The 144179-nt window shown below is 41.4% G+C and overlaps 2 protein-coding genes across 8 annotated transcripts in view; one reads left to right on the forward strand and one right to left on the reverse strand.

Moving 5' to 3' along the window:
- The first annotated feature begins 23894 nt into the window (after positions 1 to 23894).
- Positions 23895 to 78380, forward strand: TP63 (tumor protein p63). Of its 7 annotated transcripts, XM_044292234.1 has the most exons (15): positions 23895 to 24064; positions 32582 to 32836; positions 57757 to 57943; positions 58343 to 58458; positions 58563 to 58672; positions 58806 to 58942; positions 59456 to 59538; positions 60825 to 60949; positions 61326 to 61499; positions 67626 to 67739; positions 72040 to 72194; positions 72878 to 73022; positions 73557 to 73632; positions 74225 to 74318; positions 75726 to 75863. In XM_044292234.1, the coding sequence occupies exons 1-14, from the start codon at positions 24023 to 24025 to the stop codon at positions 74300 to 74302; spliced, it is 1797 nt and encodes a 598-aa protein (XP_044148169.1). In that variant the 5' UTR covers positions 23895 to 24022; the 3' UTR covers positions 74303 to 74318; positions 75726 to 75863. The 7 variants fall into 7 exon arrangements, with proteins under 7 accessions (XP_044148169.1, XP_044148165.1, XP_044148166.1 ...); XM_044292230.1 differs by lacking the exon at positions 73557 to 73632 and having other exon boundaries at positions 75726 to 78380; XM_044292231.1 differs by lacking the exon at positions 73557 to 73632 and having other exon boundaries at positions 58806 to 58930; positions 75726 to 78380.
- An 18623-nt stretch (positions 78381 to 97003) lies between these two features.
- The window catches only part of P3H2 (prolyl 3-hydroxylase 2), a 176170-nt gene continuing 128994 nt past the window's right edge, over positions 97004 to 144179 (reverse strand). Inside the window, exons 4-15 of the mRNA XM_044290120.1 lie at positions 135939 to 136070; positions 133114 to 133256; positions 132318 to 132407; positions 127636 to 127676; positions 124397 to 124485; positions 110731 to 110858; positions 108177 to 108272; positions 105858 to 106008; positions 103843 to 103960; positions 102872 to 102947; positions 97731 to 97871; positions 97004 to 97635 (exon numbers count right to left, since the gene is read on the reverse strand). Of these exons, the coding sequence (XP_044146055.1) occupies positions 97540 to 97635; positions 97731 to 97871; positions 102872 to 102947; positions 103843 to 103960; positions 105858 to 106008; positions 108177 to 108272; positions 110731 to 110858; positions 124397 to 124485; positions 127636 to 127676; positions 132318 to 132407; positions 133114 to 133256; positions 135939 to 136070 (1301 nt within the window). The 3' untranslated portion in view covers positions 97004 to 97539. The remainder of the gene's footprint in view (positions 97636 to 97730; positions 97872 to 102871; positions 102948 to 103842; positions 103961 to 105857; positions 106009 to 108176; positions 108273 to 110730; positions 110859 to 124396; positions 124486 to 127635; positions 127677 to 132317; positions 132408 to 133113; positions 133257 to 135938; positions 136071 to 144179) is intronic.

A 144179-nucleotide genomic window follows, 5' to 3' on the forward strand; every position in this document is an offset into this window, starting at 1 on the left:
AAAATAAATAATTGAAATGGGTATATATTTGTTTTTTGTTAAGTTGCCTAATAATTATGTACAGTAATAGTCACCTGCACACACAGATATCCCCCTAAAATAGCTAAAACTAAAAACAAACTAAAAACTACTTCCAAAAATATTCAGCTTTGATATTAATGAGTTTTTTGGGTTCATTGAGAACATGGTTGTTGTTCAATAATAAAATTAATCCTCAAAAATACAACTTGCCTAATAATTCTGCACTCCCTGTATGTAATGTTTTGCAAGTATGTCTTTAAAGTGGTTGACTGCTTTTTATTTATTATTTTAATTTTTTTGTATGAGCGCTGCCTTCTCTGCTCTGTTTACCTGCTCATCACTGCAAATGCTACGGCGGGCAGGTGAACAGAACTCTCTTCAAACAGCTGGGGCACAGAGGGCATTACTACTATGGAGAGGCCAAAGAGGGCATTACTAATGTGAAGGGGGCACAATGGGCATTTCTATTATGGAGGGGGCACAGAGTTAGAGGGCATTATTACTGTGAAGGGGGCACAGTGGGCATTATTACTGTGAAGGGGGCACAGTACAAATAAATCATGTCCCAGTTCCTTGTATTGACCACACAAATGTGTACTTTTAAATAAGATCAGCTCTAAGGCATCTTTTTTTCTCCAAGCTGGACAAACCACTTTTTTCCCATTTGATAATGTAGTTTCCCACCTTTAAACCCTTTCCAGTTCTCCTATATTCTTTTTAGAAAATGGCATTGAAATCTGAATTCCATATTCAGTATGTGGCCTTACGAGGGGTTTATAGAGGGGCAATTTTACATTTACGTCAAAGGATTTTGTCCCTTTTTGTACACCCTAAAATCTTATTTCCTTTTGAAGCTGCTGTCTGACATTGAGTACTGCTGCTTAGCTTATTTGTAAGGGTACTTTCACACTAGCGTTTTTCTTTTCCGGCATAGTGTTCCGTCACAGGGGCTCTATACCGGAAAAGAACTGATCAGGCATATCCCGATGCATTCTGAATGGAGAGCAATCTGTTCAGGATGCATCAGGACGTCTTCAGTTCAGTCATTTTGACTGATCAGGCAAAAGAGAAAACAATCCGACGACACAACTGCTTGCCGGATCACACTTCCGCAAGTGTGAAAATAGCCTAACCAGAATACCCAAGTCCATCTCCTGTTCTGTCGTCCATGGTTTTATTCCATCAAATGCATTAGCAGCAATGTGATCACTACGGCCGAGGAGTCATGTTCTTGCCTGTGCGACTAGCTTATTTAGGACTTTCTGTAATATTTTATATTCAAGCTGTGTTTTAAGTATTCTACGGAGGTCTTTTTCATCGGCAAAAGGTAGAATAATGAGATTTTAGGAAAAACGTTCCTTCTCTTCTGTCGATGGTGCCTGTTTTTGTTTTGTTTCCTAATGAAGCCCCTCAGGCATCGTTCTTTTAAGTCATTGCCGGATAAACCAGTTTTTAGGAATGTTTACCTTAAAACAGATTTCTTTGCAGTTACAAAACCGCCAGAGGGTATACATTGTGGTGGGACATCCACTCTATCAGCAGTAAAAATACAGACAAAAAGACTTGAATCTGTATATTTTTACTTGTGAATTGATATACTGTAGAGCTTTCAGGTATGCAGTGTCATGTGCAGTTCACTTGGTGGTATGAAGGCTAGAAATCCCCGCAGAACATTTACATAGGTCTTTGTAGAAGTTTTCAGACATATGAAGATGTTTAATATCACAGAACTTACCTGAAATCTCCAGAACTGATGTGCAAACCTACCTCTGATTTATACAATTCCTGTTACTCCCGTATATTTCAGTGTAGAATGATTGTGTATTGTATGTATTTTCCCTTTTGAGCTAAGTATTAGATGAATCTTACTGACCTACGGGGCTGATAATTGGATTAGTCTAGTTATTTTTGGAGATTGGTCAATTATTTTGAGTTAATTATAGGGTTTGGTCAAAACAAATAACTAAACACTATTAGCCAACCGTGCTCATTTTCAACACCAGAGACCGGCATATATAAATGGGGGGAGATGTATCTCAAGTGGTGCAAAGGAAAAGTGAAATATCTGCTCATGCCTCTGCTTTAATTTTCCAAATGGCCTTGGAAAAATGAGAGGTACGATCTCCAGCTTGTTTTGCACCCGTTTTTATACATTTCCACCATTGTGCCATAGCACTTTACACGGGTCATGAATCCCACATATAACCGCTAATGAGCATTCATAAAAATGCTCATTAGCGATTACCTGGCGGTGTAAATGTACCACCGATTACCTGATGTACAAGTGGAACGCTCATTTATCGGGTAATAAATCTTTTGTGCAGTCACAAAAATGATTGTGTGCTGGCAGCAGATCGTGCTGTGTACATCTGCTTCCGGCAAAGAACTAGTCAGTATGGGGACGAGCGATGATATTAGTGATCACTCCTCCCCATACTGTGGAGGAGATTGCTGCTACAGTCCAGTATATAGAATATCTTCCATGTACTTTATCATTTAGCTATAACATCCTGCCTACATACAGTGCGCTGCCTGTGCTGTACACAGTGTGCCCTGTGCTGATGAATGGCAGGAAAAGTCTAAGGCATATTGTTACACCATAGACTTTTTCCAGGGTGTGGGTGCCCACAGAGAGCGCTTTGAGTGCCGCCGCTGGCACCCGTGCCATAGGTTCACCACTACTGCTATATAGTCTCTATGCAATGGGCTTTATTGCGTGCATGAACCCTTTACATTTGATACACATTCACAGATTGGTGAGGGATGTAACAGACATAAACCAGTGTGTCAACTGAATGCACTTTTTGATGAGTCGCCCAAAAACTTATGCAGTTGGTATACAGTTGCCATCCATTTGCTGAATTCATTTAATTAGTGAAGATCTTTTTATTTTGGTTTTAAATATAAAGAGGGAAAAAATAGTTATCTAAAATCCTTCTTTATTTACTGAACATGGTACATGTATTACCAGTGAACTTGTCTCATGCCGAAAGTTTTAGCGCTATGAATGACTTTTTTCCTTTGCTTTGTTACATCATGAATTGAAAGGCAGTTCACATAATTTATGTGTATAAGCACCTGAATAAATATTTAAAGTTTTTTTTAAAGGGGTCATCAGTATCAGAATGGTGGGGGACCGACTCCCGACACCTGCTTTTCACCTATTTAAAGGGGCCCCAGCGGTCAGAAGAACGGTGTGGACTCGTCATGGTATAGCAAGCACAGCGCCTTGCATTGTACAATATCTGCACACAAAAATTATAAATACACAGCACATAATTAATCCAAATATATATATTTTATTTCATAGCATTTAAAATCTAGTGGAGGTGGCATACATATACAAAAGAAAAGAACCACAATCGACGTGTCATTTACCAAGAAAGAATCCCAGCAATGAATTTAGCGCAAATGTGTAGTACCCCCCTCCCCACCACTAAAAGAGTTTAAATAGGTATCCAAAGTTGTGTAGTGCAAACCCGTCCATACAGAAATACATTGGGGGGAATAGTCAGAATTCTACAATAAATCACATTAAAAAGTGCCTAGTGCAATATATCATATGCAAAGTTTATCAGGGAGTACATAATAAAAGTAATACCGACCAGTGTGGCTCAAACCCCAACGTGCTTTTCACATGTCGCTTCCTCAGGGGATGAATATACTGTGTGCTCACTAGCTATATATACCCTACTAATCACTGTAATATTAAACAATCTGGGGGGATAAGTTACTAAAATGCAAGCACATGTGCTCCTTAGATGTTCATGGCATGCATTTCACACTGGAACGCATGACATCACATCCTTTCCATTGCTGGGGACCTCCCACATCCCGTCCTACCTCTTTTCTTGGTGCAATACAAACCATACACATCAAAACCATATAAAAAAAATAATAATAATACGGAGGATGAGGTGAAGAAATACTCTGTATGTATTGGTTTTTAAGTCTCTTTAAGGTTTTGATATGTCTGATTTGTATTTCTGTATGGAAGGGTTTGCACTACACAATTTTGGACACCTATTCAATCTCTCTTAGTTGTGGGGAGCGGTACTACACATTAACGCTAAATTCATTACTGGGATTCTTGGTATATGACGCGTCCATTGTGGTTCTTTTCTTTTGTATATGTACTGTATGTCGCTGTATGTAAAGCAGCTTATCAGTGGGGGTGCCGGTAATCAAACCTCCACTCATCAGATACTGATGACTTATCCTGAAGATAGTCCATCAATTTATGTTTTGGAAAAACCTTCTAACCATTTATTAAGTATATTAATTATTTAAATTATTTTTGTGAAATTTTCCAGTTTTTTCCCCTCTTTTAGAGTTTTAAATATTAATGCTGTGCTATTACAAGAACTGTAGATATTGGGGAAGACTTGCTAATCCTCTCTATTACACTTATTGACAAAAAAAATAATGCACCAAGAAGTTGTTGGAATTAAACATAATGATTATACAGCCCTGATCAAAAGTTTAAGACCCCTTGAAAAATGGCAAAAATCATATTTAGCATGGCTGGATCTTAACAAGGTTCCAAGTAGAGCTTCAACATGCAACAAGAAGAAATGGGAGTGTGACAAAACATTTTTTGAGCATTAAATTTAATGAAAACAGCGAATAAACTGAAACAGGCTGTTTTTCAGCTGATCAAAAGTTTAGGACAACACCTCAAAAAAAAAATAAACTAACCTGAAATCCAACTTCCAAACATGAAGTCAGTAATGAGTAGCTCCGCCATTATTGTTTATCACTGCGAAAATTCGTTTCGGCATGCTTGATGCAAGCGTTTCCATGAGGTGAGTGGGAACATTTCTCTAAGTGGTGAAGACAGCTGCACGAAGGCCATCTACTGTCTGGAACTGTTGTCCATTTTTGTAAACTTCCCTTGCCATCCATCCCCAAAGGTTCTCAACTGGATTTAGATCAGGGGAACACTCAGGATCGGCCAAAAGAGTGATGTTATTCTCCTGGAAGAAGTCCCTTGTCCTGCAGGCATTGTGTACTGTAGCGTTGTCCTGTTGTAAAACCCAGTAGTTACCACACAGACGAGGGCCCTCAGTCATGAGGAATGCTCTCTGCAACATCTGGACATAGCCAGCGTTTGACGCCCCTGCACTTCCTGAAGCTCCACTGTTCCACTGAGGGGAAAAAGCACCCCGGACCATGATGGCGCCCCCTCCACTGTGGCACGTAGAAAACATCTCAGGTGGGATCTGCTTGTCATGCCAGTAACGTTGGAAACCATCAGGATCATCCAGGTAAAAAAAAAATCTCATCAGAGAATAAAACTTTCTTCCACCTTTTGAATGTCCCCTGTTTGGTGCGCTCTTGCAAAGTCCAAACAAGCAGTTCTGTGGCGTTCAAGGAGACGAGGTCTTTGAAGACGTTTTTTGTTTTTTAAGCCCTTCAGTCTGAGATGCTGTGTGATTGTTATGGGGCTGCAGTCAGCACCAGTAAGGGCCTTAATTTGGGTCGAGGATCGTCCATTGTCTTGACAGACAGCCAATTGGATCCTCCGGCTCAGTGCTGATTACATTTTTTTGGGTCTTCCACTTGACTTTTTTGTTCCATAACCCTCAGGATCATTTAAGAAATTTCAAATGACTGTCTTGCTGCGTCCCACCTCAGTCTCTCTGTGAGAGACCCTGCTTATGCAGTTCAACAACCCGACCACGTTCAAAAAGGGAGAGTTTTTTTGCCTTTGCCATCACAACGTGTGACTACCTGACAGAAAATGACAATGAATCCACATCTTTGCAGAGATTTGGCCTTTTAAAGGCATGTGGTCCTAAAATTTGGATCAGCTGAAAAACAGCCTGTTTCAGTTTAATCGTTATTTTTTAATGCTCAAAAAATGTTTTGTCTCACTCCCATTTCTTCTTGTTGCATGTTGAAGCTCTACTTGGAACCTTGTTAAGATCCAGCCATGCTAAATATGATTTTTTGCCATTTTTCAAGTGGTCTTAAACTTTTGATCAGGACTGTATATGTAGGTGAGAGCAAAACCATACGTTTATTGGGGGAAACGGTACAATTGAAGGAAGGCTCTAGTATCCAGTTGTGCCGTTAGCCTGGATATAAGATAACATATGGTTGGGCATGAAGGCTTACAGGTTCCATATGGTATCCTGCGGCACGTTTGCCTGTAGATCCTGCACACACGTCCCATAAATGCTTGATTGACTATAAATCTGGCAACTGCGTCGGCCAACAATACATTACAATCCAAGGAAACCCTTGCTGTGTGTGCAGAAGCACTATCCTGCTGGAAAATGCCAGGGGTTACTGACTGTTGTATGCAGTGGTTGCCCAGAAAATCACACCAGCAATTGGGGCAGTGTGTCAATTCCCAGAAAAAAAGCAGGATTGAAGCGCTCACCACCAGTCTTCCAAACTCGAACTGTTGTGGGATCCCAGGCAAAACCTGGATTTGTCGCTAAAGATGATACAGTTCCAGTCCATATCAATCCAGGTTTCTCATTCTCGACACCATTGCAAAAGAAGGTGGCGTTGGCTGGCAATCAATGGTCGGACATGTAATGCTAGCCGTGACACCAAATTTCCTTCTGCTAGGGACCTTGGAATTGGTGCGATCAGAGACAGGGGTGTGCAGTGAAGGATCCACCCATGTCTGGATGGCAAACAACAAAACTGTGGAAGCTGCTCAGATGATCCTCTCTACTGGTGTCTGGTTGCTTATTCCGGAGCCTATTCGCCGCATGTGCATGCCCTCGCATAACTACTTCTGCAAACGCCTCCTAACAGCCAAGGTAGAACAACCTAGGTGGTGGGCCGTTAATTGAAATGACCATCCTTCATCTCTCAGTCCAGTGATGTGCCCCCTCTCTAAGGCTTCACCTGGGCGAAATGTCTTGACAGTGCAGCATGTCTAGCAGTCAATGATCTCTCACTAAGAGGTTTACTACCCAAAAGTAGCCTCTAAGAGCCTTTTTATAGGGCAGCAGGGGAAGCACTTTTACACCTGTGGCAAGACGCAGAGTCTAATCAGACCACACCTGTAAGGCCTCTTTCACACGGGCGTCATGTTTTTTGCCCGGATAAGAGGCGTTGCGGGAAAATGCGAGATTTTTCTGCGCGAGTGCAAAACATTGTAATGCGTTTTGCACACGCATGAGAAAAATCAGCATGTTTGGTACCCAAACCCGAACTTCTTCACAGAAGTTCGGGCTTGGGATCGGGGTTGTATAGATTGTATTATTTTCCCTTATAACATGGTTATAAGGGAAAATAATAGCATTCTGAATACAGAATGCATAGTACAATAGCGCTGGAGGGGTTAAAAAATAAATAAATTTAACTCGCCTTAATCCACTTGCTCGCGCAGCCCGGCTTCTCTTCTGTCTGTCTTCTGTGCTGTGTGCAGGAAAAGGACCTGTGGTGACGTCACTCCGGTCATCACATGGTCCATCACATGATCTTTTACCATGGTAATGGATCATGTGATGTCACCACAGGTCCTTTTCCTGCACACAGCACAGAAGACAGACAGAAGAGATGCCGGCTGCGCAATCAAGTGGATTAAGGCGAGTTAAATTTTTTATTTTTATTTTTTTAACCCCTCCAGCGCTATTGTACTATGCATTCTGTATTCAGAATGCTATTATTTTCCCTTATAACCATGTTATAAGGGAAAATAATAATGATCAGGTGTCCAACCTGATCGTCTCCTAGCAACCGTGCGTGAAAATCGCACCGCATCCACACTTGCTTGCGCGTGTTTGCGATTTTCACGCAGCCCCATTCACTTCTATGGGGCCTGCGTTGTGTGGAAAACGCACAATATAGAGCATGCTGCGATTTTTCACGCAACGCACAAGTGATGCGTGAAAATCACCTCTCATGTGCACAGCCCCATAGAAATGAATGGGTCCTGATTCAGTGCGGGTGCAATGCGCTCACTTCACGCATTGCACCCACGCGGAAATCTCGCCCGTGTGAAAGGGGCCTAATATCTGCATGCAGAGTTTTGCAGCAATCTGGTATTTCTATCTGGGTATGTTTTTTTTTTTTTTTTGTCAATGAGTGTATTTAAGATAAGAATAACAATTGGTCTGCAATCAATACATAACGTTCCGTGAACTTCTCATGTGGTAATTTAGTGAAGAGTTTTTGTATCTTGGTGAACCTCAAAAGATTTGCCTTACAATATAGATGGTGTAAGTCTACCAGAAGTCTAAATGTTTTAGTTTTTTTAACCAGATATATACTTTCAACTGTATAGCTGAATGTGGTGTGAAAAGAGCCTTAGCTTTCATTTTTTGTAACATCCTGCTGTGGGCGTTGGCCAGACAGCTCACCACATTGTATTTGGCCTGACCGTGTGACTAAATTATTTGAATCACACTTTAAACAATCCAATACGTATTCAGCATGGTCTTTTAATGTGTGATCAGCACAGAACATGTATGACTCATGAACATTTACAATACCTGATAATTTCATCTTGGTTGCCTAAGAGATAGGATTGTGCCTCGCAGTACCATTGACTCACCGCTCCTATTACATTGTGAATAGCTTTGTAACAGGCCAGAAGACCCCTCTTCCAGAATAAAACACCAGTATTCTAAACGTTGCATGCTAAGTGGGGGACCACAGTTTTCATTGGGACCCAGACCCTTCAAGTTACACCAAATGCACTCTGCAAAATTCAACAAAAATGTGTCTGCAACTCAATTTTTTGCAAAATTCATGTCAAATTCAGTTACTTAAGAATCAAATTGTTAATCTCTATCATATTTGTCTAATGTCAGATACAAGCTCCACAGAAAAAGCAGCACTGTCCTGCAGAAATTCTCCTCACATTGGACATTGAGGCCTAAGTTGGGAATCCTTAGGTGGTTCCATAATTCAGTGAAACAAAGTAGGAATAGTGTGGGCTCATGCACACGAACATGTGTGCTGCGGACTGCAAATAGCGGTCTGCAGTGCATGGGTACCGGCCAAGTGCATGCCGTTTGCACATGTGGACCCATTCACTTTAATGGGTCCATGATCTGCAAATATGTTCCGCACTGCAAAAAAATAGGACATGTTCAATTTTTTTTGCAGTGCGGAGGTATCGACCAAAATCTCACTGAAGTGCTTCTGTGGGCTTCCGATCCATGCCTCCCCTCTGCACTGCTCCATATCTTGCGGATTGTGGACCCCTTCAAGTTAATGGGTCTGCATCTGTGATACGGAGTGCCCATGTCCGGTTCCCGTATATTGCGTACCAGCTGTTTGCATGTGCATGAGCCCTTATTCTCTATCGCTTAAATACTCCAGTGGTACAATGAGAGTGCAGGTAACAATGAGGCTGCCTTACTGCCACCTGCACTTCCCATGTACCAGTTTTTTTTCGGGATGTGTTGGTAATGTTTTGTTATGTTGTTTGGCCTCACATAATCATTGTAATGTCTTGATGCAGTCCTCAAAGAATGACATTGATTATGTAAAAGTAATTGTTAGTAATGCCAAGAAATTTGTTGGCAATTCTTATTTTTTTTATTCATATCAAATAACACTGTTTTGTTTAGTTTTTTTTATCTATATGAGGCACTATTCACACTTGCTGTATTTTCTTGCGTATAAGACTACTTTTCAACACATGAAAATCTTCTTAAAAGTCGGGGGTCGTCTTATACGTCGGTAGTCGTCTTATATGCCGGTATACGGCGTGCTGAAACTTTCTTCCTAGCCGGACTGGAGAAGCTGTCCTTCTCCAGCTTCAGGGACAAGCACCCTCTAGCTGAGCCACCGTGCGCTGCATTCCGGCCAGGCGCTCCTGGAGCAGCCCCCTCTCCCTGCTCTCAGTGGTTTTCTCATGCCGGCAGTATCACCGCTCAGATCGTCTTGAAGACAGGGAGGGCTGGGCAGGCAGGGAGAGCTGACCCACCCAATCCAAGCAGGCTTTGTATTCAGTGTGCACAGAAAATACTGGTACATCGCTTGCCGCGATTGGCTGGTTGTTGTATACTGGATTGGATGATTGGTGATTCTGAGGGAAGGCAGGGGGAAGCAGGAGCATCTGCACTTCAGCCTATTCTAATGTTGGAACGGCGGATCTCTAATGAAGTTTGGTGTGCAGCTCATCTGTGGTGAAAAAACACAGTCTATCTGGGGAGCAGATACATGTGGTGGTGAATACAGTACCGCACCAGTATCTGTACATACAGTACAGCAACAGTATCTGTACCGGTTTATAAAGATGGTTCGGGACTGGAAAGCAAATGAAAAAGCATTAAAGAGTATGCCAAGGGGTAAGTGTGCATTAAGAAGAGGCACCCCACGTTGGCCAGAACTCAAAAAACATGTAGCAGACATGATGAATGAGCATCGCCAAAACGGTTATGTAGTGACACGAAATAAAATAAGTTTGTTTGCACTTCAGTGGGCCAAATCTAACCCAGATCACAGCAACAGATTTAAGGCCACTGTATCCTGGTGTACTAGATTCTTGGAAAGGCATAATATGGTACTGAGGCAAAAGACGAAAATTGCACAATTACCTGCAGATCTTGATGCCAAACTAAATAGTGTTGGAGGGGTAGTCTTATACGGCGAGTATAGCCCAAACCCTATATTTTAACTGGAAAAGTTGGGGGTCGTCTTATACACTGGAAAATACGGTACTTTACAGTTTTTAAAGGAGACCACTACAAATAGCTGTATCCATCACACAATGGACACTTTGACTGATTTGTGGCTTTGCAGCCCTATTCACAGCAAGCTGCAATGCATTTTCTGACTCCTTGCTGTCATATACTGCATTAACTTTTTCAGCAGTTTGTGTTGCAGGTCTTTGGTCAATTTGAACTATACGGACAGGTCTTGGCTCCCCACACCACTTTGACCCTATTGCTAGTTCACAATCTCTTTGTACCATTTTTGGTAGGTGCTAACCTTTGCATGATTCGAACACCTTTCAAGACCTGTTGTTTTGGAGATGCCCTGACCCAGCCTTCCAGCCATAACAATTTGGCCCCTGTGAGAGCCTCTAGGGATCCTTAAAGTGTAACTGTCATCCTTTTATTTATTTTTGTAATGTTTAGGGGCAGCGATAGTGACTATTTTTGTAATATACTTTCATTACTGAAATCATACATTTCTATTAGACAAATAGCTCTAAAGTGGCCCATTTTGAGCCTTAGCAGCGCTCCTCTGTCTTCTGTTTACATAACTGTGGAGACTTGCTCAACACTGACTGTGCTATGTAAACAGAAGACAGAGAAGCGTTGCTAAGGCTCAAGATAGGCCATAGAGCTATTTATCTAATAGAAGTGTACAATTTCAGTAACTTAAGTATATTACAAAAATGGTCACTATCACTACCCCTACACATTACAATTACAAAAAAAAAGAAAGAATGACAGTTACACTTTAAGCTTACCCGTGTTTTCAGCTACCAACATATCAACTTTAAGAACTAACTATTCACTTATTGGCTTTTGCCTGATACAGTGGTTCTCCACCTTTTCACACCATGTACCCCATAGTGACCAAAAGTTCGAACTGAGTACCACAAAACAACCCCCCCCCCCCCCCACACACACACAAGGAAGCAAACATTTATAAATGTTTAACAAATAAGGTGCAGTCCTAGGCTCTATTCTAAGCCTGTCAGCAGTTCCTTCAGATTTCACAGATGGAATAGCGCTGCATGCAGCCCTGATTTTCCTGTCAAAAGGACTGACACCACATTAGAACCCATGATGAATGACTATTACTATTTAAATTCTACACTACCAAACATACAGGAGAACACAGCACTACATACTTCTTACATCCATTGACATTTCTTTCCTTATCTTCACCATTCGGACCAGACTGAGGTGCTGACTTTTTTCAGCCATGTCTCAAAGAAAAACACAAAGGCTCACCTCCATGCCACTGTCACTGTCCTCTTCCAGCTTGCATCCTGAACTGCTTGCTGTCTGACTCGTTGTGGTGGTGATGATGTCATCATTCCACCTGTATTTGCCTCTAGTGCCTGTAGTCTATTAGAGTGAATGGCAGGGTAGGCAGACATAGGCTCCCGTGCGCTGCTACAGCACTCCACTGTATCGCCTCCCTGAGGACGATGATGCAGTTGAATATTGAGAGGCCTTAGTGAATATTGCTGGCTACTAGGGCAGTCCCGTGTACCCCCTCAACCTGTGGTGTGTACCCTTAAGGGTTCGCGTACTGCAGCTTCAGAATCACTGGCCTAATATACAATCATAGACAATAAAAATATTACACCAAGCTGTTGGAATCGAAGGAAGCGTCATTTGTGAGTGTAATGATGATACTGTATATGTGATTACAATATTAGAGCAAAAACATAAATTTATTGGGGAAAATTGTACAATTGATATGAGGCTCTTCGACCCTGTTGGGCCGCCTCCACCCTGGATACAAGTAAAGATACAGTTGGGCTGTCTGGAGCCGTGTGTCTGCATGCCCTTAGGTAACCACTGCTCACAAGACCTCCTAACAGCTAGGTCAGAACACGGTAGATGGCAGGCAGTTTGTTGAAATGACCATCCTGCTTTTCTCAGTCCGATGATGCATCCCCTTCTCAAAGTCTGTCAACTGGAAGCATGTCTAGCAGTCAACAATCTCTTACTAAGAGGTCTACTACCCAAAAGTAGCCTCTGAGAGACTTTAATAGGGCAGCAGGGGAAGCACTTTTACACCCTCTTGAGGCAAGACCCAGAGTCTAATCAGACCACACCTGTAATCATTTACATAGCAGTCAGATTTATTTCACCCCTTGACAGGTACCATTGCCATGACATCATCAATGTTATTCGCTAAAGATTTTAGCACTTGGATGTTCCACTCGACGGATCATCATTTTTTGACAAGTTGAACAAGAATCTAACGTATTCACAATCGCTGGTAACTATTACACCCTACGAAAATCCGAGTATAGTGAACGATATCACGATGTTTAGGACCATTATTGATTCGTCAAACGCCCCCTTTACGCTCTAGTGCTCAAGGACTACTCTCCTTTTGTCTCAATGTTTGTCATTTCTTTTTATTACTTTTTAATTTTACCTGCGTGTCGCTCCCTAATTCTAAAGCGCTGCTAATCAAAGATTATTATGATCTGGCGTCCATGCTGCCTGTAGCTGGTGTTGCCCGACTGAAAAAGGAAAGTCAATATTTGCTTGCACAAGATTCACTTGTGAGGTTGATCACAAGTCGAGTTGTTGAAGAAGTGGATAACCCCTCCCTGCCCTTTCGCTAACACTCTTTGCCCACAAGCCCTTAGGTCTGTCTTATCTCTGTATTTTGTCTTATCTACCTTCTCTCTGCTGTCTATACACATTTTTCTCCTTTTATTTCTCTTTCTTACATATGTCTTGCTAGATCCCTTTAGTTGTAATCCTTGCTTTAGCCTGGAGCTATTGTGCTTTCATTGAGCCATTAAAAGTGTAGTATACTCAAATAATCTAGTGGTAGTCTCTGGGATAATATTTCATTTTGTTAATGCCAACTATTTGCCCTTGGAGCGTTTTCTTTTATGTCTCTGATCAATCATTCTAACTTTTTAGTAACCATTAATATGCAATATTAATTATTTTGATTATGGGTTTTGTTTTACTTTGGTCAATTACATGTGGTCAGAGGATGGAAATCCTAAATATTTCAGTGCCAGGACTTGATATAGCAATTTGAGGGTCGGCTCTACACACCCATATATTAGGGATTTACATTACAGTATATCTGGTAACTGAAAGTTATCTGTTTAAAGACTCATTCACACGTCCGTGTCTGTGCTGAAATCCGTGAGCAGGTGGTCAGTGATGCATCCGTGAAGCTGACCGTGAAGGATCCGTGTTGGGTCTATGTGTCCTCTTTTGCCACCCGTGTTTCACTGACACTGAACAGCTAAAAAATCATTTTCAAAGCATCTCTTCTTAATGATCCGTGAAACACGGCTGCAACGCGGATGGCACCGAGAGACTATAATGGATATGATGGATCCGTGAACACGGACAAAATAGAGCATGCATCCGTGCTAAAAACACGGACCGTACTAAAACACTGATGTCTGAATACTCGCATTCCGTGGAGAACACGTACAGCACACGTCCGTGAAACACTGACGTGTGAATGAGGCTTAACTCAAACTTTTCTGACTGGAGCAATTCACGTAGCTAAGAGAAGGCAACATTGATAAGTTAATATTCCTTCCAGTACTGTCAGTAGCATCTCAACGCCATTTTATGGAGTCTACGAGGAGATCCAAAGGGATGTTGCAATGTGTTCTCTGGGAGGAATTTTAATTTGCCATTGCCGCCCTGCCCTCCTACCAGGTTGCTCCTGTTTCAGTGATTTGGGTAACAGATTTGGCATTTGCTGTTTATGCCGTTCCCTAATATATGCTTTCACATAGCTCCAAGGTGGAGTTTCCTTGTAAATTCTAATTACGCTGTGAAATATCTAGTATATTAGTGCTCTGACCACAATATAGAAAGGTTGCTAGCTCCAGGTTTTCACCCTGTTATCTGTAGCAGGCACTTCAGTAACATCCCCATTAGCCCCAGAGGCGGTTTGCCAAGATACAAGGTAAACTATTAGTGCTGAAAGGGCCTGCAAGTGCAGATGTTTAGAGAAGGTCAGAGGGCAGCCCTATTGTGACTTGCACAGGGAGATGGCACACTCCTATCTGGGCGAGGCATCGGCCCTGTGATTGTATGCTCAGTATTTCCCGACAATAAAGGCTGCACTGCTTTGTATGACTGTCTACAGGTAACCGTTTTGTGGAATGTTTCTGCTTTTATTAACAAGTGTATCTGGTGGGATTATTGATTAACATTATATCCATTATGTATTTGTCTTTGGTAGATGAAGCAGAACCACGTCATATTAAAGGGGTTGTCCGGGCTTTTACTATTGATGACCTATCCCCAGGATAAGTCATCTGTATCAGATCGGCGGGGGTCCAACACCGAGCACCCCCACTGATCAGCTGTGTGAGGAGACATGCCTTTTCTCTTCCTGCCTGCTGCTGTCTAGGGTCTTTGCCATTGACTGCAACAACGGACAGGAAGAGAGAAGGGAGATGGCACGTGCGCACTGCACGAGCAGTCTCCTCAAGCGCCCGGCAGCCCCGGCCTATCTGATATTAATGAGCTATCATGAGGATAGGTCATCAATAGTAAAAGCCCAGACAACCCCTTTAAATATTTTACTCAGATATGGTTTCTTAACTGATTAGCATAATTAGGTGAATATATACTTGAATGGTTTTTCCAAGATTTTTATACTGATTCGACATCCTGGACCTCCTCCGCTCTGCTGTTTGAGAAGGCAACGGTGCTTACCGCTGCCTTCTCTGCTTTTCCTAGGCTGAGTGAAGAGTGGTGGGAGGCACAAAGGATCCACATGTTCACAGGTAAGCCATATTTTTGATGAGCTAGATCCTCTAAGCTGGTTTCTGTTTTCTGTCATTTCTTTTAAATGTTAGTGACCGCCTGTCATAGGTAGATACATTAGAGTTGACCCATCCTAGTTGGAAAAGAATTCCATGATGCATGTAAGGTGTGATTTGTAACACCCCAGAGTAGGGTTGTTGCGGGTATCGAAATTTCGATACCCAATCGATACTTTTGTCCCGGTATCGATACGATACCGGGATTTCCGTTTTTTCGATACTGGGCTGCGCTTCTGCGCAGTCTAGTATCTCTGAACATGAGCGCGCTGCTATCGGCGCGCTCATGTTCTCTCTCAGCAGCACGGGGAGAAGGAAGCTGTCCTCCCTCCCCCTGTGCTGCTGCTGCCGCTGCCACCAATGAGAAGCGAGGGGCGGAGGAGGGGCAGCGCCGGCAATGAGAAGCGAGGGGCGGAGGAGGGGCAGCGCCGGCAATGAGAAGCGAGGGGCGGAGGAGGGGCAGCGCCGGCAATGAGAAGCGAGGGGCGGAGGAGGGGCAGCGCCGGCAATGAGAAGCGAGGGGCGGAGGAGGGGCAGCGCCGGCAATGAGAAGCGAGGGGCGGAGGAGGGGCAGCGCCGGCAATGAGAAGAGAGGGGCGGAGGAGGGGCGGGCGCACTGCGCCACCAATGATAGGATTATTTCAACACAGAGCTGCGCCCAGCCATGCCCCAGCACTCACCATTAGTCCTGGGCGCCGCTCCGTTCGCCTGCAGTGCCCCATTACTGTCTCCTCTCCTGCTCCACATGCTGCTGATTACTATCGGAGCGATGGGAGGAGACATCAGCTTCACTAGTGGGCGTTCCATCTCCCTGCGCTGCGATTGGACAGCGCGACAGCCAGGGAGAAGGAACGCCCACTAGTGAATCTGATGTCTCCTCCCATCGCTCCGATAGTAATCAGCAGCATGTGGAGCAGGACAGGAGACAGTAATGGAGCACTGCAGGCGAACGGAGCGGCGCCCAGGACTAATGGTGAGTGCTGGGACATTGCTGGGCGCCGCTCTGTGTGGCCTGATAGTGAAAGTCTGGACTCATATACAGTAGTCAGTCTTTAACACATACAGGAGGCGGGTGCCGGCAGCAGAATCGCATTGCCGGCACCCTGCCCCTGACAGGGAGCTGCGATCAGCGGCAGTTAACTGCCGCTGATCTGCCAGTACCCGCCTCCTGTATAAAGAGGTAGTTATCATTGCCCCCCCCCCCCCCTCAACCCACCCATCCCATTAAGATCATTGGTGGCACAGTGTGCCGGCCCCTCTCAACCCCCCAGTATTAAAATCATTGGTGGCAGTGGCCACAGGGACCTCTTCCCCCCCCCCCCCTCATTGGTGGTGCAGTGGCAGCTTCTGATCGGAGCCCCAGCTGTGTAAGCCTGGGGCTCCGATCGGTTACCATGGCAGCCAGGACGCTACAGAAGCCCTGGTTGCCATGGTAACATCCCTGATGCTGTGTGCACAGAGCAGCAGGGACAGTGTGGAGTCCTATTCACCCTAATAGAGATCTATCAGGCTGAATAGGAAAAGGGATGAAAGATCCCAGGTTCTAGCCCCTAAGGGGAAAATAGTCATTAAATAAAAAGTGTAAATAAAACAAACAAAAAACACTAAAATATGAAGTATAAATCACCCCCTTTTCCCAATTTCACATATAAAATATTTAAATAATAAACATATTACATCGCCACGTCAGAAAAGTCCAAACTATTAAAATATATAAAAAAAAATCTAGGTGGTGAATGCCGGAACAGAAAAAATAAAATAAAAACTGCGCGATTCGCCATTTTTAAAAATGAGGAATGCACGTGGCTTTTTTTGTTTATTTTTTTCGCGTGGTATCGAATGGTATCGAGTATCGCAATACTTTTTCATGGTATCGAAACCGAATCAAAAAATTGGTATCGCAACAACTCTACCCCAGAGTGGCATTACCACTTCTGCATTCCGCTACTATCTTCTATGGTTAGCCACGTGTCATTTGTGTATTTCCAGGTCCTGCATATTGTTCATCTCATATTTTGCAACTGTTTATGTTCAAGCGTAATATGCCTGATTTACCAGCAGGTGGCAGCATAAATGGCAGAGCTTCAGTTACAAAGAATGGAGCCCTCTATTTCATTCTAACACCCCCCTCTGTGGTATGGTGGGCGTGTCCCACTTGCTGCAGGGAGGGAGGAGTTAAGTTTAGAGTTAGTCTAGTTTACCCCCTGTCTAGGCCAGCTGGAGCTCCTTCAGCTTAGCTGGACATGGAGGCAGAAGCCTGAAGCCTCAGAGACCAGGAGTAAAGTGTTCCTTGGACAAAGCTAGAGACAGACCAGATTATACAGTGAAGTACAGCATAAAGAATAAGCGGAGTTTTATAGCCAGCCTGTTAGCACAGCAGAGCCAAAGAGCAACTGACGTAGCAGAGAGGAGTTTGCCTTCCAGAGTTCATGCTAACCCCTGCTGGAACCGAGATAAAGTCTGTAAACTGCTTGGAGAAACGTTTATTGAAAGTAAAGCTGTTATCAACTTCACCACAAGGCCTGGACTCAATTTATTTCATCATCCCTTTCATCAACAAACCTCCCTTTTTCATTGATGCGGAGCCAACGCCTTGGGTCCAGTGTATCCATGTAGGAGCACTGTGACCATTGCACCAACATTGAGGGACATTAAGGCTACCCTACACCACTCTGGCATTCAAACACAACAAGTGCTTTTTTCCATCTTAAAGGTCCCTGGGGGGAGGCACCCGCCGCAGATTGTAACCTATTATTACTTTCCTGCTCTAAAATGACTGCTCCGCTGTTGTGGCCAGTGAAAATATATAGCCAGAAGCAGACCTACTGACATCAGTTGATTTGTTAGAACTTTTTTTTTTTAAAGTCATGGTTTTGGTTATTCCTTTGCGTCTTGTGACCATTTATCACGACGTAAGGGGAAACCTGTCACCGCCACGGCCAGTGAGTGGCTGCAGGAATGTCAAACCAGATGTTGAAATCAAGGGAGCCCAGCAGAGCATCGCAGGCATGTAGGAATGTGGCGCAGGCGCAAGGAAGCAGGCAAGGATGCATTCGCATTACCGTTTAGCTTTCCGCTCTTCTGCGTGCAGGACTTTTTTTTCCCCATCTAAAAAACGGATCTCGGGTGGAAATGGCTCAAACTGATGACAACTGCTGCAACAGGATCCATTTATAATTTTTTTTTTACAAGATACTGTTTTTTTTAATCTTTCTCCTCTCTTCTTCTGACGGATCAGAAGAACGGAAAACTAAACAGTGATGTGAATGCCCCCTAAGTTATCTTTCCTTTATAGGTCCCATTCTTGTGCAACCCTTTTAAAGACAGAGGATTACGTCATAAAAAAATCAGTTCCCAGAGAATTACAAATTGCAATTATAATTGACCATCACAGGTTTAGAAGGATGGAAGAATTTAAAGGGAATCTATCATTAGTTTTTCATGGCATAAGCCTTCCTACCCATGCCCCTGATAAAATCTGCCACTTTATTATCCAAGATTAAAAAACAAAACAAAAAAAAAACTGAATTCTGTTGGGGGTTTCTAGTGGGGGTGGTACTTACAGTGCCCCGCTGTTAGTACGCGCCAGTGGCGTGCAAAGGGGGAACGGGCAATGAGCGCTTCCTTCAATGCAGATGGAGGCGTTCATTGCTGGAGCGCCGGGAGCTGCAGTCCTGTCACTCAGCTTCCTACACTCTCTCCCGCACTGAATAATGAAGCAGGGAGACTTCTCCCTGCTCCACCATTCAGCCTGCAGCCTGGAAATCTGCCTGTGCTTCTCTCACACAGTGCTGCAGAGCGATCTGTGTCTGCAGGGGAGAGCTGGAGGTGAGCTACTGTGAAGCGAGCACAGAGGGCTTTACTACTGTGAAGGAGGCACAATGGGCATTTCTACCATGGAGGGGCACAGAGGCATTACTACTACAAATGGGGCACAATGGGCATTACTACTACGAAGGGGGCACAATTGGGATTTTTACTATGAATAGGGCAAACAGGGCATTACTAATGTGAAGGGGCATGGCTGTTATGGGGCGCAGTAAGGGCATAACTACTCTGAAGAGGGAAAAGAGAGGGTATAACTACTGTGAAAGGGGTACAACGAGGGCATTACTACTGTGAATAGGGCACAGCATAACTACTGTGAAGGGGGCACAATGAAGGAATAAGTACTTTAAGGAGGCACAATGTGGGCATAACTTCTGTGAAAGTTGTACAATGAGGGCATTAGTACTGTGAGTGGGCACAGTGGGCATAACTATTGTGAGGCGGCACATATCTGGACAAAACTACTGTGAAGGTTGTACAATGCAGGCAATACTACTGTGAGGGGGTACAATTTTTTAAAGTATTAGGGGTGCCAGAGAAAGGACCCTCCCCGGTTGCCAAATTCTTCGGTACGCCGACTCTGCCTTGATTGACATACAGCTTAGCTGACCTAGCCTTGCTTTTTATGCCCAGTGGCAGGTCAATGAAGGCACAGAAGGTTTGCTAGCACTTTGACTTGTCACCAGAACTACCCAGGTGACCAGTGAGTGTGCTGTATTGTATCCTCTTTTTTTGTATCCCGCATAAGGAGACCGTTGTTTGTGAAAGGTGTCATAAACACTAACACCATGATGTTGGGCTATTCTCCAAATATCGAATTGAAGGTTCCTTTAATATTTCTAGATTTAGGTCCTTTATTTAAAGAATTTCAAACTCGTACCTTCCTCGATCCCCCAGTTTTGTCAGTTACTTAAAGGGAACCTGTCACCTGGTTTTTGGGTATAGAGCTGAGGACATGGGTTGCTAGATGGCCGCTAGCACATTTAGAAACGCTCAGTGAGGGTAGCATAGTAGAGGTGACAGATTCCCTTTAAGTAACTTTCCTATAATGCATTCTTTTATGAATCCTCTCTCAGGCAGAGAAAATATATTTTCTTGTTACCTATAAGTCATACACGTGGATAAGTGTTGTATCTACATAACGGAGGAAAGGATGAGAGCTGCATGGTACAGTCGCACAATTATTTTTTTTGAATTTGAGTAAAAATGGATTTTGTAAGGAGGATTTCTTTATATCAATGTTAAGATGAAAGCTGGAATCCCTGTAGGTGAACAATTATCACAACACCATGTACATTATTTTCACTATGAAGCTAGCCATGCAAATGAGATAGATGCTATTCCTTCCAGAGCCCCTATAAACATGTATGCTCTGCTCAGCGCAGCGTTTTTGTTTTCTCAATAGGGGTAAGGATTAAGCCACGGGCAGACACCACTGATGACCGCTTATCTTCCTTGAGAACAAAAAGATTGGGCATGTAAACATCCAACTTTCCTCTGATGGCGTTTGTCTGGAGAGAGTCAGGACATCCCCATACACATTAAAATGGATGACTGTTCCTCCTTAAATTGGCGCCTTCAGCTGACCTTAATCTAAAGTGGTCTTCCAGCAATTTAAAAGGGGTTGTGCAGGCCATATATATTGGTGACCTGTTGTCAGGAGACGTCATCAATATCTGATCAGGCACCCCCACCGATCAGCTGTTTTAAGCAGAGGAGGCACTCTGTGCGAGTGCTGCTTCCTGTTCATCACACTATGCCTCGTGTTCTCTACAGTGGGGACGTAGTGTAATAACAAGTGAATGGAGCCAGGGCTCATCCTTACACTGCCCTTTGTCTCTGATGTGTCGGCAGTGCAGTGTAATGAAGTGGAAGCAGCACTCGCATGGAGCGCTGCCTCTTCTTCAAACAGCTGATCAGCGGGAGTGCCAGGTGTCGAACCACCACCCATCCTCAGACTAGGTCATCAATATATATGGTCTGCACAACCCCTTTAACTGTTAATAGAAGCCCCTGAACCTGCACCGCCACACTAAAAAGTTCTTCCCACTAGCTCACTTTCCTTCATACTCCTGTCCCCAGCTGGTTTACTATCAGCCGAGGGATGGACATGGCCACATGTGCCCCTGCAGCCAATGACTGGCTTCAGAGATGACAGGTCACGTCACTTTATCTGTACAATTGGAAAACTATGTATGGGATCATGTTGATGACTGAACAAGAGGGGCACACAACAGTAGTCAGGAGACAGTCTGTGATCAGAAAATCAGAATCACAAGGGACAGCCAGAGTTCAGAGACGAGGATAACAAGCAGACAAAGGCGGGCAGGAATACACAATAGGGCAGACATAGATGGGGACACACAGTCACAAAAGAGATGGGCCTGACAGCTTTGGCTGATGACAGCGTTGCTACATTAGTCACCTGTGCCCTCGGGTTTCCTTTACTCACGTCCTGGACTTTCCTTCAAGAACACTGGAGGCATTGCTCCATACTAGGGCTAAGTTGGAGGCTGGGCCTACTTCTATGAGCAGATAAAGAACAAGACCTTTCAGAATAGCCCCTTACTTTTGAGTAAGCAATAAATCATTCAATACATTCTCTTTTCACTATGACTGTCTGTTATGGATATTCGATATGACTTATCATAAAAAGTTAAATTTTCTTTAGTGTATAAATAAATATTTTATATCATTACTGCCTGTTTTCATTTGCGATTCTATCTATTTTATGGGTTTAAGATATCTCAACTGTGAAATCTAGGTGAACACTACTCTGGGAGCTATAATATTGACCATACTGGAGGCGGTCCAGCTTCCCAGAAAGCAGGGAGACGATTCATGGTATTCTATGCACTTCTGTTTTTATTTATCCACTTATGTGGCACTTTTATACCTTGAATACTATAGTTTACTAGAATCTGCTGCACCTCTTGAGTGTTTAGGTGCAATCTACACCAATGTAAACCCTCTGCATGTTGTGATAAATGAACTCCATCTCATGAAAATATGTCATACATTTCGGTTTGTGATCTTGCTTCAGGCATTATGTGGTTGCTGTAGGAGTCTCAAGTTCTGTGATGTGGGGAATATTGTCTCTGTAACAGTAGTATTTTGTTTGTTCTAATCACCTCAGTTTTAGTCTTATTTTCTGAGAATGGCAGCCTCAGTAAAGTTGGCCATAAGAGTAATTCTATCATAGGGCTGGCCGTACTGTTCTGCTAAATGCGGAACTCGCATGGCCGGTATCCATGTTTTGAGGACCGCAAAAACATAGACCGTCTTCTGAATGAGCCCTTATGGTGTAAGAGTGGAGCTTGGGTGCAACAAGAGCAATGGTGACACACTTATTGCACCAAAGGCCTAATTTTCCTCTTAAGAAAAGTATCATAACTCGGGAATGGAGCCGCAGATCAATAAAAGAAAAACAGCATTTTAATCAGGTGAACCACAGCTATGTGTCTATATTTTAGACAGTTGGATAGGGATCTCACTGGTGACAGATTCCCTTAGGCACCTGTATATGTGCCAGTCTTTCCCCACAATGGAGTTTGGGTCATGTGTGAATAGTTTTCTACATGTAGATTTGTTTCAGCCCCTCTTAAAACGAGATGGTCTGAGATAAATGTGGAGACTACCCTATTGGACCAGGTGTCTAACATTCTTTTGGTATGACTAACTATTGTGAAGATCCTATATTTTAAAATTGTTGCAGTACATGCAAAAACTGTGAAACCCATAACAAATTTGTTGTATGGAATTTGGCCCATTTTTCTTACTAAACTCTCCCCTTATGTTTCATAATACCATAGTGCTATCGGTGACAAGTGGTCAGTGGAGATGCCTGGTCTAAACGATCCCTTTTCTTTCACTAGGACCCCTGATGACTAGCCGACCAGTGTGGTCTGCTGGGAGCTTCTGCAATCAGCGGGGGGAAGGACTCTGCATCGCCACATTGCATGGTGTCCATTAAAATCACTGGGACTTTTATACAGTCATCCAGAGCAAGCTAGCACTGTGGCCTAAAGGGGGTGAAGGGCCATGCGACTTTCATCACATGCAAAATACAGGATATAGAATATGTCATATGACTGCATCTATTCTCCAACATTTATTGACACGGCGCAGCACCACCCAAAAGTGGGTTACAAAGTTTTTGTTCAAACCCCCCCCCCCCCCCCCCAAAAGAATGTGTGTGTGTGTATACAAAATATATATATATATATATATATATATATATATATATATGCACAAATGTGCCATTTACCTCTGTATGAGGTATTGCATTTAAAAAAGGTTTATAAAAATCTTGCTGACTTTGTAGCAAATGATGTGTGAGTGCAGCTAGGCTCGGCAGTGACACTGTTTTATGTGCAATATTGCCACCAGTGCCATGTGTAGATGGCCCCCACATCCCTTTTGTCTGTCTCTTTTGTGCAGAGTTTTTTTTTTAAGGAATTTTAACTACCTAGTGAGGTGGGAGAGGCTGGGACCAAGGTGGAACTTTTGACAGATTGGACAGGTATGAGGACAGGGCTCCGCCTCTCCGCTCCTGAATCCAGGTGTATATATAAACAGAGTTTTAAATAAATGATGTGACAGACAGTGGGGGAGAAACTTCATTCTTTGTGGTGTCTTCTTGCAAGACCTGTACCTGCTTTGGGCCATTCAGGGGGGTGTACAAAGATCCTGGAGCCTGAAGTAAGGACAGCATCTCTGATTAACCTTACAGCAAAGATGTTGTACCTGGAAAGTAGTGCCCAGGCTCAGTATAACGAGGTAATGTATTATCAATGCAATATTCATTATATGCTAATATATATATATAGTGTCTATATGGATTTATACAGCTTCTAAACTCAGGTGGCTGAGATTTTTATATATATATATATATATATATATATATATATATATTATACACACTTTTTTTTTTTTTTCAATGTGTGTTCTGTGGATTTCAGTTTGGAATGAAGCAATTTTTCCATGATTATAATTTAAATTTGTATGTAGTATTCCTAAGCAAATGATAAGTTTTTGCCATAAATAAGAATTTATACATTTGTGTGCATGCTTCATGAAAAACTAACTCCGTTAAGTCCCGGATGATCTTGAACGCCTGATGTGACATTCCAGAGTCTAACAGTAAAAGTGCAGCTGCTGCGCCTCATTTGAATGGCCAGAATGACCTGGAGTTGTGCAACTCGGCGACGGCAGAGCAATGCATTTGGAATGATTAGCGAGTGATTGTTACAGGATTAAAAAAAAAAAAAAAAGCCTTTCTAAGGTTTAAGTACATATGGTTTGATTACAAGTTTTCAAAGACTTTTTATTTTGAGTAGTATTTTATAGCCCTGGAACTTTTCCAAAGATTTCTGTGTGAATTGTTAGCGGTGATGGTGTTTGTTCTAGACGCAGGTGGAAACAGAGGTGTTGTTCATGGTGATCTAAGGGCTGCCCTGTGAAGGATTGCATTGGTGTCTAATGAGGTGTCAAATGTAGAAAGATTATTTACCTAAGGTTTAATGGCAAGGTGAAAAACCAACAATTAACAGCTCTCCTTTTCCAAATTTTGAGCGAGACTGGTCAGCCCTTTGTGACAGACTTTCATAATGTCGGGCACATTTCCAGTGTTTCAATGGGTTTATGATGTACAGACCATCTCCATTTAGGGTAAAACGGCTCATAAGTTGTCAGCATTCTCTAAAGCAACTATGCTGCATTTGTGAAGAACCTTGACCCCATTATTCATTAGTAAAAGCCGTACTGATTCAGGTACCCCTGATACGGATGCATCAGCTTCAATTGTCAAGGCTTCTTTACTTGCAATGCATTGCTCCAGAAGTAAGAATTATTTTATAACATGGACAGAAGGAACTACTCTTTGAGAACCAATACAGTGATGGCCTTGTTCACACTCGTCTTATCACTCTAGAATGTCCTAAATGAGAGAGCATGGTCTCCTGTCCACTAAAGAGGAATAACTTTCGGTCACCATTGTTTAACATTAATGTCAAAGACAGTGGATCAAATTCAAAAATTTCAACATTTCATATTTGTCCTCAGTTTTATAATACTTGGGTCCTCAATGGGGACTGTTTTTGCTACATATTTAATTAAAATGTGTGTGTGTGTGTGTGTATGTATGTGTGTGTGTGTGTGTGTGTATGTATGTGTGTGTGTGTATATATATATATATATATATATATATTAAGTTATGGATTTTTCCCTAACTGTAAGAAAATGCCAGTGTTAATTCGGTCTCTTAGGCTTCATATAGATTGCTTCAGGTTCTGACTATAAGAAGTAAAGGTGTTGTAACCTAAGTCTTAAACACTTTATGGTGGCAGTGGATACATTTTAGAAGATGAGAGGAAGCAGGGGCTAAGATTGGGGGATTAAGGCAGTAATACTGTCCAGGGGGCTGGGAGGAAAGGAATTTCAGCCTGTCAAGCTTTCCTCCACCCCCATCTTTTTTCCATTCTCATACCACTAGAAAAATGGAAGAAATTGTACTTCTAACATACCCTTATGTGTTCCGAGCTACCACCATGTGGGTATTGTTAGTTGATTATTCAAAGGAAGCAGCCATTTGAAATAGAAGCCATGAAAATGTCTTTTTTGGGCATGTTACTATAATTAAGTGGGTTTGACATATAGACACCTTATAGACAAGGTGTCTTAGAAACAAATGCACACTTCTGCTTTCAGCAATATTTCCTCCTACAAATCTCCATAAAATGTAAATGGTTTAGCAAATAGTTTTGCTTGGCTATTTTTGGGTGATCTTCAGTTTTTCCATGTCTGTTCTTGTACATATCTGCTTCTTAATTCCTCTGGTTGCCTTTGGAAACAGACAGCGGTTTAGCTCCACTCCACAGACTGCCATGATGATCAGATCTCGTATTCCCATGATGGCGCCAAATATCTGGCATTTAATTGGAGCCCTAATACAGCATGTGGCTACCGCCTAAAGGGAGCTTGTTACATTGTGTGTGCAGTGCAATCTGCAGGCAGCAGGGCAGAGAGAAGGAGCTCAGCAGATTGATTTATAGTTTTATGGGAAAAGATTCAGCACAACTTGTATTTTATTTACACCCTTGCTCTTTTTATGCCTAGGAGTCATGTGGGCGGTCCTACTCAGTGATTGACATCCTCCTTTATATAACTGTGCATGCAGAGATAAATGTCAGTCCCTAATTAGGACCGCCCACTGGACTCCTCAGCATAGGAAAAAGGGGACATAAATAAAATGCAAGTTATGCTGAATGTTTTCCAATAATACCACAGGAATATATTACTCTACTCTGCTCTGCTCCTCCTACTTTATACCATGGTACCCACAGATAGGATGGCATATGCCAGGTTCCAGGTCCTATCATCTAAGATCCCACCATACACTGCACAATATTCTGAGCTTTAGATATGAACAGAGAAGAAAAAAATCATGTACCTTACAAAAAGTACACAGTTATATCAGGTTCTAATGAGTTTTCCAGAGCAGTAAAAATTGGTGAGCTTAGAGGGGCTTAAAAACCTAAAACAATAAATGCTTGCTCTCACTGTTCCACTGCCATTCCACCACTGCTTCAGTGCCTGCTCTTCATTCCTATCCTGGTTCAACATGCCAGGAAAGGCCCACTCCACTAGTTAATGGCGGTGACTCTCCTCATCGGTGATTGAGGGGCCATTTCTGGTGTGTTGGTGTTTGACAGGAAGTGGAGAGAGACAGGGGACTAGAGAAGCATCAGAACGGCAGTGACAAAGGTCATTGAGATTGGTGTTGTTAAGTTCCTCTGAACTCACTGCCACTATCTTGTATTGCTCTGGAAAACCTATTTTAAACGTGTGGAATAATCAAAATGAGTAGATTTCTTTCAATTGTTTTTGATGTTTTGTGATGAATTATAATGTAGCAAATACAGGCTTTAGCCCCATACAGTGCCAAATGTAGGGAGGGACTCGACAGCTGTTCTGCCAGTACTTCTGCAGTTGTCACTTATCTAACCCCTACAATTAAGAGTTGTTCTCAGAAGGTTTTATGAGAACAGTTATTAGTTTCTTTCATACATAGGCCTAAATATCCCAATGTGTCTGTGCCTAAAATCTGTCTCAAAAGTGGCAGCAATTTGACACAACTAGGGTTTCCACACTTTTTTCGACTTGGAAAGTGCAGGGCTTTATGTGAAATGGGCATGGCCCAATATGTGGCGTTTTGCATCAAAATTGCTCCACAATTGTGGTGTAATATTCTGTCTCCAAGTAAGCCAATCAATAGTTGGTATAGAGGTAGTCAGTGTCCATTCCTGCACCACATTTATGGTCCAGCCTGAGCCACTGCGATAAATCTGGTGCAGGTCTAGACAGCCAGTCTAAGCTTAGGTCATCTACAAGCTTAGTAAATCTGGGTCTTTGTGTGTATATAGTGTAATGTGCTAGTCCTTCTTACTCCCTCTATAGACCTTAAGTTATGTATACTCATCATTATACTTTTTAAACTCTTTAACACTTCAGATTTAAAACTTTGGTAGTAAGACCCTCAAATAGTAGGTGTACTGCTGTAACTCATATTGTCTCCAGTGACATCCGTGTTGTTTGAAGGTATTGCAAGATGCTTTATGAACATCACTTTTGGCCTTTATTGATATTAGGACCATCCCTGGATCAGACTATTATCTCATCCTGTCATTTGTTAATTACTACCACTTCATGATGGTGTTGATCATCTGGCCAAGCTGGCTTTAAAGTTTGCTAGAGCAGATAGATCATGGTGGGGGTTCCACATGTGGGTGGGTGTCTATGGGTGAATTGAGCTGCTGCTTCAAGAGTGCTTCCTTTTTATTATCAGGATAGTTATGGGAAACTCTTGTGAAACCTGGCTGCAGGTGGGAGGATGCCTAGAGTCCTTTCATCTCCATTCCCTTCCATCTCATGCAGTCTATTTGCTCATGATGCTTCGTTGAAATATAATAACTCCCCTAGACGTTAGCACATTTGTATTCTTAGGCCTTTACTTATACTCCATACAGGCCCACTGTTTAGAAAACACAATTCCCTCCTATTTAAAGACAAAGAACAGTGTCCTGTCCTGAATTTATTCACAATGACAGTCGTTAATATGCACCACTATTTCCATGTTACATTTACTCTCCTTGCTCACCAATGCCTACAGATACAAGACCGAGTATGAAGACTGCTTTCTGAAGAGCACGCCAGTAGTAATGATGTGATGAGTAGCACTCTCTGTGTATCTGAGTAGCGAGGCTTGACCCTTCTTTAAAGGCGAATTCTTGTATCAGGGTTCTTGAAACTTAAACTTTCAGTTGTGCCCTGCAGGGACTTTTCTTTGACATGGAATGTGCAAGAGACAGTCTAGGCTTTGCCCCATAAATACCTGCCCAGGGGGCGGTCAGGGGGCAGTAATGTACCCACATTAGAGAGTAAGCTGTTGCAGATGTATGTGTTGGAGCTATCCAGGAAACATTTTAGTCTCCAGTGTATCCGGTTTAAATTAAAATAGAGGTAAATTATATCTAATACAGTATGCAAGACATCGGTCTCCAATACACTGATCAGTTTAGTCCAAGTGCACATTACTCATATTCTCCATTCACTGGGAAGGACTGTCAGAGAATACCGGTGCTATAGGTACACTGGGATAAAGTGGCATAGAAAGTGTTTAGAATAGCATGCTACTTTAATGGTGCACGGCAACGGCCAATTTAACACCTGCAAGTTCTCTAAAATGTCTGAAAATGCTTACATTGACCTCATTGCAGTCTACATAGATTCTTAGAAGACAAGGTTCCTCGATATCCTATTACTCGTCCTTATTTGTCAGCGTATATCTAGTTACAATCCTGTATTTCTACTACCGGTGACACATTTGTAATGAAATATTAGCTATACCACATAGCTGACATGCCAGTCAGTGGGTGTCAAGCATGCAGTCCGTTAAGGTAGTATACATTTAATGAATAGACCTTATCCAAGGCCAAGGCTCACTTGTATGTATGAGTAAGGGGGCAGGTCTCCCTAAGCATGGTGGAGGGGTAAGGAGTCCATGATGTGTAGACTGTGTCTGCTGCATGGATTCCATGCAATTCATTTCTACATTTGACTCCAAATAAACATAGAAGTCTTGTATATCCCACATGACTTGTGAGCATTATGGGTTAACTCACAGTATAAGGCTTCTTGCACACGACCATATGGCTTTTTCAGTATTTTGCGGAACAGAACAGCTGGCCCCTGATATAACAGTACTATCCTTGTCCGTTATGCGGACAATAATAGGACATGTTCTATCTTTTTTAAGGAAGTACGGAAACGGAAGGCATACGGAGTACCTTCAGGTTTTTTTTTTGCGGATCCATTGAAGGGAATGGTTCCGTATACGGAACGTAAATGAAAAAAAAAAAAGTTTGTGTCCCAGAGGCCTTAAGGTTGAGTTCACATCAGCGTATAGCCTTTCCGTACTCCTGCTCCGTTATAGGAGCAGGAGAACGGAAAGGACGGATTCGGCACATAACTGAGCCGAACGGAGCCTACTGGACCCCCAGAAACCTAACGGACCCTATTATAGTCTATGGGGTTCGTAGGCTCAGTTATGTGCCGAATCCGTCCTTTCCGTTCTCCTTCTCTTATAACTGAGCAGGAGAACTGGAAAGGCTGAACGCTGATGTGACCTCAGCCTAAGAATTAAAGGAAGCATCTGTTATTCTGTGATTTTACTTGTCCTTATTTGTCACCGTATATCCAGTTATATTTCGTACTGTTGAATGAAATATCAGCTATACAAGATAGCTTAAACGCAAGCATGCAGTCTTAAGGTGGTTTACATGAATGATTAGAAGGTCACCCCACAAGGCCATGCCACCAGCAGGTGAAGGGTTAGTCAGACCCAGACATTTGTTTATTCTGTCATGAGATCTTTGCTCTTGAATTTGTTCAGGTTTTCACCTGGTTTCCCACTTCCTGCCCCCAGTACTTCTGTCTGTCTTGTTGACATGTCTTTTGTTAGAGGAGCAATGTGAGAGCGTCTGATGCTGGCCTCCTCTCTGCGCATCACACTTGTCTGGCATATAGGCATTTCACCTAGCCTGCTACTAACCCTCTGAAACTTAATCCTTATGAATTCCTTTCCAGAGTCTGAGAATTTGGTCATGGTGCAGTTGTGGAAGTCCTGTGTGCCTGTTTTACAGATACTGTGGATCCGTATTCACAGCCCCATCACACATGGCTAGGAAATGCCACCGACCTCTAGGGTGCAGCACTACGTTTTTCCTGCACAGCAGCGCTCCCAGGTCACCAGGCAGGGACCTGCAATCATCCCCAGTCAAAAACCAGTACCAGCTCTGCATCCCCTTCATTCTCAGGATTGGTGGCAGTCCCAGAGGTCAGACCTCCACCAATCATGAAGTGATGGCTTACCCTAGCGGTATACTATCGTTTTTGGAGATGAGAAAAACCATTTAAGATAATAATGGAAAAAAAAAAAACTCCACCTAAGAATTGCAAAAGTGTCCATTCCAGCCTTAGACCCTATGATCTGCAAAGTCTTTGTATGACATAATAAAGATTAGTTGGAATTAAGCACCACAATGGAGACATTTTGTGAAACAGCTTGACTCATCTCTTTCAGGAGGAGGTTATTCACACTTCCCATTAAGCAACATAGTGACTTAGTCACCTTCTGAGAGACAAACTGCTTAGACAAGAGCAACGAGTGCCATGGAGTGCATAGAGTTTTATATATTCGGTGTTTCCAAGACAAACACTCCCTACTCAAATGAGTTCTCCAAGGCTATGGTCAGACAATGAAAGAAGACCTGTCGGCTCCCCCAACATGTCTGTTTTAGTAGTATGAATACATTGAATACCAGTTGGGGTTGTGTCCTTATGCAGTCTCCCACAGACCAATCCTTGCTGACAGTGTCGGACAAGGAGAATGGTAACACCCAGCTGTCAGTTTACTCATAAGTATCTAGAAGGAATAACAGTAACTGAACACATTTCCAAGAAAAGATACTCCAGAATTGTTATTCCAATTATTTACTAAAATATCGATGTCTGGAGCGCTGATGTGTCCTCTGTAAAAGCATGAGGGCGGTATGTGTACCCCGTGAGGACAAAAATCTGGGAACCTAGGCCCTGGTGCATTTTGCCTACTTTATAGACTGTATTCTGAGATTACAATCTTGGACTAGTAGAAGAAAGACAATACTGCAGCGTTTCCAGTATGGTTCCTAAACATGTCTTTTGTCTGAATTACCTTAACTGCTGAGGGTCAAGACCCACTACACGCATACACACAAAATGTATTAGCGCTTGCGTGTGTAAGGTGTTTTTTAGATCAGGTTAGACACGCTTCAGTTTTACATTTAATCTTCTTTTTGGAGATCAGTCATGTACTTGGGAGTGTCCCAATATGCCCTTTTGAAATGCTGATCTTCAAACCTGCCTTTCAGTTGTTTCTTTAGAAAGTCCTATATTAATTATGGCTTACTTGTTTGTATTTAACATTTAAGCAGTCGGACAGGTTCTTTATACAGCATATTATCCTCAAATGGCAAATTTCCAACCCCGTCCCATTTTGTATTAGCTATGCTTACATTTCTGTTAATATAGTTTATAGATGTACATTTCATTGCATAGATTTCTTTTTACACAGTGTAGACTGCTAAAGCCACATGGCCATGCAGATATGTACCCAGGCCAGGCCCCTCTCACTAGAATTTGGGAATATGTTTCTTTTTTAAATTCCTTTTTTAGCAACCTGCCTCTTCTTTATGGTAAAAAATGTTATCGTAGTGGCCTGTCAAACATAAGCCAAAATGGTGCACTTTTCACATTTACTAGGCCAGGGAGGGGGCAAACTGTGGCTCTCCAGCTGTTGTAAAACTCCAACTCCCAGTCTGCCTACAGCTATCAGCCTACAGCAGGGCATGATGGGATTTGTAGTCTTACAACAGCCCGAGGGCCTCAGTTTGCCCATCACTGCACTAGGCCAATGGAAACTGATTAGTACACCAGTAGCTTTGAAATATACAGACAGAGTATATATAGAGACTAAAATATAATTAGGACACAGTAATATTGTTTTACTATCCCATGGGTGATCATTTCAGGTATACAGACATAGGAGAATGGTATAGGAGAATTTTGGTACTATACAACTTTTTTTTATTTACTCTATGCTGTCCTGGGTGTAAAACATGTTATTTTTACTATTTGTACGCTATAAATGCTGCATTTCTTGTTCACGTTGCTTCATGAAACTCTTCTGCTCTCTTTTAGCCGCAGTATACAAACTTGGGCCTGCTGAATAGTATGGAACAGCAGATACAGAATGGTTCTTCTTCTACCAGCCCTTATGCCAACGAGCATGCACAGAACAGTGTGACAACACCATCTCCATATGCTCAGCCAAGCTCCACCTTTGATGCCTTGTCTCCTTCTCCAGCCATTCCTTCAAATACTGATTACCCAGGATCTCACAGCTTTGATGTCTCATTTCAGCAGTCCAGCACGGCCAAGTCTGCTACGTGGACGGTAAGCGGGATATGCTAGACTATGTGCAAATAGAAAATATGGCAATATGTTATGTGAGGTTTATGCCTAACACCCAAAAGGTCTTGACTTTGGACAAGGAAGTTATATTTTATTGGTAATGATGACACAGAGAAGAGATTTGGACATAACATTGCTCAGATGTATCCACTGGTTTGGCAATGGTTAAAGGTTTTGGCCCATCTTGCACTTTGGTTGCATATCGTTAGGATATGCCACCAGTGTCCAATAGGTGCAGGTCCCACCTCTGAGACCCGCACCTATCTCTAGAACAGGGCCCAAAAAGGGAATGAGGGCGCCCCACGGAAGCATGGATACCCTTCATTTACTTCTATTGGAGTGCTGAAAATAGAAGAGCGCCACTGGAACTCCCATAGAGGTGAATGGAGAGGTGGCTGTGCTTGCTCGGTGTACTTTCCATTCACTTTCAGGGCCCCCTTTGGGAGATAGGTGCCGTTCCCACCTGTGAGACCCACAACTATCAGACATTGGTGGCATATTCTAGAGATATGCCACCAAAGTGCGAGAGGGGCCAACCCCTTAAAAACACCAATACAGTATTACAACATGCTAGCAAAATCCTTGGCAGGCTGCAATTCACATGATGAGCACTGGGCGGCTGCAGATAGACACATATAGAATAAACATCTTGTGACACAATATCGTGATGTTTTGTTTTTTTATCTGTTCATCTCATGGTACACATATCAGGTAAGGCTACTTTCACATTTGCGCTTTCCTTTCTGGTATTGAGATCTATCATAGGTTCTCAAAAGGAGAAGGAAAATGCTTTGGTTCAAAACTGAACTGAACGGAGTGCACCAGGATACATTCCGTGCCGTTTCGTTGCATTCCCATGCCAGACAGAAAAAAACTGCATGCAGCGTTTTTGTGTGCATCATGGGATACTGATCAAGATCCAACATGATCCGTCATTTTAGAGATAATACAACCGGATCCATTCAGAACGGATGCAGCTGGTCGAATTATCAAAACTGAAGCGTTTTTGCTGATCCCTTGATGGATCAGGCAAAAACGTAGGTGTGAAAGTAGCCTAAGAAAGGACAGAGCTGCACTGTTTTGATAAGATCATCTACTATTGACCTTTTCAAGTTACTACTCCATATTAAGTAGAAATCTCTTCACTTTTGCTGGGATTTAAATGGTTTCTTCAATATAGAATCCCTTTGTGAGGCTAGAAGCAATGGCCTTAATAGTAGAGCACCCCTTCAATGACTCCTTGGTGTCACCTTATGTATGGGGTGTTGCTGTGTTATTACTGCAAACTGAGGAAGAAAAGATAATTGGGCTACTCACGTGACAAGAAGCGAACATTAAGTTTCTTTGACAAGTTCACTGTGTCATTACTCCTGTGAAATGAAGAACGTGTAATTAGTATTGCATTATTTATTCTGTTCTTTGTATGGTGAGACACTGTCAGTATAAAGATTCCCATGTGCAACCCTCACCTTTTCTCCTCCCATCTTCCTCAGAAAGACAAGACATTGGTGAGCGTGCTACACCTAAGCTTTCTGGCCAGTCCACAAATGATGCTGCCTTTTGCAGGAAGGCGAAGCAGCTTCTGCCTAATATTTGTTTGCAAATATGTCCTACAATCAGATATGACTTGTAGAACCTGTTTCATGTGAGTGCCTCGTGAAAATCATTTTATGAAGAACCTTGTTGTGTCGTCCTCAGAATTCTCAATACAATCAAGCAACACTATAAAGTCCTTTAAAGGTGGTATCCCTTGATTAATGTAAAAGATGAAAGACACACATAGTCTAGTACATAACAACCTCTTTCTAACAAGGCAAGAAACAGCCCTGTACCTCACATGGATGCAAAGATCTCCCCATTCATAGCTCCAATATCTCCACTAGATTTACTACAAGATGGCAGCTCAGAGATGTGTCCTTTCTGAGAGGACATGTCCTGTCTGCTGCAGCTAGTGGCAGCTGAAGGATGGAACTGAGCATTTGCGTCCATCTCAATGAGCGGGACAGAGAAGTTAGAAACAGAGGAGACAGCAGGTGGTGCTGTACAGATATATTTCATTAAATAACTCAGTAGCTATAATACATTTTTAATTACCTGCAAAAAGTATTCAGATCCAAGTGCTGGTTTGAAAACTACAATATTATTTGTGGGACAACGCCTTTAAAGCTACTGTCCAGTCTCATGACTGGATCGTCAATGTGGACTTCTAAAGGGGTCTTGAAAATAAAGATTAACAAATTAATACTGACCTCTCCTCTGTTCCCCTGAGGAGCTGGTGGGCCAACACTACTGAGTGATGTTACTAGCTGTGCCCAGCCACTCCATTAACATAGAATATTCGGATGGGTATATGAATCATCTATGCATCATCATAAACTTTAGCTATAAGTCAGCCGAACAAGCAGCTATCCCTCCCTCTGAGTGGGGGAAGGGGAGTGAACCACTGTCTGAGGTGTCTCTATGAGAGTACAAGCCAACAGCCTAAACCATCTTTCTGCCAACACCTACCATTGCATCTTCCTGAACCCTGCTTGTGCCTCTACTGCATTCAGTGATGTCCTATCTAATGATGACACGACTCCCACATCGTGTGACAGCGGGCCCTTGAGTAGTCAAGGAGGATGCTGAAAATGGCAAGACCCGCCTCCATCCTGGAGGTTCTGTGGCAGCATGGGCGGTATAAGGGGGTATGGAACGTGCAAAAAAAAGTGCTGCACATGTGGCTGCAACAGTTATGGGTCAGTTTCCTATTATGATTAATAGTGTATGTGAGGTTTTTTAAAGCTTTGCTGCCTCCCCGGATAACCCCTTTAACCGGTCCTGCCAGAGTTGAGGTGTTTGAAGGTTGGTGGCAGTAGCTAACAAGATGTCGCAAAAAAAATGAACTATGGGACCATTAGACATTACTTGTGTTTTAACAAATTGGATCAGCTGACAGTCCAGTTTCTTTAGGAGTTGCCAGAAACAGGAGTACTATCGAGGGAGACATAGGACAGATACCTTTTATGTGGCCATCTGTGTGTAGCTGTTTTTCACTACCCTGCTCCATAGAATTGTATCTAGGCCTAGGCAGTGGCATAGTGTGGGTTGCCAGCACCCGGGGCAAGCCAAGTATTGCTCAGGAGAGCCGGGCGCCAGGCAGTATAATGAGGGTGATGGAAGCCTATGGCTCCCATAACCTCGGTTCTGCCTCATAAGCTTTAGGCCAGGCCTGAAGCCTATGAAACAGTATAATAGTACAGGAGATCGCAATTACATCACCACGACCTCCTGCGCCGGGTCTCACGTCATGACGCAGCGCAGGAGGGCATGGTGATGCGTTCCTGACCACCTGCGCCGGGACGCGAGAGCAAAGGCTACAAGAGGTGAAGAGAGGTGAGTATGTGTGTGTGTGTGTGTGTGTGTGTGTGTGTGTGTGTGTGTGTGTGTGTATATAAGTTTTTTTATTTTATTTTTGTGTAAGTACTAGGGGCACTATGGAGGGGTGGGAAAGCATGGGGGCCATTACATATTGTACAGAGGGGCCATTATATAGAATAATTACACAGAGGGGCCATTATATTATATACAGAGTGGCCATTATATATTTTCCTTAAACAGAGGGCCTATTAATAATGGCCCCTCTGTATAATTATAATATATAATTGTCCCCCTGTATAATTATTATAATGGCCCCTCTGTATAATTATAATATATAATGGTCTCCCTGTATAATTATTATAATGGCCCCTCTGTATAATTATATAATGGCCCCCCTGTAATATAAGGATATATAATGGCCCCTTCTGTATTATTATTACATATATATAATGGCCCCTCTATATAATTATTATATATAATTACCCCCCCCCCCCCCCCCATATAATATATAGGGGCTATTATACATTATACAGAGGGGGCCATTATATATAATAATAATAACTAATAATAATAAAACTCTGCAGAGATGAGACGCAGCTGAAAGAAGGTGTCATGGCGGTCTTATCTCCGAATGAAATCGTTGTGGAAAGTCTGCATCACAGGAGATGTCACTGGATGGATGAGGTATGTGGTGCTGTATTATACTGTATATTTTGTAGTGATGTATGTAATGTCCAAACACACATTTGTTTCACGGTAGGGTTGAGGGGTGGATTGAGAATTTGGCCCACCCTGCTGCATCCTGGCCCCCAGACCTCAGGTCACACTGTATGTTCTGAATTCTGGGGCCTCACACCCATCTACTACATTATTTGTGCTCAGAGAATTACTACTGTATTATCTGTGGTGTTACATAGGACTGCAGGTGTATACTCATAGAGTTATAACTGTGTTATCTGTGGTGTTACATAGGACTGCTACATTATTTGTTAAAAGGGGAGTGTCAACAGGTTGGGGGGGGGGGGGGGGTGCGCGCTATACATGGCTTCCCCCGGGTGCTGGCAACCCACTCTACACCACTGATGACACATAACACAGTGATAACTCTGAGCACAGATAATGTAGCAGATGGGGTGAACCAAACGCGCACAGTGGGACCTCAAGTCTGGGGCCAGGCTGCTACAATGTGGGCCAAATTCTGGATCCACCCTCCCATCACTACAGAACGTACAGGGTAATACAGCGCCCCATACCTCTTACATCCAGTGATGTCTCCTTTGATATAGATGTTCTCTTTCCTCATCTTCTCCTTTAAGACCTTCAGACCAGACCACCATTTTTCAGTAATTCCTCTTCTCTGCAGTTTGAAAAAAATAAATAAATCTTAGTTTACTACTTTTCCATCATCCTCCCATCTTCTGAACAAATCATCCTACCACCCCCAATGCAAAAAATACCCCCTTTTTAATGCCCCCAGTTGAGATAATGTCCCCACAGTGCCCCCATAATGTGCCAGTCTAAAATACCCCTATATAGTGCCCCCAGTAAATGCCCCCATAGGGCTCTTCTCCCCCCCTTCCTCCTAGTGCCCCCATAAAGTACCAGTATAAAATGCCCCAAATATAGTGCCCCAGTAGATTCCCTCAGTGTCCCCCAAAATTTTCAAGATAAAATATCCCTTCTTAGTGCCCCAGTAGATGACCCCATAGTACTCCTCTCACCCATTCCCCATAGTACACACCATAATGTGTCCCAGTATAAAAGAGCCCACCATATAAAATACTTCTTTTTGGCCTCAGTAGAAGCCCCCATAGTGTTCCTCTCCCCCCTTCCCTCATAGTGCCACCCATTAATGTGCCAGTAAGAAGTGCCCCCCAATAATGTGCAGTAAGAAGTGCCCCCAATAATGTGCAGTAAGAAGTGCCCCCTATAGATGCCCCCCAATCATGTGCCAGTAAGAAGTGCCCCCCAATCATGTGCCATTAAGAAGTGCCCCCACAGCCCCCCATAACATCATTGCGCCACCTGCAAAGGCCTCTGGTGCCTGCAGCCTATCAGAAGAACGGGGACGGGAGACGCCTCTCCTCTGCCCCACAGCATTCACCACAATGGAAGCGCTGATCTCCCTGTGCCCTGCCACGGCCCCCCACTTGTCACTAGGGCCATGCCTGAGTTGATCGCCTCACCTGGCCTAATTGGCGCCCCCTGCAATTTTACGCCTTAGGCAACTACGCCCGGGCCCCCCCACGCTACACCACTAGGCCTAGGAAAGCATTCACCTGCTCTCCACCACTCTGTTCCAGAGCCAAGGGTCCAGTCTCGCTCCTTACTGTCCCCGTCGTGTATACTGCCAGACAGGGTACATGCGCTACTGCAGCCAATTACTGACCGTAGCGATGACGTGTCTCCAAACAATCCATCACTGCTTGATCACATCCTGCTTGGGGATACGTCTCTGCTGAGGCAAGTAATTGTCTGCAGCAGCGAACGGTCATATACCCTAAGGTTTATATATTTAATACCTAATAAAGATTTTTCCTTTTTTTTAAACGTTACAGTTAAAAAGTTATTAAAAGTTGAACAACCCCTTTAAAGTGATGTTCAGAGCTTATGTGAGCTATTTACAGTGTAATCATAAAAAAAAAAAAAAAAAAGACATTAAATCTGATTCCTAGTAGAAAGACACTTTGTAATAGTGCCCCAGTAAAAAGATTTTGCATACAATAAATGGACACTTACAGTAAAAATTTGCATTTCCCAGAAAAAATATAAATTCTGGATTATGTGTTTTTTGTGGGGAATGCTGTGCTGTTCTTCTGTTATTCCTCCTAGATTTATATGAATACATTGGATGTTACAATTTACCTTGTTAAAGAGTTGTGTCCCTACACAGTCTCATTCTGTCCAATGGGTGCTGGCAGTGCCAGACTGTGAGGAACCCCCCCCCCCCCCCCCCCCCCCATGCCTGGTAGCATCCATTTGTCAATTTAATTGTATATTTCTATTAGGGATAAATGAGGAACAGCACAACAGAGTTTTAAGAAACAATGTTCCAGAATTGGATATATTGTGGGAAATATTATTTTTTAAAACAGAGACTAATTAGTTCTCTAACCGGTCGTTGGGATGAACCTAAATTGGCACCACACTAATCTTTTAGGGTGAAAAGCCCTCTCCTAGCGCCTTTCCCTTTTGGTCGCTAGCTACTTCTGACATGGTTCATTGAATACAAAGGAGAACCTTCAGTTTAAAGTCCTAATAGCTGCTTAAAAGGGTCAAATTTCTACAGACAACTATACAGACCTGACGGGCTACTCATCTGCCAGGCTTGCAGGGGGAAAGAGCTGATCATTACATTTAATTGCCATATTGTAAATGAAGCCCCACCCTGCTTTACTATAGAAGATGCCACTGGAAGCCCGGATTAAAACTGCTTTCAGCATATAAAAATGAAATCACCGTGTGAAGACGAACAATAGACACATTCCAAAGCCGATGGCAATGTTCTCAGAGACTAGCGTTTATGGGCCAAGCAGAGACTACAGATTTATCATATAAAATCTTTCCCAATTTTGCTGAAAGTGGCAGATTATTGGATTACCGGATATGACAGAAGTTGGGGTTTTGTCTGTCTCATACTTTTGCTTCATAATCATTGTTAGAAAAAGCTTTTGCTGTGTATTTGCTTTTAGTTTAGCGTTTTTACGAGGGGAAGGATGTTATGTTTTTTCATCTACGTTCTTTCATGTCAGCCTTGGCGATCAGACAGGTGGTCAGGACGGCTTTTAACTTACCATAAAACAGAAGCACCTGGTTTCTTGTCTATTGCCAGGTAATAATTTAGAGATTTACCACCAACCTGGAAGATACTATCACTAGCGTCGATGCTGCTGTCATTTCTTTCACCCTGTGTTCCTCGTGACGTGTCACTGATGAAATTCTGAGAGGCGTTGAGGCCACCTATGCATTTTATCATATTCCAGATTCATTAAGTGCTCTAGGTAAAGTTGAAGTAAAGATGTGTCTTTCCTTACCTTTCCTCCCAAGCAGTGCAAGATGATCAGCTTTGAAAAGATTAAAACTTTTATGTTACTCATCTTGGGCTATCTTAAAAACTTCTATCTGAAAGGGTTTTTTCTTTTGAAATCATCAAATATTTTTTTCGAATTTTTGGCAGTTTTTCTTTTTCATTTTAGCAGTATTATAACATTGAGAAGAACAGGGAGATAAAACTCCTATATAGGCTGTGAGGGAAAGTTGTTATCTGAAGGGTAATCCTCATAATAATCATACATGTAGAATTGGGATAACAGTATGACAACTCTTATGTTCTCTTGATAGGCCTAAATTAAGATATCTAGAGAGAGCATAACACTTATCCCTCTTTGGCCTCAGTAAATGGTCAAAGTGAGCCATCAAAGAGCCAAGACAGGAAGTGAAATACTTGGCGTGATTTCAAAAAATTGTATCCAGAAAACAATCCACCTGTTTTAGAATATTCACATAAAGATTGTTTCTATGGAATGCATTTTTTATATGCTGTAAGCGAATAAAAAGAGATTTGGTTAAGTGTAGCTTGAAAGCCACATTCTGGTCCTCACTAATCTAATGATCTAAACTGTAGCTGGAAAGGACGCTGTGGATTAGTGGCCAATCCAGAGGTTTGGGGTCGATGGTTATTGATGAAGGAAACTGATTATTCCCCCTATAAGTAATTGCAGTGGGATTGTGAATAGGGCAGTGGAGAATAGTTGTGGAGTGGAGCGCTGCAACCCCTACTTAGTCAAGGCCCCAGAAGTTTATCCCCATGCAGAAGTCGTTCTTCAACCAAGCTAATTAGATATCTTTGTAAGAGGGAAACTTGGATTTACCATAGGTCAAGTGTAGAGACTGTTCTTCCAAAAGAGGGACAATTTGGAGCTATGATGGCATAACATAGTGATATTCTGAATGGTTCAACATGAGGTACATCAATAAATAAAGTCATACACACCTCACTAATCCTCCGCCATTCCTGTTCTGACTTGGCCTGGGTCTCCAAAGTTCTCTGTTTCCTGCTGCAGCCAATGCAATCCAGACACAGAGACAACACTGGCTGGAGCTGGTCAATGCCACCGCAGCCAGGTATTGACTGCCTGGGAAGCGGCAGTAGGGAAAATGGAGGTCTCTGGGTCTAACCCATTTAATTGTAAGAACCCACCAAGGTAAGAAATGACAATGTTGAAGGCCTATTTGTGTATTTTTTTCTAAAAATGAGTGACGACATGAGCACAACTCATACATATTTTTGAGCTCCTTTAGGAAAGTATTTTATTCGACTGTTATTAAAACCACTCCTCAGTTTTAGCTGAAGGCGAGGAATACAAAATGATGTGTTTGAGAGATGATTGTTCTTGCTTGGGACAAGATGCAGCTTGCAGAAGAACATCTGCAGCCAGCCCGTTCTGTATGAGATGGGGCCAAGACTTGTTTGTATCCTGCTGCCTGTCATAACACGCAGAGGGCAGAAAGAATACCTATACTTCTAGAGAAAAGAAATCATACAGTGCATATTGATTTATGTCTGCAAAATGAATGTGCAGTCCATTAGTCAATAGATTTGGCAATATCCACCGAGCTGTTTTTCTTTTCAGATAAGGTCATGTAGGTACGAGAAGTGTGGGCTGTTATTGAGGATTCAGAAGGTCAGGGGCTCTGTACATTACTGTATATAATACCATTTTACTCCAACAAAGCTGTTTAAGGGGGTCCACCTTGTGTAGGTCTGTGTGGTGCCATCTTAAATCACAGGCAAAATATCGGAACGCTGTGCTAGGGAAAACACATTTAGCGCAATTACGCTTGCAATACTGATGGTGTGTATATACTTCACCAATGAATGATTGCCTTTGGAGATGTTTGAACTTACAGTGGAGCTCTGATGTGGAGACCTATTTAATTGCATCAGGGCTATTGCTACAGCTTCCATGAGTAGTCCATTGATAGAATACAGGCTGTATGGCGCAGTGGGGAATTTGATCTTCCTAAAAATGGAAAAATCCAAATAATTTTACATTATTGTTTCTAATACAATAATATTTTAGCATGTCTAGCATTATAACTTCAATTTATGATAGCCAATCACAGGCTTCAGCGGCGACTTGTTTTCAGCCAGTGATTGGCTGCGTTGGCAGTCCAAGCCATTTCCATTATGTCGAGCCTAGGTAGTGCAAAGGACTGGGGGATGACTGCTGAACAGCAGCGGCGGCATAATTTATTTTGCCCAACCCCATTTTAATTAAAGCTATGCCCCCTATAAAGAGGTTTTCCGGGGCTGCCTATATTTAGGATAGGCCATCAATATCAGCACGGGCGTGACTATTTGTTCATGGCTGCGTCTGCTATTACAGCTCACTGCTGTGAATTTAAGAAAAGGTACACTGGTATTAGCTAAAATAGACATTTCAGGAGAGGTGACAACTCTATTTTAAATTCATGAAATACTTTACTCTTTATGAAAGATATTTGTGCTGTGTATTTTCCGCATTTATTTGATCAGATAACAGGACGGCTGAGTTTTTGCATTCTTTGAAGAGTACATGAGTGGGCTGTAAGAAAAACCCTCTAAATGATGTCAGGTGTTTGTGTTTTGTTAACTTTACTCTATGTTGATTTTAAAGAAGTCATGCAACACATCTGGGCTTAGTACCATGTATTGTTCAGGTGGTTTTCTTTGCCATAGGCAAGTACTTGTGTTTGGCGGGCCCACCTACTTAATGCTGCCCCGTATTATTACTAGAAGTGTCTAGACAGATATAAGGAACCATAACAAGGGAGGAGCATTAAAAAGCATTTTAAAGTTAAAAAATCAAACAATTGTTATGACAAATTCCGCTTTTTGTGGCCTGTAAGGGAGTCTTCTATTATACACATTATATGAAAAGATGAGTATGAATTACTGAGTCAAGTCATATCAACCTTTCATATGTAATTATAAGTTGGGATATAGTAAGAATGCGAAGAGCTTCACAGAGAACGCTTGATGCCAAGAGCGAGTGAATAGAAATATTGTCCATGACCCCCTTAAGGGATAAAGCGTTCAGTTTTCTTTGTCTTTCAGATGCAACCCTCTACTATAGAAACATGGCACATTGAGTAGCAGCACTGGGGTCTTCTCAATCATCATTTTTCCTATTTTTCTATACAGCCATAAAAATTAAAAAGCCTAAATCATCTAGACTACTTCACTCTCCTATTTACTGTTCTAAATGTGAGCACTGGTGACTATAGTAGGGGCATGAATGAAATACTGTGACTCTGTAGATGGGTGAGGTGTCTACCTACATACATAATGTTTTATATTGGCCACTGTGGTATTTTATGCCAGCTGCACAGTTACCTATTTATCCCATTTATACTATGTATTTCAAGGCTGCATGCTGGATGGAATCAAAGATAAAGTGGATTTAGGGATATAGAGAATTTTTGTTAATTGAAGGGAAAGGTTCCTGTCAGGAGCCCACTGAAACAAATCAGCACTTCTATGTAAATTGTTAGTAGTAGCTACCTGGTCGTGGCCTTCCTGCCCTACAAACACCTGGTAGGGTGCAATTGGCCCTACAGATACCTGCTACGAGGCAGTCAACCCTACAGATAGATGGTAGGGACACTCGACTCTATAAATATGTGATAGGGGAACAGTCGGCCCTACAGATACCTGGTAGGAGGCAGTCAACCCTACAGATACCTGATAGGGGGCAGCCAGGCCTACAGATACTTGGTAGGGGCACTTGACCTACAGATATTTGGTAGGAGCACTCGGCCCTACAGATATCTGGTAGAGGCAGTCAACTCTACAGATATCTGGTAGGGGGCAGTTCACCCTACAGATACCTGGTAAGTGGCAGTTGGCCCTACAGATACTGTTACGTGGTAGGGGGCAGTTGACCCTACCCTAGGAAATGATATTGTAGGTTAAAGGGAGCACAAGTCTGAATACAATCATTTGATAGTCCTGATATGGAGCCAGGGGTTGCTTACAAGCTATGTAATTTCCTTGTTCCAGAACCATACATATTATCCTAGTGTGTAAAGCAAGACCTGTCGATAATGTTTTAATATTTAAAACTGGCCATACATCTTAGATAGTTGTCAGCCGAATGGCAATTTATATTCCAAGAGCAAAAGGATTGAAATTCTGCCTCAACATTTACAATTGGAGGGAACTTGGGGAGGCCCCTACACACATTAGGGTACTTTCACACTTGAGTTTTTCTTTTCCGGCATAGAGTTCCTTCACAGGGGCGCTATACCGGAAAAGAACTGATCAGGCATATCCCCATGCATTCTGAATGGAGAGTAATCCGTTCAGTTTGCATCAGGATGTCTTCAGTTCAGTCTTTGACTGATCAGGCAAAAGAGAAAACCGCAGCATGCTACGGTTTTATCTCCGGTGAAAAAACTGAAGACTTGCCTGAATGCCGGATCCGGCATTTTTTTCCCTAGGAATGTATTAGTGCCGGATCCGGCATTCAGAATACCGGAATGCCGGATCCGTCCAGACTGAAAAAAAGGTGAACTGCTTGCCGGATCTCTCTGCCACAAGTATGAAAGTAGCCTTAGATGGTTGCCAGCAGTAGAAGTGGCCAGCATTAATTTAATGGCCAGCTTTAGTAGGTTAGTATACAGACGTGGACAAAATTGTTGGTACCCTTTGGTCAATGAAAGAAAAAGTCACAATGGTCACAGAAATAACTTTAATCTGACAAAAGTAATAATAAATTAAAATTCTATAAATGTTAACCAATGAAAGTCAGACATTGTTTTTCAACCATGCTTCAACAGAATTATGTAAAAAAATAAACTCATGAAACAGGCATGGACAAAAATGATGGTACCCCTAACTTAATATTTTGTTGCGCAACCTTTTGAGGCAATCACTGCAATCAAACGCTTCCTGTAACTGTCAATGAGACATCTGCACCTCTCAGCAGGTATTTTGGCCCACTCCTCATGAGCAAACTGCTCCAGTTGTGTCCGGTTTGAAGGGTGCCTTTTCCAGACTGCATGTTTCAGCTCCTTCCAAAGATGCTCAATAGGATTGAGGTCAGGGCTCATAGAAGGCCACTTTAGAATAGTCCAATTTTTTCCTCTTAGCCATTCTTGGGTGTTTTTAGCGGTGTGTTTTGGGTCATTGTCCTGTTGCAAGACCCATGACCTGCGACTGAGACCAAGCTTTCTGACACTGGCTAGTACATTTCTCTCTAGAATTCCTTGATAGTCTTGAGATTTCATTGTACCCTGCACAGATTCAAGACACCCTGTGCCAGACGCAGCAAAGCAGCCCCAGAACATAACAGAGCCTCCTCCATGTTTCACAGTAGGGACAGTGTTCTTTTCTTGATATGCTTCATTTTTTCGTCTGTGAACATACAGCTGATGTGCCTTGGCAAAAACTTCGATTTTTGTCTCATCTGTCCACAGGACATTCTCCCAGAAGCTTTGTGGCTTGTCAACATGTAGTTTGGCATATTCCAGTCTTGCTTTTTTATGATTCGTTTTCAACAATGGTGTCCTCCTTGGTCGTCTCCCATGTAGTCCACTTTGGCTCAAACAACGACGGATGGTGCGATCTGACACTGATGTTCCTTGAGCATGAAGTTCACCTTGAATCTCTTTAGAAGTCTTTCTAGGCTCTTTTGTTACCATTCGGATTATCCGTCTCTTAGATTTGTCATCAATTTTCCTCCTGCGGCCACGTCCAGGGAGGTTGGCTACAGTCCCATGGATCTTAAACTTATGAATAATATGTGCAACTGTACTCACAGGAACATCTAGTTGCTTGGAGATGGTCTTATAGCCTTTACCTTTAACATGCTTGTCTATAATTTTCTTTCTGATCTCTTGAGACAGCTCTTTCCTTTGCTTCCTCTGGTCCATGTCGAGTGTGGTACACACCATATCACCAAACAACACAGTGATTACCTGGAGCCATATATATAGGCCCAATGGCTGATTACAAGGTTGTAGACACCTGTGATGCTAATTAGTGGACACACCTTGAATTAACATGTCCCTTTGGTCACATTATGTTCTGTGTTTTCTAGGGGTACCATCATTTTTGTCCATGCCTGTTTCATGAGTTTATTTTTTTACATAATTCTGTTGAAGCATGGTTGAAAAACAATGTCTGACTTTCATTGGTTAACATTTATAGAATTTTAATTTATTATTACTTTTGTCAGATTAAAGTTATTTCTGTGACCATTGTGACTTTTTCTTTCATTGACCAAAGGGTACCAACAATTTTGTCCACGTCTGTATATTGTTATTGTTCACAAAGTAATAATTATGTGTTTCTGTCTTCACTTTTACTTAATTAGTTTGGGCAGTGCCATGTAGCGTATGGATGAATGTGTAAAACTGCAAATGTTTAATTGTGGAACAGTAAAAAATGTGAAGGCCAGATAAGCATGTCTGTGTGTGCGTAGCGCAGATCAGACAGATTTTGAAGACAAAGTTTGAAGACATGACGATACTTGTGAAATATGCAGAAGGCAAGACCAGAGGCGCCGTAAAGCTTGATTACTGTATAGAGCGCAGTTTGGACTTGCCTTTCTCCTGTGCCTACAGCATTATGTAGAAATTAGGACGCTGAGACTCGTTCCAAAAAGCTGCCTGATCAGACCTGCCCATGTTGGGAAAAGTGTTTGAAGTAAGCAAGGGAATTACTCACTCTATAATGATGCATTTTACTGGCAAAGATATTACTTTTATAGACTTATAGAATTGATATTATACTATGATAACTTATATAACAGACGGCAAGCTTGTAGCACCCTCTGGAGCATGCATAAATGAATTATTGTTACCTCCATGGGATAAAAAACATTGCATAATGCTCGATGTTGGCGCAAGTCAGTGTACCGTATATACGTAAAATTTGTTTTGACTGGTCAGACACGATTACTCCCAGAAGGAAGTGTGTAGTCACACAAAAAAACCTTCCGGAAACTAAGACGTATTAGGTTGTGGATTATGTTCCATTGTGCAACTGATCTTAGATCTTCTTCCTCTTCTTTGTTTTTTCATATACGTATGTTCATAGAGCCATGCTTTGAAAGTTAGTAAGATGCATTCAAAAAGAAACTAATCTTTTATGTGGCGAACAAATACATTTGGACTAAGGTACCAGTATCATGGTAACTGTCCCATAACAGACTTCACTATGTTGAAGAATGAACTTTTTTCAAAACCTACAGAGCTACATTCTGAATTCTGCCTATTTCCTGTCACTAGAGAGGAGTGTATTATATTAGATCACATGACTGACAGCAGACACTGTCACATTGAACATGGTATTTGAGCTGAAGGCAGCATGTTATAGAGCAGGAGGAGCTGAGCAGACTGATGTATAGTTTATGGGAAAAGAGTCAGTAAAACATGTATTTCAGTCATTAAAATCCCTGCTCGTTCTGGACTTTGAAGTTAAGGAGGCCGTCCTATCAGTGGCAGCTATCTCTGTATACACAGTCATAGAGGGAAGGATGTCAGTCACTGATAGGATCCCCTCCTTGGCTTAAAAGCCCAGAATGAACAGTAATTTAAATGTTTAAAATACAAGTTATACTGAATCTTTTCTGATAAAACTATACATCAATCTGCTCAGCTCCTCCTGCTCTATAACATGCTGCCTGCAGCTTACATTGCATTTTCATAGTGACAGGTTCCCTTTAACAATGCTACAGATACACTAAAGCTAAATTTTGTTAATATACTTAACTTTTTAGCGTACAGCCACACATTCAGGTTTCCTGATACAGTTTTGGAAGCCAAAACCAGGGATAAATTGAGGGATAAGAGAAATCCTATCTGTCCTTTATACTTACTCTCCTTTTATGGTCCACTCCTTACTCCTCATTCTTACTTTTAGATTACATCTGTTTGTCTAGAATCATGATTTCTGTACACAGTTCCTACTTGCGTTAGTTCTTTTCCGGCAGGCTTTGTTGCATTTTGTGGTCTAAAATCTCATAGTATTCTGCACCATTCTATCCAGTAAAGTATTTTAGTGTCCACATAGGGCAGGTAAGCCTTCATCATTTTCAATGTTTAGGTACAATGGGACAACTTTAATATCTTCATTAGAAATACATAGATCTCTGATGGTCTACATTGAGCTATCTTTAATAAACATTTTTGGGTTTTAGACTAGTTCCTCTTGTATTCACACATTGACCCTGACCTATTCTGTACAGGTCTCCCTGTGGACATTAAATGGTATTCCTTGGTAGTGTGCTAGATCTAACCCAGACACTACTGACTCACTTTAAAGGTTAGACTCCAGACTGACAACTCTTCCCTTGAGTAATCCATTATAAATGGATCCACTACATTTATCTATGATTACTACATTTGTCTTTAATAAGAGGGAAAGGTTTATGAGGACTTTCTTCTTACAATACACCTGAAGCAGAAACAAGTGTCTTAATTGTGGCATCAGCCTTGGTCTCGAGTTCCCAGCCTATGATGTCTGTACAACTGTTTGATCTTTGAAAATTATACTATGCTCTTTTGAGCATTACTAAAGTGCCAGTCTACACGCTTTTAGCTGCCCCTTTAATTGAAGCTGGAAGTTATCATAAGAAAGGGAATAAAAGGTGCACAAGCCCTCGATAAATAATAACTTTAAATGCACATCATTATCAAGGGTATAGTAACTATCAGAAATAACAGAGGTCCATCCCATGAAATGCACAAAGGTAATGGGATAAATGTATGAAAACCGTCTACGGCTGTGTTCAAGGTTTTTGTCCTACGTTTAACAGCCACACAGGACATACATGTTGAACGGATGCTGAGCAGTAGCATCCATGACCATGGGGTTCCATTGTAAATGTGGGGGAAGGGGGGGGACTCTGCAGGATGCTTTTGCAAATTTTTTCTCCATGTGTATGTTAAATGTGGGACAAAAATTTGATGTGAACACAGTCTAAAATAAAAACTGTCGTTCCCGTCTATGATAAGCAGTATTAGCTCAGAAGTATATTTATATTGGAGCACACATTCGTACGAAGGTTCATTTCAGATAATTCTCGACCCAATTTAAAGGACTCTACCCCAGGGTAAAAATTACTGCTGGTTACTATATACTTGGTGATTCTGTGCATTTCTCAACTTATTCAGGAGTGCCTGTTTATATATGGCGCTTGTAGAACAGTACTGTAGGGAAAATTAGGCTAAAACTTAAGACAGATAGACTTGCGCTCACCTTATATGGTTGCGTGTTATGGGAGGACTGGCAATTTCCCGGTGGGCCGCCCAAGTCCTCATCTTGGCCGCCAGCCAGGTACAAAAAGATCTGATGCTCTCAGTATTAATTAATGTAGGCAGTATTTTGTGCTGTGGTATTTGGTTCTTCTGGGGCGGTAACTTGTTCTGCACTTTGCTCTTGCTGGCCCTGTCTACTTCTGTTGCCCTGCCTTCTGTTAATTGACCTGTCTACAACTTGGGGCCACTTTTAGTTGTTTTTCCAGGGCCTCTTTAAGTTCCCAGTCCACCCCTGCATATTATTAGATACAACCCCGTTAACCACTCATAGGACACAACTAATCAGACGTCCCTGCTTGGCCCTGGATCCAATGGGATCCTTGCAGTCTTTTTCTCCAGAAGTCACATTTTAGGGCTTTTCCTGTAGGGTTGATGTCAGAGTTTTAGGTTGTCCCAAAGTGGAAAGAATCAATAAAATAGGATACAGTTCTTATGATGATAACCAACACATTTTAATGCTGACCTCGGGTCTTTTTAAGTACAAATTTGCATGTAAAAAATAATAAAGCGCAGATCATTTTCTGTAGATTCAACACCATTTTTATTCAGCAGTGTATTAGTGAGATTCGGCAAACTCTTATCCACTTCCCTTCTACTGTAATAATCTGCAGAATTTTCTGCCTGCAAAATCCAGGCGTAAATCTGCAGTGTATCACACTGTGTGAGCATGCCTTAAAGTGGTTGTGGACATTTGGAGGTGTTTTTGTCAACTCCCCGCCGCACACAAACACACTTACTGGGCAGACCTATGATGGGAAGCATACTTACCTGCTTCCCAATGCTGGCTGTCCTCTTCTGCGCTCTCTGGCCCCGGCTGCTCTGCTTGGGTCCTTGGATGTAAACTTCCGGTAAGACGCAGTTTGTCATAACACAAGAGGAGCACGTCAGCGATTGGCTGCAGCGGTGTCAAAACACAATTTTACATCCTAGAACCCAAACAGAGCAGCTGTGGACAGAGGACACACGAGTCGGCAGCCAGCATTGAGAAACTGGTAATTATGCTCCCCCTCGCAGGTCTGCCAAGGAGGTGGGGTGGGGTTTACAACCCCCCTCCTAAAACGTGCACAACCCCTTTAAACATCCTTGGCTCTTTACAGTTTCAAAGTGACCATTTTTACATATTAGACATATCGACTTCCTTTCTTGTAATGTAAGAAGTAAGATGCCTCAAAATTTTGTAAAATAAGAGGGGATTGCACACTCGCCTCTTTCTCCAACACAGTTCTGTTTACCGCCAGTTTGGTCCTTCTCCCTCACACTGCAGCGGTGATGTCCAGGTATACGTCACATGACCGCTGCAGCCAATCCCTGCCCTCAGCCTTGTACAGCATGAGACAGAGAATGAAGTGAGTATGTGATCGCTTTTTATTTTATAGCATTTGAGGGCATTGTGCACATTTTTAATTATCTCCGACAAGCTCTATAAACATCTGTCCACGTCATGCCTCATGTAAGAATGAGCTGACTACAATGCCGCAGTCCATAGACAGCATGGAGCAGCGCACAGAATAATCTTTGTACTTTTATGTGATATCCAAGTGTCTCCAAAGAGCTTATTCCTTTTCACTCGTACCCTTCCTCTGTTTATTTAGTTGCTTGGCAGTGATGTAACAAGCATAGCCGACTGTATTATGCATTCCTCTTGCTTAATGGACTGAATGGTTTGCCTTTTCAAACACTCCTTTTCTTCCTCCGTTCTGTCCATATATATGTAGCCTCAAGGCATACATGCCAGAGAAGCTGAAGTATGCAGTTCCCTCCCTCCAGCCTCTTTCTTTTTAATTTCTGTGTAAACTGAACTATGTTTGACTAGAGGTAGTTATCAGGTTTTTCTTATTATTCTTTCTTTTCATTTCTACTGGGGCAGCGTGGCTGGAACGTGGCCCAAAACCTCAGGGTGAGGCATAGCCCCCAGGGCAGTCAGCCAGGCAGGAGGTGCTGCAATTACAGGCACACGACAGCCCTATCCCTCCCTCCAACTCCCACTGAGATGATATTGAGCAACCAACTGGTGATACTCCTTTTCTTAGGAACATCTGCCTACATAGTACTAATATATGTATTGGTACTACAGTTGTAGTATGTCTTAGTGGTGCACTTTTTACTATTCCTACCACACAGTAACTAGCAGGGTGATCTCTATGAGAGAGATGGGGAAAGGAACCTACTTACTCTTCATACTTTGAGAGCTGTGATTTTGTAAAAGTATGCCTTGCTCTCGGCACCTTGCATTCATTGGAATCCCTTAAGACTAAATATGCGCACAGTAGACAACAATGTACTGATTTGCTCAAACTGTGCCCGAGGGTATAGCTCTTCACCTTAGCCTAATCATGGTGAAATTAAGGGAGTGTTTACCACATACAGCACTGAGATGTACTGCTCTCAGATTCTGCCTGGAGGGCCCATATAGTCAGTGGGACATTGCAGGGTGGGGCTAGTCTGCAACCTTCCAAGCGGTTTAGGAGGGGGACCTCACCTGTCTGATGTCAACACCTCTGGGTGCGGCCAGGTTGGAATGTGCCGCTCCCAGCGCTGGCTGCCCAAGTCATTAATCTGCTTTGACTGACAGGTGGCAGGAGGCAGCATCTGAACTGGAGGCCTACACTGCAGGAATACTGTGTACACTGAATAAACACCTCTTCATCCACATTGTAGGGCTATTCATCACTCTATTGACCATTTCAACGTAATGTTGAAGTAGTTATTTAAACAAATATTTTTTGCATTGAATACTTCAGCAGAAAATGCGCTGCAGACGGGTTCAAAAGCCTAAAATAAGTGATAGAAGGTGTCCTGTCTCTTTCGTGTATACCCCTTCCATTCATCCATCAGGATACTAATTGATCAAGCAAAGGTTGCCTCCCTCTCCTCTTACATGGAGGGCCTCTATGCTTTTTATGAGGTTGTCTTTGTGTTCAGCTTCCAGCAGCATTGATTGTGAGAACTATTGACAGAATGAAGAAAAAATATACTCAGTCTGAAAATGTGTACATCAACAAATATTTTACATAGTAACCGTTTGTAAGGCTGACAAAAAGACATCCGTCCATCCAGTTCATCCTGTTATCCTGTAAAGTTGATCCAGAAGAAGGCAAAAAACCCTCATGAGGTAATAGCCTCATTTATTGGGAAAAAAATCCTTATGGACTTTTTATGGATTTGATCTTTTTTACGTAAAGAGTAAAGAAGGAACAGATTCAATATTGTCCCTAAGGGGTTTATTACTAGAGATGCACAAATTTCCCCCAAAAAAATTCTGGTCCAATTTAGTCGATCGATCAGTCGATAAACTCCTAATAAATTTGGTCCAAATTGAAAGTTCCCCAATGCATTGTAGTCGTTGGTAACAAACACCCTGATTAATAATGTACTGTACTGTAGGACTTTTTTAAATTAGAAAAAGGGATCCAAAAATTATCCCTTTTTAGTGGAAGATGCCTCCTTGTCTGTCATCTCATCTGCAAAATAGCCACCACTATTTTCTACATTTTATGATGGATGAATCACAAAAAATTCTGATTAGTTGGAAACCAAAGTTTTGGGCAAATTTTAAATAAATCTGATTTTAGTTGTTTTTTTTAGGAGTTTTTTGCTTTGGACAATCCTGGCTTGTTAAATGCACTCCTATCGCAATAAGGCCTCTTGCACATGAACATTGTGTGACCGTGGCACCAGCCCGTGTGCACTCTGCATCACGGATGAAGACCCGTTCACTTGCATGGGTCCGAGATCACAGAGATTTGGAACGGAAGCATGGATTGGAAACCGTGGTGTTTCTGTCCGTGCCTCCACACCGCAAAAAAAAAAAAGTGTTCTATTTTTTGTGGCGTGGACAGATCACGAACCCATTCAAGTTGAATGGGTCTCGATCCATCCCAGCTGCCGCACTGACGTTGCCCGTGCATTGGGGACCGCAAATTGCGGTCCCCAATGCACGGAACGGATGCACAATGTTCGTGCACAACATTCCCAACAGTCGGCTGTAGGCGAGCAAATCTGCAGCACCATCACAGGGGAAATGAAGCGCTACACAAGGTAATTCATATCACTGGATTATCTGTGTGATGCAGAACAGGACAGGTCTTCCAAAGTCAATGTCACTCTATGTAACTGCTCTCCATGCTGACCAAGAGATGAGGTTTCTCAGAATGCCTAGGGTGTATGAAAAGTTGTTTTTTTAACTGGACAAGCCTTTATATTGACGATTTAGAAAAAGTTATGTAGACCATTTCAGATTTTGTCTAGTACTAGTGGTATGACCAGTCCTATGTGCCGTGATTTAAGGATCTTATCACATAAATCACTCCCAAAGATGATGTCCAAAAGATTGATACAACAGTTTAGCTTCTGGAAAGACTTGGCGTGGTAGCAGAGGCACAAAATCAGGCCACTATTCTAAGAAAAGATGTTGCCAATATTCATCTTCCCAGATCCTATTATTCAATGAAACAGGTGATCTGATTGGTGTAGGACTAATTCATTGTCACCCTAGCCACCCTAAAAGCAGAATATTTGGTACCTACATGAGAAGATCTATTTTATACCTGGAAAGATATTACAAAATGCATTTTTTTAAGAAAGCAGACAGGTGTCTGGTGTTGGAAACAGGCAGGCATGTACATTGTCTTCGATGTACTCAGAAGGCAGGTGGCGGTAGGGTCATGTTCATTGGAATGTTCTTTTCAAACGTGTTATTATTAATGTACCCGAATCTGCCATTGTTCTCCTGATGTGCCTACCCGAAGCCTGCCTATTAAAACATGACATTGCAGGTGAACCTGAAAACAAGGAGCTGAATAGGAATGGCATGCCAGGTAACCTGATCCCGGATTGCAGCAATAAGAGTACTGGATATCACTTGCAAGACATATTTCCCCAGGCTACATTTTTCACTGTTTGTTCTTATTTACCAGTGCATACGGAATCATTGGACGGGTGCTGCCATGGGTATTTACAGGCTTTTAAACTGGATTAGGTTAGGTCAGCAGGTATGGTTGAAATACAAATACACTTTCAAGGTGATTAGGGTATTGCAACTGTATGGAAAGTCAGGCAAACATCACCTTTCTGTACCTGCTATTTAGATACAAGAGCAAATGTTGTTCCAGATATATACCGTATCTATAGACAGAGAAAATATGTCTTCTGTTTGCTCTGCAGGTAGTCCGCCATCGTGGGTGCCTGCCCATTTTATGCTGCTTTCTGTAGCCCCATGAATATTGTCGCTTGTTTTCTTTTTACTTCGTATTAAATATAGTAGAGATGATGATCAGCCACGTGGCGGATATGTAGTGTGACAGATAACACTGTCATTTCCAGGAGCTGAATGACAGGTAGAGCTTTTCATGCACAGGTACTTAACACAAGAGCTTGCTTCTACGACTTTTGTACAAGAACACGTATTGACATATGAACTGAATCCGCTCTATGTATATAATGTTACATAGTATAATAATAATTTAAAATAAACCGGTATTCATTCCTCTGGCTTTGTGATTGTGATAAAATGTATATGCAATCGGTTAATCTGCCTTTTCCTTAAAGGGGTTGTCCACTTTCTAGTTATTGCTGACCAATGTGCTCTTGAGATGATTACATGACACTTACTAATATAGCCTTTATTGAAATTCTGCACCATTTTCTATATTTCATAAGGTATCCCCCTTATTTACAAAATCTTTTCTGATGTCCTCATAGAGGTCCTGTCCTTAAAATGGCTGGTGATGGAAGGTCATGTGACCAGGAAAATCATCTCCATGGGATGTCTCCTCCATTCAAACACACTGCACCTGCACTAAACTCCCAACAGAACCAGGTGCAGTGTATGTGAATGGAGGTGATTTGTCTGGTCACATGACCCTCCATCAGCAGCCATGTTATGGACAGGACCTCTGTGTGGACAGCACAAAAGTTTTGGCAAACATTGGGGCATATCTTATGAAATATAGAAAATGGTGCAGAATATCAACAAAGGTTATATTAGTAATTGTCATCAAATCATCTCAAAAACACATTGGTCAACAGTAACCAGAAAGCGGACAACCCCTTTAATTAAAGGGTTTTCCAGGATTAGAAAAACATGGCTATTTTCTTCCAAAAGCAGCACCACCCCAGTCCATGGGTAGCACCTGGTATTACAGCTTGGCTCCATTGAAGAGCTTCAGTACCGCACACAAGCTGTGGACAGGGCTGCTGCTTTTGGAAGAAAGCAGCCATGTTTTTCTAATCTTGGACAACCCCTTTAACCTTCCTTGCCACATTCATAGATATAGCGGACAGATCTTCCTGCTCCCCAGCTGCAGTCTGTGTATTCTGTCTTCTCTCGTAGTTTCCAAGCCTTCTTGGTCAGTTTTAATCTGTAGAGAAACCCAGAAGTAAAACTGGCCAAACACTAGAGATGACCCGTTTGGTTGAATAAGGATGCTGCCTTACACATGATTGGAGAACATACATCTAATATGTATGGCCAACTTTAGTGTTCAATGTCCCTGCAGAACAGCGAGAGGAAAGATGAAGCATTTCACAGTTCCCATTTGAGTCAGTGGGTTAAGGAATAATAAGATAAGGAACCTAAAACTGAGACATCCCCCCCCCCCCCCCCCCCTATTATTAACTTAGAATTCCTTTATTGGATATATGAAAAAGAGGTATCTTAACTAGACAATGGGGGACATTCACTATGTTCCTGTATACCAGAAACTGGCATAAAAATGTCACAAATGTAGGTGCAAGTGTTGTTTCTACACCCGTTTCTGAAAAGGGGGAGTAGTGTGGACCCTTGCACATTCACCATCTGGCATAAATGATGATTCAAATTTCCTTCAGCTACCATGTGGAGTAGCTGTCCTTCCAGGCACACGGGGTGGCAGAGGATAGGCACAATTTATGATGCTGCATGCGCACATTGTCAGAAACTAAGCACATCCTCCAGTGTTAGGAGGAATACCAAAGACCACTGTAAAAGGCCAGTCGATGTCCGACATGCAGCCCTCCAGCTGTTGAAAAACTACAACTCCCACCATGCCCTGCTGTAGGCTGTCCGGGCATGCTGTGAGTTGTAGTTTTGGAGGGCCGCAGGTTGGGCATTTCTGCTCTAGGTTAGCCAGCACACTTCAGTAAACATGGTGCCTTGTGTATTAGCATGTTTTTTGTTTTATTTCATTTGGTGTTTACTCCTAATGCAGTTCTTTTCTCGAGTTTCCAAGAAGAAAGTAAAAAGAATGTGTTTTGCAATGTGGATTTTAAAATGTCTTTCTCTCCTGGCAGTGGTTGGTGTATCTGCAGGCTACTTAAAGCAATTATGTTTTAATCCTCTGCCTGGGGGCATGAGACAAATGCGCAGTGTCTACCAGCAAACTCTGAGAGATATGGAATAAGGGCTAATGGACACCAGGAATACTATGGTTCTAGTGTTGTGCAAAACAAAAACTCCTATCCAACTTCCAAAGGAGATATGTTTTACGGTATATAGAATCCGGCATTCCTTAGCTCTGATGGGTTCACGCTGCTGCGGCACCCTTATTCCAGTACCTTTGCTTGGAAGGTGTAACAGCCTATACGTTAGTACACCGTCTTTTATGCTGTTACTACTGTATCAAAAATGAACTAGTAAATATTCTTTAGTTAAGCCGCCAGTGTAATCCTGTTAGTGCTGCGCCCTACCAACACCTGGTTACATGACAATACGGTTTCCCATTGCTCATCTGTTTGTTTTGCCGGCTTATGTAGTTGAAAATGGTGTTAATCTTCTTGCTGATAATTTTATGATCTCATGGATATGGTGAATTACAATCTGAATGTCTGATGTACATAACAAGGCAGGTTTAGGGATTAAGTGCTGCCACACCTATAGTGGGCACAGTGGCAGAAGTACTTGGTACAGATTTGGCTGGGTTCACATCACGTTTTATGCCACCGTTTGACATATACGGTATAAAAACACAGCATACCACGTCCTTGTATCCTGCACAGTCCAGTTGAAAAACGTATACATTTTTTTTGTTTTTTGTTTTTTACAATGGATGGAACTCTCCGGTTAATGGATGCCACTGTATGGCATCAGTCTGAGGCATCTATTTAACGTATACGTTTTTGTATACGTTAAAAGGATAGGAAAAACGTGATGTGAACCCACCCTTACTCACACCTTCTTGTACCCTTTGAAATGTGTATTCTTGAAGAATGCTGAATGCTTGAATTTAGCAGTAATTCTCAATGTTGTTGTCTTTCAGTATTCTACAGATCTGAAGAAGCTCTACTGCCAAATTGCCAAGACTTGTCCAATTCAGATCAAAGTGATGACTCCACCGCCACAAGGAGCCGTTATCAGGGCAATGCCAGTCTACAAGAAGGCCGAACATGTCACAGAAGTTGTAAAACGTTGCCCGAACCATGAGCTCAGTCGAGAGTTTAATGAGGGTATGTTAGCAAAAAAAATTCCATACTGTAGTTTGTAGCCAAAGGGATTATCCCACTGAAAGTATTTTATCACCTAGCCCCAGGTTAGGTTGCGAGGGGTTCGATCATTTGGATTCCACAGTCCCCGATTGCCCTCTATGAACTGTGTGGAAGTGCAGATGTTGGCCCATAGCTACCTTAGCTTCTTCTGGGAGTGATGTACAAAGAAGTGTATGGAGCCGGGGGGCTGATCACTACTGCTCCAGCCACATTCACTTCAGTGAAACTGGGGTGCAATACCAGATACAACCGATAGCCACTTTTTTATAGTCCTGGAAACACTTTTAGGGCAGTACTTGAGCTAAGACATTTAGTAAAGTTATAGAATGACAACGCTTTTGTGCATTCTTTGATTTGTAGGTCAAATGGCACCTGCCAGTCACCTCATAAGAGTGGAGGGACACAGCCATGCACAGTATGTGGAAGATCCAATTACTGGGAGACAGAGTGTTCTGGTGCCATATGAGCCTCCACAGGTAAGAAGTGGTGGCATTTGGCATAGCTTTTGCATTTCAATGGAATGCACTCTAAACAGACAGGGCCTTCTCATAATTGATTTAATTTTTATTATATATTTTAGGTTGGCACAGAATTCACAACGATATTATACAATTTCATGTGCAACAGCAGCTGTGTTGGGGGAATGAATCGTCGGCCAATTCTGATTATTGTAACCCTGGAAACTAGAGAGTGAGTATCTGAACATCTGTCACCAAGCTTTCATGTTTTAGTTGTTGTGATATACATCATGATGACATATCACTTCACCACATAAAGCGTCCTCCTTACAAGGTTTAATATTTTTGTCTTTGACTTTGCTCAGTGGTCAAGTACTTGGACGCAGGTGTTTCGAGGCTCGGATTTGTGCCTGTCCAGGCAGAGACAGAAAAGCAGATGAGGACAGTATCCGGAAACAGCAAGGTTCAGACACCACTAAAAATGGAGAAGGTATGAAGCAATGTAAGTTCATTCATTGCAGCTGGTGGTTGTGAGCATGTTTAAGACAGCTGTAATACAACCTTAATTTTAATGTCCGATTCATGCCCACAATTCCTAGACGTCCTGAGGTTCTTCTCAGCTGAATTTAATTCACACTAAGGTCTTATGTTGTTCTGTAATACAACCTCAATTTATTGTCCGAATTATGCCCAGAATTCCGAGACCTCCTGAGGTTCTTCTAAACTGAACTTAGTGTTGTTCTGCTTCAAGGTCTTATGTTGTTCCTGGGAGGTCTAGGGTTGCACCTGTTGGACTTCAGCTTCAGTATGGCTGTCTGATGTCATGGTAACCAGTACGGCCCATGGTTCCATTTCAACAGGACACACTGGTTGTTCAAGAAGACTAGTTAGTGAAAGTCTTCAATTCCCATAATGTAGTCTACCAGTTAGTGTCATATACTGTAGATTCAGAAGACACAACTTGATGCATAAATGCCTTCAATGTTTATCTCTGTTGATTATTTTTTTCCAACAGCTTTTCGACAGACCACCCATGGTATTCAGATGACGTCTGTAAAAAAACGGCGGTTACCAGATGATGAGGTGTTATACCTACCTGTGAGTCACACACATTATTCCAGTCTGCCTTTATTAGTATGCTTACCTTTTTTGTAGATCTGTATTTATATGTATATTAAAACAGCAGTAACTGAAGTCCCATACTAAGTAAAGCAAGAAGGAACCCAGCAATAGACGGCACGTAGTGGGTGGCGTGCAGTTAAAACCGCATCAAAACCACATTGGAAAAAACTGCATGCGTTTTTGCAGGCGAAACTCACATATTAACCATGTTTTACCTGTAAAAACTATGGCACAAATGCATTTTTTTTCCATGCATATACCCTCTTACCGTACATCTCCCTTAGATCTTGCATCCAAATTATACGGTGTAATTTAAAGGGCATCTGTCAGCAGATTTGTACCTATGAAACTTTCTGATCTGTTACATGTGCACTTGGCCCCTGAAGGCATCTGTGTTGGTCCCATGTTCATATGTACCCACATTTCTGAGAAAAGCGATGTTTTAATATAGGAGCAATAGGGGTGTTACCATTACACCTAGAGGCTCTGCTATCTCTGCAACTGTTGCATCCGCTCCACTTTGCATGACATGGCCAGGCATGGTGACGTTTTCACTGCCTGAAACAGTCAATCAAAATGCAGAGAGAGCAGAGCCTCGCGGAGTAACAGCAATGTCCCCGTTGCTCCTAGAGGCTCATCTGCCTATATTCAAACATAATTTCTCTCATTAAAATGGGACCAACACTGATTTCTTCAGCTGCCAAGTGCTTATACAACAGGTCACCCAGTTTCATAGGTACAAATCTGCTGACAGATGTCCTCTGGATAGGTCATCATCACATTGGCAGAGGTCCTAGTCCTGGCACCCCCGCCAATCAGCTGTTCCAGGGAGCTGCCATGGCGTACATAAGACAGCGGCTGTGCTTGGTATTGCAGCTCATCCCCATTCACGTCAATAGGGCTGAGCTGCATCTAGGCCATGTGAACAATGTACGGTGATTTCATATGGTTTATGGAGCGCTGGCCTCTTCTGACAGCTGATCGATGGTTGTCCCGACAGTCCAGAGGATGGGTCATCAGTATTATTTCCAGGATAACCCCTTTAAGTATGGTTTAATTAGAAGGTCAGCTTCCCAATCTATGAGCCTGAATGAAGAGTAATAAATGTCTTCTATATCGGAGCTGTCTGGCCAGACATGGTTTCCTCTGGCAAAGCCAACTGTTTGCCGGAAGCTGGACCCGTGAATGAGAATAAAATTTTGCATATAGAGTAAGTTATTAGCATAATCATTTTAGTTTTCATTGTAACCTTGTAATTGTAGGTAAAAGGCCGGGAGATATATGAAACGCTATTAAAGATTAAAGAGTCTCTGGAGCTCATGCAGTACATTCCACAACATACCATTGAGACCTACAGACAGCAGCAGCAGCATTTACTGCAGAAACAGTAAGTATATTCAGAAGATAAAAGGAAAATAAAATATAAAATTGTGTTTGTGTGCATTGTTTGGTGTGGGAATGATTTTTGCATGTTTTATTATTACTATAGATCACCACTTTGCATTTTTTTTTTATTTCCCCTGTACTAATTAGTAACGTAATTTCTAGCTGCAGTTATAATGCTTTATCCAGACGTGCTCACATAAATGCAAATGGCAGATTGTTTCCTTTTGTCTTAGTTTTACAAGTATCTAGGGAGGATTGTCCATCTCAGGGTATAGTCGTATAATGCCATATAATAAAATATCTGCGCTTCCTGGGATAGCATTACTTTTCATCAACTTGGCTTTAAAACTCTTAATACGTGACATTAAATTGCTTAGGGACAGAAGCCTACAAAGCAACATGCCTGGCTCCCGAAATACAGGGAGGAGTGACATCTTCTCCAGACATCAATGGCAAAAAAGAATGCAGAACAGCCCCAACTACATGGAACACAATCTAAAGTATTCTCCAATAGAACAAGATGTCAGAGACGAAAATTACCTAAATGAACGGTACAGCTTCAATACCATCTATTAACCTGTGTTAGAGTTTAATTCACCATGATATGCAAATATAGGTGATCCATGGAAGTTCTGGCTCGGTCTGCGGTGTACTACAGGATGCAGGAATAGGACAGCCTATCATTGTATTATGTATATTCTGTGTATGTAGTAATTATAAAGTACCATAAGATGTAGGTATTACAGCAGAAGTGAAATATTCTTGACATTTGATGCTCTCCCGACTGATTGGTCAGTAGGAAAACTGATTATAGACAGATAAGACGTGGTACATTGGAAAAGTAGCAGAGAGGAGGAGGAAAAGTGCAAATGCCAAGGTTACTAAAGGGATTGGCCAGTGTATATTTCTACCTGCACATGTGCTGGGAAGGACAAATGCATGCAGCTAGTAATAGGCATTATTACACTTTTGGCACTGTTGTACAGTAGTTTAATAAGACTAGTTCATATTTACATGCAGGCCCACTCACCTGCTTCGGGGAGCTTTGCCCCAAATATAGCCATTGATAGAGGCATCTAAACATCAGCAGCCTCCATTCACTTACACTGGGAGCTAACTGCACATGCGCTAGTTCCATTGTCTGTCCCCAGAGTAAGGTTATGGAGGTTACTGATGGACAGAACCCTCCATCACCGGCCATGTTCGCCCGGAAGCAGGTGAGGGGACCTGCATAGTTTAGTTGTATTAAACTATCGGACATCAGTGCCGATAGTTTAATAATGCTTACTACTAGCAGGATGCATACAGGCTCGGACTGGCCCACAGGGGAGTCCCCGGTGGGCCCCTGAGCAAGGTGGGCCCCTAGTCTCCCTGCACAAGTGGCACATTACACAGTAGACTTACTGCACTACGTACATATATTCAATATACAGCCCCTCAACCAGCCTATAGTCATATAAAAAACTTGATAGATTATTAAAGAAACTCCCCAGTTTATTATTATCGACCCGATCAGAGCCGAGACGACTTCTAGGTATAGAGGAAAGCTACCAGTGTCCTCTTTTCCCTAGGACCTACCTTCTTAAAGTTGCTGCAGGGACCCCCATATTCACTCATCTGGTAGCATCTTGCTGCTGTGTGAGCAGGTAATGTTTGAATGTATCCTTACTGGTGGGCCCCCAAAATACATTTTACTGGTGGGCCCTAGGCACCCCAGTCCGACACTGGATGCTTGTGTTGTCCCCAGCACATGTGCAGCCAGTCATATGAACTGGCCAGTCCCTTTAGGTGTTTCTGGCAATGTAGTTGCAGTTAAATAAGAGGCAGCTACATGTCCTGTGCCAGAAAGGCTTGAGTAGCTCTCTAAATTGGTTGTAAACTGTCCAAAAGGGCGGCCCCCTTGAGTTAAGTTTGGACAGAGTTTGAGGAGGAGCAACTGTGTGAAGATAATAAAGGCGAAAAAGGTTTTTATAATGATGCTTTCGGTTGTAATATATACTGATATATTTTTATAATTATCACTCAGTTTTACCACATTGTAGACCTAAAGATTTCAACCTCCACAAGCACTTTTTCATTAGGTACGTTGGTGGGGAAAGGGGCATACGGAGGGCAGCAGACACTGTATGGGCGACAGTGTATGGACATCGCTCCTGATTTATTCAGTTCTGTTCTTTAAGCCTCACCCATTGTAGACAGGTTCATGTAACCTCCATAGACAAGCACTGGTAGTAGTATGTATTTCCTGCTATAGAAATTATCGGATATATTGGGGGAGATCTATAAATATATGTGCGTCTACAATCTTACTGTATTTGTTAGAGAATTTAGGGTGCAATTTTGTTGTGCAAGATATATGAAGATTCTGACATGCTAGACGCGCCGGCCAACTTATCCACTAAGTTTTTGTCTAGTCGTACCTTTGCTGCCTTTTGTCTCAGTCTTATACAGCTGTAGCTTGTGGTCCAAAACTATACCAGGCCCAATGTGGTCTAAAAAGTGGCTTTAAATGTGGCCTATCGTGTCACAAATATCCATCCTGTAGTGCACGGTGTCTTACAGCAGAAAAAATACACCACTTTCTAAGCACAATTATAAATCAACATAAATACCGGTCATGAATTTTACAGTAAGGCCTTGTGCTCATAACCGTATTTTTTTTTTTGCGCATTTTTTGCAGATCAGATTAATTTTAATGGGGATTGCTGTCCGCGTCTGTATGGTCATGCCACAGTCCCGCAAAAAAGCTAGACCATGTCCTGTACTTGTCCGTTTTACAGACAAGGATAGGGCATTTCTATAGAAGGGAAGAAATGGCCGCATGCACACGGCCAGTATCTGCGTTTTGCCAACTGCAAAACACACATAGTCGTGTGCATGAGGCCTTAACAAAAATATCACAGGCCAAATATTCTGATACAAAAAAAATCCTGTCCTAAAATGTCGCCTCGCCCCCCCCCCCCCTTGTGTCTATTCATTATCGCGCATGCACTTTTCTTGGGCAGTAGTAAAATAAACTGCATTGTAGTGTCTACCACTAACCATTGAATTTGCACGAAGCATTGAATGTGCAGATTTAGGTCCTACCAAAAAGATTAAAGCAGACTTGTTATTTCATTGGAGGAGGTGCATCAAGTGTACTCATCATTGTAAGACATATGGTCTGGAGAAATGTTGACAGTCCTTTCAAGATTGTCACTGTAGTGGATTTTCCTTTCTCTGCTCTTCTTTCAAGTCTCCCATTTTGCATGCCACATTTCTTTTAATGTGTGTTTTTTGTTTTTCCTCGCTAACCCTCTCGCACCTCTGTGATCACAGTGTGACTGCTAAAATTACAGCTCCCCCACCGCTCATTGTGCCGTTAAGGTGTTGACGCTTTGTTCCTTTATCTCAGGTTTTGCAGGGTGCTGTGTTTTTTTTATGCACACCTGTTTTCTATATGCCGTATACATTGCTTTTCAGCAGTACGGCTGAGATATATAGGTGACCTGATAGAAACAAATGCCTTATGCAAGGTACTGTCCGTTTCTAAAAGCGAGAGTAAGTACGTAAAGAAGAACTCTGGCTGTGTCTATGAACCTCCCATAGTGGAGGTCAGAACATAGCAGCGGTGGATGTAATACAACACATCTCCGTCAACAGGATGATGACTAAACCAATTAGAAAACACAGATAGCACAAGAATAATGAAATCACAGTGTCCAAATCTTCCCTTGTCAGAAAGGCGATTTTGTGCTTGACTTACTTATAATTTAAACTTGAGGCATTAAGGTGGTTTTGTTACTGGAGCCATATCAAGATGGAATAGTAGGAAGGAAGCATTAGGTTTCATTCCACCTTAAGCATGCAGCCTGTCCCGCACTCATGCTATTGGCTTGAATTTCAGGAAATTACAGAGCTGGCACGTGTTGTAATCCCAACATTGTAAGCCTTTGTTTTTCAATCTTTGTGGTACACTTGCTCTCTCACGTCCATTTTCCCAGAAAGGCAATATTGTATGAATATTTGTTCGCTGTGTGCCAATTCTAACAGAAAGAAGGACAGACTAAGACATTTCTAACACCTGGCCAGCAGGTACACACTATTAAGAGGAGCCTATTCCACTTTGCTGTCCTTAATTCACTTCTTCGTGGAAGGGGTTTTTCATAGGCTCTGCACAATGGATATCAACAGTGGTAGCAGAATTTTCTTCCAAATGTCTCCCACCCATGAGAGTGTCACACTTTGGTCATACTGGTGTCACTGCACTTTCCAACTCCTTCATCTTTTCTTCTTTTCTTCTCTGGTTTCTTCTTTACAGTCTCCTATCTGCCTGTTTCCGGAATGAACTCATGGAACCTCTGGGAGAACCTCTCAAAGACAAAGATCCCTTCCCAAAACACTCAGCATTCCCCCAACTTGCAATGTTTCCATGAAATCTAGACGATTCCTCACGCTGCCTTGCTGTAGGACAATACTGCTGTTAGACAGGAAAATGAATACCTGCCAGTTCATTCAGCCTGTCTTTACCTGATGGGATACATATGATGACTGCTATCTAATGAAAATGACACCATTCTACAGCTTAACCTTAATGAACGTACTTTGTAACTAAGGCTAGGTCTACACGGTGACTTGATTCTTGGCAACTTGTGAGTGGCAGGCTGACCATATTCATTTTCATTATTTTGGAATGTAGCATCCCAATACTTTGATCTTTAGCCACTGTGTAGCACTAGCCTAACAGTTCGATCACTTTCTCCAGATGGTTTGGGAATACATGAATTCACTTTGGTCTACTATGAATGTCAATGGCACTCACAACCGTGCACACCCCCTCTCTAATGAGTATACTGTCTGGTCACAGAGCTACAGTAGACATACAGGGCTTTACGATGTGAAATCATCAATCATATCTATGACTGTTCAGGTGAGGTTTCCCTGAAGGTTTGCCCATCAGTAAGCTATGTTTCGTTTGCTTTGTACATAAAGCACCCGAGTGTATTTCCAGGTCTTCTTTCCTCTGTTTTTACCGTTGTGGTACAGTAACTGCAGCAGCAGATGTTACACAGGTCTGAAGGGAACGTTATGAAGTCCTATTCACACTGTGTGGTTAAAACCACAATTTTTAAGGCAGGCTACAGTATTTTCGCAGCATTGTTTATTTTATTGAGTTTATGTTACAAATAGGATACTTTTTTCCCCCCTAGAACTATTTATTTTATTAGAGTACGTCCACATGGATCGGGTACACTGCAGATCTCCTGCCATGGTTTTGCATGCGGCAAGTCTGCTGTGTTTTACAGTAACAGCAAAGTAGATGAGATTGCCCCACTGTCAACTTTCACTGCGGATAGCCACCATGGATTTCTTCATTTGCAATGCATAGGGTGAAATCTGCAAATAAATCCAGGGTGGAATATCCACTGCAGAACTGCAGCAAATTGCCACTAGAAAGGAGCACTGTGTGGCCGTACCCTAAAGTTTCAAAAACTGTGGGGCACATTTATTAAAACCACCGGTCTTAATAACCCCTTGCGCTGGCAGTGGATCTGCCTGAGTTATGATGAGGTGCTGGCCTCTCCATAACTTCGCTGGATCCTCCACCACGTCTTAATGTAAGACGGCTTCCTTGCTGTCTTACATTTAGACCATTTTCTACACCCTAAACAGGCGTAGAAAATGGTAAATGAGATGGGCCTGCCGGCTGTCCTCTTCCCCGCCCACGCCACCACCCACTTTTTTTTAGACCTGAGCGGAGAGAAGTTGCCACAATCTGTGCTAGAAATATGCCATAAAATGTAGGCGTTTTTTTCTGTCTGACCCCCTGTATGATTTAGGCTAGATTCCCATCTACAACATATTTTCCACCTTCTATGCCAGTCTAGGAACAGAAAAAACAAAACGCGTGCTTGATCTTTCATCTTACGAACACCAACGGCGCCTGATGGACCACACTGACTATTCTGTAATGGTGTCCATCAATCTGCTAGATAAAATTGCACAGCATGCCACAGCATATTGTTCTGCATTTATGTTGGAATCTGCAACAGAAGCCCATATCAGAACCTCTGCTACAGATGTGAATCTCACCTTAGCTGTGGTCTGCGAGTATGGCCTTATTTGTGGTCTAGGTGCTGGAGACCCCAGAGATTAGCCATTATAAACAGGGAAAGCTGCACATACTGTATGTGCACATGTCACAGCTAGATACATTAGGAGACCCGCTTTTAGGTGCAGCTCTCTGCCTGGGCAAGTACAGGGGGGAACTAATTTAAGTAAACCACTTGGACAGGGATTGTCCATAGTGGACAACCCATTTAAAGCTACCTCCCAGTAGAATCGGGCTGCTTAAGGTTTAATAAGTTGTAAAAAGCAAATATAATTTACTTGATATAAACTTGATAGATTTAACTTATGTGCATGGATTGCACACATTGTACTGATGATCAATGATTAGCTGCATTCAATAGATAGTTTTCAAGCTGTTTGAGTAATTGAGTAATGTAAAGGTTTCATGATTGAGGATAAGTGATACAGTAAGGGCCCATTTCCATGAACTGATACACAGGGCAGTGATTGGAAACAAGTCGTTGTTCCTAATCTTTGCCTACTTATGTAGCTGCATTTATATGCAGCAGTCATTCAATCTATGTGGGGAAGAATGATCTCTAATACGATTGTTTGTCCCCATACAGATTAATTGTTTGTCAACAGAACATCCCTGTTTACACACAGTGTTTTCCAGCGACAAACAGTGATTTTATGCAAGACATAAATGATGGATCACTCGATAAACAAGCTTTACAAGGGTACGTTATGAGGACCAAACATTTATTTAAATGTCTTTTCCCGGTAATTTTTCTGATAATCTATTCATATCAATGGGCCCTAAGTGTCCTTATTGGATGGACAAATTGAAATAATGAAGTATATTTCCCATGGAGTTCATTATGCTTATCATCTGCTGGAGATTCAGACTTAAGCTGACCATACGCATTAGATGTACAGTAAGTATATCAGTCAAGCCCAGTCATTACAGTGGGACTTACCATCGTAGGTGGGGGGCTCCTAACTCTTCCCTGATGGCAGATGTCTGAGGACATAAGGATTGGACGGTTGAATGCAGGCACTTAAATTTTTGGCAAGATAAGGTGCCACCAGAGTTGTTTGGCAGCTTACTCCCCTCTGGGAACACATACACATTTGGCCAAGCACACATGTTTAGAGGGTTGGAAAAGATAGATGTTGGGGGAACGAGCAGTCAGCTGACGGGTATCTCACTTATGGCAGATTTACAGATCTTTCTATGGGCACTATGGAAATGGCTGACATTGTATGTCAGTCTTATGAGTAGTCAGTCATTTGCTATAATGCCTGAATACTGTAACAGGTTATTTATGGAACTGAGCTAAGATGCTATTCATTAGTATAGATATACCTAAGAAAAATGTTGATCTGAATCCCAGGACCTGGACATCTGTAACAGGAGCAGAAGTCATGGTGGACATACTCCATTATTAAGTTGTTCCACCAAGGCTTGTCCTGGAGATGTTGTATGAGCACATTTCTATAAACAAGTGTGAGGTGAGTTGTTAGGATGGCTTTATTTTATTTTTTTGTAGTTTATTATTAAGGGACTCAAGCACAGATCTGCCATGGCAGGTTACGTGCCTTCTATCCTGTCCTGTTCAGTGGTAGATGTTTCTGGATTGATATTTGTATTCCTTGTGTCTATTTGAGCAGGCCTCATGTGTATACATTTATTTTTTTATCATATTTTACTCATTTTAAAAGATGTCAAACTCTGGGGAAATAGTTTTTTCCAGGTTGCTGATGTTTGTGAATGCTGGGCATGTGAGATTATGTGCAAATGCTGCTGGACAGATACAAGTGTTTCATATTGCTTATGATTGAAGAACACACGGCTTGGGCTGTAGTGTACATGTAGTTTTAGGGTTAAAATAGTCAGGCATTTGAGACATTGAGTGAACTGCACAAATGAATTGTATCAGTGTGAAATAAGATTAGTACTATCTGGAAGGAATATGCATTAGATTACATGAACGTCTTGAAACATATGCAAATTTTAATGACCGTATAATGTATCTAGGCTCAATCCATCATCATGCTAAGATACTATGAAGGTATATAAGAATACTTGGAATAAAGTCATACAATTAGCAATACAGTGAAATCTGGCTTTTTTCTTTCTACCTTTTTTTTTTAAAACAATGTATTTAATATGATGGGTAATATGCAGATATTAGAAGATAGGTTCATTCTGTCAGCATTACTATTCCTATGTGGTCATCAGACATAGTCACTTAGTATTGTTTACTGCATTGTTTCTTACTTGCATATTGTTACCACCTTTGAAATAAGTATAGATATCTACAATGCTGTTATCACCACTGTACTGTTAATACCTAGGTTAATACTGGATTGTATGCTTTGACCATGCTGTGCTTTCTTATCAATTGTCATTCAATCTAAAAAAATAAAAATGTGATCTTGCATAAAAATTGGCAAATCTTTTTTTTGTTTGGACAAATTCCTCTGGGTTTCCCCTTGGCACCCTCTTGAATTGCTGTTTCGAGTGGCTGCATGTTCTAAATTGCCAATAAATATTTATACTAGTTTATCTTGGACATCGGATGTCTTTTCTTCCAGTTCCTGTTCTCTTTCTTGTACTTAATCCAAATTTGTCTTAAGGTCATTAAGACAAATGCCTCAGTGTAGCTGCAAAGCACTCAACCCCCATCACTAGAGCTGTTCAGTTACCGGGCAAAACGAGTATACTATACTATGACTCCATGCCCATAGCCCATGAGTTAGGCTGAGGTCAAATCACGTTTTTATCCTCCGTTTAACGGATACAAAAAAAGTGTATATATATATATATATGTGTGTGTGTATATATATATATATATATATATATATAATCAGACAGATGTCGTACAGAGGCATCTGTCGCCTTAAGGTTCCATTGTAAAAAAAAAAATGTATAAGCTAGCATATACGTTTTTTTTTTTTTTTTTGCTGCAGTGTGCAGGATGGAAAAGCGTATGTTAAACATAGGGCAAAAACGTGGTGTGAATCCACCTAGCTTATGACCTCCGTTTCATCCTGACATGTAGGTATCTTAGTTAGCACTGCTGAATTCCGTTTTTACACATTGTCATTGTCCCCCTTCCGTTTGTGCGTGATGTAAAAGATAGTGCAGATAATTCTCAAACAGGAAGCTTTATTGGTGAATTATCTGCTTTGTTCCGGTCTGCCGTTAGATCACGTGACACCCCCTCCCCCCCATTCTGAGTAGCCAGCTTCTGCTGTGGGTCCAGAAGTCAACCTCGATATGCATTTCTAAAACAGAACATTTCCAGAATGCTATTTAAGTGTTGCCTAATAATATGCAAAAAAATATAGATCCCATCTGACTCAAGCAAAACCCAGGTTGAGTATATGTTTCCTATCAACTTGTTATTTGAATGTAATAATGTCATTTCGGCCTTGCAAATTTATTCTGACGCAGACTAGCATAAGTTAGTTGTATTTTAATTCCTAGCAAAGTGTCTATAGTCAGCTATAGTAGGGAAGGGAAGTAGGTTGAGCATCCCTTTTTTACTTTGTAAGATCATTAGATGGACATGCTAACTAGCTAGCCTAGAACGAAGGGGTTGTCCAGTCTAGGAGTCCACAATCCTAGTTGTTTTAACTTGTGGCCAATGAAAAAAGAAATATCTGCAGTCTCTCTGTTCCCACAACTCTGCCATGTTCCGGACCAGAAGTGGCTCAGTCCAATGACTGCTGTGGCCAATCACAGGCTTCAGCAGTCACATGTGCTACAACCGCTCATCACTAGCGTGACATGCCATTCTAGTACATGTGGCCAGTGATTGGACATTATGGGACCAAGCCACTTCCAATACAGAACAAGGCAGTGGCATAGCAACTACGAACAGGTGAGTTTTTTCTTTTTTTTTCTTGTTTTTTATTTATTGGGCACAGCTTATGACCTTTGGGGTTGTCACCCCGTAGACCGAACAACCCCTTTAAGTCATGTGAACGTGCTCCAGACATTGAGACACTTCCAGTCATCTTGCTCAATAATAAAAGTTGAATCATATGATTTATGATTAAATCATAGTTTAAATACACCGTTCTGTAATCAGCCTTTTTATCATTGTCAGCAATAGCCTGCAATGCACAGTATATCTTTCCTCATTATCAAAACAGCAATGAACGAAGTCTGGAATCTGAGTTGTGTAACTGAATCTTTAGGTCCTGCAGCCAGTGCCTCAGGGTGTATGCTCACCACCTCCTCCGCTTGGCTTGATGCCGTATACCTGGAGGGTGAGAGTGATCCTATCTTTTCACATACCTGCCCGGAAGATGTGTTCACCGATACTAGAATGATGGAGTCAGGGGAAAAAATCACTTCTTCCTTATAGGAACATAAAAAAAGGGATTGTGGATTTTTCCAGGCTTTCATAAAAATCAGGCAGCATACATCTAGGTTACAAATGTGAGTGGCCTTGTGTGTGAACAACATTTCATCTGAGATGGTGGAAAGTTCCAACTGTGTTTTTTCCGAAATCTGTTAAATGTGTGATGGACTATTAGAAAGTTAAAGAAATCACGTCATTCCATTTTTGATCTGGGTGGCTTTTCAGGCCAGGACAACACATTGACTTTGGTTGCACACTATCAAAATTTAAATTTTGCATTGTGACATTGCATCTGATCATTGCCTGTGACATAAACTGACCACGACTGTCACCAAAAATCCAAACTTCTTGGATTTATGGTCTCAAGTTGCACACAACATGATATACCGCGTTGTAAGTCACCTGCAACTGTGCATTCATTGCTCGAGAACGTTCTAAAATTTGTTTGCACTTTATAATAGTCATGCAGCAGCAAGTCGCAGAAATTTCTGGGTCACGAGACTTGATGTTATGTGAACAAAGTTGACGTGTAGTCCTGGCCTAATTTAGTCTGTGCACAGTATATTCTGTTTTTGTGATCTACTTCATCTCCATTAATTCTGTAGAACTGCGACTTAATGGTCAACTAATAATCTATGGATTTTTTTTTGTACCTCTGCAGATCATTACAAGGACAACCTTCTTTTGGCTCTGCCTCTCCTCCCCTCAGCAAGATGAATAATATGAACAAGCTACCTTCAGTTAGCCAGCTGATGAATCCACAGCAGAGAAATTCCCTCACTCCAAATGCCATGACAGATGGTATGGGATCTAACAGTAAGTAGATAATCAGTACTAGTCTTACCGTCCCAGCCCAAAAAGTTTTAAACAACGTTACTTTATCATTCTATTCTCCATTGCTTTGCTATTTCACATTGGCTTTTCTATTCTTCTAACAAAATATTACATGTGGGAAAACAACCATTGGGTCAAACACAGGACAGATGCTGATATTACAGAGATCAGGTCTGTGTAATATCATCCTAGCTCCATTCCCCTGCAGCATAGTTTAGATTATTTTATCAAATGTACATTGTCACTATTTTTCATATGTTGCTAAACCTATACATGATGCATCTAAAAATGTTTCATGAGCAGTTTAAAGTTTTTACAGTAAGCAGTTCTACTGTACTAGAATGTCTAGTTTTTTTCTTTCTTACATAGCTAAATATCCAAAGTTCTGTGCAGTTTATTAACTATTCTAGTGGCTTCTATCCCTCATTTCTCTGGGAAACAGTCAATGTGTTGGTAGCATGGGCCTTTATTATCTGTTTTCACAAACAAACACGGTCCTGTTTGTATCAGACAATGATGGAAACCATTCCTCTAAGAGTGCATTCACACAACCATGGACCACAAAATATATACAGTTGTCTGAATGCCCCCTAAAAGAGATTATTTGCACCAGTAAGATATATGGTCTTTGATTTACATTATATCCTGTTTCTTCTTCTTTTCAGTTCCCATGATAAGTGCACATATGCCAATGGCGGGTGATCTTAACGGACTAAGCCCACCACAAACACTGCCTCCTTCCCTATCCATGACAACCACATCACACTGCACACCTCCTCCTCCATATCCAACAGACTGTAGCATCTCCAGGTAAGTGCACAAAAACCACCAATCATATTTTTAGAGAGTTGACTTCTGGTTTTGGGTGTACATATATATCCAGAAACTATTCCTCCACCACTATGCCATATGTTAGTCGAATAAAGGAGACCGCATGTACCCAGCTCTCTAGAGAAATCCATGAGATAAGCTTGATGTATTTCTAGGCACTAATCGTGTGTCAACCAAAATTGATCTACTGGATCAAATATGAGCAACATTTGGCAACCTTTCTTATCAGTTCCTCTTCTTGTCTTGAGTATGGAAAGTCTCAGCTTGAAGTATTTGCTGCCTCAAGCTCTTGCAACTTCATTTTTGTTGCATCCTGATGGAACTTTAATTGATTTCTGTGCATCATGCTGTATATCGACTAGTTCTCTTTATGTTGTAATACAGTAGATTGGCATGTCTGTAATTTACTTTGTTCTATAAATTGTAAGTGCCTTCTGCATCTTTTATGTATCAACATCTAAATCATATTAAATATATGGAAAGTAAGGGGTTGTATTTTGCACCCCCTTACAGTCACCTGGGCTTGGATTCAACCCCCGCCCCTAATCAATTTGTGCATGCGTATGGACAAGTAAAAGAAAGACGTGAGGTGAGATGACACCAATTTTACCTCTGCAACCCAGTCCTTTACTAGTCTTTGTGTTAAGAAATACCTCTGGCTAACATGGCTGAGTTTTGGGCACTTCACATCAAATTTGTGAAGTTGGGCTAAATCTTTTCAACAGTGAAATAGTGAGGTTCACCCAGAAGTACCCGACAACTCTGCCACTTTCAGCTACGCTGCTTGCTTGGTCAGGTGCTTCAACCTTTGCCATTATACTCCTGAGTTGACTCTTCTGGCTGTCAGTGGGTCCCTCTAGGTCTTGATGCTTTACCACTTTCAGAGCATGTTTGAGCGCTCCCCTGAGCAGAAATCTTCATCTCTCATTAATAGGAGTGGAGACTGCCATTTTATGGAAACCCTTTTAGTTGTCATACTTAATAGCTTTGATGTCCGTGTTCTTCAAAAAGATAGTTGTGAAAAGCCTCCAAGTGCTAAAAGATTCAGAAAGCACATAACAGACGTTATGTTGTCTGATATCTCATGTAGTATTTCAGAAAACCTAAATTTTGAAAATCAATGCCTTTTGTTCTAAATCAGGACCTGCTTTTTATACAAAGTACTATTTCTTGTCTTGTAGTTTTTTAGCGAGATTGGGATGTTCATCCTGTCTGGACTATTTCACTACCCAGGGCCTGAGCAGCATCTATCAGATTGAGCACTACTCCATGGAGGTGAGTTTCCAACCCATTTCCGACTTCTCATATCTGCCATGAGAACTAAAACAAGCAATGTTCACTCCCCAAGTAATAGAAAGTTTTTTTAATCTCATGTAGCATGGAAACGTGTCCTATTCTTGCTTTTCACACTCAGAATGTTTTTTAGTCGTTGCATTAGGAACCAACATAGATCAATTTGAATGGCTCCCTGTTCTAAGGTCACCTTTGGAGCAAGAAGTGGCAACAGCAGTTGAGAGTGTATTCCCCATAAATTGAGCTCTTCCTGGTTGGTGCCTATTTGACCATTCGTTTTTATTTGGCATCGTGCCTTTGGATAAAAAACATAAAATCCACTGTGACCAACTACATTTTTGTAGCTTTAACTACACGGAGGGTGTCAGTAATTCTTTCAGAACTGCTATGTCAAAATGAAACTAAATCTCTAATTGTGGATCTGTAAACAGCCAATGAATAAGCCCATGGGAAGTAAAAAAAAAGTCAAAGTTGAATGGTTGTTGGAGGAAAGTAGAGCAGGTTGTTATATAGTATACAGGCTGTGGGGCAGGTGAGGCAGTTGAGATGAAAGTGATCAGATGTTTTACGAGCCTTTCTCTGCATCACTGGTTTAGTAACATATTTGACTCCTATTTTGCTTATTTTAAACTAGTTTAAAGGCAAATGAAAGATAAGAAACTATATATTTTTAAAATTCTTTACCATGTACTTTGACCAAGTGGCATCATGCTCTAGCTGGTCAGAAGATTGAGAAGCTGTAGAACATATTATTGTACCAACTAGAGTAATTAAAGGGGTTTTCCAGGTCTCAAGCTGCATTTACACGGGGGCAAAGAGCAGATGATTGTTGGGAAGGAGGCGTTCCTTCTTGACAATTGCCTGCTCGTTAGAGAGGGTGAAGAGCTGCATGTAGTAATCCCCTCCACAGTATGAGGAGGAGCCATGGCTGCTGCTAGCGCTCATCCTCATACAGCTGCATTGTTTTCTGAGTGCGGTTTAGACAGCATGATCTGCTGCCCAGAAACGATAAGCTACCTGTCTGCATAAACAATTGTTTTGCTTGTTTATTGGGTGTTCTACAGCATCTTTAGACAGACAGATTATCCGGAATGAGAGCTCATAGGAACGGTCATTCACAATAAACAGGCCGTGTAAATCAACCTTTACTTAGTGGTGACCTATTGTTAGGATAGGTCATCAATATTCGATCGTTAAGCTGGTTACACAAGCTCCTGTGTATGAGATCCATACACTATGTAGTCATTGTCCCTGGTTACTGCAGCACTGCTTCCATTTAAGTAAGTCCCGGAAAACCCCTTTAAGTATTTAACCCCATTTAGAAGGTAAATGGATACATGGACCCAATGCTTTGTGCAAACTCTCACCTTCAATTTCTTTATTATTTAGGACTTGATTAGCCTCAAGATTCCAGAGCAGTTTCGCCATGCAATCTGGAAAGGTCTAGTAGAACATAGGCAAATCCATGAGTACTCATCGCCTCCTCATTTGCTGCGGACAACAAGCAGTGCTTCTACCGTCAGCGTGGGATCCAACGAATCTCGCAGTGAAAGAGTTATTGATGCTGTGAGGTTCACACTGCGCCAGACCATCTCCTTCCCACCCCGTGACGATTGGAATGACTTCAATTTTGATATGGATGCTCGCAGAAATAAGCAGCAGCGCATTAAGGAGGAGGGCGAATGACTAACTTCTTGCTTTTCCTAGTAATGTTGCCATGCAGGGCCAATATTATATTTTCAACTTATCTGTTTCCATCACTCGCCATTGTATTTATGTGTATATATATGTATAGGGGAGATGGTGGGGAGCAGTCGTAAGTTAGAGATGAAGATTTTAAGCTAAGTATATGTCTCCGTTGCCATCAGTAACTTATATTCCAGCTATGTAAAGCCCTGTGCAGAAATGAAGCATCACCCAACTGTATGGATAATAAATTTCAGTATGAATAATTCATTATAACGAAGGGTGACAACAGAAAATGTTGTCGAGAAGGATCTGATCACATGTCATGTATCGGTTACACCAACTCCTACAAGGTCAATGCTATTTATCCCTAAGACTACATTTCATTTCACTGTAAAAGTGGTGGCCATATCTTTCTTTTGCCCTATTTTGTACTGAACTCAATACAATGTTACTGTGTTCATTTCTTCCAGTATTTCTTCACTGTGTCTTTACAAGACTACACCCAATAGATATACACCCAGCAATTATCTGCTCTATAACTGTAATGTCTGGGTAGTTGAAAGAAAGAAGCTCCCTGTGCCAGCTTGTGTAGGCTCTGCCAATACTGATTTTCAGACATGGAATTATTTAGATGCCCACGCCAGTTCACGTGGATGATGTTGCACTTATTAAATCGTTGTCGTTCCTTTGATCAGGATTCAAGCATTTCTTTTGGTTTGCCCATGAGGACCATTTAGCAGAACCAATGGAAGCTTTGCATTTGTTACAGTGGATGATTGAGTTATATCAATGAGGATGATCTACTGGAATGAGTCAAACGTGCTTTAGCTCTTAGCAGCCAATCAGGAATTAGCTTTGTGCATAGGCTTCTTCACCCCAAGAGTGTTTACATTTCATTATACTGCTGTATATTTCATAGCCCAGATAGTCTGATCTTAGTAGACTTGATGTACAGTATAGTAGTATCCTACATCTGTATAAGCACTTGGTTTTCTTCTCACTAGCTGTTTCGGATATGTGTCCTGACCAGTCCATTGGCAAAATCTTGTACAGGTGAGTCTTATGTATAAAAACTGTCTCAGGCGGCAACTTTTCTCCTTTAAGACAGCTTTGATACATAAGACCCAATGTATTTCCCTGAATTACCTTAGACAACGGTACCGTTTGTTGTAGTCTTATTATTTTGGATGATTTGTGTTAATTTAGGCTAGATGATTAATATATGAAAGAGCAGCATTACTTGCATTGTGAGTGTAAGCTACAGAGTCTAAAGTGGATCTATCATCAAAAAATTGTCTAAGAGCCACTAAGTGGAAATGTATTGGACGCATAGTTATAAGGCCCAGTATTCATGACATTTTGTACATCCTACTCATGCCAATATATGGTCAGGCACTTAGGGGGGGATTTTTGACTTAGAAGAGTCACAAATCCACCAGATTAACAACTTTCCAATGCATGAGTGACTTTTCTACTCACAGTCTGCATTTTACTCCGCCCTCACTAAGTCTACGAAAAGGGGCATGGCAAGGGCAGAGTGAGGGTGTTGCGAGAAATTGGCGTAAAAAATGAAAATGAATGAAATGTACAGCAGGTCTGAGCTGCCATAGATTTCATTCTGCCGCAGGGAGAGCCAGATAAGGCAGGTCATTTATGATGCCTCATTGGGCAGCACATGCCAGCCTTGATAAATCAGGGCCTTTGTTTTTTCCAATTACTGTCCTATACTGTGCTACTGAAGTTAGAATATAACAAACATAATTTCTCATAGACCACCTAGGCCAAATCTTTACTGTAAACTGACAGGTATCATTGTGCTACTGCCTTATTATAGCACTGATAGGTCATATATTATAAGCATATTGTATATTTCTGTTTTCATAAATTGTTTTTCTAATTTTTGTATTTTTGGGATAACAGGACTTCCGAATAAGATTTATTTTATTAATATAAGGGCTTTTAGTTGTAAACTCTCATTTTCAATTGTTTATTTCCTAAACTGTTTGTACATATTCAACTTTAGAGTCCTATATTTCAACTATATTGGAACTATCGGATAGCATAGAATAAGCTGTTCATGATTCAAAGGGGAAGTCTTGGTTGTTCTCATTGTAATTTGTACATCTGCTTCCTCAATGCCAGCTACTGCGTGAAGTAACTGGCGAAGACTCTGACGTTCAATGTTGATAGCACTGGATTTTGATGTCATTTACTATAAAACATAAAATTTCAAAAAAAAAAATGCTTCCAAGCTTAAAAAAACGGATGTTTTTTATTGTAAATATTTTGTATAATTTCAAATTCAGTTATCTAAATGTGTTTGATTTATTTCTAAATAAAACAAAATTAATGGTTTCCCTTGTGCTGTGAATGTCACACTTTGGTGGTTACTACAAAAGTAGCCCAGTATGTGTCAAGAATGACATCTTGTTGGTCATTGCAAGTAATTTTGGAGGACAATTATTTATGTAGGGGCAGATTGATGGCAGATGTCAGGGGGGGGGGAAGGATCAGGAACACTGAATTACAACATCCTAAGCCTGGCATCTGCTTTCTTAACTTCCTTGGCCAATTTAAACATATGATATGACAAATTCAACTCTCCTACATCAGTATTTGTTGCAATGTGTCACTGAGTAGTACAACATATTATACATACTGTAGCATCACTTCAGAACTAAAAGGTGTGATATAAAGCTGATCACCAGTTCACTTGTGCCTTACTATACCTAATAAATGGGCTCTACGCCTTCATATTCATTGTATTTAAGACCAATACATTTACATTCACCAATAAGTCTGTTTAAGGCCAGTCAAGCATTTTTCCTCCCTTTCTTTCATGCTTGGGGACCACTTGGGTCCCAGTGATGATGGCTGCACCCTAAGGGACTGTAGTTTGTTCCTGACTGTTGTGTCCAGCACACAACCAAGTTTTCATCCCTCAATATATGAACATTATTTCTAGATAATGACCTATGATAGGTCATCGGTATCTGATTGGTGGGGGACTCTTGCCACAATCCAATGGACGATGCTGAGTTTGGTAAGCTCTAGCACCGCAGCCTCTTCAAACGGATGATCGGTGTGGGTGCCAGGAGTCAGACCCTCACCGATCTGATACTGATGACCTATCCTAAGGATAAGTAATCAGTATTAAATTAGTTTGAAAACCCCATTAATAATGTGTTTTTATATTATCACATTCCACATTTTATCTGTAACACTTACCCAGTCCGTCTCTGCTTCCCAATCTGTAGCCACAAGTGTCCTGGACGCTGACTTCTCTCACACTGGAGAGCTGAGTTAAATAGAACAAGGTGGCCCCTCTGCTAAACAGTGACTCTACTGGTTTACTCCTTGGGGTGGGATTTTGTAAGTCTGACAAATTACCAGTAATTCCTTTGTACAGTGCCAGCTAAATCATCCCTTCAAGAGCCTGAAATCAAGATGTCAGCTGCTTGAACCCTTGGTAGTCTGACATGGGGGAACCAAAACTTAAAGGGAACCTGTCACCTCTACTATGTTGCCCTCACTGAGGCTAGAATTTAGTACTTTTACAGTGCTGACAGGAGCAACCCCACAGAGCACGCCAGCGATGTGAGAGAGGATCAGTCTTGTGGCCCCAACTCCTGACCATGACTGGCAGGTTTATTTCATGTTACACATAGGAAAGAGACGGGGGAGTGCGGGGCCACGAGTCTCATCTTTCTCGCAGCACTAGCGCGCACTACGAGGTCTTCTCTGTCAGTACTGTTAAAGTATTGATTACTAGCCCAGAAGTGCAGCCCACTGAAATCAGCGGGTCTCTGCAAGGGCAGCATAGTAGAGGTGACAGGTTCCCTTTAACTTGAGTCAAAACTAAGTTTGGAAGGTTTTAAATGGAGGAGCGCCCAAAGTTTAAGATTATGTTGAAATACAAGATAGCAATCATCTGCTGTGCCTGTAAATGAAAGGATATTATTATTGGCAGACTCTGGAATATGGTTCAGCTAAATCTTAACAAAAGGTTATTTATATTTTACTTCTTTCTGTCCCATTGACTGCACTCTTCTGACTGTATATAGGGGTACCACCAGCTACATTACAAAGAAAAGTTTTAATAGGTGGTGAAGGGTCTATATCATTCTTCTCAGCTGACCTGTTCCAAGCAGGCCAGATGACCCTTAGTCCTACCAATCCATTCCATCCCCTGAGCCTAATAATGACTAGTGACTTATGGCTGATAAATTGTGTGTAATGTTATTACTGTCATCTGATCATAGTTTACCAAAATTGTTCAAAAGTGGTTTCCAAAATGATAGCTATAACATCCTTGATAATTGCCCCTGTCATACTGAACATGTGGTTGCTGTAGGGACTGCAGAAAGGACATCCTTGTCACATAAGAAAACAGCAGTTTTATAAATGACAGATGGGGGGCTGTTACAAGGCCTCGATGGTAAGGTTTGTCTTTTTGCTGATGACACAAAGATATGTAACAGGGTTGATGTTCCTGGAGGGAAACGCCAAATGGAAAAGGATTTAGGAAAACTAGAAGAATGGTCAGAACTCTGGCAACTGAAATTTAATGTGGATAAGTGCAAGATAATGCACCTGGGGCGTAAAAACCCAAGGGCAGAATATAGAATATTTGACACAGTCTTGACCTCAGTATCTGAGGAAAGGGATTTAGGAGTAATTATTTCAGAAGACTTAAAGGTGGGAAGACAATGTACTCGCGTTATGGATTCTAAATTTCGTTATGGTCCGTGGTAGCGGAATCCATAACGCGATTCTTCGATAACCCGAACTTTAGACACCAAACTTAAAACACAAGTTCGCTCGACACTAAAAATGGCTGCAACGACAGAAAAAGCACCATAAACAAAAAAAAATAAGACCATAAAAAATATGCAGTTATGTATTACATTTCATAAACCCCAAAGATTCACACATATGTAGGTAGCAGTTTTTGATGAAAAAATGCACATAAAAAAAAAACTAAAAAAGTTGGCAAGACTCAGCAAAAAAACTATTTGTGAAACTAGCCTTAACGAACTCACGGAGAACAGCCCCAAACATGCTGTATAATTGGTTTTTACAGGGATTTTTTTGTATGAATGCATTTTTTCCAAGAAGCAGCACACAATAAATTAGTGTCATCAGATCTTCAGCAGAAGAGAGCACTGGTTAGGGCACCGCTGTTATAGTGACACTTTCAATAAAGACATGTATAAGGTGCCCCTAAACTTTTGAAACAGCGCACTCTGAGGCAAAGGGGCAAGTTTCGCCCGAAGTTGTGCAAGACTCCCGTGAATTACTACTGTGTTCATATCTGCGTATTTAAAAACAACTTAAAATAGCACTCCGAAGTGGGCTTTGGTACAGAGGTACCAGCCAGTACCAACTAAATACAGTAGTAATTCACCAAAGTCTCATGCGACTTCGGGTGAGACAAAGTTTGGCTGCCCGGAGCCAGTACATTTTAATGCTGTATGGAAACAGCATTAATATCGAAGTATTTGAACTAATCGATTTTGGATTTATGATCCAAAGGTAGATTTGCTCAAGCCTAGTTACCAACCTTCCATGAGTTCAGAATTTTTACTCACCTTCTAGCTTTAAGTACACATTCCTATTTTTAAAAACATCTATCTCCTCCTAGTGGTGGTATCTTGATAACTGCACTAGATACCATGTAACATAGAGCCTTACTGGTTAAGTAGGTTTTCCAGGACTTCGATGATGATTGTTGATCAGTCCTTTAGGATAGGTCATCAGTATTAGATGCCAGGCAGTCATGTCTCCTGCTAGCTGTTGATTTGTGGGACCCCTACTTAAGAATAGGTCATCACTATTGAAGTTCTGGAAAATCACTCTAACAATAATTTATATGAAAATCTAAAGTGAAAACCAATGCAGGTTCCTCAGAAGTGCATGTTGTACTATCTTCACCACAGATCACGTTTCATTAGGTCTCATTAGATGATTTTCTTTTTTCAAAGTGATATTTTCTTCGCAGAGAAACCAGTTCATGATTCAGTGTGGGATCAGATTAAGTATCAATAATGTTTCTGCTCATTGCATAAAGACTGTGACAGGTAACCTGGACTTATTGCACCTCCTTACTTGACAACTGATTAAACCTGGAGCATTATGCAGATTGCACTGTGGGAAGTGGGTGAGGCTCGCTGCTTTTGTTTGACCACAATTTTGCATACATCAGCTAATTGTGTAAAAAAAAGTGCCACCTAGGCCTCAGGCAGGTTCCATCTCACAGTACTGTCTTACTATCAGCACAAGCAGATAAGTTATCTAAATAAAAGTGGTTTACGGGATACTTTAAGAATACAAGTCAGAAGGGGTTAAAAATAAAAAAGAATCATTACTCACCTCCAGCAATCTCCTGCCAAGTTCTGACTCCTGTCCCGCCGCTCCTTACTTCTTCGTCTGCGCTTAATAGGCCGGAAATGCCAGTAAAGTATTCTCAGCCAATCACCGGCTCAGGCTGGTCACCACTATGGACAGTAATTGGCAGAGAGGGCTGTTCCTGGCACTTCCGGCCTGTAATGCTGTAGCAGAATAAATTTGATTGTAATTTGAAAATGTGAGTAGTAGTATCACTATGTTATAGGAAGAATGACCTTTCGTTGGCAGACATTATGTGGGAGATTTATCAAAACTGGTGTAAAGGAAAACTGGCTTAGTTGCCTATAGCAACCAGATTCCACCTTTCATTTTCAGAGCTCCTTTGGGAAATTAAAGTTGGAATCTGATTGGTTGTTATGGGAAATAAACCAGTTTTCCTTTACACTAGTTTTGATAAATCTTCCACTATGTTTTTGCTCTACAATGGATCTGTCACAACCTATCACTGACCCTGTTGTGCCTGGGGTCAAAAGGCTGCAGCGGGTGGCTACGCGCTCGGTTTCTCAAGAGATCGCTCCATGACCTAGTGGTGATAATGGATTCCGTTCCAGGTTTTCCTGCTTAGGTTTGTGATTCTTTTTGTCCTATTTAGGAATCTGTACCGTTTCCTTTCAGCTGTTGTCACGGTCTCAGTGTTGTTTGCTGTGACACGTTTGCCGTGTATGCTGGTTGCTTGGGGCAACGTGTAGTTTATGCAGCATGTGTGTGCACTGCTCCCTGTATCCTGGTTCCTTCCCTGTCTGGTACTTGTGGGGTTAAGTTCCTGGGCTGGGTGTGGTCACTAGGTCCTATTTATCCTGTTGCTTAGGGCCAGGCGTGTTAGTTGTCCTCCAGCCTTTGATGCTGGAGCTATGCTCCTGTCCTAGGTGTTCCATCTGCCCAGTTCTTGAGGGCCACCTAGTGAGACATCGATGTTACCTTCCCTTCCTACTCTGTTTCTATGTGTGGTATGGTTTATGTTATGGGTTGGTGTTGTATGTCTAGTTGTTGTCCCATGTCTGGTCTGTTTCTGGTGTGTATAGTCCTGCATGGATGCTAGACATTTCCCGTCTCGCCTTCGGTGAGAGGGCTCTTGGCTTCCCCTGAGGGGGAACAACGAGTCAGTGTGTAGCTCTGCCTGAGGCAGCCATGCATCCTCTCCGCATGGGGGTCCAGGCAGTTACTGGGTTCTGTGTTTGTTGTTTGTACTGTGTCCTATATGGAGTTTGGATTCCAGTACATATGCATGGGTTCCAGTCGTTGTAGTGTGGACTGCTGGTATTTCTTCCAGCAGCCGCGGCAGGTAAGCGGTCTTGTATACCGGTGCTCTTGGTCCAGTGGTTTCTTACTTGCTGTTCCAGTTTGCTACTCCCTATCATTGTGTGTGTGTATTGGTGTTATACTTTTGTTGTAGGATGTTTTAGGGGTCAGTTGGACTCCTACTAGAACATCAATGAAAACTTGTTAGATGTTTTTGGGGTCAGGTAGACCCGCACTAGAACATGACAGTAAGTTTTGTCTTCCTCTTTCCTTTGTTTCTAGGCCTGAGGGAGATTCTGGTTCATCCTTCTGGTGGAGGAAGCGGTTGTCTCTGACACTATTACCAAGGTTCTACAAAGTGAGTTAGGGCCCTAGGTTCCGGTGTATGAACTTCCTTACCATTGAGACCTGTTCATACTTATAGTTAGTCAGGACTTGCATTTGGGTTGCTCTAGGAGGTGACCAGCTCCCTTATCCCCAGTTTTCAGGCCTAGTTTCTGTTCCACTTCGCATCGGTGTGGAGTTTTCCCCCACACCGCACCGTGACAGCTCTTCTCTGTCAGCCACTCCCAGCTACTTTTTTTTCACAGATATAGACCTTCTTTCCAAATCTTCTATTCTAACATCTGGTGGAGTTGGGAAAACTGTTGCTGTGGAGCTGTTGGAACTGGTGCTGTCAGATCTTCGGTTCTCTCCTGTTGTTGTCTTCCTTTGGGGATTGTTTATTGTGTTTGTGTTGTTTTCCTTTTCCCTGTTGTTACCCTAGGTGTCAGTGGTGAGGACTAGTGCTCCCACCGCCATACTCACTACCTAGGGCTTATTTCAGGGTAAGCCAGGGACGAGGCCCATCGGTTTATGGGTTAGCAGCCCGTCTAGGGACGTCAAGGCAGCCAGATGCCATTGCCAGGCGAGCTAGGGGTCACCACTCCTCCCTCTTCCTAGTGGAAGGGTACGCCTCTTCCCTCCCATCTGCGAAGCATGTCTGTTACCTGTCAAATCAGACATTATATTATGTCTGGCCCTTATTTATTTTTTATTTTTTTAAGTCCTATTGCTGCTTTGGCTGCTTTCCGAGAAGCCTGTAAACTATATTTCAGGCTGCGCCCAAATTTCTCTGATAATGAGGAACATCAGGTGGGGATTATCTCCCTTCTTCAAGGGGATCCTCAATCCTGTTTTGTTATTTCGTTATTATCTGGTACCCAGGCGTTCCAGTTGGTAAGTGAGTTTTTTGAGGTTCTGGGTCTCATATACGATGACCCTGACTGAGTCTTCCTAGTTGAGTCTAGATTACGGATACTCTGTGTAATGACCCAGCCCTCAGGAGCCAGTTTTTCCAGGGGTTGTCAGAGAGACTCTAATGTCCATTGAAGCCGCTATGTCGCTATCTATAAGAATTGATAGACTCCTTAAGGATAGGCCGAAGAGTTCTTGTCCTCCAGAGACTTTTCTCAGGCAGGAGTCTGTTCTGACTCAGACGAACCTATGCAACTAGGGGGAGCCACTCGTCAGGTTGGTCCTGCTGGGGTTCGCGGTAAGACTGGGGTTTGTTTGTTTTGTTTGTTGTCGGAGGGGTCATTTTATTGGAGCTTGTCCATCCGTAGCCAAAAAGAAACAACCGTCGGAAAACTACTGACCCCAGGTTGTGCGGAGGATGACAACCTGGGTGTATACATCTACTCCACACAAATGTCTCAATTTGTTTTGCCAGCTATAGTAGTTTCAGGTAATAAAACTGAGACGATATCTGTTTTTTGGACAGTGGGGCTGGGATCAATATGGTGGATGCCGGATTCGCTCGGACTATGGGTTTTTCTTTTAGTCCCTTATCTAGATCAATCCCCATATTCGCCATCGACTCTGCTCCTCTTACTCAGGGGAACCTAACACACATTGTACATAACATACCTCTTCGGGTGGAGGCCCTCCATAATTAGTTGATTTCTTGCTATGTCCTTGAAGGTCTTCCGACTCTTGTGGTATTAGGTCTTCCCTGGTTGGTAGCGTATAATCCTGTTGATTGGCAGGCCAGGGAGATATTGGAGTGGAGTGAGCACAACCTTACCAGCATTTGTGTCCGACTTTGAATTTTTTTTCTCTGAGAAGCGGTATCAGGAGTTACCACCCCATTGTCCGTATGATTGCCCATGTTAACCTGCTCCCTGGAGTAAAGTCACCTAAGACCAGGTTATATAATCTTTCTGGCCCCGAAAGACAAGCCATGAAGGACTATATTTCTGAGAATCTGGCTAAAGGACATATCAGACCCTCTTCTTCACCCATGGATGCAGGGTTCTTCTTTGTGAAGAAGAAAGATGGGGGCCTGCGTCCTTGCCTAGATTTTCTGGAACTAGATCGGATAACTATCTGAGACCCCTACCCTCTTCCTCTCATTCCCGACCATTTTAATCAGATTGCTGGTACGAAATGGTTTTCCAAAATTGATTTAAGGGGAGCCTACAATCTGATTCGCATCAAAGAGGGGGATGAGTGGAAGACAGTGTTTAACACTCCTGAGGGACATTATGAAAACCTGGTCATGCCATTTGGCCTGACTAATGCTCCTGCTGTCTTTCAACACTTTGTAATCAATATCTTGTCATCTTGTCGGTAGATTTGTGGTGATACATCTTGATATTTTGATCTATTCACCCGATCTGGAGACACACAAGGTACATGTCAGACAGGTGTTGCAGATTTTCCGGACTAATAAGTTATATTCTAAATTGGAGAAATGTGTATTCGCCGAACAGGATGTACAATTCCTGGGGTATCTATCAGCTTCAGTGTTCCATATGGATGCAGAAAAGGTCTGCCTGATCCTAGAATTGGATCTCCCTGAGAACCTAAAAGCTCTGCAATGTTTTTTCGGTTTTGCCAATTTCTATAGAAAATGTATTCAAAATTAATTTGTGATTGTCAAACCCCTTACTGACATGACAAAGAAGGGGATTGATTTTTCTAAATGGTCTGACGCTGCTAAACTGGCTTTTTCCTCTCTGAAGGAGACTTTCATCTCAGCACCCATACTGGTCTAGCCTGATGTTTCTCAACCTTTTTTTGTGGAGGTTGATGCATCAGAGTTGAGGGTGGGGACGGTACTGTCCCAGGGTCCGTCTCCAAGTAAACGGCATTCTCGTGCTTTCTTTTCTAAGAAATTGTCGGCAGCTGAGAAGAATTATGATATAAGCAACAGGGAACTTTTAGCTATTAAATTAGCTTTTGAGGAATGGCGTCACTTTTTGGAGGCAGCTCATCCCATCACAGTTATTACGGATAATAAAAACCTGTTATACCTTGAGTCTGCTAAACGTGTTACCCCTAGATAAGCTAGGTGGTCTTTGTTTTTTACCAGGTTTAATTTTGTTATAACCTATTGTCCGGGGGCAAAAAATACCAAAGCTGATGCTTTATCCCGAAGTTTTCCTGGAGGGGGTAATGTTAATGATCCGGTGCCAATTTTACAAAAGGGGGTGGTTGTCTCTGCGTTACACTGAGACCTCGAGGGGATGGTGTTGGAGGCTCAGGGGGACGCCTCCTGCCCCCCAGAAAAGTTGTTTGTGCCTTTGAATTTGTGCCTTAAAATATTAAAAGAACACCATAACTCTGCACTCGCTGGGTGGTAGTAGGGCAACCTCGGAGCTATTGTCTCAATGTTTTTGGTGGCCGAGGTTGCACCAGGATGTAATTTATTTTGTGTCTACCTGCACGACCTGTGCATGCGCTAAAGTCACTCATACTCGTCCGGCGGGGTGTCTGATGCCACTGGTCATTCCCAACAGACTGTGGACACACCTGTCAATAAATTTTATTACTGACCTACCTGTATCTGGGGGTAAAACTGTTATCCTGGTAGTAGTAGACATGTTTAGTAAAATGGTACATTTTATTGCCTTACTCGCGTTGCCAAATGCTAGAACCCTGGCTCAGGTTTTTATCTGTGAAATTGTGAAGCTTCGCGGGGTCCCTTCTGATGTTTTTTCGGATCGGGGAATCCAGTATATTTCTAAATTCTGGAGAGCTTTTTGTTCTCGCCTTGGGGTACATTTGTCCTTTTCCTCAGCCTTCCAGCCGCAGTCGAACGGCCAGACCGAACGCACCAACCAAAACCTAGAGACTTACCTTAGGTGTGTTGAGTCTGAAAATCAGGAGGAATGGTCATCTTACATCCTTTAGCAGAGTTTGCTATAAACAATCGCCATCAAGAATCAACTGGTAAGTCACCATTTTTTGGTGCATATGGTTTTCATCCTCAATTTTGCACTTTCAGTGAGGGGGAGCCTTCTGGGATCCCTGAGGAAGAACGGTTTATGTCATCACTCTGTTCTGTATGGCTATAGATTCAAAGCAACTTGAAAAATATGGACGACAGATATAAACATATGGCTGATAAAAAATGTTGGCCAGGTCCGGACCTAGGGGTGAATAACTGTGTGGATGTCGACTAGGAATATTAAGTTAAAGGTTCCCTCTTGGAAATTGGGTCCTAGGTTTATTGGTCCTTATAAAATAGTCGCTGTCATTAACCCCGTGGCATTTCGCCTAGAGCTACCTCAAACTTTGAAAATTCATAATGTATTTCATAAATCATTGCTCAAAAATTATGTTGCACCTCTGGAACCATCACCTTTACCGCCCCTTCCAATCATTGTCGATGGCAATTTGGCGTTTCAGGTGGCAAGAATTATAGATTCGCATTTCATCTGTTGCTCCCTTCAATATCTGGTGGGGTTAGGGTCCGGAAGAAAGAATGCGGGTGCCAGAAGGTTAATTCGTTGTTTCCACATTTCTCATCCGGAAAGACCTGGTCCTAAGTATCCAGTGGTCCCTTGTAGAAAGAGGGGTACTGTCACGACCTATCACTGACCCTGTTGTGCCTGGTGTCAAAAGGTCGCAGCGGGTGGCTATGCGCTCGGTCTCTTAAGAGATCGCTCCATGACCTAGTGGTGAGAATGGATTCCAGTCCAGGTTTTCCTGCTTAGGTTTGCGATCCTTTATGTCCCATTTAGGAATCTGTAGCTATTCCTTTCAGCTGTTCTCGGTCAGCCCCTCCCAGCTACTATATATTCTCCCTGTCTGCTTCCCTTGTTGCCAGATATAGACCTTCTTTCCAGATCTTCTATTCTGACCTCAGGAGGAGTTGGCACAACTGTTACTGTGGAGCTGTTGGAACCAGTGCAGTCGGATCTCCGGTTGTCTCTCTTCCTGTTTGTGTTGTCTGTCCTTTCCCCGTTGTTACTCTAGGTGTCAGTGGTGAGGACTAGTGCTCCCACCGCCCTATTTACTACCTAGGGCTTATTTCAGGGTAAGCCAGGGATGAGTCACGTGATCAGCATATGGGTTAGCAGCCCGTCTAGGGACGTAGGGCAGCCAGGTGCCAGTGCTAGGTGAGCTAGGGGTCACCACTCCTCCCTCTCCTGGATCATGGAGGAACTGATGACGAATTATGCACTTCTACTTTGGTTTGACTTCCATAGAAATAAATAGGAAATGTTGACAGATTCATTATGTGTTTTTTTTTTCTAATCAAAACATATTGCAAAAATCTCAAATAGTTGTAATATTTCCATTAATAGTATCTGCAACAATGGAAAGGTGGGGTTCCTCACTCTCACCAGGGAAGAGGATATTGAAGGCCCACCTTACACCCATATAGAACATGCATCTGCTTTTATTTTCATAAACTTTGTTATCAAAACTTACATTACATTTGTGATCCACCTATACAAAAAGCCATTAGCTTCAATTGGCTTCTAATGGACCACTGGGTCCCAGTAGTGTGTCTAGGCCTGTAGCCACTTTGGACTCTTGTGAATCAATCGGACTGGGGCACTCCAAGGTTCTTTGTGTATTCTATGACAATAAAATGTTGAGACATGCTCCATTGCATGCCATATGGAAGTATTCTCTCCTAGATGAATGAAATACAATGTTCTAAGGAGTTACCATATGAGGAGGGTTGGGATGGGGTGTGTACGGTGGCTCTCTGACTGCATAAATCCAAAATATGGGCTTAAGGGACTTGTTCTGCCGTACAGACATGATGCCCAAAGCAATGCTGTGTTGAAACATTGATGTATGTAAACGCTGTGCAATTTGTTTTCAATTGGGCAATGGGCTGGTAGTTGCACAATGTTGTGCTTTTGACAACAAGGCATAATTTCCTGCTGAAATCATATGCCTAAAGCTGGCCACTGACATGAAAGGTTGGCTGTCACTGTAAGGTCCCTTTCACATGAGCGCGTTTTCCGCGTGGGTGCGATGCGTGACCGTATTGCACCAGCACTGAATCCTGACCCATTCATTTCAATGGGTCTGTGTACATGAGCATTTTTTTCACGCATCAGTTCTGATTTGCGTGCGAATCGCAGCATGTTCTATATTCTGCATTTTTCGCGCAGCCCTGGCCCCACAGAAGTGAATAGGGCTTTAGTGAAAAATGCATTGCATCCGACATCATCCAGATTACAACCGGATGCAATGTGTTTTTCACTGCCAGTTGCTAGGAGATGTTTGTAAACCTTCAAATTTATTTTACGCGCATAAAAAAACTTGAACACTGAATGAACGCAATTGCAGACAGAATTAACTGAACTTGCTTGCGAAATGGTGTGAGTTTTTCTGAACGCATCCTGACACAATACGTATTGTTCGCGTGAAGGAGGCCTAAGGAGGAGATATAGGCAGACAATGTATACTAGATATAGGACAATTATTGTACATTTCTAAGCAATCTTAAACTGATTGTCCAGTTTCGTGATATTCAAAACCTATTCTATGACATTTTAAGAAGATAAAGAGGTACAATGGGCCTTCCTTGAAAATAAATACTTTTCAACATCTAAATATTATAAGGGAGGGCCATCTCTAATATACAAGGAATTATATTGTGTAATTCCAAAAGGAAATTAAGATACATGAGAGTGGGAAAAGGATCTTAGTGGGGAATTTAGTCAGCTTGAATGGGATCAGACTATGACCGAAACCTGTAAGTACACTTTAATGACCAAATTATTATTTATTTATTTTTTCATTTTTCTACTTCCAGCCTTCCCAAAGCCATAACAGTTTTATTTTTCCTTTCACATAGCTGTATGGGGGTTTGTTTTTAGAGGGACAAGTTGTACTTTCTAATGGCACCATTTACAGTTGCATACAATGTAGTGGGCAGCAGGAAAAAATAAATCCAATTCTGCCACAGTTTCATGGGTTTTGTTTTTACAGCGTTTCTATACAGTAAAACTGACCTGTTACTTTCATTCTCTGGGTCAGTACAATTACAATGATACCACATACTGTATGTATAGTTTTTCTTGTGTTTTAATACTGAAAAAAATAAAAACTTTGCATCACTTTTTATTTCCATTTTTTGTGAGGTGAAGTGAGCAAAAAACAGCAAATCAGCCATTTTGTTTTATTCCATTTTACCGTTTGCTATAAATATTTTTATATTTTAATAATACGACTGTTTTTGCATGCGTTGATACCCATGATGTTTATTTTTTAAATTGATGATGTTCTTTTAATTACATTTTGGGAAAAGGGGGGTGATTTGCATATTTTTTTTTTTTTTAAACATTTTTTCTTTTTTTTACGCTTTTTAAAAGTTCCCCTAGAGAACTATAACAAGCAATCAATTAGATTGCTTCTCTCATATACGCCAATGCATTAGCATTGGGGTCTATGAGTATATTATGGCATTCCTATGGAGCCCTGTCACAGGCAGGCTCTCCATAGGTACTAATGTGTAGCAGCCTCCTGTCACTCAGGAGGACAGGCGCTGCCACACACACACACTCTGGTTCCCCCAATCCTCGCCAGTGGGAGCCGGAGCATGGCCAGGAGACCGTTTTTTATCATCGCAGATGCCATGGTCACATTTGACCAATGCATCTGAAGGATTAAATGTTTGCGATTGGCATTACCACCAGTAAAAATATAAAATATATGAAATCATTGATTTCTTAGAATTGTTATGCAAGAGGCATTTTGTGTCTTCTCATTGCCATTTTGGAGAAAGAAGAATTGTAGAATAACTGGTTTCCTTCCTATGATTAATGTCATGTTCATTTTAGCTGCTTTTCACAAGACCATATTTTAAATCAGATATTTAGTTCATGTAAGCGATTTTGAAAGTAGGATAAAATAACTTTGATAAACAGTTCATGGCCCCTATATTCGGCAGACACTTCTCCCCTTTGCACACTGTTCTATACAGTAGCCACAGTGGTACAGGGATATAGATGCATCAGTCATTTTCTGGTAGTGGTACCTGGAGGCATCCATGGCTTCTTTACCACATAAGAAGACACCAAATGCACATGGTAAATCACTGGCTCTGTTACATATATTTTATTGGGACCCAGAACATTCAAGGTTCATCTCTGGCCACCCATATAAGTCTATGGGTCCATACTAGACTACTGGATGACTTCATATATGGTGATAATATCTTTAAAGCGCTGCAGAATATGTCAGCACTATATAAGTAACATAAATAACTAAATTAATATGGAGACACTGATTTTTTTTTTCTGTTGGATTCAAAGTATGCCATGTTCCAGCGTCTGGCTCGTCAGATTGATTGCATATAAGTAGATGTACATCACCTGATGATAGGTGGCACATTTACTTGGAAATCATCTTTGACTACTGTAATCTATGTATTTTTAACTTGCCAACCATACAGAAGTTCCCAGCATTGCTTCATTTATTTCAAGAATAGGGTTTAGGTTATTGGGTGATTATGAGATTATTTCTACATTAAATTTTTTACCTTTCTTGTTGATTTTGTTGTCTTTATAGACCGTGGCTGCTCGGGGGAAAATACAAACCTGTCAAACCAGATTTAATGGAATCAAGGTTATGATTTAAAGCCTTCATGCAATAGTGTGTGCATATAGTTAATAAGGAAGGCATACCTGTTTTTCAGTCTCTGATATATCTAAGGCCCCGTCGTCTTACCCCAGGGCAGTGAGGAATCTGACAGAATTGCCTCTGTCATCAAGAGACAAACTATAGCTTTTGAGTATAATTCTCTCTCTGAGGGGTTCCACCCTTACTACAGTGCATGGGAAAGGGTTAGTGAGCCAGTAGCCCAATATAACCTTATTCCCCAGTGAGTATAACAATACAACTTGTAGGGTGGCGTTACTCCCCTTCTGCTACGTGATAACCCAGCTTTGCACAGTACAGCAGCTGAACTGCTCCCTTTCAAAGATTAACTCCCATGCTCCAGATGTTCTCTTCACATCTCACTCAGACCAAACATCACATCTCTCCAGATCCAGTCAACCACTGCACTTCTCCCTGGTAGAACAGGCCTCAAGTCTACCTGCACCACGTGCCAATAAGCAGCTCAAATAGGCCTTGCACATGGACCATTCGCACACTACCCTATTGGCACCATACCTATTCTTTTATCTATGCCTTACTGCTTCTCCCAGCAGCAAACAGTCACAGTGTGATGGCACAGACCATTAATGACATTTTAAAGCTGGTAACCCATGCTTTACAGTTTGTTTCCGGTCTCAACACCACTCTTCTGCTATTCATGACAACCTAGTCTTCATTGGTATCTAAACTAGCCTCAGCTTTATGGTCCTCCACTTATGGCAGCTACAGTTATCTACTGCTAGACCAGATGCTGGCACTGATGGTAAAGCTGAGGTTGGGCTGACAATGCATAGCCACTCCTTATCCATAGCTTAGCTTGTTCCCTGGAACTCTAAGTCCTTTGCAAATGGTGATGGCCCTTTCTGCTTTACGCTGTAGAGACTTTATTTTTAAGCTTGCTGAATGTATGAGAATGAAGCTGTTCATCTTGTGAGGATCAGCAGTCTTTTTGTTCAGAGTTCACACAAGTTGGGCAGATGGTAAATAAAATCACTCCGCTTCCGTGAGGTGTGGTGGTGATTTTCCACCTAAACAAGTCAGGCAGGAAGAAAAACTTTTAAGTGATAAATTGATAGGACAGAATGACATACACTGCACTAGTATCAATCCAGCGCACATCTGCTCTTCTTTTGCTGTACCTTTGCTTTTATCTTTAGAATCTAGTAAATTATAGCCTCCTACATAATATTCTCATGAAGAAGCTGAATATTCTCAGGAGGCCTTACTGGTAAAGCCATTTACATGATCATGATCCTGCTTTTCACATTAGCAATTGCTTCACTGCAGCAATAAAGTGGACAATTAATGAGAGTAAAACATTTTACTTTAAATAATTCATTTAGGATACCAAAGAACAATAAAGCTGGTTTTCGGATGTCTGTGTGCAAAATGTGAGAAATGCCCCATGTGTTGTCACATTTCCTGGACTATCTACTGTTCATTATCATAATTCATTAGGATGCTGTGAGCTCGGGTCAGACAACCCTAGGTTGGTCCAGGAACTGTGACTGTCACACAGACCATTTTTCCCGTATCGCACACGGCCAAAGAATAAATCAGGAGTAAATAAATTCTTCTAGGAAAGTCCTTTGTATCAACTGTAACAACTGATATGCCTTACAATATAGCACCTAGAAAAATGCAAACTCAAAGCTGGAAAAGTACAAAACTCCATTTCCAGTCAATTTTAATACATAAGAGCGTTCAGAGCATAAGAATGCAATTAACAGTGATAGCTGATGCTCTTCTACACTGGGATCTGTGTGGATCACAAACTAAAATAAAATAATAATCACATTTTATAAATGTGTCTACATTCTGGCCGAGCAACAAGCCATTTCCGTTCCTCTTTCACAGACTGAGGTGCATGGCACAAATATTCTGGAGCAAATATTAATGAACATTTGCACAGCAGATCAGACACAGTTTTTAAGTAAATTGCCTCAATGAATGTGACGAGGTTTCCAATAGTCCACAAATATAATAAACCAACACATCGCTGGTCTCAAACTTGAGATTATTAGTGAGTTTCCCTAATCATAAAATCACAAGTGCTAATGGGAGTGACCAGGTTCTTTCTTTATTTTGGCTCGATGACATCCGTGTGCATTCTGTATTTTGTGGAACTGAACAGCCGACCCCTAATAGAACAGTACTATCCTTGTCCAAAGTGCGGACAATAATAGGACATGTTCTATTTTTTTGCGGAATGTAAATACGGAAATACAGAAATGGAATGCACACGGAGTACCTTCCTTTTTTTTTTTGCGGAGTCATTGAAATTAATGGTTCCGTATACTGTCCGCAAAAAAATAATGAAAATACGTTTGTGCGCAAGAGGCCTAAATGTGCCCCAAATTTATTAGACATGCTGCACCAAAATCGTGGTGCAATTGTATATCAACTATCAGGTAGCATAAAGAAAAATATCTAAATGAATGGCAAGCTGTGCTAAATCAGGATGATTTATATTTATTTTTATTATTATTATTATTATGATGATGCAATTTTGGACTCCAAAAATCCTAAATGTATGTATGCTTCTTACAACACAAATGATTAATCTGCCCCATTATTGCTTACGTCCTATGCAGAAAAGAGGCAGTAAACCACATTATATCCAACCTGTTATTGAGTGCTGCCTGGTTTCAGTAAATGTGACCCATTATATCCGCATTGTTACATTGTAGCAAACTATCCGGGCAGAATAGGGCAGGGATCTGTTTTCCTGGTTGAAGAGGTCACATCATGTTGACAAACAGGATTGCTGAGGCCAATCGCTGACCAACGATTAGCCACAGTGGTCATGTAATATTGCTGCCGTAGCCAGGAAGACACAGCCCCGCTGGGACAACTGGAGCGGCAGCCTTCCTGAAACTAGACCAGCTTTTTGTATGTCGGTCCTAATTTGTGTTGCTCTCACGTGAGATGCACCCACAATTATTAAGAGGTGCAAGCCTCTTAATACATGTGGCATATCTTGGGTTGCCCGTGTGCTGTAACTGAAATCTGCAGGAGCCAGAAGCTGGTGTAGATTTCAGGTATAATTTACACCAATATACTGGTATAAATTATGATAAATGTGCTGGGCCATCTTGGTTTGGACCCTCACCTGCCACTCTCCACCCCATGCCACTCCCTTTCTAGGAAAAGTGGTGCACGGCAGAACTTTTGACAAAATATGTGACTTTTTTGACTAGTGTAGGGGGCTTGATAAATACAGGCCAACATTTTTTTGAAAGCTGTAGAACTTTTCATTTATACAGTGATTAGACTTTTACATAGCCCCCATTTAATTCTATTTAATTTATTTCATTTGGTAGTAGATCTAATTATATAGAATAATCTATACACATCATTTGCAAGATGCCTCTGACCAGCAGCACGGCTATGCTAATGCAGATCGGCAAGAGTGCTCCTGAATCGCCCTGCTGATCATACACAGAACCCTGCAGCCATACAGTTACAGTTGCTTAGTCCTCCTTATCTCCTCCCTACTAGACCTGGCTGTTGTTTAATACTTTTTGTCTAGATAATATGAGGCCCTGTTTATCAGGCTATTTTACAGCTAATCATTATGGTTCTATAGCTGGAAACTTCCCAGCTAACTAGCTACAGGAACATTTCAGGCAGGGGTGTAGCTATAGTGGATGCAGGGGAAAAGGCCGCTATGGGGCCTGAACTCAGAAGGGGCCCGTCCGGGAGGGGGACTAAAAGATTTTATGGTCAGGGCCCCCACAACAGTATTATACAATGACATTATATACAGTGACAGTATATACAGTGACCAGGGGCGTAACCACCATAGCGGCAGACCATGCAACTGCTATGGGACCCAGTCTTCTAGAGGAGTTGAAACCTTGGTCAGGACTCTACCTTCTAAAGGAACAACTTTTAGCAAACGAGGCAGTGGAAAAATGCCCCAACGGTCATTGAAAAGGGTTTAGGCGGAAACTCTTCTGTCCTATGTGGGGAGCCTGGTTTCATCCCTGCTATGGGGCCCTTACTTCTTTATGTATACCACTGATGGTGACATAGCATACAATATAGACATGTAGGAAACGGGTGGAGTGAATGCCTGGCCTGGTCTGACTGAGCTATCTTGACTAGCCGCAGGAGTGAGGGTTGCATGGCAGGAGAGGATTGCTGGGGGAAGGGGGGGGCTGCAGTTAAAAAATTTGCTGTGGGACCCAGTCAATTCTAGTCATGCCAATGATGAAACTGAAAGAAAAGCTGCGCAGGAAAGTGGTTGCTTTGCCCCGTGCCTCCGATTTGACAACACCCTCTTTGCATATTCACACTATATTACAGTACTTTTTTTTATTTATTTGTTCATACCTATATGCTTAACATATTTTGTTAAATCTCCCAAAATCTGTCAGTTTGAATATAGTCAGACATATTACTGGTTCAAATGAATAGTCAAGACAAGAGCCTGTAGAGAAGATGAGTTTATTTTATTTTCATTGTGGATTTGCCAATGTAATTCAGGAAAGAGGCCAATTGGCAAAATATTATTTTTCTAGGTAGTGAACATCCAATAATCAATATTACTTGGCTTTTGACAGAGACATTTTCTTTTCACTATAGTACAAAATAAATATATTCTTAATACTTTATAGAGAAATAAATACAATGCTGCTGAATAAGTGCAACAAGTAATAGACACTGACCATGATAGGAGGCCCTGCCAGTAGCAGAACATGTAGGTGGAGAGAACAAAGGTATTTGTCATGGAATTCATACTAACAACAGTCTGGTGACAGCAATACAGTGCAATGCTCAGTAGTAAATTCCAGAGAACAGAAACAATACAGTATATGGATATAAATATATAGGACTCTTTAAGGGTTGTTTTATTTCAAAGCTTCTTTTCTTTCATTATTTAAATTATATTTTATGCTTTGTACAAAAATAAAACCGTTCTAATAAGATTATCAACAATAAATACTTTCTTATTAAATATTCCTGGTTATAACTCATCCTTTGGATTAATATTCAGTTCTTCACTCCTTCCTTTACGCTCCTGGTCTAGTGATCGTATGACCTCATCTGCCTGTAGCCGTTCCTGGATAGGGAAAGGTTCATAGACATAATTATTGTAATGCTGCAGATTCCAGCATTGTTAGCATCATCATGCTTAGTGTGCTCTGTGAAACTCACCAGTTCTCTGTACATTGGGTCTAGCGTGAACCAGAGAGCGACAGCACATCTCTGTCCTTTGGTTACAGCCTTAACTCCATGAGGATTCTCTCCTCCTGAAGAAAATCCAACCAAGCGACCACATTTAGGCTTTATGGATGCCTGCAAGGGAACCAGATTAAAAAGTTATCCACACAATATACTATTCAGTCACCACCAAAATGAAACACATGCATCTGACACATGCATCTGATGTCTCTCAGGGGGTACTATTTCACCTTTCCAACCCTTAAAGAATACAATGGAGAGTGCCATGCCCACCACACCCACCTCTCCATTCATACCGTGACTGGATTTAGCAGCCACCTCACCCGGTGATTTAGGCAAACCCCATTCTTGACATACAGTAGGTGCAGGATCCAGGTGTGCATATGCCATACATTTCTGAGATGAGAATAGCCCTTCAATTGTGCAATATAGTAAAAAGGTATCCAAAAGTACTGTTTTCTTTCACAATTCACAGCCATAATCAGAGTGCAGATTAACATGAGTGCTGCTACCGGGGTTGTGCTATGAAATTAATTACGAACTAAGCAGCTAACTGATCATCCCACTGATTATGAGAACAAGGATCCCATTCGCCCGAATAAATGGAGTGGACATTAGAGCATGCGTGCTGCCACCCCATTAATCTCTAGGTGACTGCCGCAAACATAAAAAAATAGTTTTGCACTTTTAACACCATACAGTTTACAATAAAACTGTAACTTTGCAATTATTTTTCTCCATTTACTTTGTACGGTTTGGGTTATATTAGGTCTTTCTATCCAATTATTTGGGAAACATTTAAAAAGCCAATGAGTTCTATTTGTCTGTTTTCTTCCTCTAGCCCAGGAATCAGCAACCTTTGGCACTCCAGCTGCTGTGAAACTACAACTCCCAACATGAAAACATGCTTGGCTGTTCTTTTATCTCCCATGGAAGTGAATGAAGCATTCTGGGAGTTGTAGTTTCTGAACAGCTGGCGTGTCGAAGGTAATAAAACATTGCAGTACAGACAGTGGCCACTAGATGGCCACATAAGGCTACACTGCACATTCATAGTGGTGTATGGAAGCAACAAAACCGCTGGGGAAACCTGGTTTGGAATGTGGGACTTTAAAGGGACACTACCAACAAAAAAAATTTATTACACATTAAACAACCTCTATGTAAATCACTGTATCATTTGTGCTTCACAATTAAGTAAAAATTGGATAATAAGAACACTATAAGAACTATGCCCTGGAATTAGCATAGACTAATGAGTCAATATCAGTATTATCAATTAAAACACGCATTTGAAGCTACACAAAATAGGGATTATTTTATCACAATAAATCACAAATTTATAGATTTTTGCAACAAACAAATGTGACCATCTCTCAGGTGTACAGGATAATAAGGAAGGGATTGGGGGAAACACTAAAGTTTAATAGTAAAGAAAAATGGGCAAAGGATACAGGATTAAACAAAATTGAGTGGGGCAATATATACAGAAATATAAAAAAGAGAACGCTATCTAGTAACTTTAGGATTATCTACTAACTAACATTATTCACAGAATATATTTGACTCCAATATTATTAAGTAAGATCTACAAAGAACGAGAACCAAAATCCTGGAGGTGTAGTCAAGAGCCGCTGACTATATCCATATGATATGGTCCTGTCCGAATATGCAATCGTATTGGCGAGGGGTCTTTAGCTCCCTAAGTGCAGAGTCCCTATTATCCCTCCCATATAAGCCGGAAGGGTCTGTCCTAGGGTGTCCCTTATCATCAATTAGGGAAAAAGGACAAAAAAAAGGATTGGGACAAGAGGTCTAATGGTGGCAAAAGTCATTATCGCAAGAGAATGGGGAGCAAAAACAGCACCTAGTATCAGGAAATGGAAAAATCTTCTGGCAAGGATTGAGAGATATGAGGAATACGCAGTAGGCACTGCATGAATGACTCTGCCGCTGGGTGAGCGGGCGGGGTGAGAGGGGGGGGAGAGATTGGAGTGACCATTGGCGACGACCACCGAGATAACCACCATGGGGGTGATAAGTCTGGATTGACAGCAGGAAAACGAGTCCAATGCAATACGGAAGGTAATAGGAAGATTTGTGAATGTCCTAATATTAATACAGACTGTGTATTGACCCTTATTTCATTATCTGTATAATGCGACATATAATGTATTATGTCTGCCATGTTGGCAGAATCTGTACTGATGAATTTGGACTCGGAACTGTCAAATTTCTTTTTTGTAATTTTGTGTTATAAAACTGAATAAAGAAATAAAAAAATAAACCTCTATGTGAATATTATATGAATATATTTTTAACAAGCGTTTTATTTATTCATTTTCACATGTATCATAGTATGTCCCTAGGTCCCTATTATGTCCAGAGGTCCCTATCAGGAATATCGCCTGGCAAATTCCCTCTCAGCAGCCAGAGGTCCCATAAGAAGTAAATATATGCTATCCTTAAACTGTTATCAAGGTCCACATCTCAGATCTGCAGTCACCACTCAAAACCCTCCTGCAACCATTCACCATGATAAGTCCCAATCTAGGAGGTAAGCGGATGCCATAATTTTCCATCTTCTACAGGTGAAACTCGAAAAATTAGAATATTGTGCAAAAGTCCATTTATTTCAGTAATGCAAATTAAAAGGAATTGCATTAATGCAGCAAAAAATTAGAATTTTGTGAAAAGGTTGAATATTCCAGGCTCAAAGTGTCACACTCTAGTCAGCTGATTAATCCATATCCCCTGAGCAAAGGGGACCTCAGAATTGTGACTTTGGGGTTTCATAAGCTGTAAGCCATAATCATCCAAATTATACCAAATAAATGCAGAAATATCTCGCTTTGCATGTAATGAGTCTCTCATATGTTAGTTTCACTTTTTAAGTTGCATTACTGAAATAAATGAACTTTGCACAATATTCCAAGTTTTTAAGTTTCACCTGTATTCTCTCCCTACTTGCAAAAACATTAGCAGGTAGGCAAGGCAGGCAGGATAAAGGAAACACAACAAATTCATTTTAGCAACAACTACATAGTCACCTCTTCTGCCTTGTACAGCATTACAATAAATATCTTCCAGGAATGCAACATTTCCTTCAAGAGGATGTAGAGATGGAGTGACATCATGAAACACTTCAAACAGATGTATCTCATTCCAGCAGTACCCTACTAAATCTCATTCCAACACTGGATGCTACATTTAATAGTTTCAATATTAACTATTGGTTAGCAGCTGATTATAATAGATTACAGTCTGGTTACTTCATATCATGGTGGTGTGTATCTCTAAAATCTGCCTGACCGATCACTATAGACATGATACTGTTAGCAGATAAAATAGCAACTTTATATTTCCGAGCTTCCTGTCTCTTACCTTTGATAAAGCAGCTCCTATAGCTGTCAGGCCCGTATCTGAGAAATTTTTTCTTCTACTAAGGGCTCTTTCACACCTGCGTTCTTTTCTTCCGGCATAGAGTTCCGTCGTTGGGGCTCTATGCCGGAAGAATCCTGATCAGTTTTATCCTAATGCATTCTGAATGGAGTGAAATCCGTTCAGGATGCATCAGGATGTCTTCAGTTCCGGAACGGAACGTTTTTTGGCCGGAGAAAATACCGCAGCATGCTGCGCTTTTTGCTCCGGCCAAAAATCCTGAAGACTTGCCGCAAGGCCGGATCCGGAATTAATGCCCATTGAAAGGCATTGATCCGGATCCGGCCTTAAGCTAAACATCGTTTCGGCGCATTGCCGGATACGACGTTTAGCTTTTTCTGAATGGTTACCATGGCTGCCAGGACGCTAAAGTCCTGGCAGCCATGGTAAAGTGTAGTGGGGAGCAGCATACTTACCGTCCGTGCGGCTCCCGGGGCGCTCCAGAGTGACGCCAGGGCGCCCCAAGCGCATGGAACACGTGATCGCATGGCACATCATCCATGCGCATGGGGCGCTCTGACGTCATTCTGGAGCGCCCCGGGAGCCGCACGGACTGTATGTATACTGCTCCCCCGCTCCCCACTACTACTATGGCAACCAGGACTTTAATAGCGTCCTGGCTGCCATAGTAACACTGAACGCATTTTGAAGACGGATCCGTCTTCAAATGCTTTCAGTACACTTGCGTTTTTTCCGGATCCGGCGTGTAATTCCGGCAAGTGGCAAGTGGAGTACACGCCGGATCCGGACAACGCAAGTGTGAAAGAGGCCTTATCATCAGCACTGTTCTAGCTAATACCTGAACATCATGACACCAACCCTGATTCTGATCACTGGGGCAGCCTATACAACTTTTGGTCCACACAGTCATTAGAATGTGATTAGATCACATACTGTAATTAATGTCTATAAGCAGATTTCCGTGAGTCTGGCTTCTGAAAATTAAAGTATGTATGGACCAGTCGGTTCTGCCAGAAGCCACTGAAATAAAAGAGAGCAGCAATACATAATGAATGAAGCTTTATAGTTCCACCACCAACTTCCAGAGCAGGAACTACTCTTGGACCCTTGATGATGAGATACTGATGGCTTATCCTGAGGACAGACCATCAATAGTAAGATCGTGGAGATCCCAATTAAAGGGGTTCTCTGGCATTTTTGATTCTATTCTCAGAATAGTTCATCGATATGAGATCGAAGGTGGTCTGACTCCCAGGACCTCTGCCGATGAGTTGTACAAAGAGGCCACAGCTCTCCGTGAATGCTTAGGCCCCTTCCTAGGCCATTTGATGTCACGTTCATTGCAACTCAACTCCATTCAAGTGAATGGGTCTGAGCTGGAATACCAAGCACTCCAGCTAACCAATAAACGGCGCTGTGCTTGATAAGCTGTGAGAAGGTCACGGCACTCACAAGAGCGCTGCAGCCTCCTCAAACTGCTGATTGATAGGGGTGCTGGGAGTGGGAACCCACTAATCTGATATTGATGACCTATCCTGAGGATAGGTCATCAATATGTAAATACCAGCGAACCATTTTATTTATCATGATAAGGATGCAGTGCCTGAATGTAATAGTGTTGTACAAGTATGTGTGTGTCGGACAGAAGAACAGTTTAACATCATGCATAAAATCTTTACACCACATAGGCAAAAAACAATAATTAGACTTACTGTGACAGTCTTGGCATCCATTTCAGTAAACACAAATTCACCACCATCAAAATCCCCATTTAGATACAGAAGTGCACTGAAAGAGAAGACATGGTAGTGTAAGTATGACATTCATATGCTAGTGAACCTTGGCCAACTTGTCATCTACTGTATTAGTCTCTAATAACTTAGACAGACACCAGCCATTGTAAATGATATCACATTATCAGATGAAATATTATTGAGTCCAACTAAGGTTCTCTCACCAACTTGCTTTACATGAACTAAAAGAAGGTCTTTCATACAACAGAATACTTTTAATAAATTAGTTAATAAGCTTAAATATTTTATTCCAAAATTTGTAGAAATGTAACTATGGTCACAAATACTTCTGGAGGGTGTAAAATAGTCCACAATGGAAGCCATGACGCTATGCCAGTTCTGTAATACAATGGTTCCAAACAATGCCACTTTACATTGAGGTTCTCATCCTCTCTATGGTGAGTATAGCTCTGCGTGATTCACCATGCTTGTCTAAAGTGACAGAACTCTCTGAACAGAACCAACAATGGCAGGATTTGAGAATATACTTTAAAAAGAACATCACGATCTGCTAAATTACCAATAAAGCTCGGGCCTTTTTTAAATGTAATTAGGGCCCTTTAACTCTTAAACAAGAAGTGGGCTGATTATTGGGAACGGATATTCGCATGAACGCCCATTCCCAGTAATTGGCCTGTGTTGCTTGCTTGTCAGGCGATTGCCTCTTTCATGGGGCACCTAAAACCATTGTGTGATCAGAAATGTGTGACGAATGAGTATGAAAGACACAAGCGACGGGTACTCATCGACCATATACATGTAATTGATCAGTGTTTGTTATCGGCCCGGCATTGGCCTGTGTAATAGCAATCTCCTGTATTAGTTTATTTGTAACCCTAAATAAATGACTGCCCCCGTATTACAGTAGTCCAGTCCAACATATCAGGTACCTGTAGTCTCTGTAAGTGTATGCTGGAGACTCCTTCCAACATTCATTGGCTTCAGGGTCTAGCAAACAGTTGTCTGCATGAATTGGGTGGCTCAGATCATTCCTATTGTCCTGCTGGCCTGTGGATGTGGAATAGCACACAATAGTTTGTAATGTGGACAACATACCAAATGACCACAAATGGCTATTAACCCCCTTGCCATTAAAGGGGTTATCCAAGACTATAAAATATCCCCCCCCCCCCCCCCGTATGCCGGGGCCTCACAATGAATATACTTCCTTACCTGGCTCCCCACGCCACTCCTGGTCCCCGCACCGCCACTGAAGCTTCTTCCTGTGCGCAGATGAAAATATCCAGTGTCGGGGGAGAGGGAGCAGCCAATGGCAGAAACGTCAGCGGTAACCAGGAGCGGCGCAGGGAGTGGGGAGCCAGGTAAGTATATTCATTGTGAGGGGCCTGGCATATGGGGGAATGAAGGCCTTTTATAGTCTTGCATAACGCCTTTAAGGAAGAAAAAATGATCTGCAATGCTGAGTAATGTTTCATTGTTGATTGTCAGATGATCATTGCCCCATTGTCAACAGGTGTTCACTACAGATGATTTATCTGCCTTAAAGAGGACCTTTCACCGCTCTTGATATTCCTGTTTTAATAGCTTTATACACTCCCCATGTAATAACAATTCTGGAGCATCTATTATTATGGCTCTATGTTGTGCCATTCCTCTATTATTTCTACTAGAAGTTATGAATTAATTTCTAGCAGTCTGCAGTAAGGGTACAGAGGGGAGGTAACCAGTTGGAGGGGTGGGGTGGGGGGGGGGTGGGGTGTACCTGCACAGTCTGACTCTATCCAATCAGTGCTGCCATTTTCAGACTGTGCAGGTACACACCCCAACTGGTTACCTCCCCTCTGTACCCTTACTGCAGACTGCTAGCAGTTCATCCATAACTTCTAGTAGAAATAATACAGGAATGGCACAACATAGAGTCATAAGAATAGATGCTCCAGAATTGTTAGTACGTGGGGAATGCATGTAACTATTAAAATAGGCACATCAGGAGTGGTGAAAGGTCCTCTTTAAAATACCCTAAAAGAAAGAGATATGAGCTTTATCCATGTATCTAAGGCCATTAATGATGTAGTCCTAGAAAACTCCTTTCACACACATCACTGAAAAGTTCCATTGACTTGCCTCTAAATAGTATTTGTCTGATTGGTGTTTTCAGACATTGGACGCAACTATTCAGAGAAGAAGAGTGCTCTGTAGGCACTACTTATCTCTCATTGAGTTCTGAGAGGGGAGTCCGAGGGTCCAAGAGCTGTAACCAACATGAAAGAATAAGGCTACCACTTGGCATCTATTTTGGAGATACAATGAAGTGGAAACAGTCGGCACTCCTCTTACCGGAATCGTGGTGCACGCGTCCAGGTTAAGAAAAACCACTTGCAAATATAAGAAAGAGACCGGCACTTCACTTGTTGTGGAAATCACTCTGCTTTATTCAAAGCATTGGAGGAGACACAGCGCAAGATGCGCATGTGTCGCATCTTGCGCTGTGTCTCCTCCAATGCTTTGAATAAAGCAGAGTGATTTCCACAACAAGTGAAGTGCCGGTCTCTTTCTTATATTTTGGAGATAAAGTGGGGCAGATTTACTAATAGTTTCATACTTCACACTGTCTAAAAAAATGGGCACATTTTTCTTAGTAAATCTGCCACAGTATCTTTGATAGTTCCCTCACAGGCCTGCATGGGTATGTAATGGTCATGCATCATTGGATGCATTGGGCCCTGAGCTACAGTACTTCATGTATAAGTCCCATAAAACGAATGGTAGACAATAAGGGGATGTGCTTCATAACAAGAGGTCAGTGACACATCCTGTAGCTCTTTCCAGATGTGTACATTCAGTGAAATCAGTCAGAGAGCTGTCTGTCTGCCAGGTATAACATATAGTTACTTAGTGCACTGAGGAAATAACTAAATCTAGGAAAGTCAGAGCCATCACTTACCATGTAGAGCGGTCCTGCACACTAGGTGTGTGTAGGAGAAGTACAGTGTACTATTCAGCATGAAGTATGACTGCACGATATGACGAGCCTTTTCACTCACATCGTAAAACAAGCGAGCACTTTTCATTGGTACACGACCCTCATAACCAAACTTTAAAAATACGAGATTATAAGTTTTCATAGGAGACACAAGAATGCAGTCATAATTTATTAAATATATTGCATCTCTATAGTCTAATGTATAGTTCTCTATTACAGTACATGTCAGAATTGTTGAAGATGTTACTACTTAGTAAGCAGCAGGTCTATGGAGGCACAGCACCATCTGCTGTCCACTACAATGCTATATATCAGGATGGCCAACCTGCGGCTCTCCAGCTGTGGTAAAACTACAACTCCCACCATGCCCCGCTGTAGGCTGATAGCTATAGGCATTGCTGGGAGTAGTTTTGCAATAGAAAAATTAAAAACTCCTGTACTCCACTAAATTGCTTCAAGTGTATTTTATTTAACAATCGGATTTCCAGTTCAAATGAAATATACTGAATGTTTTCGGCACTTAGCCTTCTTCAGAACACTGGATGAGCCCCACTGTGTGAAGAAACGAAAGTAGGGTAAAGTACCCACAGCCAGTAGCAAATCGAGTAAAGGAACCAAAAGTGGTCCTGGTGTGTTGGGCTTTGTGGCCCTTGTCAGCGCTGGGTTTAAACTGGGCAACAGCCCTATGAGAATGGGCCACAGAGCCCAACACATCAAACAAACATAGATTGTGAGGAATTGAGACTAAAGGGATCATTTAACAAGGTTTTACCCCCAATTTTGGTGCAAAAAAGTTGCAAAATAGGGCTTTTTAACATTTTGTGCTTAATTTCATAAAAAGTTTGAAATATCTTATATTTTTACACCACCATTAGTTTTGAAAATGTATGGGAAAGTGGGCATATTTAGCCTCTTGATCTGACTTAAAGGGGTTGTCCCACAAAAACTATTCTACAGTTTTCAAACCAGTAATCTTTTGTATTTGCATGTAATTAATAATTTTGTATAGCTACTGAGTTATTCAATAAAATGTATCTGTATATCGCCACCATCTAGCAGAACAATGAATGTGGAGATCTCTGGATCCATGTGAGGTACAGGGCTGGTTTTAGCTTTGTTAGAAATAGATTATCATGTACTATATGGTCTCTATTTTTTATAGTTTAAATTAGTCATGTGATAACCCCTTTAAGCCACATTTATAAAAAGAAAATGATAGGGGCTGTCCCACCATTACACGTCATATTAATTTTATAAATCATAACAAAGAAGCATATTTGACATTTATACTGTTTTAAAAACATCTATCCATGATCTATCTATCCATCCATCTAAGGTATATCTATCTATGGTATATCTCTATCTATCTATCTATCTATCCCAAGTCTGTCTGTCAGTTTATCTAATTTTCTCATTTGGTTGTTCTACATAAGCTGCCAGCAGAGCGGACAACGAGGCATTGTGAGAAAACCCTGGGTATAATAAGTAATCAACATCTACTATAATAAGACAAGTATTAATTAGAGTGGGGTGAGTCACTTTCAACACTAGGTTGCGCCATACTATGTAAATAAATGTCATAGCTAACAGCATGTAAAAAGCACATTTTCATTTTTTATCACCTATAAAATTAATATGACACGTAATGATGGGGAAAAAAAACTTAAAATTGTCCCTACTTTCACACTAGCGTTTTTTGCGGATCAGTCATGGATCTGCAAAAAGCTTCCGTTACAATAATACAACCACGTGCATCAGTCATGAACCGATCCGGTTGTATTATGTCTTCAATTGCCATGACGGATCCTGTGTTGAACACCATATAAAGTCAAAGGATCAATTTTCTATTGTGCCAGATTGTGTCAGTGAAAACGGATCCGTCCCCGTTGACTTACATTGTGTGTCCGTCTTGCTCCGCACCACATGGCGGACAGAAAAACGCTGCAGGCAGCGTTTTGGTGTCCGCCTCCAGAGCGGAATGAAGACGGAACGGAGGCAAACTGATGCATTCTGAGCGGATCCTTTTCCATACAGAATGCATTAGGGCAAAACTGATCCGATTTGGACCGCTTATGAGAGCCTTGAACGGATCTCGCAAACGGAAAGCCAAAACGCCACTGTGAAAGTAGCCTAAGAGCTAAAAAGAGCGTAGGTAGAGAAGCAGCAAGTTAGTATAATTTATGGAAGTTTGACAAGCATACTGTTATAAAGCTACCTGTAGGTTCCAGGCTTATTCTAGGTTAGACAATTTACACAATCACTAAAAGAAACCTAACTTACCGTTAATGCCTTTAAAACGGTGGCTCCTTCAAATTTCTCATTTGGCGTATGAGGTGATGTTTTTCCTCTGTATCCATCTCCAGCAAGAGTTATTGTCTAATAAGTTAACTTGGTTACATTAGTTATCTTTTCTCTAATATTTTTACCATTACAGAATAAATTATGTCAATTCTATATAGCAATTCCACAACAACAAAGCCATATTCATTGGATACAGATAGGATGTTGTTCTTTTTTGTGTTGTAGAATTATTCTGAAGACACGAAATGATGAAGGAACACATATGGAAAAAAAGACTTAAACCAGGATATGTTTTAGTCTTCAAAAATAGCTTCCTTATGCTTTGACGATGGCTTGTCACACCTCTGGCATACTCTCAATCGGCTTAATGAGGTATTCACCTGGAATGGTTTTTAATTAACAGGTAGGCCCTGTCAAGAGTTATTTTGTGGAATTTCTTGCCTTCAAAATGTATTTAAGACCACCAGTTGTGTTTTGCAGAGGTACCGTCGGATTGCTCCCAGTTCCGCACAGTGATTAGACCCAGGGGCGTAGCTATAGGGGGTGCAGAGGTAGCAGTCGCTACCCAAAGACTCTTGTGCCACATAAGAAGACACCAGTATTATAGAAAGTGCATGCTGGTCAAGTAACACCTCTGGCTGGAGAAAAGGGGTTCGGTCAAAAATTTGGCATGGGGGGGGGGGGGGGATGTCATTTCAATTTTTGACTCGGGCAACACAAAGGGTATGTGCTTCCCTGCCCCTGGCCACAAAGCACTTAGGGAAGGGGGGCCCATGAGCATTTAGCTACGCCCCTGATTAGACCTATTCTACTACTCTTCTAATCCAGATAATGGCAAGGACCACTAACCTAAGAAACGACAGTCCATTATTTTAAGGCACAAAGGTCAGTCCATCATAAAAATTTCAAGAAAACCATCAAACACTATGATGAAATTTGCGCTCATGAGGACCACCATAGGAAAGCTAGACCAAGAGTTACCTCTGCTGCAGAGGATAGGTTCATTATAGTAATAGCACAGAGTAATGGAACATGCACAGTTGGCATCTCCGCTTCTTAGGTAGCACCAGTAGAACCTCTGCGCCTATGCTGGTAGTCAGAGCAGCAGCGCGCGCAGGCGAGAGACTGACAAGGCCAGGCGTGATGTCTGGTCCTGTCAATCAAGGTAGTGTGGGGGGGGGGGGGGGTCTCTTAAGCAGTGTGGCCAGCGCCTTGCTGCTTAAGCAGGCTGATTTATGAACAAATAGATTTGCTCATCTGTACCTCAGAATGAAGAAAAAGCAGCCAACAAGTGCTCAGCATTTCTGGGGACTCCTTCAAGACTGTTGGAAAACTATTCCAAGCAACTACCTCATGAAGCTGATTGAGAGAATTCCAAGGGTATCCAAAGCTGTCATCAAAGCAAAAAGGGGTTACTTTGAAGAATGTAACATATAAAACATAGTCTGGTATTTTTAAACACTTTTTGGTTTAATTTTTAATTCCATATGTGTTCTTTCATCGTGCTCATAAATCTACAATGTAAAAAAACAACAACAAAAACAACAAACAAACAAGAAAAACTATGGAATGAAAAGAAGTGTCCAAACTTTTGACTGGTACTGTAAGGTAGAATAATTGCCCCTTATTACGGCAGAAAACGTACAACTTAGGGCTCATGCACACTGACGTTTTTTGCGTTCAGTATACTGCCCGTTTTTTTAGTTCCGTATGTGTTACTTCTACTGAACCATTCATTTCAATGGTTCAGCAAAAAAAAAACTGAAGTGTCTCCGTGTGCATTCCGTTTCCGTTTTTCCATTCCGTTAAAAGATAGAACATGTCCTATTATTGCCCGCAAATCACGTTACGTTGCTCCATTTAAGTCAATGGGTCCGCAAAAAAAAGGAACACATACAGAATATACTCTGTATGTCTTCCGTATCCATTCCGTTTTTGCAGAACCATCTATTGAAAATGTTATGCCCAGCCCAATTTTTCTTATGTAATTACTGTATATGCCATACTGAAAAACTGAACTGGAAGCACTACTGAAACAAAAAATGGAAAAACTGATCGTTTAAAAACAGCCTGCAAAACACTGAAAACGCCATACGGTCATGTGCATGAGCCCTTATAGTGAGAAAGTGCTTGATGGAGTTTTCCCACTGTAACATAAACTGGCAGCTTATAGTAAAAAATTTTTTTTTTTATCACAGCATCACCCAGTCTACTCCTCAATCGATAAAACCAGTGGTAACTGACACACATACACGCCATGATCCCCTGTCATTAAGTTTAATGAGCAGTCCTAGTACTTCACTTCTACAGTAAAACATATTTGACTTTCTTTATTTTCCAGGAATCCTGGAAGTAAATATTTCAGTATTTGCTAGAATCATACTTATGAATGCTACATACAGTATTTCCATTACATAAGAAAAAGTTTTCTTTTATAGGAACATCCACCTCTGACGCCTCAAAGAGAGAGTTGTTTCCTATGTATTTTATACATGTACAGCCCAGTATGAAGGCAAACAATCTTAGAACTTACATTGGCAACTCTGTGAAGCTCTTCACATTCCTCCGGTGTTATAACATTATCCAGCTGGACTCTCTGAGTACCATTAAGATACTCAGAAGTGTGCACAAGTTTTACTCCATCGTAAACCAGGGGTCCTCCTGAAATTATATAATCCATTTATCCAATATGCAGTATTGTACGTATGTCAGGAATTAAACAGTGATAGAAAGTTACAGCATTTATCAAATTATCACATATAAAGAAGAATGCCATTGTGATGTATACGTTTAAATGATCAAATTCAATGAGTACTATTATTATTTTTTTTACTGTACCTTCCAGGTATGGCCACTAGAGGGCAACAGATCACTAGAAATACACCATACTGAACCAGTTTAGTACAGTAATACATAAGACAGAGATGCAGAACCTTTTCTCGCCCAAGAACTAGATTGCTAGATTGAACAAATGACAACTTAAAGCGATTTTACCAGACATTCGTGATATACCAAAAAGTTATCTGACAGGTCGCAAATCGCCAATTCCACTTCAAGGATTTCCACCTATTGCCAGAATGAAGGACCCGTCGTATGCACTTCACAAAGGAGATGACAAGTATATGTACACCTCCATTCAGCCAATATATGGAGCTCCTGGCCGCACAGCGCACCATTTATTTCTTACCCGCCCCTGCTCCCATGCAGCGCACCACTCCACTTCTATCGGACATAGAGAATACTTGTGAGAAACCACTAGACTCACATAAGCAAAGCATGTTTGTGACCAGATGGTTGGAGACATTGCAAAGGATATTTCATTTTCGAATATGAAATCCTCTTTCCCCACACACACACACACACACACACGCATTACACATAAATGAAGCATAAGATTTACTGAATCTCCCTGTCTGATTAAAGGAATCTCTCAAATTCTGGTACAAGAGAAAGATCAGCAGCAATACAGGTGCATTTCAATAAATTATTAGAATATCACTGAAAATTACATAGATTTCAGTAATTCAATTCAAAAAGTGAAACTCATATATTACTATAGATTCATTACTCACAGAGTGATCTATTTCAAGTGTTTATTCTTGTTGATGATTATGACTTGCAGCTAATGAAACCCAAATGTTAGTACCGTATCTCATAAAATTGATTATTCTACACTGCCTGTCTAACTAAGCCAATAGTTATGAGCCTCCTATTGGATAATTACTGCATGGGCGATTATCTTTCAGCTGGCAACAAGTTATTTAACCACAACTGGTGCAATCAGTTGCTTCTCATTTCTTAAACAACCATGTCGAAAGACACATCTCGTGGTTGTGGAAAAGATGTTAGTCTGTTTGAGAAGGGTCAAATCATTGGCATGTATCAAGCAGAGAAAACATCTAAGGAGATTGCAGAAACTACTAAAATTGGGTAAAGAACTGTCCAACGCATTATTAAAAACTGGAAGAATTTCGTATTCAAGGAAGAAATGTGGCAGAAAAAAATCCTGAATGATCGTGATCGGCGATCACTTCAACATTTGATGAAATCAAATCGAACAAAAACATTAGAACTCAGGGCTATGTTTAATAGTGAAAGTAAGAGCATTTCCAGGTGCACAATGCGAAGGGAACTCAAGGAATTGGGACTGAACAGCTGTGTATCTGTAAGAAAACTGCTAATCAATGAGGAAAACCAGAAAAAAAGGCTTCAATTTGCTAGCGAGCATAAAGATTGGACTCTGGAGCAATGGAAGAAGGTTATGTGGTCTGATGAGTCCAGATTTACCCTGTTCCAGAGTGATGGGTGCATCAGGGTAAGAAGAGAGGCAGATAAAGTAATGCACTCATCATGCCTAGTGCCTACTGTACAAGCCTGTGGGGGCAGTGCTATGATCTGGGGTTGCTGCAGTTGGTTGGATGGGCAGTGTATAAGATCAATTAAAAAATATTTTTTTTAATACAGAAATGTTGGCATACTGAAAAGTGTGTACAGTATATGCAGTCAATACTTGGTCAGACTCCTTTTGCATGATTTACTGCATCAATGGTGGCATGAAGGCGATCAGCACTGCTGAGGTGTTATGGAAGCCCAGGTTGCATTGATAGCAAACTTCAGATCATCTGCATTGTTGACAATACCCCAAAGATTGGGGTTTAGGTAAAGCGAGTTTGCTGGCCAATCAAGCACAGTGATATTGTGGTTGTTAAACCAGGTATTGGTACTCTGGGTAGAGTTGGCAGGTGCCAAGTCCTGCTGGAAAATGAAATCGGCATCTCCTAAAAGCTTGTCAGCAGAGGGAAGCATGAAGTGCTTCACAATTTCCTGGTAGATGGCTGCTTTGACTTTGGACTTGATATACAGTTGCAAGAAAAAGTATGTGAACCCTTTGGAATGATATGGATTTCTGCACAAATTGGTCATAAAATGTGATCTGATCTTCATCAAGGTCACAACAATAGACAATCACAGTCTGCTTAAACTAATAACACACAAAGAATTAAATGTTACCATGTTTTTATTGAACACACCATGTAAACATTCACGGTGGAAAAAGTATGTGAACCCTTGGATTTAATAACTGGTTGAACCTCCTTTGGCAGCAATAACTTCAACCAAACGTTCCCTGTAGTTGCAGATCAGACGTGCACAACGGTCAGGAGTAATTCTTGACCATTCCTCTTTACAGAACTGTTTCAGTTCAGCAATATTCTTGGGATGTCTGGTGTGAATCGCTTTCTTGAGATCATGCCACAGCATCTCAATCAGGCTGAGGTCAGGACTCTGGCTGGGCCACTCCAGAAGGCATATTTTCTTCTGTTTAAGCCCTTCTGTTGTTGATTTACTTCTATGCTTTGGGTCGTTGTCCTGTTGCAACACCCATCTTCTGTTGAGTTTCAGCTGGTGTAACATTTAATTCTTTGTGTGTTATTAGTTTAAGCAGACTGTGATTGTCTATTGTTGTGACTTAGATGAAGATCAAATCACATTTTATGACCAATTTGTGCAGAAATCCATATAATTCCAAAGGGTTCACATACTTTTTCTTGCAACTGTAAATCAGTGGACCAACACCAGCAGATGACATGGCTCCTCAATCCACTGAGCAACAGTCTAGTCCTTTTTCTCCTTAGCACAAGTAAGACTATTCTGACGTTGTCTCTGGGTCAAGAGTGGCTTGACACAAAGAATGGAGACAGTTGTAGCCCATGTCCTGAATATGTCTGTGTGTGATGGTTCTTGAAATACTGACTCCATCCGCAGTCCACTCCTTGTGAATCTCCTCCAAATTCTTGAATGGCCTATTCTTGTTAATACTTTCAAGGTTGCAGTTATCCATGTGGCTTGTACACCTTTTTCTGCCACACTTTTTCCTTCCACTCACCTTTCACACTTGTGGCAGAGTGATCCAGCAAGCAGTTCCGTCGCCGAAACTGCATGCCGGATCAGGCAATCTGCATGCAACCGGACAGCATTTGTAGACTGATCAGGATGCGTCTCACAAATGCATTGCAAGAACGGATCCGTCTGTCCATTTGTGATACGGACAAACGGATCAGTTTCTATTTTATTTTCACATTTTTTGCCGGTCACATGCGCAGACCGGAAGGGCGGATCCGGCATTCCGGTATTTTGAATGCCGGATCTGGCACTAATACATTCCTATGGAAAAAAATGGCAAGTGTTTTTTGGGCCGGAGATAAAACCGTAGCATGCTGCGGTATTATCTCAGTCCTGAAAAGTCAATAAGACTGAACTGAAGACATCCTGATGCATCCTGAACGGATTGCTCTCCATTCAGAATGCATGGGGTTAAAACTGATCAGTTCTTTTCCGGTATAGAGCCCCTAGGACAGAACTCTATGCCGGAAAAGAAAAATGCTAGTGTGAAAGTACCCTAATATGCTTGGATACAGTACTGAACAGCCAGGCCTTTAGCAATGACCTTTTGTGTCTTACACTTGTGGAGGGTGTCTGGATAACAGTCGAGTCAGCAGTCTTCCCCATGATTGTGTAGCCTACTAAACCAGACTGAGGGACCATTTATAGCAGGGGTGCACCACCCGCGGCCCGCATTCAGCCCCCAGAGCCAAGGTGTGCGGCCCCCATCCTCCTGGACAGAAACACAGATGATCGTATGATCAGCTGTGTTTCTGCTATGAGCGCGGCACGACAGAGCATTAAAGATCCTGTTCCCACACTGTAGCAGGAGCAGGACGGGTCCTCGGCTGCCAGCGACAGTAAGGGAGCACAGGAGAAGGCAGAAGCCTTGTACAATGCCCCTGCAGCAGGCTGCTTTCTCCTGTAACTGGAGATCCTTTGGATGCCCCAGTTACAGTGGACATAGTGCAAAAAAAAAAAAATCCTATTGTCTCCTAAAGGTCTTTCAGTGACCTCTTGGTGACAAATTATGTGGAAAAAATATATTAAAAAAATAAATAATAAATAAAAACCAAAAAATAATAAAACAAATAAAAGAAAAAAAAGAAACAAAATACGGGGCAAAAAAAATTGAAAATAATAAAAAAAAAAAAGAAAAAAAATACAGATAAAAGCAAAAAATTAATAAAAAGGATAAACTGCTGAAAAATATTCACTATCCCCCAACAGGCTTTTATGATCCCTTGGGGAACATATTATGTGGCAAAAATATATTAAACAAAATAATAGAAAATTATTTAAAAAATAAAATAAAATTTAACAAAATTATAAAATGCAAATGAAAGAAAAATAAATTAAAGTGCAAAATGATAGAGTGTTCATTGTCCTCCAACATTCTTTTTATGATCTTTTGGGGGAAGTATGTGGCAAAAATATATTTAAAAAATATTATGTGGCAAATATATATTTAAAAAATAAGTAATAAACCAATTATATAAAAAAATACTATAAAATACAAATAAAAAGGAAAAGTAAAAAGTGAAAAGTAAGCAAAAAGTGTCAGTGTCCCCCCAAAGGTCTTTTTATGACCTCTTGGGAGATAATTTTTATATTTCTGCTACAAAACATAAGTTAAAAAAATAAATGAAATTTTTTTAAAAATACATAAAAGGAAAAAAACACCCACACCAACGAAAACCATCGTTCTTACTATATATATATATATATATATATATATATATATATATATATAGATAGATAGATCCATAGAAAAGGTTAGGCAGCACTCCTTCACATGCAGCAAATGGTTGTACGGTGCCCGCGGTGGTCCCTCGATACAGGACGGATAAACAACAAAGAAAATCCGCAGCACTCCTTGAAGTAAAAAATTTGCGATTTTCTGACATGTGTCAATAAACTGCACATTTTTTACTTCAAGGAGTGCTGCGGATTTTCTTTGTTGTTATATATATATATATATATATATATATACACATACAGTACAGACCAAAAGTTTGGACACACCTTCTCATTCAAAGAGTTTTCTTTATTTTCATGACTATGAAAATTGTAGATTCACACTGAAGGCATCAAAACTATGAATTAACACATGTGGAATTATATACATAACAAAAAAGTGTGAAACAACTGAAAATATGTCATATTCTAGGTTCTTCAAAGTAGCCACCTTTTGCGAGACACAAAAACATAATTTTGTTTTCAAAAATTCTTTATTATGTAAAACTGAAACAAACAAATAAAGTAGACATATTTGATATCATTGCGTCTAGAACTATTTGGACTATAAAAATAGCACATGATCTACCCTGTCAGATGAATGTTATAAAAAAATAAAAACTGTAAAAAATCTGCCTTCCAAAAACCATACGGCGCTCCTTTGCTTCTGCGCACCGCCGTGTGCCCTTACATCAGTTTACGACCACATGTGGGGTGTTTCTGTAAACCGCAGAATCAGGGTAATAAATATTGAGTTTTGTATGGCTGTTAACCCTCGATGTGTTAAAGGAAAAAATTGATTAAAATGGAAGATCTGCCAAAATAGTTAAATTTAGAAATGTCATCTACGTTTTCCTTTAATTCTTGTGAAACACCTAAGGGGTTAACAAAGTTTTTAAAATGAGTTTTGAGTAACTTGAGGGGTGTAGTTTCTACAATGGGGTCATTTATGGGGGGGTTTCCACTATGTAAGCCCCGCAAAGTGACTTCAGACTTGAACTGGTCCTTAAAAAGTGGGTTTTGGAAATTCTTAAGTTTTATGAATTGCTTCTACAATTCTAAGCCTTCTAACATCCTAAAATGATTCCAACATAAAGTAGACATATGGAGAATGTTAAGTAATAAATATTTTATAAGGGTATCACTTTCTTAAAATTGAAATTTTAAAAATTGCTTTTTTTTTTTTCATTTTTCTTTATATATACAGTATAGACCAAAAGTTTGGACACACCTTCTCATTCAATGAGTTTTCTTTATTTTCATGACTATGAAAATTGTAGATTCACACTGAAGGCATCAAAACTATGAATTAACACATGTGGAATTATATACATAACAAAAAAGTGTGAAACAACAGAAAATATGTCATATTCTAGGTTCTTCAAAGTAGCCACCTTTTGCTTTGATTACTGATTTGCACACTCTTGGCATTCTCTTGATGAGCTTCAAGAGGTAGTCACCTGAAATGGTTTTCACTTCACAGGTGTGCCCTGTCAGGTTTAATAAGTGGGATTTCTTGCCTTATAAATGGGGTTAGGACCATCAGTTGCGTTGTGGAGAAGTCAGGTGGATACACAGCTGATAGTCCTACTGAATAGACTGTTAGAATTTGTATTATGGCAAGAAAAAAGCAGCTAAGTAAAGAAAAACGAGTGGCCATCATTACTTTAAGAAATGAAGGTCAGTCAGTCCGATACTATGAAAAACTATGAAAGTGTCCCCAAGTGCAGTCACAAAAACCATCAAGCGCTACAAAGAAACTGGCTCACATGCGGACCGCCCCAGGAAAGGAAGACCAAGAGTCACCTCTGCTGCGGAGGATAAGTTCATCCGAGTCACCAGCCTCAGAAATCGCAGGTTAACAGCAGCTCAGATTAGAGACCAGGTCAATGCCACACAGAGTTCTAGCAGCAGACACATCTCTAGAACAACTGTTAAGGGAGACTGTGTGAATCAGGCCTTCATGGTAGAATATCTGCTAGGAAACCACTGCTAAGGACAGGCAACAAGCAGAAGAGACTTGTTTGGGCTAAAGAACACAAGGAATGGACATTAGACCAGTGGAAATCTGTGCTTTGGTCTGATGAGTCCAAATTTGAGATCTTTGGTTCCAACCACCGTGTCTTTGTGCGACGCAGAAAAGGTGAACGGATGGACTCTACATGCCTAGTTCCCACCGTGAAGCATGGAGGAGGAGGTGTGATGGTGTGGGGGTGCTTTGCTGGTGACACTTGGGGATTTATTCAAAATTGAAGGCATACTGAACCAGCATGGCTACCACAGCATCTTGCAGCGGCATGCTATTCCATCAGGTTTGCGTTTAGTAGGGATCGACCGATTATCGGATTTACCGATATTATCGGCCGATATTCAGGATTTTGAACACTATCGGTATCGGCATCTATTTTGCCGATATTCCGATAGTGTATGGAGAACACAGATCGCGCTGCTGACAGCGCTCTCCATGTTCCCCTTAGCAGCACAGGGGAGAAGGAAGCAGTGTCTCCTCCCCCTGTGCTGCTCCTGCTGCTGCTGCCAATGTAAGGACAGGGGACATGAGGAGGGGAGGAGCTATGGCCACTGCTCCACCAATGAAGCTTAATCTCTCATTTATTCATATACAGGAGGCGGGAGCTGCAGGATCACATAGCCGGCTCCCGGCCTCTATGAGCGGTAGCTGCGATCTGCGGTAGTTAACCCCTTAAGTGCCGCGGATCGCAGCTACTGCTCATAGAGGTCGGGAGCCGGCTATGTGATCCTGCAGCCAGCTCCCGCCTCCTGTATATGAATAAATGAGAGAGGGGTTGTCCAAGTTATATTTATTGATGACCTATCCCCAGGATAGGTCATCAATATCAGATCGGAGGGGGTCCGACACCCGGCACCCCCTCCGATCAGCTGTTTGAAGAGGAGACTCGCACGGTGTCAGCGCTGCCTCCTCTTCACTGTTTACCTTCTAGCCGTTGCATCTGCAGTGGTGAGCAGGTGTAATTACACCCAAGCCTTCCTATTGAAATGAATGGGAAGGCTTGGGTGTAATTACACCTGCTCACCACTGCAGATGCAACGGCTAGAAGGTAAACAGTGAAGAGGAGGCAGCGCTGACACCGTGCGAGTCTCCTCTTCAAACAGCTGATCGGAGGGGGTGCCAGGTCATCAAGAAATATAACTTGGACAACCCCTTTAATCATTGGTGGTGCAGTGCACCCCCCCCCAACCCCAGTATTAGACATTGGTGGCGCAGTGCGCCCCCCCCTCCCCCCAGTATTAAGCATTGGTGGCGCAGTGCGCCCCTCCACAGGATCCCCTCTCCCCTCCTCCTCCGATCGGAGCCCCAGCAGTGTAATGCTGGGGCTCCGATCGGTTACCATGGCAGCCAGGACGCTATTGAAGCCCTGGCTGTCATAGTAAGCTCCATGCTGCTGTGTGCACAAAGCCCAGAGCAGCAGGGACAGTGTGAGCTCCTATTCACCCTGATAGATCTCTATCAGGGTGAAAAGGACAAGGGTTCTAATCCCTAAGGGGGCTAAAAGTTAGTAAAAAAAATAAAAAAAAGTTACAAAAATAAAACACCAAAATATTAAGTATAAATGAAAAATAAAGATTTACAAAAACAAAATACACATTAACAATAAACATTAATTTTCAGCAGATTTGTGGGAATTATTATTATTTTTTTCAAAAATAAAAATTCCCAGAATATCGGTATAAATTATCGGCTATCGGCCTGAAAGTTCACAAATTATCGGTATCGGCCCTAAAAAATCAATATCGGTCGATCCCTAGCGTTTAGTTGGACCATCATTTATTTTTCAACAGGACAATGACCCCAAACACACCTCCAGGCTGTGTAAGGGCTATTTGACCATGAAGGAGAGTGATGGGGTGCTGCGCCAGATGACCTGGCCTTCACAGTCACCGGAGCTGAACCCAATCGAGATGGTTTGGGGTGAGCTGGACCGCAGAGTGAAGGCGAAAGGGCCAACAAGTGCTAAGCATCTCTGGGAACTCCTTCAAGACTGTTGGAAGACCATTTCAGGTGACTACCTCTTGAAGCTCATCAAGAGAATGCCAAGAATGTGCAAAGCAGTAATCAAAGCAAAAGGTGGCTACTTTGAAGAACCTAGAATATGACATATTTTCAATTGTTTCACACTTTTTTGTTATGTATATAATTCTACATGTGTTTATTCATAGTTTTGATGCCTTCATAGTCATGAAAATAAAGAAAACTCTTTGAATGAGAAGGTGTGTCCAAACTTTTGGTCTGTACTCTATATTTATATACAGAAGGACGTATACATGTGTATGTATGTTCCGTGATCACTTAAAAACGCAACCATCGATTTTAACGAAACTTGGTATACACACCTCTTGCTACCTGGAAAGAAATCTTGTGGGGGTCACAGCTCTCTAGGACGTACCGTTCCTGAGATATTCCCTAAAAATGACCTGCATTAGCCAATACAAGCCTGCAAGTCATTCTCTTCATATCCCAACTGCCATACACACGGTCACATGTCCCTTATCAGCCAATAGAAGCTCACAGGTCCTTAGTCTCCACATACACAGCTTTATCGCATGACAATTTTTATAATGCTAGTCTATGGTGTTGCACTGCGACATGCGATATGCTGCGACTGCGACAGTCGCTAAAGAATCCATCTTGGATTGTGGCAGTCGCAGCATGTCACATGTCGCAGTGCCTATCATTATAAAAATTGTTGAGACAAAATGTTGTGATACACATGTCGTCGTGTAGTCCTAGCATTAATGGGGCAGGGCACTGTGGAGGTCACTGTTAAATAGACATTCACTGTGGATGTTACTGTTAAGGGAGCAGGCCGCTGTGGAGGTCACCATTAAAGGGGTGGACATTATGGAGGTCACTGTTAAGGGGGCAGGGGCGACCATTAAAGGGGCAACTGCTGTGGAGGTCACTGTTAAGGCAGCAGGGTACTGTGGAGGTCACTGTTAAGGGGCGGGCCCCTAAGGAGATCAAGGGAGTGGGGTGCTGTGAAACTCACTGTTAAAGGGGTGGGCTGCTGTGACGGTCAAAGTTAAGGGGATGGGCTGCTGTGGAGGTCTCATTTTAATGTGGCGGGGCATTGTGTTAACTCCTTCCCGACACATGACGTACGGATATAGATGTATTGTAATGCATTGCAGAGGGGATCAGACCCCCAAAAGTAAACGTCAGAAACAAAGTTAAAAAAAAAGCTAAAGAAAAGTGTTTTTAATAAAATTAATAAAGTTTTTAAGAAAAAAAATGCCCATTTCCCCTTATTTTATAATAATAATAATAAAAAAAAAAAACATATTAGGTATCGCTGCGTCCGTAATTACCGGCTCTATAAATATATCACATGATCCATCCTGTGCGATAAACACCATAAAAAAATAAAAAAAATAACTGTGTAAGAAAAAGCTATTTTTGTCACCTTACATCACAAAAAGTGAAACACCAAGTGATCAAAAAGGCATATGTCCCACAAAATGGTATCAATAAAACAGTCACCTAATGCCGCAAAAAATGAACCCTACCTAAGACAATCGCCCAAAAAAAAACAACAAAAAAAAACTATAGCTCTCAGAACATGGAGACACTAAGGCCCCTTTCACACAGGTGAGATTTCTGCGTGGGTGCAATGCGTGAGGTGAACGCATTGCACCCGCACTGAATCTGGACCCATTCATTTCTATGGGGCTGTGCAGATGAGCAGTGATTTTTACGCATCACTTGTGTGTTGCATAAAAATCGAAGCATGCTCCTCTTTGTGTGTTTTCCACGCAACGCAGGCCCCACAGAAGTGAATGGGGCTGCGTGAAAATCGCAAGCATGTGCAGATGCAGTGGGATTTTCACGCACGGTTGCTAGGAGACGATTGGGATGGAGACCCGATCATTATTATTTATAAGGGAAAATAATAGCATTCTTAATACAGAATGAATAGTACAATAGGGCTGGAGGGGTTAAAAAAAATATTATTTACAATTATTTAACTCGCCTTAATCCACTTGTTCGCACAGCCCGGCTTCTCTTCTTTCTTTTCCTTTGCTGTGCACAGGAAAAAGACCTGTGGTGACGTCACTACGCTCATCACATGGTCCATCACATGATCCATCACCATGGTAAAAGATCATGTGAGGGACCATGTGATGAGAGCAGTGACGTCATCAAAGGTCCTATCCCTCAAAGAAGAAGACAGAAGAGAAGCCGGGATGCGAGAGCAAGTGGATTAAGGGGAGTTAAAAAAATTTTTCTTTTTTTTAACCCCCCCAGCCCTATTGTACTATGCATTCTGTATTAAGAATGCTATTATTTTCCCTTATAACCATGTTATCTACACAACCCCGATCCCAAACTCGAACATCTGTGAAGAAGTACGGGTTTGGGTACCAAACATGATGGTTTTTCTCACACGTGTGCAAAACGCATTAAAACGCTTTGCACCCGCACTGAAAAATCACGCATTTTGTTGCAACACACCCGCATCTTGTCCGGCCCTCACACGCGACGCCCGTGTGAAAGGGGCCTTAGGTTTAAGGATAAGACAAATTTATCAAGTAACATGAGACATTTGATTTTGCACTCACAGGGAAAAATCGCGCATTTTCAAGCAATGCTCCCGCATCTTATCCGGGCCAAAAACATGACGCCCGTGTGAAAGAGGCCTAAAGCATCATTTTTTGGTTTCAAAACTTCACATCATCAGCCATTATCATCGCCAGCATATAGCCACTATCTTTCGGCTATGGGAATCTAAACAACAGCAAGGTCCCCTGGGGAACCAAGGATCTTCACTTGGGGAAACGCATTGTGACAGTCTTTCTTTTGATCATCTAGGATAGTTATCTCTGTCCTTAACAACCAACGGAAGTCAAGTAGCCAACTGTGAGGAAGCATCTTAGGGTCACGTAAGGGTAAGAAAAGGGTTTAGCCACCGAGAGGTGGGGTCGCCCCTTTCAGGGGTAGACACCGTAGGGCATCATTAGGGATAATATTTCCTCCCGACCTCACCTGAAATATATCTACCCATATAAGGGAATCATCAAACTGTAAGTGCCATATCTCTTACCTTATATCGACAAGTGACCTACTGCCTAGATGCCAACGGTGGGTCTTGACTTACCTTCAGTCTGGCTTTTGTTATAATGTATAATGTTATAATATATAATGTTATAATATCATGAATTATTTGGAATTATTCTCTTTTAATTATTATCTAGTAAAAGTTAAATTTTAAGCTGGATAGCTTTAAATTCTGTGATATTTAAAGTGAAATACATTTAAAAAAAAATATATTCATATTAGGTATCACCACGTCCGTAACAACCAGCTCTATGAAAATATCACATGACCTAACCCCTCAGGTGAACACCGTAAAAAAATTAAAAAAAAAGTAAAAAAAAGCCATTTTTGTCACCTTACATCACAAAAATTGCAACAGCAAGTGATCAAAAAGGCATATGCCCCCCTAAAATAGTACCAATCAAACCATCACCTCATCCCGCAAAAAATGATACCCTACCTAAGACAATCGGTCAAAAAAAGTAATAATCTATCACTCTCAGACAATGGAGACACTAAAATATAATTTTTTTTGCTTCAAAACTGCTATTATTGTGTTAAAGTAAAATAAATAAATAAATAGTAGACATATTAGGAATCGCCACGTCCGTAACAACCTTCTCTATAAAAATATCACATGACCTAATCCCTTAGTTGAACACTGTAAAAAAATAAAAATAAAAACTGTGCAAAACAGAAAGCAATTTTTGTCACCTTACATCACAAAAAGGCATGTACCCCCCAAAATAGTACCAATCAAACAGTCACCTCATCCAGCAAAAAATTAGACCCCGACCCTAAGACCATCGTTCAAAAAATAAAAAAGCTATGGCTCTCAGACTATGGATACACTAAAACATCATTATTTCGGTTTCAAAGATGCTATTATGTAAAACTTATGGACCATGTGATGAGCGCAGTGATGTCATCAAAGGTCCTTTAGCCAGGTCCTGAAGAAAGTAGAAATAAGAGGACATCCGCTACGCGACCAAGTGGATGGGGTGAGTTAAATTTGTTTGTTATTTTTAACCCCTCATCAACATTTTACTAAGCATTCTGTATTAAGAATGCTATTATTTTTCCTTATAACCATGTTATAAGGGAAAATAATAAAATCTACAGAACACCCAACCCAAACCCGAACTTCAGTGAAGAAGTCCGGGTTCGGGTCTGGGTACCAAACATGCCGATTTTTCTCACGCGCGTGCAAAATGCATTAAAACGCTTTGCACTCGCACTGAAAAATTACGCATTTTCCTGCAACGCACCCGCATCTTGTCCGGCCCTCACCCGCGACACCCGCATGAAAGAGGCCTTAGGTTTAAGGATAAGACAAATTTATCAAGTAACTGGAGACATTTGATAAATGTGGCATAAAGTACTCCAATGCAGACTCAAGAAAAACTGACTTCAAATATTCCCTTCATAATCTATAGCAGCTTGTCGTCACCTTCATGCTATATAGTAGGGAAACCCATCAATTGATTTTCTTCAAAGAAGTCTTACGTACCCTCTCTCAGCTCTCTGTCAATCTTCTGGACAGCCTTTTTCCCCGATAGGAGCCCAGTGACATCCATTAGTTTAGATCCAGACGGAACGCTGCAACAGATCGGACAACAACAATGGAAAAAATTAATTTTTAGCATGAAATGTATCTGTAGTGCCATCTAGTTATCAGAATAAATGCATCGGAGGTATAGGGGAATTACAGAACCAGTATTCATCACAGCCAGCAGTCACTGAATAGTAGCAGTATGCCCTTGAATTATCTTCTTTTCGAGAACCAATGAAAAGAAGGCCTCATTCACATGACCATAGTTTTAGTCCACGTCCGATCTGCATTCCTATGGGTCCACAAAAATGCGGACAGCACATGGCTATTATCCGTCATCAAAGATAGTGAGAAAACTGCAGTATGCACACAGCTGGTGTATGTATTTTATGGATCTGTGGTTTGCAGACTGCTAAATAGATTAAGTCATGTACATGAGGCCTAAGTTGGCTGCTACCATGCAGCAATGACATAGGGAGATGTATGCAACAATGGGTGAATAGTGCAATGCAGGAGACCCAGTAATGTCTATATCATATGACAACAGATGAAATAATTCCCCATATTCGCAGATCCTATGTACTTGCACAAGTAGCTAATATGATAGATGACAGATGGATGGATAAGATGGACAGACAGACAGATAGATAGATAGATAGATAGATCGATCTGAGTTCCAGAGTGGTACTGTAATAGGATACCACTATTGTAACAAGCCAGTTTGTGAAATTTACACCATCAACTGTGAGTGGTATTAATACAATGTGGAAGCGTTTGGGAACCAAAGAAACGAAGCCACAAAGTGGCAGACCACGTAAATCATAGGAAAGGGCCACTGAGTGCTGAGGGGCATAATGTATATAGGTTATCAATGCTCTGCTGACTCAATCACTGCAAAGTCCAAAACTCCTCTGGTATTAACATCAGCAAAAAAACACTATGCGCTGGGACATTTATGGCACAGGTTTCCATTGCGAGCAGCTACATGCAAGTCTTGCATCACCAAGCACAATGCCAAGCGTCAGATCGAGTGGTGTAAAACATGCTGCCACCGGACTCTGGAGCAGTGGAAACATGTTCTGTGGAGTTAGGAGTCTCAGTTTACTGAATGCCAGGAGAGTGTAACCTGCCTGGCTGCACTGTGCCAACTGTAAAGTTTGGTGTAGAAGGAATAATGCTATGGGGTTGTTTTTCAGGGGTTAGCCTAGGCTCCTTAGTTACAGTGAAGGGAAATTTTAAAGGGGTGCCCCTCACCACAACTTACCTCTTATTCACAGGATGGAGATAAGAACCCTGCCAATCAGACAATTATCCCCTTATCCACTTCTGTTCCAGCAGGACTATGCCTCAGTGCACAAAGCAATGTCCATAGAGGTATGGTTTGGTGTGGAAGAACTTGCCTGCACACAGCCTAAGGCCATCAAGCACCTATGGGATGAACTAGAATGGCGATTGCAGACCAGACCCTCTCCTCCAACATCAGTGTCTGATCTCACAAATGCTCTTCTGGATGAATGGGCAAAGTTCCCACAGACACGCTCTAAAATCTTGTAGAAAGCCTACCATAAAGAGTGGTTTAGCTGCAAAGGGGGGACCAGCTCCATGTTAACAGAGAATACAAATGTAATACAGCATAATTGCAGCACTGCTTACATTCTCTTCAATGGGACCAGCACTGCACTTACCAACTCCATCCACATAATGGATGAAGCTCTAAAGACCCGACGCTGACTTTTCTCGCCAGAGCTACAAGGTAACAGCTTATCAGCGGGGGTAAGGGGTGTCGGGCCTTTATTACTGATAGCCAGTGGCATACCACTAATAGCAGCAGACCACGCAGTTGCTATGGGGCCCGGCCAGGGTGAATGGCCCCGCCCCCTCACTTTCTCATCTTACAAGACGGTCTACATAGCAGCCGATAGTAAGTTTTATATAGTAATGCCGTTCATACTGGCTCCCTGCCTGTAAGCCAGATACAGCTGACCAATAAGCAGTGAGATGCCCTGTTGCTGTCGCTGCTTATTGGCCAGTTGTACTCCAGCATCACCACATCTAGCCTCTAGCGCGGCAGGGGCAGGTCTCCGGCTGCCAGCGCCATTGCAGTGAGGGGACAAGTAGTGTGCATGAGCCCTAAGTGATGCTTTTACAGGTGAAACTCAAAAAATTTGCAGTGAGGGAACAAGAGGCCCATAGTTCTTGAGAAGAAAAGTTTGGAGATCTTCCCCAGTGTGACGACCACAGCCCAATGGCTGCCCAGTGACTGCCTCAGTGACCAGCACCTGTCAACCTCGTTAAGTAGAGGCGGCAGGCCTGGTGCAGCAGTCTACATCACTTTGTGTGTGATTACTAGTGTAACAACCAGTCAGTCACACACACTGTCCTGCATGGAGCTCTACACTGTGGTCTCTGGGTGGTAATGAGAGGCAGAGAATGAAACCCCTTCAACTTACAGCATTTCCCCCATAGACATATGGGGGTTCAGTCTCTGACTCTCAGTGCACTATTACACTAATAGTCTTTGTTGATTGTACTAAATAGTAGGACAATGAGAGATTATATATTATATATACTGTATATATATCCAAGAAAAGAATACCACAGTATCGCAGGGGTAAGTACAAAATATTAAGCAGCTTTATTCAAAAAGGTAATAGCAAAAAATGACTGACCACATGACAAAGGTGTTTTTTATGCTGAAACGTTGCATCATGTGATGGATGTACGATTTTGAATAAAGCTGCTTAATATTTTTGACTTGTCCCTGCGATACTCTGGTCTCCTTTTCTTGGATGTTTAACTAAGCAGTAGTTCTGTCGGCCATGTGCACAACGGGAGAAGAAACTGACTGCTGACGCTCAGTATTTTATATTAAGTAAGTTGGGGCACCCACAATTCTTTGCTACGATTTCTATGTACGCCCCTGGTGATAGCCTATCCCGAGGAAAGACCATTAGTATCAAAAATCCTGGACAACATATTTAATGCTTCTAGTTAGCGGTTTGTCACAACTGCCAAAATGTTGTCCTGTTTGCTACAATGTATCAGTGTAAGAAAAATATATGTCAGCCTGGAGTTCAAGGAGAGAAATCTAGAAAATAGCAAGGAATGGAAATACTTTAGAAAGACAGAACTGTTGAGTATACAGTAAAAAACCATTTTAAATCAACATATAACTTTTTTTTTCTTAATTAACATACCGGTTTTCATCTTGCCGATCTCCTCCAGTAATCCAGAAGTCCTGTATGAAGTGATAACAAGTCATTATACAGCTGGCTTACAGTATCCACTTCATTATTAAACATCAGCTTCATCTGATTATATAGAAAAACATATACCAGCACGTATGCATGTCCTGTATGTGTGTGTGATACTATGTAACAGTATATTGTTTGAAATTTACCAATATCTATTGTATAACAACAATATATTACAGATAATCTTAAATTGCCTCAGCCAATATGCAACTCTGCAGTACATGAAAACGACTGTTCTAGATTTAAAGGGGTTGTCTCACTTCAGCAAGAGGCATTTATCATGTAGATAATGTTAATACAAGCCATTTACTAATGTATTGTGATTGTCCATACTGCCTCCTTTGCTGGCTGGATTCATTTCTCCATTGCATTATACACTGGTCGTTACGACCAGCACTGGCCGATCTGGCCGTGCTTGCACACTATAGGAAAAAGTGCCATCCTCTCTGGTGGCCTGGACCGTGGGGGCACACGTAGGTACGGCCACAGCTGCTGGATTATAGGGTGGTCCTAACCATGGAAAGGAGCAGTGTATAATGTGATGGAAAGATGAATATAACAAAGGAAGCAATATGGATAACAACAATACATTAGTAAGTGCCTTGTATTAGCTTTGTCTTATTAATAAATGCTATTTGCTGAAGTGACACAACCCCTTTAAACCTTGAAGACATACTAGCATGCCTCCCATTACAGGAGTGAATGGGAAATCTTCTTAAAGACATATCAAAGACAGGAGGGATATTACCTCCAGTTTCTAAATACAATATAGAGAATGATTATCAATGTATTATCATCATTTCATTTAACATTACATATACAGCAGGGCAGCTGCAAGTCTATAATAGAAACAGAAACGTACCATCTGCAAAGAAGATTCTTGGCGTGCCCAATACATTATGTGATTGATGCACCAAATACCCTTTGGTCAAAGGAGATATCTCATTACTACAAGTGGTTGGAGCCTGAGGACTAGGACCTTGCCACTGACAGAAGAATATAGTCTAAGCCAGTATGCTCACAGAAAAGCATTTTGACATGACCCTTTGAGATGACAGCAGCACACATATTGTTGACCTATTGGATGGTATAAATCCTCTGAGTCTCCATATTATACCGTAGAAGCAATGCTAGCATACTGTTATAGAAAATGTGCTGGAGAAGGTCACACCTGCAGTTCAGTATGAAATCTGAGGCACATGAAGGTACTGCATAGTATGGGTCCACTCTAGACGATGGGTGCCATATACTGTAAGGCTACTTTCACACTTGCGGCAGAGTGATCCGGATCCGGCAAAACGTATGCCAACTGATGGCATCTGTAAGACTGAACAGGATCCTGATCAGTCTTAAAAATGCCTGATCAGTCAGAAAAATGCATTGAAATGCCAGATCCGTCTTTCTGGTGCCATCCGGCAAAACGGATCCCGCATTTCGGTATTTTAAATGCCGGATCCGGCACTAATACATTCCTATGCCGGCATTCAGGCAAGTCTTCAGTTTTTTTGGCCGGAGATAAAACCATAGCAAAATGACTGAACTGAAGACATCCTGATGCATCCTGAACAGATTGCTCTCCATTCAGAATACATGGTGATATGCCTGATCAGTTCTTTTTCGGCATTGAGCCCTTTTGATAGAACTCTATGAATGAAAAGAAAAACACTAGTGTGAAAGTACCATTACATAGCAATACTGACTATAAACCGGTAGAGTGCATGAGCCCTAAGTGATGCTTATACAGGTGAAACTCAAAAAATGTGAATATTGTGCAAAAGTACATTTATTTCAGTAATGCAAATTAAAAGGAATTGCATTAATGCAGCTTAAAATTAGAATTTTGTGAAAAGGTTGAATATTCTAGGCTCAAAGTGTCACACTCTAGTCAGCTGATTAATCCATACCCCCTGAGCAAAGGGTACCTAAAAATTATGACTTTGGGGTTTCATAAGCGGTAAGCCATAATCATCCAAATTATACCAAATAAAGGCTTGAAATATCTCGCTTTGCATGTAATAAGTCTATCTCATATGTTAGTTTTACCTTTTAAGTTGCATTACTGAAATAAATTAACTTTGCCCGATATTCTAATTTTTCGAGTTCCACCTGTAGTAATGCACAATGGATGCACAGCAACAACTTTTTCCTGATGGAGATGATGAATGAGAGAAATCTCCTTTGTGCGGAATAGTGCTTCGGTTATCGTATGGACTCCTATGACATCTTCATCCTGAGTGTTGGCGGGTGTGATAGCTAGCAAAGTGTGTTAGGCTGGCCAAATGCATCCCTACCGACTCTCTCAAGTGTTGTGAATAGAGAAAGGGGAGTAAGCCACTGTTTATCTCCACTGAGAACAAAAGGACTGGGTATACTGGTATCCAACAACCCAATCGTTCTTTCCTTCGCCTGCTGTTGGCAGGCCCCCATACACATTATATAGTCAGCGGGTCCTGCTGAAATCGGCAGGTTAGGCTTGCAATAATCTAATTTGTGTGGCTTGATATGGTCTATAGTCCACATGACAGTATTGGAATTGTGATTTTAAATACAGACAGAAGCAAATATTTATCGGAGCAGGAGTCAAACATTCAAAGGAACAATATGAAAAACAATCACTGTGCAATCTATGATCTGGCACAGATAGAAAAGAACTTTTGTATCACTGCCTGTAGTAACAAGCACGCCGTTAAGTAATCTCATGAGGTATACATCTCTGCAGCTCAGTAACAATAGCTAAGAGTTAGGTTTCTGTACATTTTGGATTTCACGCTGCATTAATGTCCAGTGTGCTCCACTCACAGTGAAGTCTTCTGAATGAGGTAGGGAAGGGCTGCCTTATTCCAATACGTTCTGCTCTGTTAGACATTGAACTATTGAGCTAAATCATGCATTGGTGTGGAGAGGCCCCTTCTTCACCTACATTCTTTAAAGATGAAAGCATTTCAGAGCTCTTTATAGGAATTTCTTCCGTGGACTGATTTGAGTACACATATGCTGCCGTCAAATGAGCCATGATATCTCACTCTACAAGTGTGCTCCTATCACAGATATTACAGTGGGGGAGGAAAGAATTAGTGCTTCACTTCCATTCAAGTCAAAAGAAAAGTGTTTTCATTAAACTGTTAAACTGGCCCATCGATCCAGTTTCAGAGGAAAGAATATAAAGCGCTTGGGGCACTCAGGTAATCATTTTACAGTTTTAAAAATATCAACTTTTATTCTCAACAGTGGCAGTAAATTTGGAAATGATAGAACCTGAACTAGTGATGTGACTGCCTTAAGCCTATATGTGACAGATTTTATAATTTACCTTAAATTTACGTCCAGAATTAAAGACTTTCCTCAGTCTCTCTCTCTTTGTATACCTTACCATCACAAGAGATGAGACAGCCAATTGAAGCCATAGCAATGTCACTATAGCACTCTCTGATGTGTCTCTGATGTGACATGTCTTCCAGAGACACAAACAGAGACAGCATGGAAATAGTGAGGAATTAAAGGCGTTTCATTAATATCAGGTTGGTAGGGGTCCAACACCGATCAGCTGTTCTGGGCAGCCATCAACAATGGAAACTATGCAGTGGATGTCCATTCACCATCTAGTGGCCATGCCAGGGTACTTCAGTGGCAGCCGTCCATCCTCTGGACAGTTTCCAGTGCCAGTGGATACCTGAAGCTGATTGGTGCAGATGCCAGATGTCAGACCCAGCCAATAGGTCATCAGTATCTAAGTACTGGAAAAAAAACTTTTAAAGGTAAGTATATTTAGAGGTCTATTAATTAAGCATTTTTGGTACAACTCCTTTTTTTATCCCCGACTAAATTTCGTCCCTTTATTTTGTGACCATTACCTAGTCAAGAACCACATGGCAATATTTTATATGTGCATATAATTGGTAAAATAGAAGTGGATCATGTTAGAGGAAAGCAAAGAATTTGCTGACAAAAAATTCTAATATAGTATGAAATGGGAGTTAATTAAAAGGCATCTGTCAGCAGATTTGTGCCTATGAAACTGGCGGACATGTTGCATGTGTGCTTGGCAGCAAATGAGCGTCTAAGAGCAATGAGGCTCTGCTCTCTACAACTGATGCCCCCCTTCACTTTGATTGACAGGGCCAGGCAGTGTAAACATGATCACACCTGGCCCTGACCTCACCCAGTCCAGCTGCGCTGTGCGCTTCAGTAACTGGAACAGGCGCAGTACAGGAAAGAAGATCGCCAGCAGTTCTCTTCTGTACTGCAAGCCTCTCTCTTGTACTGCGCCCGTGTCGGATACTGAAATGCATGACGCAGTGCAAGACTTTAGAAGTCAGGAGTCTTCAAGTTTTCACTGCCTGGTCCTGGAGAGGGCACAGCAGAGCCTCTAGGTGTAATGGCAATGCCCCCTACAGGCTCATTTGCATATATAAAACATCATTTATCTCAGCAATGCGGGTACATAAGAACATGGGACCAACACAGATGCCTTCAGCTGCCAAGTGCACATGTAACAGGCCAGCCAGTGTCATAGGTACAAATCTGCTGACAGATGTCCTTTAAATACTTGGTCTATCTGCAGTTACACCTGGCATTTAAGGAATGGAATTGAAGCTGGATCTACTTGATCTTTATATTTTACTTACTGGTTCATTGTATCTGAATCCTAGAGCTTCAGCAGCGGAGTGGAGGATTTCAGCTTCCAGTCTATGACGCTTTACAAATTCTGCTGCTTCCTGCAATAAACCAGTAATCATTAAGCAGAATAACCAAGATGCTCGCCTACTAAAGTGTTAACATAGACCTCAGTCTGTGACGGGTTATGAGTAAAAATATCTTGGTCTGGAACAAGCAGAGGTCTATCTTATTATTCCTATCCCATGAGTATATGTAGATACTGCATACTCTTTGCCAATAACATTGAGAAATATCTTAAAGATAATAAATTAATCCAGTATTATTTCATCAGAGTCAGCATCTGTACATACCATTTGGTCTGTACTGACTTTAAGGGAAATCGCTCACACAGTATAAAAAAAAAAAATTACATTTGCTTTGCTTTAGTTGGGAAACTTTTGAATGTACGACTAGGCTGTAGTAATAATGACTTGTAATCAGTGGAAAAATACCACAATGGCTTTTTGGGTTCAACCTCCTCAACATGGGTTTTCCTTTCATAGTGGAAGATCTGCCATATTCCATTTCTATCCATCTTTTGACTACTCAAACAGTAACAGTTATACTGCTTGTGACTTATCAAAGTCAACACAAAATAGAAGGCCCATTCCTGACTTTGCAGTGAGGCCTACTGAATCTCCATTATACCTCTGGAGGGATCATTTGTCTGTCTGACCACTTTTTATGAGTAAGTGTTGAAAGCAGACGCATGAAGAACCAAGTTGGTGCAGTGACAATATCACAAGCCACTGTGATCTCACTCACCTTTCTAGGTCTGACATCAGCTGGATCCATATGGTCACTTATAAGGCTTTCATAAAAGCTGACATTGTCAGACACATCCAAGTCATCAGGATGGAAGAGTAGGTAGGACTTGGCACATTCTAGAGCTTTCAAGTGATCTCCAACTGATTGTTAATACAAAAAACATTATTATTCTCATCAGTTTTTTGCCACAGCACACAATCATCCATGAACTCAAGTTTTTTCCAGACAGAAAGATTTAAGGTCTAACATGAAAGTCATAGCAGAGAGAGAGAGACGCGATAAAGATAAAATCATACAAGTTAAAACATGAGTATTTATGTTACTACAGTGTCATATATACAGTACAGACCAAAAGTTTGGACACACCTCATTCAAAGAGTTTTCTTTATTTTCATGACTATGAAAATTGTAGATTCACACTGAAGGCATCAAAACTATGAATTAACACATGTGGAATTATATACATAAGAAAAAAGTGTGAAATAACTGAAAATATGTCATATTCTAGGTTCTTCAAAGTAGCCACCTTTTGCTTTGATTACTGCTTTGCACACTTTTGGCATTCTCTTGATGAGCTTCAAGAGGTAGTCACCTGAAATGGTTTTCACTTCACAGGTGTGCCCTGTCAGGTTTTATAAGTGGGATTTCTTGCCTTATAAATGGGGTTGGGACCATCAGTTGCGTTGTGGAGAAGTAAGGTGGATACACAGCTGATAGTCCTACTGAATAGACTGTTAGAATTTGTATCATGGCAAGAAAAAAGCAGCTAAGTAAAGAAAAACGAGTGGCCATCATTACTTTAAGAAATGAAGGTCAGTCAGTCCGAAAAATTGGGAAAACTATGAAAGTGTCCCCAAGTGCAGTCACTAAAACCATCAAGCGCTACAAAGAAACTGGCTCACATGCGGACCGCCCCAGGAAAGGAAGACCAAGAGTCACCTCTGCTGCGGAGGATAAGTTCATCCGAGTCACCAGCCTCAGAAATCGCAGGTTAACAGCAGCTCAGATTAGAGACCAGGTCAATGCCACACAGAGTTCTAGCAGCAGACACATCTCTAGAACAACTGTTAAGAGGAGACTGTGTGAATCAGGCCTTCATGGTAGAATATCTGCTAGGAAACCACTGCTAAGGACAGGCAACAAGCAGAAGAGACTTGTTTGGGCTGAAGAACACAAGGAATGGACATTAGACCAGTGGAAATCTGTGCTTTGGTCTGAGGAGTCCAAATTTGAGATCTTTAGTTCCAACCACCGTGTCTTTGTGCGACGCAGAAAAGGTGAACGGATGGACTCTACATGCCTAGTTCCCACCGTGAAGCATGGAGGAGGAGGTGTGATGGTGTGGGGGTGCTTTGCTGGTGACACTGTTGGGGATTTATTCAAAATTGAAGGCATACTGAACCAGCGTGGCTACCACAGCATCTTGCAGCGGCATGCTATTCCATCCGGTTTGCGTTTAGTTGGACCATCATTTTTTTTTTCCAACAGGACAATGATCCCAAACACACCTCCAGGCTGTGTAAGGGCTATTTGACCATGAAGGAGAGTGATGGGGTGCTGCGCCATATGACCTGGCCTCCACAGTCACCGGACCTGAACCCAATCAAGATGGTTTGGGGTGAGCTGGACCGCTGAGTGAAGGCAAAAGGGCCAACAAGTGCTAAGCATCTCTGGGAACTCCTTCACGACTGTTGGAAGACCATTTCAGGTGACTACCTCTTGAAGCTCATCAAGAGAATGCCAAGAGTGTGCAAAGCAGTAATCAAAGCAAAAAGGTGGCTACTTTGAAGAACCTAGAATATGACATATTTTCAGTTGTTTCACACTTTTTTGTTATGTATATAATTCCACATGTGTTAATTCATAGTTTTGATGCCTTCAGTGTGAATCTACAATTTTCATAGTCATGAAAATAAAGAAAACTCTTTGAATGAGAAGGTGTGTCCAAATTTTTGGTCTGTACTGTACATCAGCAGCAGTAGGATATCATTGTGCCTGTAGGAATGGTATGATGCAGTCAAACTTATTGTGGATTGTCCCATGTCTTACTTTATAAAGCCATGGTTTCCATACCCCATGCTGATGAAGACTAAAAAGCCTGAAACAACTTCACGCAACTTCGGATTCACGGTTCGCAACATGATCATGAGAATGATTAAATGTATACAACCACTGCTCTACAATGGGGGATAAACACTTTGGAGAACTTCTCATCCCCTACAATAGATTTCTGGCAAAAAAAAAGTTTCAAACCCAGGGTCTATAAATTCCACTGCTTCAAAATCTATGCCCCCCTCTCCCCTTTCCAAAAAGAGCTTGTGGAGGGGGCAGAGTGTGGGCCAGTCTTTGATATATTCCACCTTTTTGTCTGTTAATGACTCGGATGTTAGATGAAACCTAAACTGAAATGTTTAATCAGTACGAGCCTATATAATAAAACATAGAAAGTGTGTATTTTTCCAAAAATATATCTTTCACAAGCTTCTCTTATTTCTTTCAGGTTGCACTATATAAAAAAATTATCCTTTTGCTACCTGGAACCTGTCAACAAGTGGATTAGTTTCTGCTGGCAGATCCTATTTTGACTTGTATGTGTTAACATTTATCACTAAGGGTTGCTTTACTTGTGACAATAAGTTTACATTTTAAGTAATTATGACTATCCCTGTTGAGTGTTGCTTCAGATTGTATATACACAGCGCATTGTATGAGACTTTCATTTATGCATTATGGCAACCTGTAAAGCCATATAAGAGATAAAAATGGCTAAATTACAGCATAGCTACATATCAGTATCCAGTATTACATGTGGTCAGCATTACCTCTATAGTAGCTGAACTGCAGGAAGTCATAGTGCAAAGGAAGGAAGTTCTCAATGGGTGACAAACGTGCAGGACGCGTGGAGAGCTCTCTTACACATTCATGCTCACAAATCAGAATCTGAATATAGTGATCTGTAAATGAAAAAGAGAATAATCTGAATCATACGACATTATTCATCTGTAGCATGGAGCAGAGCAGCAGCAAAGATTCCTTTTATCCAGGGTAAAGGTTCAGTTCTCTCACCCTGTATATACATACTATGGACAAAGGCAAAGTGACTTCTTGGCACCTCCCTGTCAACTAGAACATGGAGTACATTACCGGGGTACCCGACATTAGGTATGGACCTACTGTACAATATTGCCTCTTACCATGTAGTGAAGTTACACATAATACCTAGGAGAACTTGTCCAACCAAAACGATTGTTAAAATATTCTAAGCAAAATTCAACTTTTTTTAAACTGTCACTATAATAGACAGTTTTGCCAGGTTGCTCCATAGTATCCACATCTGGAGCTGCAATAAAGCATATAAGATAGGAGGTTATGCAGATGAGGGTATATATGAAGGTATATATGATTAGAAAAGTATCATTCTGAGCATATCATTGCAAAGCCGAATCATTGCGGATGTTTTCAAACAGAAAAATTTCAGACAACCCTAATGCCTGTCTCTGTCTTCCTCTTTTTTTTCTTTCTATTCATCATTATCAAGTCCTGTTGAGCCACAAGGAGAAGTAATGAAATTCTCAGAATTTGTCAGGGTTGTGAAAATAGACTGGCCCAGAAACAATTTATCTTGATTAATAGCAGTTTGTTTTCCAGCCATCAGCTTAGCAGGCTGTTTGCAATCAAAGAACTTGTGACCTCTCACTGTAGCTGTAGTATGCTAAAGGTTTCCACATGTGGGTCACGTCTCAGCATTGTCTTTGGTTTTTCCATACAAGCAGCAGAGTTCAGGTTAGATTGTGGCAGTAAAACTACCGGCTTCCCATGAAATTGGCCCTAGGAAAATTAGATTTTGAGCCCTGAGGAACAAAGAATAAACACTAAAGGGGTTATCCAGTAAATTATATTGATGACCTATCCTGATAGTAAAGATGGAAAAAAAAAAAAAAAGAGACAGCACGTCCAAACTTGTGTAATTTTAATCCAGATGCAACGTTTCGGCTTAAAGGGAACCTGTCACCTGGATTTTGGGTATAGAGCTGAGGACATGGGTTGCTAGATCGCCGCTAGCACATCTGCAATACCCAGTCCCCATAGCTCTGTGTGCTTTTATTTTGCCCAAAAAAAAAAGATTTGATACATATGCAAATTAACCTGAGATTAATCATAGCTTGAAAATATGACTCTTCTCTGGTCACACAAGTAAGATATGACTCTTATGTTAATTTGCATAAAAGGCGGGAAGTACAAAAATGCATAATACTTCTTATTAAATTCGTCTGCAAATGAAATTAAAAGTGTAATTTTTATGTTTAGGGTAACACAATGAACATTTAGAAACGCTAAGTGAGGGTAGCATAGTAGAGGTGACAGGTTCCCTTTAAAAGATAAGTGTCATATTATTTTTTTTGCTAAAGTGTAGGGCAAGTGATATGTAACAATTTTGCAATATACTTTATTTAGCTAAAATGTTTATTTTTGGTTTATTTAGCGCAGTTTTAATTTTTTATTTTTCTACGGTGTTCATCTGAGGAGTTAGGTCATGTGATATTTTTATAGAGCCGGTCGATACGGACGCAGCGATACCCAATATGTATACTTTTTTATTTATGTAAGTTTTACACAATAACAAAAAAAATGATGTTTTAGTGTCTCCATATTCTGAGCCATTGTTTTTTTTATTTTTTGGGCGATTGTCTCAGGTAGGGGCTCATTTTTTGCGGGATGAGGTGACGGTTATATTGGTACTATTTTGGTGGGCATACGCCTTTTTGATCGCTTGCTGTTGTACTTTTTGTGATGTAAGGTGACCAAAAAATGGTTTATTTAGCAAAGTTTTATTTTTTACGATGTTAGGTCATGTCATATGTTTATAGAGCCGGTCAATACGGACGCGGCGATTCCTAATATGTCAACTCCCCCCTCCCCTGTCTTTTACCAAATTTGTTTTACTTTATTTGGGGAAAATGACGTTTTGGTTTATTTTTACTTGAAACTTTTACTTTATTTTTTTACCTTTTTTTTAACTTTATTTTTGGGGGTCTAATCCTTTACAATGTATTCCAATACTTCTGTATTGGAATGCATTGGCTGTATGAGTAATACAGTGAGTATTACTCATACAGCTTCTGGCCTGTGAGATCCAGGGGGCTGGATCTCACAGAAATAAATGAATATTCTCTATTGAGCCAAGGTGCCTGGCTTGAGCAGGCACCTTGGTCATCAAAAACAGATCTGCAGGGGTCCGACACCTGGGACCCCTGTAGATCGGCTGTTGGAGGAAGTTGGGCACGCCGTGAGCACAGCAGCCTCTTCCTAGGCCATGTGATGTCACCATACATTGGTCACATTGCCTAGTAGCAGCTCAGCCCCATTGAAATGAATGGGGCTGAGTTGCAATACCAAGCACAGCCACTATACCATGTACGGCACTGTGCTTTGTAAGCTGTGAGAAGTGTCTGAAGTGCTCACCAGAGCTCCGGTGAGCGCCACAGCTCCGTAGAACAGCTGACAGGCGGTGGCGCCAGGACTTGGACCCCCGCTGATGTGAAAATGATGACCTATCCTGAGGTTAGGTCATCATTATCATTTCCAGGATAAATCCTTTAAAAGTAAGGCACATGGTCAGGTTTCTGCATTCAGTTTTGGAAGCCAAAACCAGGAGTGAATTAAAAAAAGTGGAGAAGTATCTGTCCTTTATACTTTCTGTCCTTTTGAAAAACTCCTTATTAAATAAATTAAGTTTTTTTAATTTGTCTGCTATTAGCAAGCACTATAGATTGATACCCCCTGAAGGAAGCTGCCTAGCAAAACATGTTTGGAGGTGCAGCTGTTGGGTGGGTCGGTATTTACTTTTATAATTAAGTACATCTATTGAACTGTAACTGTATTAATATGCTTAGCCCCTCACCCCATATCTTCTATTTCTGATACTTTGTCACATTTACATGTGTCGGATCATACAATTAATTTTAATATAACATAAAGACATCACAAGAAAACACAAAATGCTGTGTTTATATGCTTAATCCATTTATTAAAGATAAACATTACATTCAAAACCCTTATCCCGTGTGAGAAAAAGTCATTGCCCCCCTAAACGTAATACCCATCAGAGCCACCCTCGTCAGTAAGAACTCCAGTGATAAGTTTCTGATAACTTGAGTCTTCTGCATGGCTGTGGAGGAGTTTTGGCCTTCTCCCTTTTGCAGTATTGTTTACACTTGGCTACAATGGAGGGTTTTTGAGCATGAACTGCTCATGTAAGGTCTTGTATGCTTTGGATAATTGGCCGGCTGAATAACCCAACAAAGTTGAGCTTCAGGTCATGAACTGACGGGCAGACATTCTACTTAAGAATTTTCTGATAGAGAGGAGAATTCATGGTTTTTTTTCCTCCGTTATATAGATAGCACTGACATATTCCGCATGGCTTTACAGACAATATCATTGTCCATCAACTGTTACAAGTCATCCTGATCCTGCAGAAGCAAAGCAGCCCTAGACCATTTGCTGCAAGCCCTGGAAGAGCAGAGTGGAGGATGGGAGTAGTAGTGGCTCTGGCTATAACAGTCAATTACAGAGGCAATCCTCACATGGTTGCTTCCTTGGGGCAGGGCAGTGATATGAGATTGCACCCTTTCTTTCCTTGGTGCACACCCTAATGTTGGGGCTTAGTGGTTTAGTGCAGGTGCAAGGCAAGAGATGTAGGTGCAGTGGCCGCTGTATGGTGCTGGAGTCAGTATTCAGGCTGGTTGTACAGTAGAAGATACATTTCTCATTATACTAGAAATGGTACATCCAATAGTATCAAAATACATTTCCAAACCATTCTCAGTGCAAATCTTCCAGATAGCATTGTATGGATATAGAACAGAATGGAGATTGTAGTACTACTCCTCTCTATATCTCCAAATCAACCTTAAACAGTAAAAATCTTACTAACTGACTCCAATGCTCGGCCATGCAGATTCTGGTCCTTCTTGGTTCTCCCTTTTCGCTTTCTGTGGAGTACTGTGTAGCAGAGATGGTTTTTTTCTCTGTAAATTCCTCAGAGATAGTGATTCTCTAGTATGAAGGCAGAGGGGGGGGGGGGGGGGGGGGCAAACTGCATTTTCACATGGGGCCAGGTGGAGCTGAACAGCATAATAAATGAAATCATTTTAATAATTTAAGGACAGCATTTTGTGTTAACTTTAATTATCTTTGCCTAAGTGGTTTGATGATCTGAAACATTCACGTGTGAGACATACAGTATCAAAAATAGAAGAAATTGGGAAGAGGCAAATCCTTTTTCACAGCACTGTATGTAGCATACCCTGGGCTTCTTCTTACTGTCTGTATGTATGTACCTCCCATCCACACTATATTTATGCTGTGATCAAACCTCCCATTAACTGCTTTCTTTGCGCTTGACTACCGCCTTGTTGTCATATTTATTTTTAATGATACAATAAAACTATATATGGCGCATATTTTAATACAGCTTGCTGTACTGTGCTTTTGTCTGTAGGGGATTCATTTCAGAGATCATACAATCATTTGGATTGTAATTACTGATCTTTTCTTTCTGAAAGAACTAGGTGGAAATCAATGTGACAGCAATTTCAGTTCCCATTCATTTCTGGAATAAGATTTCAACTACTGAAATCTCCAAGACTATTAGAGGAGATATTCTCCACATGTGTGAGCCTAACCAGAGCGGACATCAAGCATTCCCAATTGTGAATATTATGTTGGAGAAGTAAAGTAGAAGGGATTCATAAGCTCTGTACAGAAACACTGAGTTATAGAGACTAGTTGCAGCCAAAGATGAGCAAATTTCTTGACATTTGTTTTGAGTCCAATTCTAATAAATTGGCAGTCTATACATTTACAAATAAATTCTACTCAAAATAAAAGTGCTCAGATTACCCTCAAAAGTTGGAGCCTCCTTGCCAAGTTGGCAACCAGAATTTTGTTATTTTTTTACAACTTATCCCAAAATCACAGACAACCAAAATTTTTTACGGACAAATTGGCAAACCATAATGAATCAAAGATTATAGGTAATACATGTCTATAGAACAGTATATCGATAAGAACTCCTTACCAGCATTTACTGTGAGCTGTAAAATGAGGATAATTACCACCAAAATAGTCTAGTCAAGTACCAGTAGCCTCAAAAAATCACGAACACATCTATTTTCTTTCATGGCACAGGAAAAAGAAGTCACCAAACTTTGCGGACTGTCCAGAAATTTCTAAACGGTTGGCAACTCTGACTGCATTAATAATGCCAAAGTGACAGTGACATACGAGTAGCTATGGGTACACCCGGTTTAGTAATACACCGCACTGTCAGGTTTTATTTTTAAATTAAAACATGGTCCACAATTTATCTTTTTTTTTTTTTTTTTTGGCAGATGTATTATTCTTTATCTGCTGCCCTGTAAAACAGTGGCTGTCATTTTGAGAGACTTGTCGAAATCAAATCTCTAAAGATTTTGATTCGTCTGGAATCCAAATTTTTGGCAAATTGATGACAAATTTGATTAATTTAGAAATGATTTGTTCTTCTCTAGTTGAAGCCTAGGATTTTTTGGATCATGCCCCACCCAATGTTATCTTATGAACTTTCCCTTTAATGTCTGGACTACAAATGAGGAATATAAAGCACACTGCTAAATTGTATACATTAGAATTCAGGTTTTATAACCAAGTGCAGAGAGAAAAGTAACTTGTTGCCCATTCACTCCATTAACAGATAATGACAGCCATTATATAATCAACAGTTGTAAGCAAAAGTATGTGAACACTTTGAAATGATATGGATTTCTGCACAAATTGGTCATAAACTGTGATCTGATCTTCATCTAAGTCACAACAATAGACAATCACAGTCTGCTTAAACTAATAACACACAAAGAATTAAATGTTACCATGTTTTTATTGAACACACCATGTAAACATTCACAGTGCAGGTGGAAAAAGTATGTGAACCCTTGGATTTAATAACTAGTTGAACCTCCTTTGGCAGCAATAACTTCAACCAAAACGTTTCCTGTAGTTGCAGATCAGACGTGCACAACGGTCAGGAGTAATTCTTGACCATTCCTCTTTACAGAACTGTTTCAGTTCATCAATATTATTGGGATGTCTGGTGTGAATCGCTTTCTTGAGGTCATGCCACAGCATCTCAATCGGGTTGAGGTCAGGACTCTGACTGGGCCACTCCAGAAGGCGTATTTTCTTCTGTTTAAGCCATTTTGTTGTTGATTTACTTCTATACTTTGGGTCATTGTACTGTTGCAACACCCATCTTCTGTTGAGCTTCAGCTGGTGGACAGATGGCCTTGCGTTCTCTTGCAAAATGTCTTGATAAATTTGAGAATTATTTTTTCTTTCGATGATAGCAATCCGTCCAGACCAAACCATGATGCCCCCACCACCATACTTCACAATTGGGATGAGGTTTTGAGGTTGGTGTGCTGTGCCTCTTTTTCTCCACACATAGTGTTGTGTGTTTCTTCCAAACAACTCAACTTTGGTTTCATCTGTCCACAGAATATTTTGCCAGTACTGCTCTGGAACATTGAGGTGCTCTTGTGTAAACTGTAAACGTGGAGCAATGTTTTTTTGGACAGCAGTGGCTTCATCTGTAGTATCCTCCCATGAAATCCATTCTTGTTTGGTGTTTTACGTATCGTAGATTCACTAACACGGATGTTAGCATATGCCAGAGACTTTTGTAAGTCTTTAGCTGACACTCTAGGATTCTTCTTCACCTCAATGAGCAGTCTGTGCTGTGCTCTTGCAGTCATCTTTACAGGACGGCCACTCCTAGGGAGAGTAGCAGCAGTGCTGAACTTTCTCCATTTATAGACAATTTGTCTTACCGTGGACTGATGTACAGCAAGGCTTTTGGAGATACTTTTATAACCCTTTCCAGCTTTATGCAAGTCAACAATTCTTAATCGTAGGTCTTCTGAGAGCTCTTTTGTGCGATACATCATTCACATCAGGCAATGCTTCATGTGAAAAGCAAACCCAGAACCGATGTGTTTTTTATAGGGCAGGGCAGCTGTAACCAACACCTCTAATCTCATCTCATTGATTGGACTCCAGTTGGCTGACACTTCACTCCAATTATCTCTTGGAGATATCATTAGTCTAGGGGTTCACATACTTTTTCCACCTGCACTGTGAATGTTTACATGGTGTGTTCAATAAAAACATGTTAACATTTAATTATTTGTGTGTTATTAGTTTAAGCAGACTGTGATTGTCTATTGTTGTGGCTTACATAAAGATCAGATCACAGTTTATGACCAATTTGTGCAGAAATCCATATCATTCCAAAGTGTTCACATACTTTTTCTTGCAACTGTATATCTAATCATTTCATGAATTATGATATGTGCGTACTCAATGTATATACCATTTTATCTATAAGGCAACAACAGAACCCGTTGCTACAGAATTTTACAGCACTATCATAAACCATAAAATGTGAAAAAAAGTGCAAACTTTAAAGTCTTTTTCCCCTAAGCTATTTCCAGATGTGGGTGCTAATGCTTGGCAATGGTATGATATGTTACCAAAATATTCCAAGTACAGATGGCTGTAAGACATAATGTACAGATTAGAAATCTGCTTGTTTCCCTGGAAAATGACATTGTACTGTTTGGAGTAAATCACTGTGATCTGTCAGCGTATGTTACTTTTTAACACATCACATAACACATCAGTAATGGACTACATTATAGGGAATTGTATTGGACTATGCAGTACAATATGAAACAATGGGGTTATACACTGCCTGTCCAAAAACAAAAGTCGCCACCTGGATTTAACTAAGCCAATAGTTATGAGCCTCCTATTGGATAATTACTGCACGGGCGATTATCTTTCAGCTGGCAATAAGTTATTTAACCCCAACTGGTGCAAGGAGTTGCTTCTCATTTCTTAAACAACCATGTCGAAAGACACATCTCGTGGTCGTGGAAAAGAGGTTAGTCTGTTTGAGAAGTGTCAAATCATTGGCATGCATCAAGCAGAGAAAACATCTAAGGAGATTGCAGAAACTACTA

The sequence above is a fragment of the Bufo gargarizans genome, chromosome 4 (assembly GCF_014858855.1).
Source record: "Bufo gargarizans isolate SCDJY-AF-19 chromosome 4, ASM1485885v1, whole genome shotgun sequence".
Lineage (NCBI taxonomy): Eukaryota > Metazoa > Chordata > Amphibia > Anura > Bufonidae > Bufo > Bufo gargarizans.

Coding starts and splice junctions, on each gene's coding strand:
- TP63 (XM_044292230.1), top strand. CDS start 24,023: ATGTTGTACCTGGAAAGTAGTGCCCAGGCTCAGTATAACGAG. Junction 24,065..32,581: donor CCCAGGCTCAGTATAACGAG/GTAATGTATTAT, acceptor GCTCTCTTTTAG/CCGCAGTATACAAACTTGGG. Junction 57,944..58,342: donor CAGTCGAGAGTTTAATGAGG/GTATGTTAGCAA, acceptor TTTGATTTGTAG/GTCAAATGGCACCTGCCAGT.